A 138024-nucleotide genomic window follows, 5' to 3' on the forward strand; every position below is an offset into this window, starting at 1 on the left:
CACGGGAGACACCTTTTACTTCCCCAACTTCCGCGCGTCAGGGGCGCAACTCCCGGGGCTGCCTTCGCTGTCCTACCCACGCCGCGACAACGTGTGCTCGCTGCCCTGGCCGTCGGCCGAGCCGTGCAATGGCTACCCGCAGCCCTATCTCGGCAGCCCAGTGTCTCTCAACCCGCCTTTTGGCCGCACTTGCGAGCTGGCTCGCGTGGAAGATAGCAAGGGGTACTACCGCGAGCCGTGCGCTGAGGGCGGCGGTGGGGGCCTAAAGCGGGAGGAGCGCGGGCGTGAACCCGGAGCAGGGCCCGGAGCAGCGCTGCTGCAGCTGGAGCCGTCGGGGCCGCCTGCGCTCGGCTTCAAGTACGACTACACGACGGGCGGCGGCGGTGGTGACGGCGGCACGGGACCTCCCCACGACCCACCCTCGTGCCAGTCACTGGAATCCGACTCCAGTTCGTCCCTACTCAACGAGGGCAACAAGGGCGCCAGCGCGGGCGACCCTGGCCCTCTGGTGTCGCCGTTGAACCCAGGCGGCGGGCTCTCAGCCAGTGGTAAGGACCCCAGCCCACTTATGCGGCTTACTCTGACGGAACATAAAGTCAGTGTGGGCAGGGGAGACCTGAGCTGGGGCTGCCTGGGGTGACAGAATGTGTGGTGAGATATCGCTTCTTTTAAAAAGAAGTGTGGGGGGAGGACCCTATAAACATGTAAATATCCCCATAAAAGAACTGGAGAGATTTCCTTTTTCGCTCGTAGTGGCTGTAGGGGGCAGGGAGCTCCAGAGAACTGGGATCCTGACTGGGACTTCCCCAAGCCTGGGGTAAAGAGGTACAGGAGATTCCATTCCTATTTTCAGGGCGCCTTTCCTCCTGCTTTCCCATAGGCCTCCACTACTCACATTTATTTAAGAAACACAACCAACACGATTTACTCTTTACTGCTTGCCCACGTCTTTTCTAACTGGTGGGGATCTGGTAGTTCCTAGTGATGCAAGGAGACCAGGCAAGGAGATGTAAATACTAGTGATAACAATAATAACGGGAGAAGAGATTTTGGAAGAAGTATGGAGACAGAAATATAGAAAAGTTGTGTATACTACTGTGTGTGGTAGGGTTGAGGGGAACTGATGAGGCGATGGATTGCTGAGGATGGCCTGGGTAGAGGCTTTCAGGATGCCTAGAAATGAAAAGGGAAAGGAATTTTCTTTCTGGTCCGGGTGTGGGCCCAGAGTGAAAGGGTCTGGGAGAGGGCCCGGGGCACTGAGCTAGCGCCCCCCCCCCAATCCGGTCCTCTGGCCAACCCTGCGGTTCATCTCCACCCAGGAGCGCCCTGGTACCCGATCCACAGCCGCTCGAGAAAGAAGCGTAAGCCCTATTCGAAGTTGCAGCTGGCGGAGCTGGAGGGAGAATTTCTGGTCAACGAGTTCATCACACGCCAGCGTCGGAGGGAACTCTCGGACCGCTTGAATCTTAGTGACCAGCAGGTCAAGATTTGGTTCCAGAATCGGAGAATGAAAAAGAAAAGACTTCTGCTGAGGGAGCAAGCTCTCTCCTTCTTCTAGGAGGCCGGACAGGCTAGCCCCAGACTGAGCTTGCCTTGGTGGAGCAAGAGGGGGCGCAGCCTGGGATACAGTCCCGCTTACAACGCCGGGCCTCTGGCAGGCTCTCTCTGGACGGCTCTTGTCTGTTTTGTTCGTGGTTCCCTCCCACACACATACACCCCCAGCAGGCCCTGCGGGTCCCCGAGAGATGGGAATAAACCTAGTCAGAGAAGACAGAAACCCAGGAGAGGCAAGGGGAGACTGGGGCACTGTGAAAGAGTGGTTTATTTGAGGCAGGACTGGAGCTGCCGGGCTCCCGCTGAGGTAGTGGGGAAGCACACACACACACACACACAGAGAGAGAGAGAGAGAGAGAGAGAGAAGAGAGAGAGAGAGAGAGAGAGAGAGAGAGAGAGAGAGAGAGAGAGAGAGAACTTCCTCCACTTCCCTTACTGGTCTTCAGTCTCTTTACTTGGTGGAGTAGACAAGGTTGGTGATAGTAGAATCAAGGTGCTCAAACTCATAATTGATGGAGTTGTGGGTTGAGAGGTGGGAGCGAGAACAGAGAGGATCCGTGGACATAGAGAGCTGTGGCGGGTTAGAGGAAGCTGGGTACCAAGGAGGAAATATGGTTTGAGAGAATGAACTGGGGTCTGCCCAAGTCTGAGTCCTCCAGGCCTGAGCACTGGGTTGGCTGAAGTGCCTGCATTTGGCAGACTATCCTGCCGGAAAGTAAACTAAAATCAGCCTTAGATTCTTTCCAGGACGGATCTAGAAAAGTCTCAAGGTCCTAAACCCGCTTCTAAGTTCCCCCAGTTTGTCCCAGGCAAACAGCTCACAGGTGTGCTAGCCGCTCTTTACAGCTGCAGACTGGAAGCTGCAAACAGGAACTGGGAACCAAACTCACACAGACACAGGTTGAGTAGCCACCCCCAGAGACTCCACCTGGCCCTCCGGGAAGCCCAAAGAGGTAATGGAAGGGGTTGCGGAGAGCAGCATTGATTGGCAGGAAGTGTTTCCGGCAACTACAGCAGCGGGCCCGCCGATTCCCTCTTCCCGCTGGCGTTCACGGTCACGGCCGACCAGAGAGGCTGGACCGGCGTAATTTACGAGGCGGGAGGCGAATCTGCCCTTAAAGGGGCTACTGGCAGCAGAGTCCCAAGCTCAACCCGATTCCCAGGCTGACGACAATGAAGAAGGGGGCGCTGCAGTTCCCCACCCAACTCCTTCCTCTCTATCCCCTACCCGCCCCCCAACATCGCCCTTTGTCTCAGGATCCGCTGCCTCCGCCTCCCGGCCAGCTAGCCACAGAGTACAGGGGCCAAAGCTGAAGAAGGAGGGGCGCATCTCTATATCCAGTTGGAGGCCAGAGAGGAAGGCTTTTAATCCATAGATCCTTTCAGTCTCCAGCCTCAGCCCCAAAGTTCCAAGAGGCCGGCTGGCTGTGGAAAGAAAGGGTCCGGATAACCTCCTAGCCCTCCTGCACCCTGTTTTTACTCTTCTCCACACGATCCACCAGCTCCCCATCTGCTGTCTCACTCCTGTGGAAACACAGGGCTGAAAAGCAGGAGATTGACAGAGCTAAGTGCAGCTTGTGCAATGCGAAACCACCCACTGAAGTGAGGGGACTTCTTCCCACTCTCAGAGGGCAAGCCACAGAATATTGAGCTCCCCCAGTAGCACACTTCAAGTTTGTTTACAGGGTTGTTCAGAGACACAAGCAAATGTATATACACACAGATGAGCCCACCAAATCATTGGGTCCAAACCTGCTCCCTAATACAATTGCCAGCAGGCAGCTTCTTGGTCTCCATTTGGCTCAATAGAGAGGAGATACAATCACATGTCTTGATCCTCCATTGGGTACCTGACACATCTTGCCATCCACTATTCATGTCCACCTATGTACAAGTTCCCAGAAATCAGCTCCATTCCAGCTGTCCACACTATCTCCTGTGGGCTGGCCATGGGAATGAAGTACTATCCCCCGCCTTCCTCCGTATCCCCTTGTGCAGCTCTTCCAAGTGACTGGTGGGCTCTAGAGTGTTGGATTCAAGTTCCACCCACTCTGATTTGATTCCTAAAGCCTGGTAGGAAAGAGACTAGAACTTTCCAAAAGGAAGGGGGCAAAGTTATGCAATATTCTCTTTCCTTTGCTTTAAACTTGACTCCTTTGAGCTTCTTTGTCAGTATCTGTCCTGTTGATTGTGTCTGTCTCTAGTATCTACTGTAGTTCTTGTGGTAGTCAGCATCCTCTACCTCTGTTCCCAGATCTGTGTAGTGTACTCCCCGATTCAAGCATCTGTCTTTAGCACGTTTTCCCTTTATATAGTCCTTGTACAGAGCTGCTTCATCATGTTAATATTAATAATTAAAACAATGATGTATGACGATGTGATGTTTTGAGAACCATTTCTAAAACTGGGTTCCCCACATATAGTCTCTTCTTCCCAGATAGAACAGGAGCCCTGGGCCCTTAGCATTTAAGACAAAATAATGCATGTATAATAATAAAGAGCAGTTGCATGGGTAACAAAAATATATGACCAACCAAGATCTGTTGATGAGCTGCCATATCTAGTCCCAAGCAATTACTGACAGAAAGCAAACTGGGGGGGGGGTATGTTGGGGAAGGAGAGGAAGCTCTGAAGAGTCACTGGGCTGTAAAAAATTAATGTGGACAGCCTAGAGGAAGGGAAACTGGCTTCAGAAAGTAGGTCTGCATCTGAGGGACTGAAAGAAACAGAGCCAGGACAAGGGGCAGTGTAAGTGTCCTGGGGGCTGGCCTGTGCTGATTGGTGGACCTGGAGCTGCAACTCTGTGGTTCGAATCTGGCAACTTCACTCTGAGAAGATGGTTTGTGTACTGTGAAATAACTAGGCAAGGGGACAAAAGCCCCCTAGAGCTGGTAAAATAGCCTGCAGTTCTTGAAGCCAGCAGTCCTCTCAGGGCCTCTCCAGAGCCAGAGCCTGACTGAAAGCTGGGGTGGGATGCATTGTCCCCCGAAGCAGCAGCACCTCCACCCAATTCTCCCTCCTCTAGAAAATGCTATCCACCTGCTAGACACTTGGACCTGCCTCTTGCTCTCCCCTCAATTACCCTTTCTGAATTGTCTGACTCCAGTCTTGGGAGTCTCCTCCAAATTCTTCCACCTTCTTTCCAGGCCTGAAATAGCAGGGTCCCCCAGTGGAGTCAACTATGCCTCCAACCCTGAAATCTCTCTCCTCCTCCTAACTATAGAGAGTAGCACACTTAAACCAAATCCCATTCTCCCTTTACTCTTAATTCCCAACTCCCTTGTAGAGCCTGGACATAGGTAGAAAGGAGACCTAAAGTCTTGGGGTGCTCATATAAAAATCCCCTCAGAGTGAAGGAGAACCAAGAGCTGGGGGGAAGGGCTGGTGGCTGCTTCTGGATCTGAATAAAAGGGAAGGGCCAATGAATCCAGACAAGTGATTGCTCATTTCTTATGATACATACATAGGAAGGGGCAATAGTGCAAGGATTTCTGGCCTAAAATGGGAGGCAGGGGTGTTAAGGAGACCATGAGCAGTGACTGGTTTTTAATTTTATTCCTTGACATATTCCCAGACAGTTCCAATATGAAACAGAGGGCACCTTGTTGGATGGTGTCTATGCAGGCTCCCAGATTCAAAAACTGAGGAAGTTAATGAAGGAAAAGCACTACAACCATCTTCTCAAACTAAGAAGCAATACTTCCATCTCTGTCTAGGTGGGGATTGCATCAATGTTACAACTATTTGTATAGTTTAAGCTCCAAAGTCTAATTTACTCCAATTTTAAGACAAAGTATCTTGTTCTGTGACTGGGTCTTAGAAGAGCAAGAAAATAGAATTACTTGAATAACCTAGGTAGGAAAATAATGGCTAGGCTGAGTGTATGTAAACTTCTATCATCCCAAGCGAGGTCTGTATTGGATTTGATCATCCACTAAGTTCTACACGCCTATCTGTATTGCTGAAGCCACTGTCCAGCGGGCAGGAGATGATGGGGTCCGCAGTCGAGTTCCGTGGATACTAATGTAGCCGGAAGCCCAGCTCCTTGGATCCATGGCTCAAACCCAGAGTTAAGCAGGGACCGCCGGCCCAGATCCGCAAACAAAGCAAACCCCGAGCCCTCCACCCTTTACACACACACACACACACACACACACACACACACACACACCACACACACACACACACCACACCACCACCACCACCACCACCACCACCACCACCACCACCACCACCACCACCACCACCACTCCCTTCGTATGTAGGAAAGCAGGGAAGGGTTTGCAAGGCACAAGACGCTGGAGAAACGCACCCTGGAGCCGCCAAACCTTTGCACAGAGGGCGTGTGGAGGCGCGGAAGGTGGTGCAGAGCGTGAGGCGGGTCACTCGCCCGCAGGGCCGCAGCACACACACACACGCCGCCTCGGTCTAAAACAGACGCCTGTCTATGGCAGCGGACGTCCAGACAGTTGTTGATTTTCAGCGTAAAGATCTATGGATGGAGGCCTTTCCCGTTAGATGGGAGCCCCTTGAACGGCCTGGCGCTGCTAGTCTGCTCTCGCGGTTGCCTTTCCCCGAGGAGGCCCAGACAAAGGCGCATCGCCGCCGATGGATGACGCGGGGTTACTAGACTGCTCCCTACTCAAGCATCCTCAGTGCTTTGGCATGGGGGCAGGTGACTGGGAGAGGGCCCTGAGGTCTCCTTCTAATCTTGTCCCTGATTCACTCTTGGGAAGAAACCTAAGGAGCCCAAAGCCCTGGCTGATGCCTGCAGCTCAGCGACCGCAGCTCTCTGGCCGCTTCCCAGAGCTGCCAGGCCCCCAGGAAGGACGGGATGACCCCTGCTGGCCAGAGCGGTGGAGACTGTCTCTCGGGGACCTGGTGCGGCCCAATCTCCAGTCCCTGGAGTTTGCAGGGGACCTTGAAGAACAGCCTGTGTCTGAGGTACTACCTGGGCTGCTGGAACTAAGGTTCTTAAGGTTTCTTAGTCGAGCTTGTCACTGGTGGTACTCCTAAGGCCTATGTCCCAAGCTGAAGCTTGGCAAGAGAGTCAATAAATTGGGCCTCAAGGAGAACAACCGTTAGCCAGTGGGAACTAGTCCATTTCCAAAGTGTGGTTTCCCTATTCAACTCAACGCCTTCTGACTGAGAGGAATTGGGAGACCAGTCTTCGCATGTCTGTTTCTGTGATCCCAGTGGAGAACTTCCTTCAAGGACCTGTCTGTGTGGATGGAATCTTAGCTGAAAAACTGTCTGTGGGAGCATATTGTCCACTCGGGAGCATGGAAAGATGGTCCATAATGTGCACAACCTAGTTCTGTTGTGGTCGCAGCTGATACATGCAAAGAGCCTAAAATGCACAGATAAGATGTTTCCCTATAAAGTATACACATAGGCGCTTTCATCTGCTACATGAAGAAGTGGTATATTGAGAAAAGATGAAAGGTAGACCCATATATTCACAAGCAAAAATTTATTACATATGTAAGCAAGACATATGCATATATCCTACATAGGGAATGTACTATTCTCAGTTCATTTAGTTACATGCTTCTATATTCCATAACATGAAGAACCATTGCATGAAAATGTATCCAGATATTAATATAGCAGAAAAAACTCAGTGCAAATTGTATCATATTCTTGTATAAATACAAAGTGTATGTCTACCCAGAATATGAAAAACATTATAAATTTTTTTGTAAATTATATTGGCACATTCTTTAGACTCATTTTATTATAAACATTTAAAAATAAATATTAAAGCCAGAGCTGAAGGTCTGGAAAGACAGGAAGCCTCTCTGATGTAGCTGAGTGTAGAGACTAGAATCAAGTTTAAGAGCATCATGGAAGGCCAGAAAGATGTGCTGGCATTAGTAATGGCAATCTCCATAGCTGCTTTTTTCCCCTCTGTCTAGAATTTCTGTCTTTGAAACAGCCATGTATGTCAACAAATATTATTCTCTAAGTGGTCACTTTTAATTCACCCCCACCCCATCCTGTGTCTCTTGTCTGACGCTGGAGTCTGTTGGGAACAGCAGGATTCCATATAGAATCATGACTAGATAGAATTGTTATAGCTATCTAATTAGGTCACATCATGTGTCACAAATGCACTCTTCTAGGCCTAATGCGAACATGCCAACTCCATGCAGCCAGGTAGGAAAGGAGTAGACAGTGATCTGGAGAAGCATGTAAAGGTGTGCACGGGCTCCTTTAGGTCGGTTAAAAAATACTGTATACTCTCAAGCCTAGGCAGTATCATGAAGCAAGGAACCTGGGCCCATTCTGCTCCCACGCTGGGCAAAGGCTTCAGGCCTTCTCAGAAGGGGCTACGATGGATGTTGATCCTAACACTTAGCTAGTCAGAAGCCAATCACTGGGTCTACACAAGCAGCAGAGAAAACCAACCCCATAGCACAAATTTTAGCAGATCCATTTTCCAGCACTGAACTGTGTTGTGGTTTGGGGAGGGGGGGAGAATGTTACTTGAGTCTTTCAAATCCGGACGCTAATACATATGCCTACAGAAAGATTCTGTAAGAGACAGTGCACTCACACTCAGCAGACATATTGTTTATGAGTCCACAGGTTCCGTGTAGACGCGGCCATATTTTACAGTCCAAAGGAATCAATTAATTAGAGCCTCCCAGTCCTGCTCCCCCTTCCCCCCACCGCCGGCGGCTGCTTGGCTGAGCGCGTGCGGTATAGATAGATGTGCGTGGTCAGCTCGCCGGTCATGTTAACAAGTCTCATCATAAAGATGAGAATGATAAGGAGAGCAAAGAAGCCCAGGAGGCCTCGAGGAGGCCTTCAAGGGCCCAACCTCCAGAAGCGACTGCCTTGGCGTCCGTTCGGGTTTATCCCGGAGTTCCTTCCTTCTGGGTCGGTCACATTGTGAGCTAGGGCCTCTTCCCGCTGGCCTGAATTAAGACTTTTCTTCATTGACCTCCCAATAGAAATTTAAAGACAAAAAAAGCACATGAATCTTTCTCCGTGTTCACCCATTTTCCTTCTGTCACTGTTGGGGACTTCCACAGGCTCCGTTTCCCACATTTCTGGGTTGTTCCCTTTGGTCTATGCCTGGTGCTCTCGTCTCCTTCGCTCCTTCCGGCTTTTGCTCTCTCTGCCTTTGCAGTCGCTTTCTACCGGGTTGGTGCGAGCTCTGGCTCCAATGAGCTTGTAAAAAATAAAAATCTGCAAGTACGCCCCAGCTATCTTTCGTGAGAATGGAGAAAGAACATCCCCAGATAAGCCAGACCAGAGGGAGAGAGAGACAGAGAGAGAGAGAGAGAGAGAGAGAGAGAGAGAGAGAGAGAGAGAGAGAGAGAACACCTTGGGTGTAACTGCTGGTTTAGGTTGTAGCACTTAATTCTGTTTATTCTTGTCGATGTGCATACTTAACAGAGAGATATTGATATAAAAGGGCAAGGGGGAATTAATTTTACTTTTATAGTCATCTATTAAGAGCAGGAGATGATCTGAGTCTCCTTTAAAGGGACCAAAAAAGAGGGGGGAGGGAGAGAGGAAGGGAGGGGGGAGGGAGAAATATGACTGAAAGGGAACAAAGATCTTTGCCTGAAGAAACAATGTAACACTAGACAGAACTATAAAGTCTGGGAATGTAAGAACGAGGGACTCTCTCAGCTCCCCCCTCCCTGTGTGGAATCCTGTCCCCTCTACTTCCGGCTGAAGCCCCTACCCTGACTACACAGTGGTATTCAAGGAAGAATTCATGCAATTATCCGGATAATTGTAGGGAGAGAGAGAAAGTATTTCCTTTTTATTGTCTGACCCTCTCTGGTGTCTGTGTAGAGGAGAGGGAGGAGGGGGCAGGTGGTGTGTGGGAAAAGGGTGGGGGAGAAGGTAGAATCTCTCAATATACCCCAAGTCCTGCAAAATCATGAAGATCCCAGGCAAGGGCTTACAGATTTGAAACGCGGTGGAGAAATGCAGAGATCGATCTGGTTGAAGTTCTCTGATCCAGTTTCATTTTCATTTTGGATAGCTTGGATTCACTTTGTCTGCATAGATCTGCCTCCTCTAATATTGCAATCATCACAAGTAAGTGAATAATAGGTAATTACAGGGTGTTGATAATATTATTTTATAACCACACAAGATATGATTAGAGTTAATGTTGGAGGCTTTGTTGGAAGCTGGAGGCAATGTAGAGAGAGAGGCCCTAGGAATCTTTCTCTTTCCTGTTTTTAGATGTGTGAGAGTCTCCAGAAATCCCTAAAACACTAAATTCCCTTAAATGTTTTAAGGGAAATCACTAGGATTTTAGGTGATACAAAGTCCAAAGACAAGATGGAGAAACAATAATTTGATACTCACCCTTCTTAGCCTAAGGGGCAATGGGTGTTGCTTTCACTTAAACAAGAGGCTTAGTTCTCAGCGTAAGGCCACTTGGGTTGTGGAGACTTGGTGGATGAGGTCTGTTAGAGCAAGAAAGGAGCTTATCAAAATCAAGTTCATTGTCAACCCCAAATGGGAACTAGGCCCTGAGTGAAGCCCTCTTTTATCCCTAAATTGTCTTTCCTGAAGTCCACTCAACAACACCCAAGTTGAAGTAAATGCCCAGCTAGAGCTTGGGAGGTCAGTTAAAGGCAGGAATCAGGGAAAAAACATTGAGTTTTGTTGTTGTTGTTGTTTTGAAGAGTTGAGCAATCTGAAGGCTGTAGGAGAGGGGACAAGATTATCACAGAAGCAGGGACAGAGTGAGGCAATAGAGTGTTGAGAGAAACTGTGAGACCCTGAGCAAGGTAGAAATGAACAAAGAGAAGCAGCAAGAAGAACCAGGAAATAAAAAAGGAGATAGATAAAAAGAAAAGGCAGAAAATGGGAAGGGACAGACTGACAGAGAAGGAGGTGCAAGAAAATCGCAAGGGTTAGTAGTTGTCCTGGCTCTGCCTCAGTCTGGGTGGGCGGGAGCACCATGACAAAGTGAAGGTCAAGTTAGCAACGTACCTTATAAGGAAGGCGTCGGTCCTCCTGTTCAGCTTTTCTCTTTAGAAGGACTTAGCACTGGCATTTCTGGTCTTGTAAATACAGGACTTTTAAAAAACGAAGGCCCCCCTCCTTCCTTTATTGGGGGTGAATTCTGCAGCCCCAGGAAGCTGTGAGCAGGGAAGTCAACTAATGAATACTCCAGGAAACTTTTCTTTTCTGCCTCTGGCTCCGCTCTCTACCAGTTGGTGCTGCCCCCACCTCTTCCTGTCTTCTGTATGTTTCACCATTGTCTCTAACCCTGGGCACGATGTCTTTACTCCCCATCGCCCCTGCAGACTTGTAATTCCCTTCCGTTCTACAGCAGCGGAGTGGAGAAGGACCTTAGGAATTGGAGAGAAAATTAAACATCACAAAGAAAACTTCATTTGCAGCTTAAATGTCTGTATATTACGATTTTCTTCTGAAAACAAAGCAAAATGATTGGTAAGGAGGAATAAGGTCACAGGGATGGGGAGGGCTGGTATAGTGATGGGCTTGGATTTCTTTCTTTCTCAGATTCTGAGGTGGAAAGAAAGGGAGAGGAAGGAAGTGAGAAAGAAACATTTAAACCAGGCAGCTACCAGAGGAGAAGGGTGAAGCTGGTGAGGCTAGAAGCAAAGTTCTAGCTGCAAGGACCTGGTACTCACCCGATCCTGGCCTTCAGTGTGGAGAAGCTGGCTTAGGTCTTTCTTGGTTCAGAGAGCTAGTAAGCAGAAATGGAGGAAGGCCAGGCGCAGGAGAGTAAGGCGGAGCCTGAGACAGGCTTCAAGATACGGAGTAGACCGGCGTAGACCGGCAGTTGGCCTGATAGCTGTGGCGATCGGCAGGCAATTGGTGATGGGTACAGCTTGGGAGAAAGGAGACTAAACCTGGATGCTTGATTCTTTCCTTCCTTCCAGGGTAGAGAGAAGATTAGGAGTGGGGTGAAGTTAAGAGGGGGCTTATTGGTGTGGGGAGTATCTATTAAGGACTTACCTCCTTTTCTCTGAATCTTACTTGTGCTCATGGAGCCATCTTAAGGCCTAATTATTTCTTTCGAAATTGGAATTCTATAGCAAGGGGAGGGAAGGAGGTTGGATGCTTCAAGAGTGATGATGGCTAAACCCAATGTTCTAATTCTCCTGCACCCTAACTTTATTGTCACCTCTACTTTGCTAACTGGAAAATTGGCCTCTAGAACCAGCTCAATTCCACTCCTACCTATCTGTTTGGGAATGTCTCCAGTCTAAATGATACCTGAAGTGGGGCTGAGGCCTGGGTGGCAGCAGCCAGGAGCTGCAGAAAGGGCCAGCTGATAGAGAGACCAGGCCCCCTATCTTGATGTCTTCCTACTCAGTATCTTATATGGATAACAAAGGGGCTTGATCCTGATTTTTCCACACAATGTCTGTCACTGGGATCTGAAGAGATAAAGGTTTTGCCCACAGGCAATGTGTCTCAAAGTGCCTGGATTCTTTGGATAGGGGCTGAAGGTAGCCAAGGTGGGGACATCTGCTGTCAGGAATCCTCATAGAGGGGGTGACAGGCCTTCTTTGGCAGGGCCTAGAATTCTTTTCACAGTATTCCAAATGGTTGAAATGGACTGAGAAGCCCCTCCTGATGGCCCTTCAGCTTGTGAAGGAGAGCCCCAGCAAGTTAGGGGTTATTAGCTGAGATGCTTCCCCCTAGTGTGGGAAAGACTGTCATACCCAGGCCTTACCCTGCAACAGTGTTTTCTGTGACTGTGACAGAAAACTGCCAGGCTCTTTGGAGATTTGGGGGGACTTGAAAAGAGTGAGGCAGAGCCGGACACCCTGTGAAGGCCAAAGCTGTGAATATGGTGGAAAGGAGAACCTGAGGGGTCAAGGGGCTGAGAAGGTATCAACCCAAACCGTTTCCCCAAAGAAGCCAACACACACAACAGACTTTGATACTGAAAAACACCAGATGATCTGCTTGGAAGGGACATAAACCAGCCAAGCGGATGCAGGTTAATAAAACCCGAAAAAGCCCAGACAGGAACACTTAAAATGCCCAGAACAAAGCACACCATGACAAATTCTCACCCAACACACACATACACGCACCAGAACATTCTCAGGCAAAGAAAGAGACCTTCTCCATCCCAGGCTTCCTCCATTGGATACTTAGGTATACCTGCACAGCTCCAAGAACAGATTTGTTCATGCTTCTAAACTGACCCAAACAAACCCCCAGTGACCGTCGGCAGCCACCGGCTGCACTGCACACACCACGGAGACAGTCCATATCCCCAGAGCCTCACTAATGCAAGATCCAGATCCATACCCGGAGATAAAAGTCTAGACAATAGACGGCTGTTTATGACAACGAGGCTCTCCAAGTTTGGGGCCAAGCGATAAATCTCGGCGAATCTTCCTGTAACTCAACTTCTGGCTGTAGTGAAGAGAGGACCGCAGAGGAAGGCAGCAAGAGGGGGGAGACTTAAAGTGCGAGCAGAAGGTGTCTTCCTTGTGCAGTTCTAGGCCATAACCTCGCCCACGCAAGGCGGTTCCACTGTGGAAGCTTCGGATGGAGTTTCCTAGCACAGGCGAGTCAGGGCTCCTCTCTGTCTGCCCTGGCATTAGGGCTCAGAAGTCGGGCCAATGTGCTGGCAGAAGGCAGGCCTGGAAGCTGGGACAGACCCACAAACCATTGTTGCTGGGGGCAAGGGGGCTTTTTTCGTGGGTGACTGGGATCTTCTGTGTCACCTTATTTTTTTATATTCTCTCTATCCTCCTCCTCTCTCTCCCTCTCTCTTTCCTTCTCTTCCCCTCCCTCCCTCTCCCTCTCCCTCTCCCTCTCACCCTCTCTCTCTCTCTCTCTCTCCCTCCCTCCCTCCTTTTCCATTTTGGATTGACGAGCTGTTCCCTTTTGCATTTTCGACCCAGGCGTCTGATTACAAGTAAGGAGCCACTGAAGTTGATCTCATAAAAATGCCGCGAGCTCACTTTGATCAGCAGGGACTGGGTCCGAGCCTAAGTAGGCGCTAAAGCCGGGGAATGGCCCCTCCGGCCAACCCAACCGGGCTTGTTCTCCGCTGCAGCAGCGAGGCGGGAGATCCCGGTGGCCCAAGAGGGCAACCTCCCACAGAAAAAGTCTCAACTAGCTTTGGAAACTAAGGCCCAATGGCAGCGGCTCCATCTCCAAACTGCTCTGAAGACAGGTTCTTCACTTTAGAGCTGGGGTGGGGGTGAAGCTGGCTCATAAAACGGAGCTTTTATGGAAGAAATGGGGTCGCATTGCATTGCTAGCCTCCCGGGACAACCCCTCCGGGGAGGAAGCTGGGTAGGGCGGCGAAGCCTCCGGCTTTGCTCTTTGCTCCCCTACCTCGTCCACCGGCCCTGGAGGTTCCTCCAGCAGATCCACCAGCTTTGGTGGCCTAACCTGAAACCTTGGGCTTGCAGCGCTGACCTGGGCTGAGGAGAAAACAGGCAGGCAGTCCTTCGCGTTCTGGATCTCTGAGGACTGGATGAGGTGTGGGTGTCCCGGGTTCAAAATAAACCTCTAGCTTGAAAATCCCAACGCACGCACGCTAAAGGTTTATTCTATGCCTCCTTGTTGCTACTAAGCGAAAGAAAAATGAGCAAGAAGATGCAGACTGTTCTAAGAGTCCTTCTTCGCCAGTCGAACCTGGGAACAAATGAGGATGCCCATGTGTAGGACTTCCTTCTTTTCATTGATTCCACAAGAGGCTGAATTTAAGGCCTCCTTTTTCCTCCCAGGGTTGTCTGTGGGGGTGGTCTCTTTTCCTTATCAAGATCTGTACTCTAGAATTCAGGGAAGGTCGAGGAGGAAAAGGAGCCGCAAGGCTGCTGTTTGCCTGAGGCTGCTCTAAGAACCACCCAGGACAGAACTCAGTAGACAGTGCCCCCTTCTGAATCCGACCTTGTTGTTCCCTATGAGGGAGGGAAGACCGCTGGAGTCTGTCCTAGTTCTAGCCAGACCACCGAGGCAGCAGCAGCGCAGACCGCATCGGCCTGCTAGCGGCCAAGCTAGCAAGGATTGAGGCCACCAAGAATCCTCAAAGAGGTAGGATGGCTATCACAGGAAGATTTAGGTGAAAGCTGGGACTCTAGGCAGATGGAGGGATAGCCTGCATCAACCAGGTGAGGAATTAAAGCAAAACCAAACAACAGCAACAAGGAAAACAGCTGCCTTTAGTAATGCCCCCAAGTTTAGGGGTCATAGGTATGTCCCTCCAACCAATGTAAAGGGTACTGTGACCAGAAGCCCCAGACTGAGAGGGCACAAACCCAGTGGAGGCTTCCAGGTGGTCTGGACCCAAAGCCAGGCAGGCAGGCCACTACCCCCACAACCTTAAGCGTTTTTTGCTAATCAACATCTAACTGATCACAGAAACCAGAGCTTTCTCTCCTTGACCCCAGCAGCAACGACCAATTGCTGGGGTTTTAAAAAGTTGTTTAAAATTTTTGAAAGACCAACACCAGAAAAAAAAAAAAAAAACTTCATGCTTTGCTTTTATGGAGAGGAATATTCCTTTCCACAAGTCTGTGGAAGGACCCTAAAGTTTCCCAGACATCACCTCCTTGACACCCTTCTTGCCTTCTTTCTTTTGGTTTCAAGAAAATCAGACTGCTCTTTGCAGCCGCCTGCCTCACTTTTATGGTTGCCCAGGAATAAACTTTGGTGGTCAAATTCAAGTGCTCAGGCCCACAGCTGTCTTCTCACAGGAAGCAGACACCCCCTCCCACCTCTCTCCCAGGCTGTGCAAAACAAGACTTAGGGGATTGGGCCCCACACAGCCCAGGAGATCAAGGGGAAGAAGGAACCTAGTGGGAACATGGGAAAAGCTGGAGCCTAGACTGCCCTCTCGGCAAGAGGTGGGGTACCTCTGGCCTTCCTCTTGCTGGCTTCTATCACTGTTTGGGGAGCATCTTGCCTCTAGTAAACTCAAGTTTAATGAGGTCAGCGCAAACCCTATAAAAGCCACAGTCCATAGTTCCCCACCATCATAATTAAAAATGTGGCCCCCAGCTCCACTTATAAAAAAAAAAAAAAAAAGACTAAAGGAAAGGGAAAACGCAAGGAATTCTGTTTCTGGTCCTTTCTCTATGGAGATAACCCAATCTAGTTATTTGCCTTAAGTTAAGATCTGGTCAGGACTAAAAAGTACAAGAAGCAATGCTTAGCACTAAGTGCATAGACACTGGAGGTCTCTTCTGCAGTATTTCAGGACAACACACACACACACACACACACACACACACACACACACACACACACACCAGGATGAGACCCATTGTGGTGGATGCAGATTCTAAAGGCTGAGTAAATTTGGACAGGTAAAAGAGTTGAGAAGGAATGGCTTTCAGAGGCTATATTTGGAAATAAGCTAACTATTTTTGTGTCTTCCCTCTCTGGTTAAGGATTTCAGTGCCTCACCCTTCAACAAAGAAAATCAAATCAAATGCACTTTAAAGAGGAAAACCAATTTGAAGCCAGCCAGCCTTAAGGATGCAAAGATGGCTGGAACAACCTTTGGTTTTTCCCTAAGAGAACAGGGCTGAGTTGTTGTTGGGGGGGGGGGAGGTTCACCCTTCTTTAACACATTCTGTCCTGATAGCTCCTTCTTAGGACCAAGGTAACTGTTACTTTCTGCTTGTTCCAGTTGTTCTGGCCTCATGGACCCAGTCCAGAACCTTTCAATAAAGTTATTTTCAGCTGCCCAGATGTGTGTTGTAATGGCCAAAGGGATGGGCGGCTAGCAAATCACTGAGTATTCCTCCCTGGACACAGCAGTCCAGGAAGGAGGCTTACAGACTTGGAGGAGGGCAGGGTTGGACTGAGAAGAGGAGAAGGCAGAAAAGAAGTCATGAGAGAGGCTGGAGACTTCTGGCCCCACCCCTGCCCACTTTGGGACCACAGTTTTATTCCACTGTCTTGTTGATTGATACTAGAGATAGTCACCTGGTCTCTCTACTCACCTAAGCTCCCAAAACCATTTTTATAAAAATTAGGATCCCTCAATTTAGTTCCCTTAACAATGAACCCTACTGCCAAGTTTCTTTTCAGCCCATTAGCTGGAGCTGAGCTCCCAACACGAAGGGCCCCAGATAGAGATAAGATAGATGACTCTCATTCTAATCTTTTTCTTTGGGGTTTGGGATTTTAAAATCCACAGTGGATGTAGCTTTCTGCACATTGATTGACAATAAAGGCAGGCATGAAATATTCACCCAGGGCCACTCTCTCATACTAAATATTTAACACAACATTAGAGAAGGTTTTTCCCAGACTTTGCCAGGCACCGGCTGGGCGGCTGGCGCGCTGCTCACCACTGGTTTATGACTAATAGGAGTCCCTAGCCAGCGGCAGCATAGCAAGCTAGGCAAAGTTGGGACACAAGCTCAGAGCTGGGCTGCCTCACCTTTGGGAAACTTCAGATACTCTTCTTGGGAACCTGTCCTATGAGCGAGCTCACCCGGCTCTGTCCAGGAAAATAATCTAAAGGACTTCAAACTCTTGTAAATAGACACTGATTCTTCAGGTAGAGGGGTAAGAGCCCCTGAAACTTGAGGATTCAATATTCCTGGGGAAATCAGGTAGGAAAAAGTCCTGCCTCTTACCCCAGCATATCATAAGAAGGAGGCCAGACCCCTAAACGGAAAGCTCTCCTCCTTCCCCCAATCCTGGGGGTGGGGGGAGCAGCAGCTAGGAAAAAATACAATTACCCCCTCCCAGCCACCGCCCCCGCCCATCCCACCGCCCACCCCACCCCAACCCTCTCTTTCTCCTCCTTTGCTCGCTCTGTGGAATGGAGAGGAGGGGAGTGACGAGAGAAAAACGAATACAAATCTGCAATTGATTTTCATAATGTTTCTGCGGTGTTTGCAAACCAATCGCCTGAACGTCCCCGATCTTACCTAAGAGAGAACCCCTCCTACGTCTGCGAAGTGCTCCGAACTGATATATGACAATATCTACTTTGGATCACGTGCTCGGGGAGAGAGACTAAGACGGATAACGCGTCATCTCGCCTTCCCAAAATTTCCCCCCTCGCTAGACCGGGTCCAAAACCTCCATCCGGAGCAGGCAGGAGAAGAGAACGATGTTTAACTCGGTCAACCTGGGCAACTTCTGCTCGCCTTCGCGCAAGGAGAGGGGTGCTGACTTCGGCGAGCGAGGGAGCTGCGCTTCCAACCTCTATCTGCCCAGTTGCACTTACTACGTGCCCGAGTTCTCCACCGTCTCCTCCTTCCTGCCCCAGGCCCCCTCTCGTCAGATCTCCTATCCCTACTCAGCCCAGGTGCCCCCGGTCCGGGAGGTCTCCTACGGCCTGGAGCCGTCCGGCAAGTGGCACCATCGGAACAGCTACTCGTCTTGCTATGCGGCGGCCGACGAGCTTATGCACCGGGAATGCCTGCCTCCTTCCACAGTCACTGAGATTCTCATGAAAAATGAAGGCTCCTACGGCGGCCACCACCACCCCAGCGCCCCACACGCGGCCCCCGCAGGCTTCTACTCCTCAGTCAACAAGAACAGCGTCTTGCCCCAAGCCTTCGACCGTTTCTTCGACAACGCCTACTGCGGTGGCGGAGATGCGCCTGCCGAGCCCCCCTGCTCCGGCAAGGGCGAGGCCAAGGGGGAGCCTGAGGCGCCCCCGGCCTCGGGACTGGCGTCCCGGGCAGAGGCCGGTGCTGAGGCCGAGGCCGAGGAGGAGAATACGAATCCCAGCTCGTCTGGTTCTACCCACTCAGCGACCAAGGAGCCGGCCAAGGGAGCCGCCCCCAGTAGGTAGCAGCGGCCGGGAACCCGAGGGCAGCGAGGGAGGGAGCGGAGAGGGAGGGCTGGAGTAGGGGGGAGGCCAGGGAAGCGCGGACAGCCTCGTGTTTTGGGTCAGTCCTATTTTATGTGGAGTTTTATAAGCATTCAAAGGATTTTATTATAACCTACAAAGCCCTCTCTCCCAACGACTCGACTTTTTACGATGGAGAAGGGGTGGGGAGGGGAGGGAAAGGGGCTCTTTGGAAAAGCCGGGTGAGCCCCCCTCCTCCGTTATCTCCCTCGGTCTGTGAAATTTTTAAAAGTGCCACCATTGCGGGCGATATTAACTTTGATCGTGAACTTAGAGGAGCGTTTAAGAAAGGATGGGGAGACGGGCTGCCGGGGGGTTGGGAGGGAGGGGAGGGGTGGAGGGGGAAAGGGAGGGCGAGGGACAGACCGGGAGAAACCCAGAGAGGGGGAGAGGTAAGGGACAGAGCGACGAGGCAGAACTGGAGCCCAGACAGGCGCTCCAAGGCAGCTCCGCTTCTTTTTAAAACGACTTTTTTTTTTTTTTTAATGTTCAAATTACATGCTCGCGGGTCTTTGAGTAGAAATCCAGGCAAGCTGGGGTTTGGCGGTGATAGGGGAGTGGGGAAAAGATCGGAGCTCCCCTGAGCTGTTGGTGTCGGTGGTTCTCCAGGGTCTACGCCCTCTGGGAAGGCCCAGCCAGGCAATGTGCGTAGCCGGGCAGATAGGCGGCAGGGCGTCCCGGGGAGCCAGGGCCTGGCTGGAGGCTCCCGTGTATTCAGCTACCTCTACTCGCTGGTCGCCCCCCCCCCCATTTCCCACTGCTCTCGCCAGAACCCAATTCTTTGCGCCGATTCTCCGTGGCTCCCTCCGATTTCTGGAGGAGGGGGAGGATCAAGGACTTGCAGAAGCTTTAGAAGGAGCAGGCAGGGCACCCCCAAGGAAAGCACGTGGCTAGGGCAGGCTTTCCTCCACCCGTAGACACTGTCAGCTAGGACTCTGGCCTGAGAGGCAGGGGCACCAGGTCCACACTGAGTGTGTGGACCAAGCTAGACCTGACAGTGGGATTGAGGCTTGCCCCAGCGAAGAGACTACGGAACAAGAGTCGCCGGCCTAGGGGGAGGGCTGCCCAGCGGCAGGACTGACTGGGAGCTTTGCTGCTGAGCGTTCAGCGTCTGGGGTCCGCTGGGGTCGCCCGGGGTCTCACGTGTCTCTCTCCCCTCTCCTCGCACTTGCCCCCTCCCCTCCCTCCAGACGCCCCCCGCACCCGCAAGAAGCGCTGCCCTTATTCGAAATTCCAGATCCGGGAACTGGAGCGAGAGTTTTTCTTCAACGTGTACATCAACAAAGAGAAGCGGCTGCAGCTGTCCCGGATGCTGAACCTGACTGATCGACAAGTGAAAATTTGGTTTCAGAACAGAAGGATGAAAGAAAAAAAACTGAGCAGAGACCGGCTGCAGTATTTTTCAGGAAATCCGCTGCTGTAACTGCAGACCTAGCCCTTTGGGGTGGGGGGAGGGAAAGGGGGAAATTTATTTTATTTTATTTTATTTTCTAACTCGTCTTTTTTCCGCGGGTGGAAAACTGGACTGCGGCCAGGGCTGGCCCCCCACTGCCGTTACTGGCACTTCCTTCCAGAACCTCCTTCGCCTCGGGTCTAATTCACTGTAGGGACAGCGACTCGGCCTGGGAAAAGGCGTGAGGGAAGTGTCTGACCCGTGGCTAGTGGACCCGGTTGGCGCCAAGGCCCCAAGACTGTTTATTTAAAAGAAAATACACCTTGCAACAAAGTCTTGCTGCTTGGATTGGGTGAGGGGAGGGGCGAGCACAGTGGGCGCCAGAGCCGAACAATCCTTGAACTCCAAGCCTTCCCTAGCCCAAGTGAAAAGATCCGCTGAGCCACCTTGTCTGTGAGACCTCCTGGACTCCCCGCCCCCCACCCCGCCTCGCCCCTCGGTTAGGGGACTGCTAAATGTGATCCTGCCTTGCTGTGAAATTCCTGTACCTTTGACCTGGTGTTAGGTGTGCAAAGTCCAAATCCTACCTCCGTCTGCGCCTGGCCCCGTCTCGCCCTAAATGTGTAGAGCCCTCTTTTGAAAATTCCTAACTGGTGCATTGAGGTGTCCTAACCTTTCCCCAAGCAGTGTCCCCTTGGATTTATTGCTAGTCTATGCAGTTGTTACCTCCTTAAAAAGAAACAGGATTGGGGTGGAGGCATAGGAAAATGGGGTTGGGCATCTCCCCCTAGCTGGGGCCTGAATTTTTGTAAATAAATTTAATAAGCCTCTCTACCTAGAGAGGAAGGGGAGGCTGAACCGGAGTGAGATTCTAATCGTCTATCTCTGTCCATGTGAGTGAGTGTGTGTGTACCTGTGCGTGCAATCCCCACCCTACTCCTAGCTCAGAGGGATTGCTGTGAATTTTTTTTTTTTGGTGGCAAATAAAGATATTTCATTCTGTTCAATATTATGATTTTATTTGACCTTTTTATTAACCCCTCTCCTCTTAAAACCCCCTGCGCTCCCAAGACAGCAGAGGAGGTGATGAGGGTGGTGGTGGTGGTGGTGGTCGAGGAGGAGGAGGAGGAGGAGGAGGAGGAGGAGGCTGCCACAGTTGGGAGGGTTTGCTGGTGAGAACCAGGCCTTCTGAGATGAGGCAGGCCAGTGCTGGAACACTGGTGCTCAGTTCCACTGGCTGGGGCAAAGGTGGTCAAAGATTGCTTCAACTCTGGAGCAGAGAACATTCTATAGTTATTCCTAAGCTCCTTTTCCTCACGTGCAACTCGAGCTTCATCCAAATGCCCAGCAACCCTTTCTGTTTAAGTACAGGTTTGTTGTGGAGTTAATTGTAACCATCATCAAATTTAAATTTATAGGAATTTTCTTGGCTCCACTACCCTCCTGCCAGATGTCTCTGTCTGTTGCCGGTCAAATATGTAGAAATGAGAATAGGGCTCTCTCTCTCTCTCTCTCTCTCTCTCTCTCTCTCTCTCTCTCTCTCTTTCTCTGCTGTATTGGAATTTAAATATACAGTTTTAAAGGAAAAAGGGGAGAAGAGAGCAAACCAGCCCCCTCCCTTTCTTTTTCACAGCCTCTAGGGATGGGAAAGTGAGGCCCATACCCTTCCCCTTTGGCCCAAATGGTCAAGCTCCTCCAGACAGAACCAGATGCCTAGGCTGGGGCCACCCTGACTTTTATACATTGCATACCCCAGAGTAAAAAACCCCAGAGATGTGTTTTGTAGAGATTAGCAAGGAGAAGGGCACTGGGGAAGGAGGTAACCTATGGGGACAGTCGTCACACCAATCTCTATTTGCTGCATGTGTTTCTTCTGTGAAAAGTTAACTAATCATTTCAGTTCTTCAGAAAGGACATTCATCCATCTCTTCCAAATTTGTTATTTGAGGTAAGAGGTTCAAGACCAATTCTCTCATCTTCCTTCTGTCTTTATGTCCTTATGGAATTCCAAGAAAATGTTTTCATCCATGATACATTGTTGGATGAAAGGAGAAAGCACCCTGGGTCTCTGGTATAGATACTGCTCTCTGTTTTGATGACAGGGATTCCAAGGGCTTAGATAATCTGGATCTCTAATTTCTAAGTGTGGCTCTTTGAGATTTGCCAACTTGGGTGTATTGTGGCTCACAATCTTTCCTATGCTCACCCACAAAAAATTTTATCATTCAAGACAGTCAGTGTCTTTATGTGTGCACATGAGGAGAAGAATGGTTTGTGCACTTTTGTCTGCATGGAACAAATGTGACCTGATGCACACAGCTTATGTTCTCCCTGGTGTGTGAACACTGTCAGTATTTAATGAATGTAGACAGGAATACAACTGAGGGTCCTCTGTGTGTGCATGAGAGGGGAGAGTTTCTTGAGATGTGATGTTTATCCACTATATCCAGCTATACCGGGACTGTTAGCTTGCCGCCCATATTTTCTGTATAACAATAGACAACCATAGAACAAACCAGTTTTTAAAAGGAAACTATTAGCATCCAAGAACTCCTGATTTTGGAGAAAAAAAATTAACTTGCAATTATCACCTTCCCACAAATATATATACTAGAAAAGAATCTCTCTTCCAAAAGAGATTTCTGAAGAATGAGACTTGACATGAAAGAAAAACAAAGCCTTGTTTAATTTGAACCCAAAAAACCTGACATTTTGCAGCGACCTTCTTAAAAAAATAAAAATAAAAAGGAGGATCTCTGGCCCCCAAGTAAACCCACCTTCAAACTCCTAGAATGTCCAACCCCCCTTGCTAGCAGGGGCACTCTGGGCTCAACCCCTTGGGGTAATCCCCTCCAGCCGCAAGGCTGCCCTGGAACAAAAGATCGCAGTCTAGACGCCGCCATAAAGCGTCCCCGAGCCTCTAAACCCAGTTTCATTTCGCCCTTAACGACCCAGTCTGGCCTGTGTTAGAAAATGCTTCCGTCCTAAACAGTAAACAAACCCCCAGTGGATGGTCTTGGCTCTTCCTACACACCCCAGGCCCCACACCCCATCATCCCTTCGCCCCACATTTTCCCTCTTTTCCTCCAGCCTTTCTCAGCTCCCAGCTCCCCACCCCCCAAGTAAATAAACCAGAGGCCGAGTTCAAAGTTTCCTGGAGCTAAAGGAGGAATGTTGGTTGTAAAAATCCAAGTTTATAGCGCACGTGGGAGTTTACAAGGGTATTAAGTGGTGTGGGCTGAGAGCTCTCTGGGTCCCACCCCTTTTCCACTATGGGCTTTGGGGGTGCAAGGGGAGTCAGGGGTGCTTGAAATGAGAAATGGACTAGAGGTAGCTTTGGATTTGGAGTTTCTTTGACCTAGGTGGCTGGGAAATGCAAAACAGAGGAGCCTTGATGGTGGGCCTGCTTCCCCCACTCTGAGAGAGAGTCCCTAGGTTTTAGGTCTCCCAGATGGAAAGAGTGGAAATTTTGCTGGGGGTGGTAGAGGAATGAAAGCTAAAGACCAGGTGGTTAACAGTGAAGAAAGCTGTAGCTACCCATAACCAGTTAACCAGAAGGGAAAGAATTACCACAAGTTCATTTCTTGGGAAGGCTGTCAGAAGAGAGAGACAGAGAAGCCTTTCCTCAAGAAGGCAAAGGAGAACTTTGAACTTCAAGGGAGTCAAGGGCACTACCCCTTCCTCCCTCACCCCAATCCTCCCGCCCCTCCTAGGAATGAATCTGTAGGGCAATTCCTCTCCAGGCCAACATTCCCTGAAGTGGGTAGCCCCAAGGATTTCCTGGTGCCCTAGGGATGGATAATGCTGTTTACTAATCCTTTCCTGCCCAAAGCTGGCCAGTATCGTGTGCACGCGACTACACTCTTTATTATTCATATAAACCTTTAGAAAAGGCAACGCCCTGGAAGTTTTTATAACTTTGTTTGGCATAAAAGTTTTACAAGATTCTCCCTCCTTGAGGGGGGGTGCTTAGTTTAGGTCTTGACACAGGATGGAATCCTTGAGAAGGAGGAGAGAAAGATGGGCTCCTTGCTGAAGGCAAAAAAGGCTTGAAAATCAGGTCAGTCCCTTCTGAGACCTACCCTGGACCTGGTTTTGGGGACTGCCAGCAAACAGTAGCTGCAGGCATTCAGGACAGTCCTATCTACTCTATAGATCCCCCAAACTTGTAAAATGTCAGCAGTATAACAAACCTTCCCCAATTATAGCCTGTTTTGTTGTAGGCTATACTCTTTCTCTCTCTCTCTCTCTCTCTCTCTCTCTCTCTCTCTCTCTCTCTCTTTCTGTCTGGCCCATCTCTCTCTGTCTCTCACTCTCACACACACACCCTCACACCCTTCTACCCTCTTCTTGGAGTAGAGGAGTCATATAATCCTGGTTCAAACCCCTAATTTGGGGGCGGGGGCTTCTGCACACATAGCCCTATCCCTGTTGCCTTTGGGGTTTGAGGGAAAAAAAAATCCAAACTACCAGGAAATTCTTGCCTAGAGATTGCAGTTGTTATAGAATCAAAGGAGATAGCGGCCCAGAGTGCTCCAGTTCTCCTGAATCCTCTACGGAGAACAAAAGTACTTATGTAGGGACATGGCCTTGGAATGCCAACTTACATATGACCCCTTAGACCTGCCTTCTACCTGTAACTGACAGACCCTCACTCTCACTTCTTCTAACTCTAGCGCTGAGAGCACAAACAGGCTCAACTTTAGTCTATTTAATCTCAGTGCTGGAGTCAGAACAAAGATAAGGGAGCTTTTCTTTAATTATGGATCTGATGGACCAAGTTTCTTTAGCATGCTGGAAATGAAGATGACATGGAACCCCTGGAGCCTGGCATTTCAAGGAGCCTTTGGCATGGATGGGAGGTGCCTCTGAGTCGGCATTCCCTTCTCTCTAATGGCGACTCTGAGGCCTGGCCACCTCTGCTGGCTGACTGTTGTACACTTCGCCTTGTGAGGAGCTGAGCTGAGCTGAGCTGAGGCTGAAGGCGGAAGGTCAACTTCAAGCTGGAGCAACTGGAATGAGGAGTCATGGATCCGGCCTGTCTTTATCCTATTCACATAACCCAGCACAACAGAAAAAAATAAGTAAGCCTGGGTGGGGGGATTAAAAGTCGAGGGGCAGCAAGGAATCAAAGAAAGCAAAGGATAATGTTTATAATAAAGTAGAAAAAGGGAAAGGGGGAAACAAGACAACAAATTAAATTCTTGGGGGCCGGGGAATTACAGAGAAAAAAGAAAAAGAAGAGAAAGCAGGAAGAGGAAAAATGAGAGAAAGGAAGAAAAAGGAAACAGAAGAAAAGAAAAAACCGTTGAAAAGAAATTTAGCTGGTGAAGGAAGATCCTGTTTTTGGTTGTTTTTTGTTGTTGTTGTTTTGTTTTGTTTTTGTTTTTGTTTTTACGTTTTTTCCCTCAGGAGCAAGGCAGCCCAACCAGTCTACACTGACTAGAAATCTGACCTACAGAGGCAACTCAGAAACAAACCATTAAAGTGGGGACCAAGGTCTTCCCCCCACAAGACCTCCTCCCTTTGGGCTCCTCCTCCTAACATTTCTCTCTGAGGTCTGTGCGGTCTGGTTTCGATTCCATAGGCAAGGTTAAATAACTGGTTTCAGAAGGGCCAGGAAGCAGTCGGGCTGACGCGGGATAGCGAACTTCAGGATTCAAGAACTGCAGGAAGCGCTTTGGATAGAAGTAAATAATCGAGGCTGTGTCCGTGCAATTAAGTGCAAGCTGGACATGTGTGGATAGACGCTATAGAGCCTGTGGGTGCAAGTGTGTACACTGTCTAGATGTGAGAGCGAGTCTGCTGGCGGCGCTGCTTGCCCGGGTGGCTGCAAAATCCGAAATAGAACAGAAGCCCTTTATCCGTCCTCAGCTTCATACCTCTTTTACCTGTTTGAAACCCTTTCCCCTTGAACCTCTGAGCATTCCACTTTTTGCTTGGAGTTCCCCTGCTCTCAATTCAAGTGGTACTCTGGAAGAAAAGCGAATTGTTCCTGCAAGATTTGGGAAAAGAAAGATTAATCTCGGCCTCCAAAACATGAAGAAAATCCCAATAGTCAATGGTGTGATTTTGTTTTCCATTTTTGCTTGAAGAGATTTCAGTATGCGCATTTTTAAACTGTATTTAATTATTTTTATTCCAAAAGGAGATACACTCTTCCTTCTTTTTCATCATCTTCAGAATTTCCCAGATCATCCTTAACCTCTCAAGGAAACTCCGACAATTTTCAGAGGACGAAACAGGGTGCTGCTGGGACGATTTGAGGGCTTCTGCTGAAAAGAGCCTAGCTTCATTCTAATCCATTTACAGGGAACCTTAGGGTGTCTGGCCCCGAAGAACTGCTGGGCCCTTCTGGAGTCAGCCAGTAGCCCCTGAACCCTCTTCTGTTCCTTTGCTCACCGACCCAAAGGCCGCAGGAGGCCTAGGCGGCCCAGTCCAGTCAACAGGGCTGTACTTCAGTGTCTGGATACCGGGGCGGGAAGAGTAAAAGGGGCCTGGGCCTTCCTCTTAGGGTGGGTGGGATTAATTGAGACATAGGCACAGCCTTTGCCCCACTTTGGCCTGCAGTCCCCCGGAATTTTCACTTCCTTGTTGAGGTAAGAAAAGGGGAGACCCAGAGTAAGGCTTAGGAGTAGGGCTGTCTACATTGGGGGAAGTTGAAGAGATAACCTTAAAAAAAAAAAAAAAAAAAGGAAAGAAAGAAAGTATGGGGGTGGCTTTAGCAACACAGACTTCCCCTGGCGCCCACTCCAGTTGCCAAAGGTGCCCTTTGGGTAAGGCCAGTGGGCGCCTGGCAGTGGCAGCAGATCGGGTGGCTGAGGCGGCACGCATGCCTTTGAACGCCAGGCCAGGACAATAGGACGGAAACTGCCTTTGCTCGTGGACTCAGGAAAGGCAAGCCCAAGGGGGCAGGGCTTGGGACCCAGGCTAGACAGGACTTTCCTCGACCCACACAGATGCTCTCTACCCGGCCGCCCTCACTTTCACTTATTCTTTTTCTTTTACCTCCTTTAAGTTAGATCCCAAAGTCTTGGGAAAGCCAACAAGTTAGTCACGTCTGCGTCCGAGCAAGCCAGAAGGCTCTTGCTTAACAGCACTGGGTTTTCGTTTATCTTGAGTAATTAGAGGCAAACATTTGTCCCAACGGGGGTCCCACTTAGGCTGATGAATTTGATTTCTTGTTTCATTAATGGGCCGTGTTTATCATACTTCTAATTATTTCAACTTTAAACACTATTCGTTCTTGTGAGGAGGTGGGAGTTGAAGCAGGAAGCTTTTCTCCTAAGGGTATTATTTCCACTCATAATGGTAAGAATCCTGAAGCAACTCCCTTCCCTCCCATGGCTGAGGTTAGAGGTAGGCTTGGGTTGGGGGGGGGGTTCTGGCTGGTAGGGAAGAGAGGCCCAGAAGCTGAATGACTTTGCTTCTCTCTTGCTAGCCGGCCAGTTGCTGTGAGGGAGCATGTTGTTTGAGGATTATTCTAGAATTTGTTGACTTAATTTTCTGACTCTCAGTATCTGAGGCTGGGTTCCAATCCCACTGTCCCCTGCAAAGCTCTTCCCTCAAAACCTCCTCTCCAGCCAGCACACCGTGTTCTACATGGAGACACTGTCCCTTCCCTAGTTCCTCCGGTCCTTGAGATAAAAGCTGGGAAGAGCTATGGTAGCCCAGCTGCACCTGGCTGTTGGAGAAAGAGCCCTACCAGCCTCCAAAACAGGGGACAAGGGCAGGGTTTTGAGAGGACAGACTCCAGGGACAGGCACACCATGGAGGGAAATAAAGAGATGTGAAAGAGGGGGAGGGAACCCCCAAAGCCATATAATTCTCAATTGCTTTGGTCTTTAATTTCATCGTCCCATAAATGAGGAAATATCAGTTCCCATACTAAATTTTTATCCCCAGCTGATAAATATGACGGGAAATTTTCTTTGGGTCCTCGTAAAAGGGAACGGTTTCGATCAAACTCGTGGGGAAAGACTTATGCAGATAATACAAACAGAGTGGCCATAAAGTCTCGGCTGTTTCCCGCGGGATGGTCAGTGGAACAAATGGCTCCCTCGATTGACTGCTGCTGGGGACTGTCCCAAGTCTGGTCTGGGGCCTAAACAGCCTAACCTTGCCCTGGATAACCCCCAGGCTGAATCCAGGGTGACCCCTGCAAACGAAAACATAAAACTATTTCAGATCTTCCCTGCCAGTTGCAAATAAGTCACAAACTCCACGGATCTTTCGATTCCCCCCCCCCGCCCCTGGAATTAAGGGACCCCTGGGTCTTCTTCTCCTGGTTGGGGGAATTCGGGGCACAATTCTTTCCTTAGTCTTCTTCCATCACAGCCGGCTAGGGCCTCCAGAAATCGGTCCAGCTTCTTCTCTCATCCATGCCGGTGCGTCAGGCCCAGGAATCCTTTCCCAGCCAGGCTCTGGTCCTTCGGAAAAAGGAAAGTCCACAGCCTCTGCCTGGGGAAAAATGCGGGGCTACCGGAAAGACAAGTTATTCTCCGGATTCCGTTTCCTGAGGAAGGGGTGGAGAGTTTAGTTCGCTTTGGAAGAAAGGTGATGGAGAAATCGAACGAACTATTTTAAACACACATTTCTCCCTGCGTTTTCCCTTTAATAAACACACACACACACACACACACACACACACACACACACACACTAGACCGCCCCCTCTTCTCTAAAACATACTCCCAGACCTATCGCTTTAAAAGAACTCTTCTCGCGGATGAGATTTAACTGCGTCTTGTGCTCCTTTTCTGCATGCATACATACACCAATCCTCCAACCCAGCTAAGGCCTACAGGTTATATTCAGAAATATTCCTTGTTTTAGTAAGGGCAAGGTCAAGCGGAAAACGACAGCCGCTGGGGCATGAAGCAAAACACCCTACTAAGCCGGCCCCAAGGCCAAAGCCCAGTGGCCGGAGTTGTTCATCCAGTTAGGCCCAGACTGCAAGCAACTTCAGGGCTGGAGAAAGGGTACCTCTAATCTTCAGCTTCCTCCTCCAGGGATCCCTAAATCCACCGGGGTTCTCTTTTTGCCTGAGATGGCCGTGAGCCGAGCCGTTCCCGGGCCCACTCCAAACACTGGAGATTCTCAGTCCCCACAATGAACTTGCAACTCAGTTAATCTCCAAGACTTGTGGTCCGAAGCTCCCAGGCCCAGGGGCCAAGCTGAAGGAACCAGGAGGCAGGGCAGCAGAAACTTTAGTCCTGCTTTTGATTCTTTAACTTTCTCTTCCACCCTGAGCCCACTGGAGATCCTCCCCTCCTCCCCCAAAGCATCAACCGGCTCCCAACCCAAGAGAAGAAACGGGAGTATGGGGTGAGGGAAGTGGAAGGTGAAGAGATGGGAAGGAATACCTGAATCGTGTCTTGACCTTTTAATTTGAATTTGACTGTTTTGAGCCCCAGTTGCCTCACTCTCTCCCGTATTTTCCCCCTCTCCACCCCCTTTCCCCAGGAGTCACAGGCTGGTTCTCTAGTAAACAAGTCCCACTCTTCTCAGAACAGTCCCAAGTCCCTCCACCCACCCCACCACTACTCCACCACCCCCCCACCGCCTCTGCAGCCCGGGGGGCGCTTCCTTTGTTCGCCAGGAAGGGCTCCCGTGCCCCTACCCCTAGGCAGCTGCTAGGTGGCGCTGTTACTCCACGCTGCGCGCTCCGCCTGCCGACAACTTGACCCCGCTGACGTCACGGCCGTCTGAATCATCAAGGCCATTTTCAAATCCCATTGGTCTAGCCGTCACATGGTGAGGACCGAATGCGCGGATAATTATGGAGCTGATATTTCCCCCCTCCCCTTCTTTTTCCTCCCGCCCCTCCAACCGCCCCCCCTTCCCGGATGGGGGGAAAAAAAAGATGTCAGCTCCTCCGCTGTAGTATTGCTCCTTAAAAAGCCCTCTCTCTGAAAATGACATGCCCTCGCAATGTAACTCCGAACTCGTACGCGGAGCCCTTGGCTGCGCCGGGAGGAGGAGAGCGCTATAACCGGAGCGCAGGAATGTATATGCAATCTGGGAGTGACTTCAACTGCGGGGTGATGAGGGGCTGCGGGCTCGCGCCCTCGCTTTCCAAGAGGGATGAGGGCAGCAGCCCCAACCTGGCCCTCAACACCTACCCGTCCTACCTCTCGCAGCTGGACTCCTGGGGCGACCCCAAAGCCGCCTACCGCCTGGAACAACCTGTTGGCAGGCCTCTGTCCTCCTGCTCCTACCCACCTAGTGTCAAGGAGGAGAATGTCTGCTGCATGTACAGTGCAGAGAAGCGGGCGAAAAGTGCCCCCGAGGCAGCTCTCTATTCCCACCCCCTGCCGGAGTCCTGTCTTGGGGAGCACGAGGTACCTGTACCCAGCTACTATCGCGCCAGCCCGAGCTACTCGGCGCTGGACAAAACGCCCCACTGTGCCGGGGCCAACGACTTCGAAACCCCTTTTGAGCAAAGGGCCAGTCTCAACCCGCGCGCGGAACATCTGGAATCGCCTCAGCTTGGGGGCAAAGTGAGTTTTCCTGAGACCCCCAAGTCCGACAGCCAGACCCCCAGTCCCAATGAGATCAAGACCGAGCAAAGTCTGGCGGGCCCAAAAGGCAGCCCCTCGGAGAGCGAAAAGGAACGGGCAAAGACCGCAGACTCCAGCCCAGACACCTCGGATAACGAAGCTAAAGGTAAGGCCGCCTGGGCCGCGGGGCCGGCTGGGCTGGGACGCTGGGGGCACTGGTCTTCGTGGTCAGGTCTCAGAGCAGGAAGATGAAGAGAGGGTTGAGCCGAGGCCTAGGGAACACGAGGGTTCTGAATTGACCCGGGCTTGAGGGTCCTGTTTGCTGAGCGCCAGGCTGATGGTGTGTCATTTAGCAGGGAAAGGTAGAAGGCGATGTGGAGGTGCCAGGCCAGCTCGGCCTTTGGATGCATAGGCGGAAGAGGTGAGCATTACAGGCAGCCTGCGGGTGCCCTGTGCTGCACCAGATCCGTGGCCATTCCTCGGCGCCTGGTGGCTTTGGTTTGCTTTTTCAGTGAGGGTGTCCTGGGGGTTCATGTCCCCAGCGCAGGTCAAAGCGCACAAAAAGCTTAAAATGGCGATCCTTGGGCCAGGGACCAAAGAAGGCTTAGAGATGAGTAATTTCTCTTCATTGCATTTTCCTAGTTGGAAAAATGTTTCCTATGAAACACATTTGTTGTTTGTGGGTGCGATTTGTGCATACAGTTTGCGCCCCTGAGATTTCTGTCTCGTCAGGGGCCTTGGGCAGCGAGGCTGAGGCCGGAAGAGGTGGAGGTAGAGGGCTGCCCGCCACATCCCTCCCTCCTCCAGATGCTGGGCGTGAGAATGGCTTTGGATCAGGGCATTGGAAATGTTTCTTTCCTTTCCTTTCCTTTTCTTTCCTTTCCTTCTTTTTTTTTTTTTTTTTGATCTTTAAAAATTTTTCTCTTCTCTATTTTTTCTAGTTATGTTTTTCCCCCCATTGGTTTTCAAAAGCAGCTTATAAGTGAGTGGTTGGAAATTTTCTGTGTGCGTGGCAAGAGGTTTACTCCTGAGAAGGAGTGAGGCTTTGGTTGGATTTCTTTGTGATTTTTGGTTCAAGAAAGAATGTTCAGCCAGAGTTCAAGCTCAGGGTTCACGATCCATTTCTTCTGTAACTGGGGCCTTTCAGGACCCTGGGGCAGGGGACTGCAGAGTTTGAAACAGGAACAGGATTGGGATACTGAGGGCAATGACTTTCCCTGGAAAGTTTGGAGCAAAAAGCCCAACGGGGAGGAATAAACCCGCTCCCCAAGACACTGGCTCCTGGTGGTGGTGTATGAGGCGGACTCATTGGTGTAGAAGTAGAAGAAATATTGAGAGTGAGTCAGACTGGGGTTGTCTTGAACCTTGTATGTGGTGCTTTGTATGTGGGTGGAAGTGCACACTAATGTCTGCGCGTGACCTGTGTGTGTGTGTGTGTGTGTGTGTGTGTGTGTGTGACACTTGTGTTCCTCACACACTCACTCATATATACACATACACTCTTTAGGTGCGCAAGGGCAAAGCCTTACCCTCTTGGGTCTGCTCTGCAAAGAGAGCCTTGGTAAATCAGTCCTTAGAGACTTTGACCAGATGACTGTGGCTGTGTTTGTGAAGATGAGGAAATGAGGCACCCATGCCACACACATGTCCTTATGGCACATATAGAATGCAAAGGTTTGATTTTATCCCCTCGCCATAAACCCTGAACTGGACTGGGGTAGAGGACTAGGGTAGAAAAAACTTCATCCTAGCAAAGTCAAGGTTAGCAAGTCCACCTCCTAAACCCAAACTACACCCATTTTGATAGACACCCCTTTCTTTTCTTGTCCCCCAACAATCTAAGCCCTCCTATCCCAAACTAACACCCAGAGATTGCACTTTGCATTCTCCCTTTCCTTCACCCCTTTTTGCTGTTTCCACCAGGCCAGAGGCAAAGAGTTTTTGGCTAAGGTCCATTTGTAATTTCTTTCCTCCTCTTAAAACCCAACAACCCCAATAAAAAATAAACAGAACAGAGTTAGATGTGGGGAACCTGTAAACAGTTTGGCAAGAAGCTGCAGGTGCAGAGATTGGAGAATAATTAAAGACGTTGACATTTTCTAGACTATAGCTTCAAGTTTATAACCCCCACCCTTGTTTCCTGGATGCCCTAGGGAGCTTTCCTCACCACCAAACCATACAAAATCCAGGACCCAGAAGCCTCATTTGACATAAGGAAGAGAGGAAGCAGGGTGTACACAGAGCTGTCAGCAAAGTTATTTACTAGGTACCAATGGCTCCCTAGTCTTTGGACTCTATATTTCCTTTGCCCCCTTTTAAAGGGTGGCTGTGTTCTCTTCTGTTACCTGAAGAGCAAGGCTGATTCATTTCAGCAAGAATACTTACTAGAAAGAGAAGCTAACAATAAGATAATGGAAACACATATTATGGCATCTTTTCACATATGCAGTCATTTATCCATACCCCTCCTGTGTATACAGATGTGTGTGTATTTGAAAACATACACATCTACCTTCACATAGACTCTAGGGGAAGGCAATAAATACCTTAGAATGTCCCCCTTCCTTGACCTTAAATCCTCTGGTCCAGGGAAAGTTGTCTGAGGAGCCCCCAGCATGTCTCAGAACTGTTCCCCTGACCTCTGCTGCTCAGTCAGGCTTCTCTGGCTCAGTTATACCTGAAGCAGATGGCCAGGAGAGAAGGGGGGTAGCAAAAGAAAGCTCTAACAAGACAGCAATCCTGTGGCAATTCAGGTGGAAATAAGAGTTGGGGGCCTAGTGAAGGGACTCCTGAGATGTCTTTGGCTGCAGAGACAAGGACAGAATACCTCCATAGAGTTGAAAGGAGCCAAAGCTCTCTAGGAAATGACTGTGAGCTGTGGGGTAGACCTCATTGAAGATGCTTTTTCTGTCTGGCTGGATTTTTCAAGATCTGGAGCAGAACAGAGTTGAAGGAAAGCCTGGAGAGATTTAAGACAACCACCAGGATCAGGAGAGGCATTCAGAATTGGTTAGGTTAAGGTGGGCTTGGCTAATTTAAATTTAGTAAACACTTTGAGGGTAAGAGCCTCCTCTCTTTTGTCCCTGTAAGTCTAGTCTAGACCCCTAAGAAATCCCAAAAGCCCAAGAGAACCTGCCCCCAAGCATGTGAGGCTAGAGTAGTTCTCCAGTGCCTCTTTACCCACCCTCTCCCCAAACAGGCTTTTCCAAAAGCTGCATCCTGAGGGCTTGCTTCTTCCAGGGATACTTATGTAAATAATGTTATTTTTAACAGAGGAGATAAAGGCAGAAAACACCACAGGAAATTGGCTGACAGCAAAGAGCGGAAGGAAGAAGAGGTGCCCCTATACTAAACACCAGACGCTGGAATTGGAGAAAGAATTTCTGTTCAATATGTATTTGACGCGAGAGCGCCGCCTGGAGATTAGCAAGACCATTAACCTTACAGACAGACAAGTCAAAATCTGGTTTCAAAATCGCAGAATGAAACTCAAGAAAATGAACCGAGAGAATCGGATCCGGGAACTGACCTCCAATTTTAATTTCACCTGAGCCAGCGTCATCTCCTCCCCCTCCCCATCTCTCCTTTCCCCGCCCCTCCTCCCTTTGTGCCTGGTGATATTTTTTCCCCTCCCTGAGTATAAATGCAACACGCCTGCAAAAAAGAAAGGCAAAGACCTCAGACTCTCCTTCCAAGGGACCTATGGTTCGTGCTTCATGGAGGCTTCCAGCTAAAGCATGAGAAATGGGGTGCTGGGTTTCGGGGTGTTATGTGTGCCCTCAAAGATGGGGTGGGAGTGTGGCTGGTGTGTGTGTCAGTCCCTCACTCACCCACGCACTCACACGCAGCATTCTGTTCTCCATGCAAAGTTAAGATCGAATCCACCCGATTATAGGGGAAAGAAAGGGGGGGAAACAACCAGAGAGGGTCTCGGAGAGCACAGTCAGAATTGCTCCCTCCTTGCTGCATCCCCTCCCTTAGAATAATAGACAGTCTTGAAAGTTCGCCTAGTATTTGTGTGTTTGTCATAGCACCCAGTGTCTAGACCCAACCCTCCCTGTGTCTTTCCCTCCCAGTGGCTCTGAGAATCTGCTTGAAGTATTTGTACTGCTTTCTGCTTTTCTCCCAGCACCCTGTATCTCCCATCTACTAACATCTCAGAAATTCCATCCAGAAGAACAAAAATATTAAAAATAGAACATAGCAAAGTAAAACCAAATCCCCCCCCCCAAGTTATCCTATCCCTGTCTGGGAGTTGTGTTATTTAAAGATATTCTGTATGTTGTATCTTTTGCATGTAGCTTCCTTAATGGAGAAAAAAATCCTAATAAATTTCCGGAATCTTAATCCTCAAATGGGTGGTTTTTTGTTTTTAGTGGCTTTTTTAGCGACATCCCTCCCCCCAAAACACTGAGTGTGTGGATATGTGTGTGTTTTGTGTTTGACTCATCTCCTACAGCCTTTCCAGAATGTCTCTTGGCGGGTTTAATGTAAGTGAGAGACCATAACGTTGATTTAAATATTATCCAGGTGACCACAATAAGTCAAGGTCATAAAACAGTAATGTCAGGACGGTCTTGGTGCGCGCGAGAGGTGGATTTTATGATCTGCAAATATAATGTGGTACTGCAGTAAAAGATGCATTTAAAGGTGACTGGAGGAGGGAAAGAGGCAGAGAGCAAACTGCAATCCTGAGGAGCAGACGGATCTGATTGCCTTCGGTGCTGGGGGCTGGGTGCACCCCACCACTGCTGGGGGCACCTCAGGAACCCCCACCCATCTAAACAGAGGAATAAACTTAACCACCGGAGGGGCACGAGGAGCTCAGCCCCCCTCACCCTCCCTCGACAGCAGCTAACAGAAGCGCCAGCGGCAGCAAGAGGAGGAGGAGGCGGCGACAAGGTAAGAGAATCGGTTTCTTGTTCTTCTCTTGGCGTTGGACTGAGGACTAGCAAGGTCCCCAGGTGCCCTGCGAGCAGCGGGTAGAGCAAAGAGGAAGGTGTTTCGGGCATCTGTGTTTGCTGAGAGCTCCGGATTTGCCTTTGGCCGCCGGCAGTGGAGGGCAGCGGTTCTGAGCTCCCTCCCTTCCCCTCCCGGCCCACTGCCGCCGTGGGGTTCGGTGGTTAAAGGGGTAAATTGGTGGTTTTGGCTTCTTTATCTTTGCAGGCACTTAGGAATGTTTGGAGGTCCACCCATCAGTTTAGGTATCTCTTGGTCTGGTTGTATGTTGGGGAAGGTAGAAGGGTTGGAGCTGGAAGCTTGTTTTCTTGGTTTTGCTGGTGTAGGTGTGAGCCTTGTCCATGTTCTTGGTCCTTGTGTTTCCTACTGTGGGGCTTTTGCCAGGCAAGTGGCCTGACTGGAAGTGGCTCCAGAGCCTGTACAGGCGCAGGCGCTGTGGTTCAGGCACCCATGCTTGTTGAGAACCCTGAGACAGAAAGAGTCTGGGAGCAGAGCAGAGGAGAGCCAGATGGACAAGACAGGGAACCTAGCTCAAGAATGGAAGAATGATCCAGCTCCCCCCAGGGCCAGGACCAGATGCAGGGGCATAGCTCTACTGCAGTACTGGGGGTGGGGCAGGTATTTGGCGGCTAGAGATCCCATCTCACCAGATTTTCCAAATCAATTTGCTTATACCAGAAACTAATGGAGCAATCATCCTTTGCCCACCCAGCCACCCAAAGTCTGCTCTCTAGTCCTTAGGGAGATTGTAAGGGCGGAAAGGGGATCGGGCTGAATTTCTTCCTTCCCCGAGCCCCTTCCCTTCTCCTTTGGATAGATGCAAAGCTGAAACTCTGGCCCTGCTTGCTCAGCTGATCTGTGGCTTAGGTAGTTTCATGTTGTTGGGATTGAGTTTTGAACTCGGCAACAAGAAACTGCCTGAGTTACATCAGTCGGTTTTCGTCGAGGGCCCCAATTCACCTCTCCTAACCCTTTCCTTCCTTGTGGGGATGCCCCACCACCCCATTCTAGGTAGGGCACAGTGGGTGCAGACTGAGGAGGTCAGGCTGTGAGTGGAGGCCATGGAACAAATTCTGGACAACCCTGCTTTACAACCATCTCCTTCTCAGCCTGTCCCAATGTCTACAACTGAGAGAGAGGTCTTTCCTTTCCCCCTGTAGCTATTGTCTCCTGAGCACAGTTGATAGACAGACAAAGGAGGTCCAGCCAATTCCAAGGAAATGCTGGAGTTTGAGTTTGGCCTGGTGGGCCAGTTCAGTTGGGTAGCAGGGTGGGGCAGAGTCAATAAAGGAGAGAAAAGCTCCTAGAAAGAGGAAGGAGTCCCTGAAATGGTTAGTGTCTCTCCCTGCCACCTCTGGAGAGAGGGCAGTGCTCCTTAAGAAAGTGGGGTTGTTGTTCCAAGAGTTAGGAAACTCTGAGAACAGCGGCTTCTCCTTCCCTCCATAGCTCCATCTCCAGGGAAAACACACATATGGGAAGTGAGTGGGTTAGTGGAGAAACACCAAGTCCAAGTAGAAACCTTCCCAAATACACCCTGTTGAGGGCAAAAGCCCAGCTCTGCTCTGCTCTGTCTGTTACGGATAGGCCTTGATCTGTGTGTCCGATAGTATGTGGCTGCTAGGCATTTGTCTGTCCTTGTGTTCTGTGGAAGTGTCTGGTAAACAGATGCTACCAGTACCCACCGTTACCATGTTGTTGAGAAGGCTGTTGGCTGATTCTAGGGGGCGGAGGGGAGAAAAATGGGGAGAAGGAGATCTGAGCAATGAGAAACTTTACAGACCCCCTCCACTGTGTTCCCCTCAGCTTTCTCAATTCTGGCCTTGGTTTCTGCAGAGAAGAATTTAAAAAAAAAAGGGGGGGGGACAGAAGGTTCTGTTTTCAGAGACACTGGAAACGGGATACCCAAAGGAGGTCAGCTTCTAGGGACTCTTTCCATAATTATGGTTATGAAAACAGGGAATACAATATAAATCATGTCTCTAACAAACTATCACAGAGAATTTTGAATTTCCAACCTGGTATCCAGAAGACAGTGATGTGACCTTACATGTGCATAGCTCTCTTTTCTAGCTGTCCCATCTAGGCTTTCTGATATCTCAATATCTCTCTGAGATCAAATTGTGTGCATGCCAGTCAGCCTGTCTATCTCTATCTCTCTCTCAAATTTATTTTGACTTCCATGGACATTGGAGGAGAAAATGGGCATAGATTCTCCCTTTCCCAGCTGAATTGTTGGTCTATCTGTCCTCCATCCCTTTGTGGGAGGAAAAGTATTGGAATCTCTATGGCTCCCAGGGAAATGGAGAAGATTTCCAGAAAAAAAAAAAAAAAAGGCCAATTGGTAGTGGAAGATATATAAGGGGATTCCTTGGTTTGGGAATCTTGCAGACTTTGGGTAAAGAAAACCCCAGGCTGGAACAAGGTGTTGAAGAGCACTTGGTTTAGAGAAATCGCCCCGATGGGCCGAAATGTATCAATATAGGGCTTCTCTGCCTTGAGTCCCTTTGCCCCTATTTCCATTTCAAAGATGATGGGCTTAAAGGAGGTGGCCAAAGAGTCAGGGGTCAGAGCGGTCTCCTCCCTAGATCCAGAGAGAGGGAGCAAGGTCTCATAGGGCCAAGGTGAGGGCCAGTCTGATGGTCAGAGTCCAGCCCGGGGGGCCCTGGGGCTGTGGATCATGGCTAAGGCGATGGTAATTATTTATTCGCTTCGCAGAAAGGGAGTCTTCAGAAGGAACAGCGTGAAGAAGAGGGAAAAAATTATCTCTCTCGTCTGAGGATATTAAGATGGATTTTTATTTCTTAAAGGACCCTCCCCGCCGAGAGCACATAAGCGTAAACTTAATATATGCTCGGCAGCCCAACTCTAGAAATCGCAATAAAAGTTAAAACCTCCCCTACTGGTTTTTTTTAATTATGATATGGGAAAGGGGAGCAGGATTTATAGAGCTGAACTCTCGGCGTGTGTTTGAGACTTGCGGAAGCAGGAGGAAAAGGCAAGAGCTCGCCAAGGAGAGCCTTGGTCTCTGAGATGTCTCGCCGGCTGTGGGGGCTCAGGCTCAGCCCAGCTAATCCTCTATGGCCTCCCTGGGACCTCACCCCGGCAGTCAGTCGGCCTTGCCGCGGCTCACACGCTGGGAGATGCAACCCTTCTTGGGAACAGGTGACGTGAAGGCGGCAAGCTGGGGACAAGGGGAGTATAAATGGGATGACTAGCTCACAGAGCTTTGTGTGTGTCCCTTGCTGGGGACGAGGTTTGCCCAAGTGTAGCCCAGCGGATGGCTGGATTCGATTCGGAGGGGTGTCCGGGCACCAGAGCAGGGACAAGGTGGACTGTGTGTGGATATCGGCCGCAGACTGAACAGAGCAGACTCCTGGGCTGTGGTCAGCGGCGAGCTGGGCAACCGGATGTTGAGTCTGTAGGAAGGACCTTGAGGTCTGTTGGGTGTTTGGGCTGCCGGGGGGCGGCAGCCCGGAGTGCGGAGGGAGCATGCAGTGCGCTGGGCGCGGCGGTCAGCGTGGGCGAGGCTGTAGGCCCTGCGCACCTCTGCGGTTGCTGGGCTGTGTCCCGGACAACTAAACTAAGATCGGACCCATGATCAGAACATGGAAATAAATGCAGTTAGGGGTCCTTTTTTTTTCCCCTCCCTATATAAGAGGTCCTTTCTTTTTTCTTTCGGAGATACCTGGATTTGGTCCAGAGCAGGTTGCCCGCGGGAGGGCCCGCGAGCAGCAGCGTGCGAGGGAGGGAGGGAGGGAGGGCGAAGGAGGGAGGGAGGGAAGGAGGGCGGGTGGCGGCGGCTGCGGTGGCCAGGGCTTCCCTCCCTGGGCGGGAGGCGGCTGCCGTGCGTCTGTGGCCGTGGGGAGCCGAAGAACAGGTAACGGAGGCTTCCCAAGGCGGGATTGGACCAAGCCTAAGATACCGAGTCTTGGGGGGGGCCTCTGCCTGAGGTCCTGGCGGGAGAGAAGGTAGGGAGATCCGCGCCAGCCAGGCCTGGCTAGGAGGCCTCGGAATGTTCAACCTGTGTATGATTTCAGCCTCACACTCATGTTGTGAGTCTGTCTGCCTTGGGATATGCTGCTTCCCTGTCTGTCTGAGACTTCTCAAACCCGGGCACTCCTTCCAAAGGCTGAGAAAAATTCGTCGTCGGAATGTGTACTTTCATTCATTGGATTCTCTGCAACTCGGCGGGGCCGGTACCCCCAAGTTGGAAGGGAGCTTTCTTCCTGTTTTCTGGACGTGGAGTTCTCTGGCTTCCTCGGCCACAGGCTGAGTTTTCCGGTTCTAGGTTCGCGAGTCGCCCTGATGTTTGAAGCTAGACAGCTCCCAGTCGGGCAGGGAGGGCGGGGGAGAGACCCGCGGCTCTGTCTCCTTAATTGTACTTCGAGCCTGTATTGTCTCTCATTTCGCCACCTACGCTTCCTCAGTCTGGGCTCCAAAGTCACTGCAAATTTCCTTGCGATACATACATCACACAAAAGATCAGGTAACAACGTGCTCAGAGCCATTAAGTCAGAGCACAGGGCAGCCCTGGCTCTGGGGCGGCTCCCCCTGCAGCCACTCCCCAGGCTGGAAAACCAGACTGTGTTGGGGGAGCCGGAAATAACCCCGTTTGCTGCGGAGCGGCAGGGCGGGGGCGCCGGCGCGAAGGCAGGCCGGGCAGGCCATGGCGTTGAGAGGGCCATGTTCACAGGCTCTGGGGGTTTCACGCTTGCTGAGCTTGGGGCCTAGCTCCTGGTGTGGTGTGCAGGGATCCCAGATACCCACCTTGGGTGGGGGTAGTACGCGGGTCTCCTCGCGGCAGGCAGGAGAGCTCAGTTTCTGCTTCCAGTGCAGGCCTTAGCTAGGAGGAGTTGTGTGTGGGTGTGTTTTTTCCCAACAAAGAGGGATCAGGAGAGATGGGGGGGGGGAGTAGAAGGGGAACCAGGGAGGGGGCGGGGAAGGGGAGAGGGCAGCGGAGGGATGAAATGAGCCCATTTCAGGGGAGAAGGAAAATGAAAGCAAACGGTGCAGGGCCTCCTCGGTTCAGGGCCGGTGCTGTGGAGCAGTAAGCGGGCTCCCTGCCTGCGGCGGCCCGAATGGCCCGCTGGGGGCACAGGGGAAAGCCTGTTTTAAATTTAATCCGAACTTGACGGTGTGGATTGAACCGGAGGGAATTTAAATCATTAAAAGGGAGACACTCGGCAGGGGGGAGGGGGGATGATGACTCTAACCTATCTGTCTGTCTGTCCTTTCCATGGTGCTAGCTTGATTGTGGTCTTAGTTGTCCAGGTTTGAAGTGATAGAGGAAGTGTGCCCCTCCCCCCTCAGGAGGACTCCTCTCCTGTGCCCACTGAAATCTGTTGAGGGTGTAAGGTAAACGGTAAGAAGAGCCAGCTAGAACTGGGCTTTTCTCCCCCCAACAGTTGTTACTTCCAGCTTCCTGGGGTCTCTCAGGTTGCCCCAAGGGTGCTAAGGAAAATTGAAAGGCCTGGTGTAGACAAGAGGGACTCCTGGAATAGAATAGGAGATTCAGCAGGAGTAATTGAACCCCAAGATGAGACCCTCCTTTTTGGCATCCCCACATCTTTGCCCCCCCCCCCATCTTTACAAGCCTAGATTTAGAGGAAACCTGAGAGCTAACTTCCCATCGCTGACCTGATAGCTTTTAAATATGAAACATGGGAGTCACAATCCACATGCAGGAACTGGGCCTAGTGGGTTCTGGACTCCCAGTTTCTACTAGACCCCTTCCTTAAGGCTACTTCTTTCTGGGAGGCATAGACAGAACTAGGCATTGGCTAGGAGGGGCCTGTGGGCGAGGCCTGCTTCCTATTCCACAGCTGTGCCTTGCTTCTGAGTGGGGAGGGTCTGGAGTTCTTGATCCTAAAAGGAAGGAAAGGCAACAGTCTCTCTTTTGCTTCCTGGGGGATTTGACGGCAGCAGGGATCTCTGGATGGTGCTTCTGACTGCCTAGCTGCAGCAGCCTCTGCAGGGTCGGCAGGATGGTTGTTTGTGCTGGCTGCTCAGGAGTTGAAATGAAGGCGGTATGCAGAGGGGGTAGGAGAGAAGGGAACATCTCATTACCATCAACATGTCTATAAGAAGGACTCTCTCAAATAGAAGAGTCCCAAAGAAGAGGGTTCTTAAGGACTTCTGTTTTGGGACCTCTGAGGTACAGGCAGGCAGGCCCTGTCGCCTTGTGAAGATACAGGAGAAGAGCAGGCATGGTGTCTCTTCCCCTTTCTATTTCTGCCTCTTTGACTAGAATGTGGCTTAGCCCCCAGCAACTGGAGAGACTGCTGGGCTAATGTCAGATTCTGTGTCCTGGAGGCCTAGTATACCCACCGGAGCAGGTCTCCCAGAGGGGCAGGAAAGGAGGCCTCTTACTCCTTTGTGTCCAGACAGAAGTGGCCGCCGCGCCCGGAGCGGTCCCGCGGCAAAGCCCGGCAAGCAAGAGAACTGCACAATGCCATGGCTGCTCTGGCTGCTGGCTGCTCCGGCTGCTCTGCCAGCCCGCAGCACCCTGCCCCGTCCTGCCTGTACCTCATTGCCCTTCCCTCCCTTGCTTTTTGAGAGTCTTCCTTTCCTTGCTCTTAGGTCTCTTCATCTTGCCTTCCTTCTCTCCCTTAATATTCTCTCTCTCTCTCTCTCTCTCTCTCTCTCTCTCTCTCTCTCTCTCTCTCTCATTATCCTAACCCTCCGGTTCTATTTTTCCTTCCTCCAGCCTGGAGACCTGTTTAAATTGGTCTGTCAGGCTCTGACTCTCTTAGGCTCTGTCTCTTGATGTCCTCTTGGCCATAGTCTGGCCCCGGGCCCCACTGAAGACTAAATGTCTGTGCTCAAGGCTGCCAGCAACCACCGAAGAGCCAGGCGGGGTCCCTAGTCACCCATGCTGGGGGAGGTGCTGACTATGCTGGGGATTTGGAGAAAGCCTCTGCAGAAGAACTGGAACCGCCTGTCTGTCCCTTGAACTAGAGAGGGAGAGTTTTTGATTGACATCTAACATGACTACACCAAGGCCAAAGAGATACTCTGTTTCTTACTGTAATTTGGAATTTACAGCCAGTCCAGCCCAAAGAAAAAGACAGTGAGAGCTGAGGACAATTAGTCTGAGGCTCGAGAGCCTTTCCCTAACCAGACACTTCCCTGAACACCCACCCTATGCCTCAAAAAAATAAAAAAATAAAAAAATGCAGCCCTGATATATCGAAAAGGGAAGAACCAGAGGAGGGGGCCCACAGGTATTAGGGAGGGCTCCTGCGGTTCTTGAGTATCTCCTAAGAGCTGCAGTTATACCCTCTCCCCAACTTTCTTGCCCCCTAATACTCTTACCACCCTCTTTAGCACTTCCCCACCTTGGAAGAGATTAAGGGAGAGAAATGTAGGAGAAAACCAGCTCTCACTCTCATACTTAAGAGTTTGGACTGGTCCTGGGGACTGGAGAGAGGAAGAAGGATAGGCTTGGCTGGGTCTAGGAAGCCACATAGCCTGCTTCCTTCAGAGCTTGCATTCTAGCCTCAGCTCCTGTCTTATTTCCCTTCGCATAGACTCTGAACCTGAGACTGCTCCCTGATCTTCAGATGCCTTCTATTCTGCATGGGTGCACTATGTCTCTAGGGGTAGCACCTGTCCCTCCATCCCCACAACCAACCTCTTGGCCCCCTCTCCTATACCCATAATGAGGATATTTCAGCCTCCCCAAAGCCTTCCATTTGCTAAACCACCATGGGAGGTCTGCTGAAAGCCTAGTCTGTGCATGCAACAAACCCCAAATTCAAGGGGGAGGATAGCAGTCAACTTCTGAGGAGGGAGGGATCCAAGTTGCCTGATAATTCCTTTCAATCATACAGCCACCTCCTGAATTCTTCCATCCGACCCCAAAGAAATTGCCTTCTCCCATCCCTCCGTTGCCTTTTTCTGTTCCAAAAACAGCCTACAATTTTATTTAATGAAAGACACATTTATGAACAATCAAATGATCCTCATAAAAATTTTATTGAAGGACGTAAAAACAAGCTACTTGCCCACGACCCAGGTCGCTCTCTCGCTTTGCCTGTTCTCACCCTGGCTTTCTGCAGAACCTCCGAGTTACTTCTCTTTTTGGGGGGGAGTGGAAGTGTTACAGAGATGGACCTGGGGGTAAAGGAAGGCGAGCAGGCAGATGGGATGGGGATGCCCCACTTAAGTTGTGTAGTTCTCTCCTTCACTTCTTCAAGCTGGCAAAGAAACAGAGACAATAAATTTGAATAAAGGCTTATATATCTGTGCCAAAGCAAGAGGAGACTTGTGAAGCTGATGATAAAGGTGTGGAAGATCAGCAAGTTCTACTTCCCCCAGCCCACAGACCACCTTTCCCAAGCTTCCATACCCTAGATTTGGGGATCTAAGCTGGCCAGTGGCAGAAGAACTCTCCCCTTTCCCTCCTTCCCTCCCTCCATCCCAGTTTGTTCAGTCCCCTCCCACCCTCCCTCCCTCGCTGTTGCTGGTGCTGCTGTTCCTGAAAGAAATACATACATACACCGTATTTAAAAACGCATTTTTAAAAGCCACGTTCCGAACTGACAATCGCAGATCTCCGCTCACTCAGAGACTGCAGGAGCATCGGGGCAGACAGAGATAGATTACGTCAAGAAATAGTTCCTCCACCTACCTCGTCCGGCCTCCCCGCCCCTGTGGGGCTCCCCGAGCCCAGCTCAGCCCTGGGGGTCCAGGAACCCTGGCTTCTGGGACTGGCATTTTCACCTTTTTTTTTTTTTAATCCTCATGGTAGGGGGAGCCATCTGCTTTTGGCTGCACATGGTCAAGGGGGGGGGGTTCCCTGATGAGATATGAGTCATCCGGAGTGGGGTGTCCAGCGCCTTGGGTCCAGAGTTGCAGATCGTCAGGAAAACGCAGGTCGCGGGGATCAGCAGAGAGAAGGGGGTGGTAAAGGGGGGAAAAAAGCAAGGGGAAAAAAAGCCCCTGCGCATTGATCCGCGCCGTATTTTTGGGTAAATACGATCACGTGGGGGCTGGGGAACCAATGAGCTGCCGGGAAAAGGCTGGAAAAATAATTACCTGCCTTGATTGTTCTGTGAGCAGATAAAAAGTACATATACAGTTCATACAATAATCTTATGTATGTAAAACCCTGTTACGATGTCGGCGACGGGGCCCATCAGTAACTATTACGTGGACTCGCTCATCTCTCACGACAATGAAGACCTCCTAGCGTCCAGGTTTCCGGCCACCGGGGCTCACCCTGCCGCCGCCAGACCCAGCGGCTTGGTGCCGGACTGTAGCGATTTTCCGTCCTGTAGCTTCGCGCCCAAGCCGGCCGTGTTCAGCACGTCGTGGGCGCCCGTGCCCTCGCAGTCGTCCGTGGTCTATCACCCGTACGGCCCCCAGCCCCACCTCGGCGCCGACACGCGCTACATGCGGACTTGGCTCGAGCCGCTGTCCGGCGCCGTCTCCTTCCCCAGCTTTCCGGCCGGGGGCCGTCACTATGCCCTCAAGCCCGACGCCTACCCCGGGCGCCGCGCCGACTGCGGCCCAGGCGACGGCCGCAGCTACCCGGACTACATGTACGGCTCGCCCGGGGAGCTGCGCGACCGCGCCCCGCAGACGCTGCCCTCGCCCGAGGCGGACGCGCTGGCCGGCAGCAAGCACAAAGAGGAGAAGGCCGACCTGGACCCTAGTAAGTTGGGAGCAATTTTCATTTACAACCGGCACAGGAGGGGAGGGGAGGCCAGGCGGGGGCAGCCAGATTACAGCCCGTCCAAGCGGTGCAGGCAGCGCGGGAGAGGGGCGAGGGCGAGGGGGCGAGGACTCAATAAAAGCAAATTACCTTGGGGAGCTCTCAGGGGCAGGAAGGTCTGAGAAGGGGGCCCAAGCAGCCAGGTTGGGAGAGGGCCGGCCACAGGGACTTCTCTGCCAGAGGCTAGTTTTGAAGGAAGACCCCTGTGTCGCCCTCTTAGCTCAGGCTTTTTTGGCTCAGTGGTCACTTTCAAAAAATAAAATGCAAACAGGAACAGGGGCTGGGCTGAGGTTCACTTTGTGGTTTGAGAAGGGACAGGGCAGGATGCTTGGAGCAAAAGGAGAGAAATTATCCCTACCTCTCAGCCAGTGTGGGGGTCTTCATCCCACTAGGGTTTATAAAACAGAAGATCCACTGAGTTTTCCCTTGGGAGAAGGATCTGGGGGTACGCAGCCTAGGAACTTAGGCCAGGACTTCCAGACGTAAGTGGGAGAGAAGTAAGGTCCGAGACTCCTTAAACTTGAAAAGCCACTTTTAAGTGTCCACAGGATAGAGTTGTGAATGGGGATCAGGAATATGGAATGGGGAAGGCTCTTCAGATTAAAGAATTACACACACACACACACACACACACACACACACACACACACACACGAGAGAGAGAGAGAGAGAGAAGAGAGAGAGAGAGAGAGAGAGAGAGAGAGACAGTCCAAGTCAGGGAGTCGAGCACTCTGAGTGTTTCATAGAAGGGGGAGAGGCTGGCTAGGGTAGGTGAAGTGGTGGGGGGCAGGTGTAAGCTGCCAGGTCAAAGAGAGAGGGGAAAGAAGGGGAAACAGCAGGGGAGAGGTGCAGCCCCCCTGGGGGTGAGGAAGTGTCTAGGGATCCCCAGGAGGAGACTTCAGGAAATCTTTTCCTCTAGCTCCATAAGGGGCCAGGGCCTAATTATACCCCTCTGAAGGCTTCCCTCTCTGCCCTCAGCTACTCCCATAAACCTGAAATTGGAGGCTTGTCTCCTGCAGAGCCTGTCCTAGAGCTGACTGGAGTGGGGTTATGGGGGGGGCGGGGGGGGAGCACAACACAGTGGTGACCAACAGAGAGGCTAAGATATGGGGGAGTCTTTCTCCAAGGCCAGCAGCTCTCTGAGGAGAGGGGAAGGTTTAACCCTGATAATTCGCCTCAGCAGGGTTGAATTCTGAGCCGGAGAACACTGGAAAGAAGTGAGGGTTTAGGGACTCTCAGGGTCAGGAAAAAAAAAAAAAACTATGAAATCTCAGGACTTGGTCGTGGGCTGTGAGGCTGGGAGGGGGCAGAGGAGGAGGGAAATGGGGAGGAGAGGGACCTTGCTATAAAAATAAAAAACAAGAGAGAGAGAAGCGTTTATGGGCCTATGAAACAGTTGGGAATTTGGACTTTTTATGAGGATATTCTCGAATTACTACTCTTGAAGCTGAGGACCAGACTGTGGGGGCTTTGGTAGCTTCAAATTTACTACAGTTTTAGGTGTTGGAAACTGAACAAGGAGGGGACATGGGGAGGGGGAATATGAAAAAGAGAAAGGAGGAACATGCCTAAAGCAAAACGTGTCCAAATTCAGGTTCAGTCATTGAGTTTGGGGAGCTTGGCTAAGCATGGGGGTGGAATGACAGAGGTCCTGAGCTGGAAGGGAACTCCACTGACCCTTGCCTATGTTTGGCCCTCTAGGCAACCCCGTGGCCAACTGGATCCACGCCCGTTCCACAAGGAAGAAGCGCTGCCCCTACACCAAGTACCAGACGCTGGAACTGGAGAAGGAGTTTCTCTTCAATATGTATTTAACCAGGGACCGACGATACGAGGTGGCCCGTGTTCTCAATCTCACTGAGCGGCAGGTCAAAATCTGGTTTCAGAATCGGAGGATGAAGATGAAAAAGATGAATAAAGAGAAAACCGACAAGGAGCAATCCTAAGCCCTGCCCCAGCCTGCTGCCTCGGCACAGCCCAGGGAAACACAAAAACCCCACAAAAATGCCCCAACCCAGGCGGGAGAAAGCACGAAAAGAAAAGGAAAGAGCAAGATAGAGAAAAGCCCATCGTCTTAAAAAGAAAAACAAGGAAGGGGAAAATGCAAACTCTTGCGATGTGGGAGGGTTAAGTGTTGAGAAATTGGTGTTTAGAGTTAGTTCTATCCAGCAAGGAGGAGGCAGGAGAAACCGCGTTCTCTTCTCCCCAGCGCAACTGAAATAAATGACACACACAAATGTGATTTTTTTTTCCTTCTTTCTTCAGAGAAGCCAGTATTTAAATTTTTCTGTCTCTATCTTTCTCTGTCTATGTCTCTCTGTCTCTCTCTGTCTCTCCCTGTCTCTGTCTTTCTCTCCTATTTGGTCTGATCCTGGGCCTTGGGAGCTCTACGGGCAGATTTTGTACAAAAAGACACACACAATGATGATCCCCAGCCCAGAGCTGAGGGATGAGGGCCGTACCGTGCTGCCGGCTGGGTCAGGCTGCACAGGCAGGCTGGTGCCTGAGGCTTGTACAGAGCAGTGTTCTTGTCACCCCAGTGTCCCTCTCCAGCATCTGTCCTGTAATGTGCTTCTGTTTGTTACAGTAGAACAACTCTGTTAATATATCGAAGTCACTTAAAAAATCAGAAACCCAACTGCATCTAGTTCTTGTCATTATTTCTCTTCCCCGTGGTTCTGTGGAGGAGACAAGTGCTTAAATCCTCTAAGGGAAGCAGGAGCCAGAGAAGGGGCTCCCTCTACCTCAGAAGGGCAAATGCTTGCAGCTTCTCTCCAGGCAGGGCAGAATGGGGGTGGGGGTTCCAGGGGAGGGGTGGAGGCTGCTGAGGCAGAGGCCTAGCTTGTGCCTGCCCCGGCTGGCTGCCTATGAGTTTCCTAGTGGCTTGATGGAGCGTGTGGGGAAACACTGCTTGAATGGTTTTGCTGGCTGTAATTAATTGTAGTAATTTATGAGTACATGAGATCGGAGAGAAGAGATAGGTGAAGATGAAAGTTGGGTGCTGGGTGAAGGCCCAGGCTGGCTTCTTGCCTGGTTGCTTTGGTGCTGTGGTGCTTTCAGGGTTGGCTGAGAAAGAAGGCTAGCAAGATGCTCAGCTAGGAGGAAAGGCCATGCAGGCCTCAAGGGGGACAGGCACTGAGTACTGAATGAGAAGAGGGGAAAGAGGAGGATGTAGGAAGAAATGAAAATACAAGAAAAGGAAGACAAGAGGAAGGGGGAAGAAAAAAGGAAAGAAAGAAGGCAGGAGGGAATAATGAAGAAGAGGGGGAAATAGGATAACAAAGTCAATATAATAATCTCTTCTCAATGAATTCATTCTCAGCTCTTCTCTCTCTACTTCTCCCCACCCCCATGTTTAGTTTGAATGTTGATAAGGGTGACTAGGGTCATGCTAAGTAATACTCCTAGGGAGTGGTGAAGCCAGACTCCAAGGGAGCTGGTTAGGGATTAGCCAGGAATGGGATGCTCTCTGGTGGCTGTTGGACCCCAAGCACAGAGGTGTGGTAATATGTACATAACAGCCTAGTGGGGCTGGGTGGCTGCACTGCACCCTTCTCTAGAACCTTCTCTCTCTGGAGCTAGCCGTTATCATGGGGCTAATCAGAAGCAGACAGAGCTGCTGGTTCTGCCTCAGCCCAGCGCCCCTTTTCTCGGAAATCCCCCAATCTGGAAACTATTAAAATTAGACTGTTTGAAATATAGCCCTTTAATATCTCAGGCTGTCCACTCTGCTAGAGTCACTACCAGGAGGAACCATCTAAAATAATATAATTGGGGGTCCCATTTGTTGCCCCCTCCAAAGCATCCCCTGGTAGGATTGGTGGACACTTGGAGGGACAGCCTCCGCCCCTTTATTTGAGTCGCCTACCCTATTGTTCCAATTTGGAGGATTGGAGGGAGGTGAGAAGCATTGGGTTTTCTTTTTTAATATTGGGGGACAGGCAATTAAGTGGCAACAACAAACTTGGTGGCCTCTAATGCATACACTTTTTCCTGCTTAGTAGACTTCACTTCCACTCCTGAGCACCGATTCCCAGGTCTTTTGGAAAGATACTTCGCCTATATTTTGCTTACTATCTTACTCTTCCCTTTGGCCTTTCTGCTGTTCTCTAACCCTGGCCTAAGTTGGGCACTTGATGGAAGCCAAAACACCCTTCTCTCCCTTAGTTTGGACCATCAAGAGCCAGGATGTGGGCTTCTCTCCCTCCCTGAGCTCAGCGCTATTTCCGGGCTTCTACCCCGCCCCTGCTCCAAGGCCCTGAAGCCTCCTCAGCGTGGCCTGCTTCCTGAAGCCTGCCTACTGGAAAGAGTGCCTCAGAGCTTGTAGGACCCAGAAGAAGGTGGGTTTTAGAGGAGGCCCACTCTTTAATCCGAGTTTCCACCTCCAGGTCAGGATTAAATTCGATTTTATTCATTTCCACTTGTGAATTAAAACAACACAACACACATCTGGGGAGAGAAATGAAAGCAGACCAGGAGAGGGGCTGGCAAAAGCCCTCTTCCCCTCATTTTCCCTCCCATCTCTCCTCTGCTCCTTTGTCAGAATCACAAAACCCTAAAGGTTGTCCCACTTGGGAAGGCAGCGGATAGGTACATTTCCGTAGCCCAGAAATGCCACTTTTATGGCCCTGTTTGTCTCCCTGCTCTGGGTTCTGAATGGGGCCGAACAAAACAGCAGCGCGGAGCTGGCTAGACGTCTGGGCTTAATTGTTTTATGGTTTAAATAAGGTGGACACTCTTTCCTTTGAAATAGGATTATAGGAATGTTTTGTCTATAGCCCACAGAGATCAGGATCTCTCTAGCTGAGAGGGAGAGGTGAAGAGCGTGCGTTAGGGTTGGGCTACAAACCAGGGGTGGGGGCAGTCTGGAACAGTCAAGAGTCCCACCCTGAAGTCTCACAGGCAGCGGTGGAATAGGCTGTGCATCAGGGTAAGAGGGACAGAGAGTGCTGGGAGCAGAAAGTCCTGAGAGCTTCGGATGGGGTAGTATATTCGTGTGCAAAGGAGTTTCTAGATTAGAAAAAGCCTGGATGGAAGAGATTGCAGCTATTCCTTTGCAATGTCTCTTTATTACAAAAAGGAGGGTTACAAAAAGAGGACAATGTGGAACATTTCACAAGGTTAACTTAAAGAATTTAGAAAACCAAAGAACAGAGGCAACTACCTGCCAAGGAACCTCTCTCCTTTGCATCGTTTTAGAGGCTTCTTCCTCTCAACTTGCCACCTTTCAGCTCGGCCTGGGACCTCTGCTGGCTTTTCCTCAGTCTGATTGCATTGGAGCAAGTGGACACGAGGTGGCGCTGTTGCTCAATGTTAGAGGCAGAGGTGCCCCCAGACCGGCCTGGCCTAGTGACATTTGAGGCCAGATTGGAAGCTTCGGCCAGAAAGCCCCTGGCTTCTGCCGGCTTCGGCCCCACTGCCTCTGAACAAATCAACGCTCTCACCTGCGAGGTGTAAATAATTCGTGAGTGGCAGCAGGAGATGGGCCCTCGCTCTACCGGAGAGTTCAGGAGGCGAAAGAGGGCAGGCATCAAAAATAATCGCTGGTGGAGATAAGTAAGGAGCAGGTAATTAACCCAAAAAGGCGGAATGACCCGAACAAACGAACATAAATCCGTGGTACCTAAGAGGGTGATGCAGGCCTCGGGTAGAGAGACAGAACTGCCCGGCGAGGACGGCTGTTTGCGGCTCCTTTATTTCCAGGCTCAGAGAGCAAAATAAACCAGATACGTGTAAAAGAAAAATAAATAAACGAAAGATGAGAGAAGCTTCCAAAGGGGAAACCAAGTCTGACCAAGGCTTACAGGGCTGATGGGTTCCCCGGACAGGCGGTGGTAATGGCATGCTCTGGACAGCCGCATTCCAAGACACAAAGGCCCAGAAGAATAGCTCTGTAGCAGGGTTTTTTGCTGGATCATAAAATCTGGAAATAGATTCCCCCACCCCTTAAAAGATAAGGCACAGGCCCCAGAGAGGATCCGGACCCTCTGAGCCTCCTCTTTCCAGTCAGAGAAGAGAAAGTATTTATGACAGCCCCCATGGTCAGATGCTAGGAAACCAGAATCCACTCTGTTCAGCTCTACACTGAGCAGACTCTCTCAGATCGACAAGGCTGGAGCCAAAGATGCAGCAGGCTCTGGTGGGTGGAGATGCTCTGGGGTGCCCCCCATTGCTCTGGACCCTAGTGAGAGTTGCAGCCCTGACACAGCACTTCTGGACCTTTCCCTCCTGCTGCTTCAGAGCTAGAGTTCTGTGTCTAGGAGTTTGGGCAGTTCCTAAGTTCAATAGCGGTGAGTTTCCTAAATGCTAAAGATCCCAGTAGATAGGGTCTCTTGCCAGGGTATCGGTGAATCTCCTTTAAGATTCTGACTGAGAGTCATCATTTCCCCAATAATTACTTAAATAATAAAAGGACAGAGGAGAGCTGCTCTTTCTATCCTGTCTTGCCCTGCTATTCTTTCCTCTATGCCCAGAGCCCAGAGTTGGTTCCAGATGGGGATTGGAAAGAAAAAGATCTAGTTTTCTAACCATGTCTTTTCTTGCCCAACCCAGGATGAGGAAAACAAAAAGAGGAAGATTTTTTTCTTGATGCAAAACTTACAAATGTATATATTTATCAAGCATTCTGTGCATGTGCCTGGAGAACACATGTATGTACGGGGTCTGTGAGTCAGGAAGGCCATGTCTAGGAATGTGTATAGCTAGTGTAAAATGAACATACACTTGATATGTCTCTGGGTACCAGGATAGTATAGTATATACTGTGTGTGTGTGTGTGTGTGTGTGTGTGTGTGTGTGTGTGTGTTCTGATTGTGCTCCAGGGTGGCCTAGTAACAGCCTCACATACTGAGGAAGAAGACAGGAAAAAGCATTCTTATTCATCTTCATTCACAAGCACAATGGCACACACGCACACACATTGCTCTCATGCTTTCTTCTCTTTTCTCCCTGTATTAAGCCCACATACCCGTAGACACTATGGCCAGGGAAGGGTGTTGATGGACCAAGGTTATTTTTTCCATTAGAATTAACTTGAATTTGTCCAGTCTTAGGCATAGGGATATGTGCCCCCCTCCCCAAAAGCGTGGGTAAATATTTAAAGAGTGTCTGTTGACAGTTCCCATCCACATCCTGGCCCCGGGCAGCCTGCCTGGAGAAGAGGAGGGAGCAGGGAAGCCTGAGGGCCCCTCTAGGTTGAGCTGGCATTTCCTTTGGGGTGGTGGTTTATGAGAACCAGTAAAAGGCCTACTCCTGCTCCCTTCAACCCAGCTATAGTCTCCTAAACAGAAATGTCTTGGGTTAGGCTAGGCAGAAGCCTGGACACACAAGCTATTCCTCTCTATCCCCCATAAACAGCTTTGCTCCCAGATTCTCCCAGCCAAGCTTGCTTGGGTTTCCTATTCCTTGAAGGAGCTGCTTTCTGCAAGGGTAGTGTGGTCTTGCTAGGGTACCTGGAATGCCCCCCCCCACTCTACCCGTAGCAGTCAAGGGACAAGAAGAGTCTTCAAAAGACAGGGCAGTTTCAGACCCTAGGAAGAGGCCAGAGGCTGGAGGGTCTGCCGCCTGAAGGGTCTGGGTAAAGTCCCCAGACTTCAGAAACCTCCAGGTAGTTCATCTTCCCGGTTAAAGGCTCAGCCCTGACTTACATAGGCTCACCCACTGGGGTCTTCTACCTGTTGAGGTAACCTAAGTTGACCTGCTGGCCCAGGTATCTCTCAACAAGGAAAGAAAAGAGGGTGCACCTTCAAACTAGAGTGCGCACCTTAGAAAAGCTGGCCTCAGCCATTAGCTGGGGCTGGCTCGCCACCCCCTACACACACACCACACCCCCATCCCTCCCCTCTCCTCCCTCCCTCTCCTCCAGGTCCCCCCTAGCCCTGAACCCCTCAACCCTCTCCCCCCTCCCTCCTCTCTCTCTCTCTCTCTCTCTCTCTCTCTCTCTCTCTCTCTCTCTCTCTCCTCTCTCTTGCTCGCTTGCTCACTCGCTCGCTCTCTCGCTCGCTCGCTCGCTCGCTCGCCTGTCTTCATGTCGTGGATTGATGAACGCGAATCGCGTGTAAGCGCCGCCACCGCCGGGAGTCTGAGGAATTCGCCTGGGCTGTTAGAGGAAAGAGCTAAGTGAGAGCGCGCGCTCTACCTACCGACAGTGAGCAGAGCCGCCGCCGCCCGAGCCCTCAGCCGGCACCGCGCCCCCACCTGCCCAGCCCCCAGCCCAGCAGCCCAGCCCGGGGGAGCCGGCCAGCTTGGGGTTCGGTCCCGGGGGGAGGGGAGTTTCGGGGATACCGGGCGGGGGAGCTTGAGCCAAGGGGAGGGGGCCGCGGGTTTTCATGCGCCCAGCATGAGCTCCTACTTCGTCAACCCCCTGTTCTCCAAATACAAAGGCGGCGAGTCCCTGGAACCGGCCTATTACGACTGCCGGTTCCCTCAGAGCGTGGGCAGGAGCCATGCGCTGGTGTATGGGCCCGGAGGCTCGGCGCCCGGCTTCCAGCACGCCTCGCACCATGTCCAAGACTTCTTCCACCACGGCACCTCCGGCATCTCCAACTCGGGCTACCAGCAGAACCCGTGCTCGCTAAGCTGCCACGGAGACGCCTCCAAATTCTATGGCTACGAGGCGCTCCCTAGACAGTCCCTTTATGGGGCTCAGCAAGAGGCGAGCGTGGTGCAATATCCCGACTGTAAATCCTCCGCCAACACTAACAGTAGCGAAGGACAAGGCCACTTAAATCAGAACTCGTCTCCCAGCCTCATGTTTCCATGGATGAGACCCCACGGTGAGAAGCCTTTTCTCTTTCCCTCTTGGTCTCCCCGCGCTCGGGGTCTTCCCCCCTCCCTCGCCTCCTTTTTGTCTGCCCTTGCTTTCCTTCCTGGCTTTGGGGGTCTCTTCCACTCCACTCCCGTGCCTGGGTGGGTTCCTGAAGGTTGAAAAGGCTTGGCTGGGGGTGGAGCGGGGGGGGCACCTGAGACATTGTGAGTGTTGGGGTGAAGGTGGGGGAAAGGTGATATGTGGGTGCAAAGGGTTAAAAACCATTTACTCCATTCCTTCTCTCTCTCTCCCCCCCTCTCTCCCTCTCCCCAACTCTAAAGTCAAAGTTGGGGAGATGGCTGACAAGGGCACCCTAAGTAAACTGAGGTTATCAGTCTTTGGGGTCGATAGCCAGTTTTCCCAAAGACAGTGAGCCAGCCATTCCAAGACAGTGACCAGACTGTGGGTGGAAAAGACCCTTTGCTGTCTCCCCCTAGCCAGAGAGAGGGGCAAGACCCTAAGGACAGGCACTCTGACTCCCTGGGTTCTCCCCCTTCTTCCCCTCAGAGAAACAGTCTGAAGGCCGCTACCCCAACTTTTCCTTACTTCCTCCAGTTGCACAGGAGACTGAAAGACTGAGAAGAAAATCAGTGCTCAAAAAAAGAGAGAGGGACTATACAAAGTAGGGGCTTCTGAGGTCCAGGTGACTAGTCAGGCTATGGGGTCTCTTGGAAAGCTGCTCGGGTCATGAGCCCCTCCAAGGGTGGCCCCTCATGGCCCAATTTCGAAGTACAGGGGGAAGCGATAACGACAAGTTCCGGCAGGGATGGCCCTTGATTTATTTGTTGGTATCCAGTTAGTAATCAGGCAGAGCTGTGGTACATTCCAGAAGATCAATTATTTTTCTTATTGGAAAAGCATTAGGCAGAGATAGCCAAGGAGGGGGCAGTGGGCAAATACCCCTCTCCTTTAACTCCAGTCCTTTTCCTTTCTCTTGGAAACAGAGTGTGTTCCTAGGCCCGCTTACTAAATGTCACTCTGCACTTGTAAACAAAGCTGTAAGGAAGCTGTAAGGGCCAGGCTGTAGGCCTGAAGGACCCTGCAAGGCTCCCTTGACCCCCTCAAGCTCTTACTTTTCAGTCAGGCACATCCTTGCCCCCCCCCCACTCTCCCTCCTCCCAAGGTGAAGGAAATCAAACCAAAACATCTATGGAAACTTTTCCTGCCCTTGCTTGCCTTCTGCTGTCGGCCTCATAGGCAGGAGGAAGGATTGGAAAGAGCAAAGGGGGAACTTTGTGGGAGGCAGAGTAGCTATGTAGGGGGGCGGGCGGGAATTGAGCCCCCACCCAGACATAACCAGACTGGGGTTCTGTTCTGTCCAGCTCCTGGGCGGCGCAGTGGACGACAAACTTACAGCCGGTATCAGACCTTGGAACTAGAGAAGGAGTTTCTCTTTAATCCTTATTTGACACGAAAGCGCCGGATTGAAGTCTCTCACGCCCTGGGACTGACCGAAAGACAAGTGAAGATATGGTTCCAGAATCGGAGGATGAAGTGGAAAAAGGAGAACAACAAGGATAAACTGCCTGGGGCCCGAGATGAGGAGAAGGTGGAGGAAGAAGGGAATGAGGAAGAGGAGAAAGAAGAAGAGGAAAAGGAAGAAAATAAGGACTAGCAAAAAAGAGAGAGAGAGAGAGAGAGAGAGAGAGAGAGAGAGAGAGAGAGAATCCCCCCCCAGCAACTCCCTTGAAGTTTCGTTTTATGGTAGCAGATAAATTGAGAAGTTTACGACTGTCATTTGCTTTTATAGAGAATAGAATGACACTCACAACTCTAACTACCTGTCAGATACTTGCAGCTCTACTTTTATTACCTTTGGACCCCCCCTCTTTATTTGTTTGGGGGCGCTGGGGGGGAGACTGAGACACAGGGAAAAGTTCTGTCCCACTCCATGGCCAGCACACACTCACCCAGCACACACTCACTTGTCCTTGCTTCTCCCTTCTGAGCCCTTCCTGAATTTTAAGGTCTAAGCCTTCTCACACACCCCACTTCCCCCCACACACCCACTTCACTGCTCCTGGTATTTATTTCAAAGGGGATCCCCCTGAAGATGTAGAAGATGGTTCTTGGCTTTGCTTGTGTGCTAGCAATTAGAATACTGGATTAACCGTTTTTTAATGAAAGAAAAGGAAAGAATAAAAAAAACAGAATAAAGGGAGATGGAAGGGAAATTTTTTTTTTAAAGAAATAAAAGATAGAAAAGATTCCTTTCTCTCTTTGAGGCTCCTTCTTTAGAAAACCCCCTTGACTTTCTCCAGGAACCTGAGAATCTAGCCATGCCCTTACTGAGTGAGGGGTAAGCAGGGGCCTGCAATGGTCTCTAAAATCCTACCTATTCATGCCATAGTCACTTGGGCCCAAGCCTTCCTTGCCTTGTCCTTGCTGTTTGATTTCTGTTCTTTTGGGCCGGCTTCCTCTGAGCTGTGTTAGTGTTTGTGCTCAGAAATCACCATAATCATGATAGTATACTGATAAAAACTTTAATATACTACCTAAAGGGAACCTGCAATAATATTGGGGGGGGGAGAAAAATCCTATTACAGGAGGAAAAAAAGAAAAAAAAAGAAAAAAGAAAAAAAAAAGAAAGAAACCTTCAACGTATTTTATCACTACCTATAGAAAGAAATCCTGCTTTGAGAGTATTTGTAATGCAGTTTTGTTGTGTTTGTTGCTGCTTATTTCACTAAAGAAAAAAAAAAACCCCAACAACTGAGACTGCCTAGCCCGCTGGTCTTGTGCGCTCTTATTGTGCTTCTAACCCCAGTAGAGTAGAACTAAACTGCACTGAATGTATAGTTACTCTGTCTTGAATTCTCTGTTTATGCAACGTGCTCGAAAGGAAAAAAAACGTTAAAATATATCTATAATAATAATTTTGGGTCATTTGTCTTTATGTCCAGCTATGAATGTAGATTTTGTGTCCTGAAAGCCCTGTTCCTGGTCCAAGTACTTTGTATTGTATATGTGAGTCATAATAAAAAATGAAAGAAGAAAAGAAATGGAAGCTGGAATGACTTGCTGTTTCTCTACAACTCTCCCTCATTTTCTACTCCTCCCCTCCTTGCTCCCTTTTCCAGCCCTGCAAAGGGCCTGGCTTGGAACTCACGTGGAGAGGAGAGGTGCCTGGGAGTGGGGTGGAAAGGACAGGCAGAGCTGGGAGGACAGGTGACTGGCCAGCGGGGTTAAGAGGAGAAGGAAGGGGAGAAAGTCTACTGGAAGAAAGAAGGATTACTTACACTAAGGACTAATGCCAAACAAGAAGGTTTGTAGGTGCTAGGAATCCTGAGGGAAGCCGGAAGCTCATGCTTTAGCCCTTTCATTTCTGGGCTGGGTCCATACAAAGAGTCTGTCCTATGTTCTTCCAGTGACTTATGCCCTTTCTTCTGGGCGTTTGGGATAAGGGTGAGATGATGGGGTTCTTTTCTGATCATGTTACATGTCTCTTGCTTGTGGCCACCCTTTGCCACCATATTGAAATAGTGGAGGGGGTGGGATGGGGGTATTGTGAAGCTAAATGCAGCTGAGTAGTCAGTGTGGGGTGAGGGAGCCTCTGCCTGAGGCAGAGAAGAAGGGAAGGGCAAATGAGTAATCCTGTAGACCAGCCAGGGTCGGCACCCTGGAATTCAAATTCAACCAACACAAGGCTCTCACTGCCACTCAGCCCCCTTGTGTTCACTTAGCCTCTGTTCTGGCTGTTCCAAGCCAGCTACTGGCTGGCTTCACTTTGACCATTGGGCAGCTTGCCTGGCCACCACAGTGAGGACCACTGATTTGGGTGATGGGCCTGTTGAGTGGACAGTCTTCAACCCCAGCCATAGCATGGTAAAGGGAATCTTTACATTTCCTAAAATAAAGAGTTCAATGCCTCAATGCCAGGGCCCATCTAGTAAAGGAATCATTCTGGAGGGTCCTAGCAGACAAATCTGTTTATGCCAATAAAATTCTGCCCAAACCATGCCAAATTCCAGAGATACAAGATGTGTGGCTCAGCCAGGCCAGAGGGAGAGGGCATGAGAGGTCTTCTGGTCTTCAAAAACAGACGCCCAGACAGATATTTCTGAGACCAGATCTCTGGGTCAAGGATTTTTAACCTAGGCCCAGGCCAAGTGTTTCACCAGGGTCCCAATCTCTGGCTCCTATAAAATGATCCAATATTTGTCAGGCGATTTTCCTAGGGGCTGAGAGGCTGCCTGGTGCAAGGACAGGCTGAAGATAACTTTAAGTAGGCGCTATGGGGAGGGGGGTCGATATGTGGAATTTGGGGTCCCTGCTGACAACCAGCTGATTCAGTTAGACTTGGGAGGCATAGGCTGTTGGCCAGGGAGGCCTGAAAACATTTCATTTCCTATCAGACTCTGTGGGACCACCGAGGGAGAGCCGTTTCATTTTTAATCGTGAGATTATGGTTACTATTGGTAAAAAAACACCCTGCCCTGAAGCAGAGTGAGATGAACCCCTCATCAAGCGGCACTGAGGGGCCTCTTCAGCTTCCCCTCACCAGCCAACACACACACACACACACACACACACACACACACACACACACACACACACACACACACACATCCTCCATTCATCCCGGGCCTTGCACAGCAATGTCCGTGGCCCTAAGCCGTCGCGTCGAAGGGCGGGTGCGTCTGGCGCCCGGCTTCTCTGGAAATGTCGGGCAGCGGGAGGGTCAAACCTAAGAAGCCCCAGCGCCCCCTCGTGCGTGCATACCCTCTCCCGGCTTCCTCTGCTCACCACTTCTGTTTTCTCGTTTGGAAAGAAAAGGAGGTTAAAACCCCGTTTTATGGGGGAATGTAATTGCAAGAGCGGGATGCGCTCTTTAGAAATGCGTGCTCCTAAATGTTGCTGCCGTCCCATTACCGAAATGGGTACCATTCGGCTGCTGCAGATACGACTTTCTCGCATTCTTTACTTTTTTATTAGCCAATCAAAGTGGCTTCCGAAAGCTATTTGTGATTTGTGAAAAATAGTATCTTTCAAAATGCTGAGTTGAAGCATCTCACTCATTTCGCCTTGGATTTATTATTCTAATCTCAACGGTAGAGACAGGATGATGCAGCTATTAAGTTGGGGGGCAAATTCGTTTCTCGGGATTAAAAAACTATCGCATTTTCTTTCCCTGCTCTTTCACTGAATGCCCAAGGGAGATGGGGGTCTTGGAGAAATCTGGGGCGCCAAAGGAAGTAGTGTGCCCCTGAGGGGCTCCCAGGGGACCCCTTGAAGGAGAGGGTGGGTTGGCCTCTGCAGTCTCATATTCCTGATATGAGATGCCCCCAGAGAATGCCTGAAGGTTGAAAAGTTACCCCAGCCCCAATTAAAGAGGATTCAGGACAGGTTGTGTGTGCCATAATCTGGAAGTAAAATTTCCGGTGAGCTGCCCGGCAGGGCTGTCCCTTTCTCCCGGCTGCCCATTGTGAAAAGCTGGGCCAGCGCTTCCTCGTCGTAATTTTTAACTACCTGTTATAAAATTTATGGGTGGGTTTGTAAAAGAAACGAGGTCTCTGCATCCGGCTGAGGGAACTGCTTTACTTACTATGGAGGAAGTTTGGGGAGGGGGTGAAGGGTCTCCTGTTGGCTGCCTCAGCACTCAGCACTTGAGGTTCCCTTGCCAGCTCAATGCCGACCAAGGAGAGAGCTGCCGGCCTTTAGAACTCCGGTCAGTGGGGAGTGGCTGGGCTACTATGAAGTAATTTATTCTGGTCTCCTCACACTACGCGTACCACCAAAATTGGAGGTCTGGGAAAATGGGGTGCATAGACTTTTAGAGCAGAAGGCAGAATTCGAAGCAGTAAATGACTCTCTTATGGGGCCTGCGAACTCCGAAGCCAGATCCCAGCTGCCCACATAATGAAGGAGAATCTTTTTTTCCCATGAAAAAGACAGGTGTGTGGCAACCTGAGAAGGTGAAAGGGTTTCAAAAGTGCCTTGCTCCTCAATTTAAAAAAAAAGGGAGAACTGAACCAAGATCTTAAACCTTAACATTAGTTTTTAATTCTTTGATGATTGCAAGTTGCCATTGGAAGCTAGAAAACAAGAGGACCTGAAGCTAGGGACGGTCTTGGGGGGCTGGGAATGTCATTCTGTCTGAGAAAGGGACCACCTGGGGAATGAAAGTCATTTTAAGGGTCCTTGAAGCTGCTAGGAACTCTCACCCCTCTGCTTCCTCCAAAGAATGACCAAATCCCGGTCCAGCTCTCTGTCCTTTAGACTCATCTATGACAGGCTTGGTTGGGAGAACTGCCAGCGTCCTGAGACTCCGATTCTTGTCGGGTGGGTGGGGAGTGGGGGCTTGCCTGAGGCACTGCGGTAGGAAAGATGTGTTCTCTTTCTAGAAAACAAAGGTAGGAGTAGATATCGTATTCATTTTCAGTCCCTTCATATCGCCAGCCTTCATTGCCCCAAGGCTGCAGAGCTCTGCAAAGCTTTGATTTTCATCAGACCCAACATTATTACCTTCATTTATTAAGAAAAGTATTTAAAATTCGGGACAGCAAGAGGAGGCAGCCGACCTTCAGCATCTGAACCCTCTTTTCTTCCTTCCCTACAACCCCAGTCTGCTCTTGCTGTGTTAGTCTAGAGCAGCCGACCCGTGGGGAGTGGGCGGTGGGTGAGGGTGGGGTTGGGGGTCGGGGGATGCTCCCTTTCTGAGAGAATTGGGTAAACATGGCGACCGTGGCGCCCATTTGCACACGCTACACAAATGCATCGCATTCCCGGTTGTTTGCAGAAAATTTACAGCTGAGTAATAAAAGTTTACGATCGACTCACAAGTTGGATTGGCCACAAGAAGTCATGTGGATTCCATCCATGAACGTGAACTTTTTATTGTGGTTTGTCCGTTCCGAGCGCTCCGCAGAACAGTCCTCCCTGTAAGAGCCTAACCATTGCCAGGGAAACCTGCGCTGGGCGCTCCGTTCATTACCAGTAATTTTTTTTATTAATCTGATTAATAATTATTTTCCCTATTTAATTTTTTTCTTCCAGGTGGAGTTGCCGGAAGCTGGGGGCACCTGGGGAGGGCGGGGTGGTAGGGGAGAGGCAGGAGTTGAGAGCACCTCTCTCTCTCCCTATTCCCGACCCTCTGGCCCCCAAGGGGCAGGAGGTACGCGGGTGTGGGAGCAGAGATCCAGAGCTGCAGACGCCTCCACCCCTCCCCTCTCCCAGGCTCTCCCTCCTGCCCCTTCCCTGCAACTCTCCTTAATTTTATTTGGCTTTTTTTAATTAGGACTTTTCTTTTTTTCTTTTTAAATTTATGTAAAGTAAGTGTGTGTGTGTGTGGAGCTGAGACAGGCTCGGCAACGACACAGAATGAGGAAAGACGAGAAAGACAGAGAGTGGGAGAGAGAGAGACAGAAAGAGAGAGAGGGAGAGAGGGAGAGTGACAGCAGCGCCCGGTAAGTGTTTCCTTATTGGTTCAAATATGTAACTAATGGTCCGTAGCTGGGTGGCGGTTTCAAGATAAGGGTAGCAACGGCTTGTCTTGGTTAGAGAGGAGAAGGGGGGGCTGGTGAGATGGTGGGAGCGTGGGTAATTAAGGGGAGGTAAGTGGGGGACGGGATTAACGCTGAAATACTGATAACTGGTAGTGGGGAGAATATGTTGTCCTGATGTCACTGTGCGCCGAAGTTGGGGGTCCAGGGCCAGAGAATCTTGGCCCGTGGGGCTCAAGTCCTAGTCTGGGGCGCGGGGCCCTCTGCCTGATGCCCACAGTGTCTGTACCTGCTCGTTAGAGAGCTTGGCTGATGGACCTGGGATGTGGTGGCCTGGAAGCTCAAACTTCAAGGCAGTAGAAAGAATCTGTAGCCTGGGCCCATTGCTCCCTAAGCAACGCCAGCCCCTTAACCCCCAAACAAACTTTTCAGCGCCCCCTCCCTGTCCGGCAACCCCCTCCTTCCCGGAGAGCTAGAAGCCAGACCTCACACATGCGCAGTTTGAGCCCAGGGCCGGGCCGCGGAGTAGGAAGCCGGCGCAGCTAGCCGGGCGGCAGAGCCTGTTAATTGGCAATTAGGGGGGAGGCTGGTGGCTGGTGCGCGTCAGCCAAGGGGAGAGAGTCTGCCCACCCCTGCTCCCGCCCCCACCCTGGCGCATAGAAGGGTGGGAGGCGCCCTGCTCTGCGGGTGGAAGGGGTGGGGGTGGGGATGCAGCTCTCAAAAGCCATCTTGTGCTCGGAGAACAGCGGCCTATCCGCCCCCCCTGCAACCGGACCCCCCAATCCCCACTTGCGGCCACTCCACCCAGGATGCCATACTAACTTCCTCGCGCGCCTGGCAGACCTGCTCTAGATTAGGACCTGCCTTGTCCTGGTGGAGGTGGGAATAAGAGAGGCCTCAAGTTGGGCGGGGATAGACCAGGCCTTGCCCACAGGGCCTCGAAGGTGCTGCAAAGCGGAGAGCATTTTATGGGTGGGGTGGGTGGGGTTTCATCGGTAAGGGCGTCAGACTAAGGTCGACTTAAGAATGCTGGATCTTCCTAATAATTGGTGCTAATGGCGTGTTGTATAGTCTTAACTTGACACATATGGTTTCATAACACAGTGGCTTAATTTCTTCCAAATGTACGTGGCCCTGACTGTGTTGCAGTTTGATATATGACCCCGCCCTGCTCCCAGGCCGGGGTCCGAGGCGACCCGGTAAAGTGTGAGACTGTGTTTATAAAGAGCGGCGTACACACAAAATGCTTACACACCCAAACAGACACACCTTAGAGTTGGGAAGGCGGCATTTTCCTGGCGAGGGCCCAGACACTGGGAGCCAGACTCACCTTCAGTCTGAGTCAATCCCTCTCGTCTTCTCCCAGAAGCTCGACTGAGAGTCTTCGCCTAGCTGTGTGGGGGAGGGGATAGCTCGATTTCCTGTTTAAACCCAGACCCATCGCCTGCGCGCGGGGGTGGGGTGGGGGACAGTGGGTAGAGGACCCGTTTTTATCAAATTGTTAAAAATACAATTCGACTTCATTCAAATCAAACCCCTTGAGCCACAGCCGATGGTGAATCCTCTCTCCCATCCCCCCCACAACCACCTTCCTTTTCCCAGCCCCCCCCAAAATTCCCCTTTTGCAGTCGACATAAAGGCCTCTGAGGTATTCTCCCGGGGGAAGAAATGGCATTTTCTCTCCCCTTTCCCACCCCACCCCCCAATAGGACTGGTGTGTCGGCAGAGGCGTCTGCCGAGGGGCTAATTTCGCGTTCCTTGTTTACGACCAAGAAAAGCGCTTGGCTCTTCCCAAATGGGCCCAGCCTGCCGCCTGCTCCCGCTGCTGCGCGCTCTCCCGCTGCCCGAGCCTGGCCCCGAGGCGGATGCTGGGGGGAACCAGGCTAGGGCTGCCCAGGACGGGAGTCTGTGGGACCTGAAAAGGGCCAAGGGAGTGCGTTGAGACAGTGGAGGGGTCCTGGAGGCCAGAACGTGAGCCTTTCTCCTGGCGTACAGTGGGAACCGCGATCGGTGAGGCCGCTATTTCTCTCTTCCGCCTGTATTTTTGTCGGACCCTGCCCCTGCGAATGACCGAAATGACGTGGGAGGGGATGTTCGGGGGACATAAGTCTCCTTTGTTCCACCCAAAAGAAAACCGTTTGGGGAGAAGGCTGTTCGGGCCAGCGTGGATTCATTCACCTGGGATGTTAGAGGCCCCCTCCCATCCGAGGGGCGGGCCTGGGCTAGGCTGGGATATTTCCCTAGGCCTACAGGGAATCTACTGAATGTGCTAATAGCCATGTCGAGGTGTTTGGGTGCCAGAGCTCCCGTCAAAAACACCAGCTTGAGGTGTCTTTATATTTTTATTGATTTCCTGTTTCTTCTTGGCTACAGTCCTGCAGCCTCCCCCCTTATCTTATACCCTTCACCCCGAGACCCCTCCTTGGCAGGCCGAGAAGCAGACCACCAGTGACTGGCTCTGGTTTTCCAGTTTTCCGATCTAGCCAGGGGATAAATCAGACCTCAATACAACACTCTGCTCACTCTGCTCGCCAGTTACTTTCGCTTTTCTGCCCCTTGGTTCTTTCTCTTTCTGGCGCTCCAACAGAAGCACAAGAGGGGCCACCAGTGGCAATCCTTAAACTCCTTGCAGGCCAAATTCTGTGTGCATGTGGGTCCTCACTTTAGGAGAGCTCTTTTGATCGTCTAATAATAGTCAGGGGGACCAAGAATAGAATTTTGCTCAAGGACTCTGCCCACTCATTGCTGGGGCTAGGCAGTCACTGGATTCTGTGGATGGAAGCTTGGCAACTTCCTCAGAACCCAGGACCTAGCAGCATTCCCTCTGAGCTCACTTCTTGGGACCCCTCAGGTCTACTCCTTAAGAGGCTTTGTAAGCCCTGCCATCCATTGTATTTCATACCAGGTTCCTAGCAGAAATGGGCAGAACAAACCCTTTCTCTGACGGTTGTTTCTGACAATCATGATCCCTACAGAATTCGACCTTGGTTGGATAAGGCAACCTTGTTGAGCTGGCTGTTGTATTTTGAAACCAGGCTTGGTGGCATTATGTATTTATTGTATAGTCTCAAATACACAGATTCAGACTCAGGGAAGACTATATAGAGACTCATATTTCCTCGTGGTTAATCGTATATTACCATGGCTATATTTGATCAACATCATTTTATGTGCATGCAAAATTTTGTTTGCCTTCACTGGCTGAGAGTGGGCTAGGGGAGAGATGGGCACAAGGAGGAGGCCCTCTGTGTGTCTCTGCTGGAAATGTGTGTGCTGGAATTGGAGTATGTGAGCTTTGGCTTATTGCTTTTGCTATCTAAGCCTCTGGCCTGAGAAATACTGTGCCCTTCTGCTGTCTCTCTTCATCTCCCTAAAAAGTGTGCTAACTCACAGGCTGTCTTCCAAAGAGAAAGCCGGGTCATCTTGAAAGTGAAGTCTTTGGGCTCTTTCATAGTTGTTGTGAGATTGTGAGCAATTCTGAGCCAACAGGACTGGGCCCTGGGGACTGGAAGCCTCCATGGGGATGGCAAAAGGATTGTAGTGGCTAAGCTGATTTCTGGGCAGGGGTCTGTCTGGGTGGCTGCAGTCCAGAGTGTTTGAAGGGGTTTGTGGAGGGAGAAGGCAAACCTGGAGGGGCAAGAGTACTTGTGAATAGCTCTCCCTCCCTTTGCCTCCCTGGCTTCAGATTTGACTGTCTGAAGGGCTTATTTGTTCTGGAAGGTCCCAGATCTGGAGACTGATGGGGGTGCATTTTAGTCTTGTCAGTGACCTGAACCAGAGTGAGGCCCACTAGGAGAGAAGGCTGATGGAGGTCCCTCTAGAATGCAAGCTAGGCCCTTTGGCCTGTGGGCCTCCAGCCTTGAGTATGGACTACTGTTGGCAATTAATTGGCTTCCTTTTGCAGCTTTTCTGGGGCTGCAAAGAGAGAGCTGAGAGGAAATATAAATGTCAGTAGAAAGTGAGGACAGGAGCTGGGCTGGATGGGGTTTTGTGGCACTCCCAAGGCACTCGGTTCCTCCCAAGAATCTCGTGCCCAGACTTGTGGCACCGGGAGGTTCACAGCCTTTCTTCCTCAGTAACAGAGGGTGACCTCAGACCTTCCTGCCTTGGCCACACTGACTTTGGGGTCAGGATATTACTCCAGGATCATGTCTCAAGTAAGCCACAGCCTCACGGATGCTGTTAGACATCCCTGTTTATTGTGTCTGGGCCTTGTTTACTTGTTTTGTCTGCTGCCACCCTGCGTCAGAAACCCGCCAAACCAGCAAATTCGCTGGGGAGAACAAAGTGTAGGGCTCTTTCAAACTTCCTCCCCCCTTTCAACACCCTTCCCTCCCACCTTGTGCACTCCCTCATTTTCCCTTTCCAAGGGGAGGAAGCAGAAATTGTCCTAAAATAGGGCAATGCTGATGGGACAGGGGAATTGTGGAGACACCATAAACCTCCGGTTGTCCTGGTGTTGGAGAGATTTCCAAACCTCCCTCCTCTTTCCGACAGCGTTTCTTCCTTCACCTCGGTAACTGGCTGGGTAAAGTGACCACAGACCCTGAGCATCTCTGCCCTCCTCATCATCATCATCTTCCTCCTCCTCCTCCTCCTCCTCCTCCTCCTCCTCTTCCTTCTCCGGGTTCGTCGTTCCTTTCTGCTTGAGCTTCTCCCAGACATAGATGGTTGGGTTCCCAGCCAGGGTAATGTTGGTAGATTCATAAAACTAGATAAAGCACATCACCTTCCCCCTTTCTCTTCTCAGCCCCCCAAAATATTAGTGAATTTTGTCAAATCCTACAAAATTAAATTGCCCCTTCTGAAAGGGTCGTATAAATTCTGAATCCTGCAAGGTATAGAGTCAGAGAGGTCGACATTTGCCTTTAATTTTGCCCCTGGCTATCAAATCTAAAAGAGTATCATTACAGTAAGTAATATTCTTGTTTCTGAAATTAATTTCCCTCTCCCCATCTCTCCCCTCTTTCACCAGTATGAATTAAGTGGCTCTTTCAGATCTGCTGACAATAAAGGATAAACTTATTTATAGAGAAATGATGACGATGTTTCATTGTTGGCTTATTGTTCTACAACATAATAATATTTATTTCCAAATGGGAGAAGTTAGACCAGGAGAAGAGGGAGTGGGTAAGAGGAGACTTGGTGTTCATATATACAACTATTGGCATACTTTTATGACTTTCACAATTTCCATATGACAACTCACTCTGATATCATAAATGCCAAATTCTTCAATTTTAAATTCTCATTAACCTCCAAAATGGTCCCAACTAACAGTCTGCATTGAGAAGCAGAGGAGAAACCAGAGAGCTGGGGGCTCCTTTGGATTAACATAGAACAGCACACTCTTCCTCACCTGACAATCTCCCTAGGTTCTATTTGGGCAATGCAAAGTACCCTAAATATTCTGGGTCCTGATTTTTATTTCCAGTCCAAATAGGGCCACTTGCTTTGCCCTCCTGAAATGTCCCAAGGCAGCTGAACTCTCCATTCTCAGTAGGGATAAGATGCTTTCCACAAGCCCTCTCCTCAGCTGATATTTCTGCTGCTTTGGTATCAAGGTGGAAGGCTTGAGGGCCTGGCCTCCATAAACCATAAATTATTTCTTCCAGATGAAGCCTGAAGGGATCTCAGGGCGAAGTGTGATGGGATCTGTTTTATTTTTGAATTTTAAGCCAAATGTGCAAAAGTGGGGTTTTTGTGTCTGCTGGTGGTGTATAGTTAGGAAAGGCCAGGCAGAGATTCACAAAAACAGGAAGGAGAGAAAACATGCCATTATTTAGCAGAGCGTTCTGTGTGCCTTTCTTCAATGCTGAATTGCAGCTTCAGCAGGCTCAGAACCTCTTAGCTCAAAACAAGGAATCACAGCACAGGCCTGAGCTATTTGGGCCAGTTTTCAGCAGCTGAACATACTCCTTCTGCTCCTTTTCTCCTTCTCTCCTTTCTTACTGACAACCCAGCTCCCTTCAGCTGATCAGCCTAAGCCTTGTCACCAAATATCAAGTACCCACAAATTGGATCTATTTGACACACCGAGTTGGGTGTGTCAAATTTCACTTTTCTCCCAGTGTGTCTAAGCTTGACTTTTGAAAGGATCATTCTTTCTTTTAGGAATGCACAGTATGAATGGAGGGTGTATGTGTTAGGAAATCTTTCTCTACCACATCTAGGAAAAACTGGGAGCCCCTTGGGTGAGCCGTGCTTTGGCATTCCCAAGCAGACCAGACCTTGGTCAGGTTCTTTGGTGGCCTGCACCGCTCTCTTTGCAATTCTTTTCCTCCGAGGTCCATGGAGATCAAAGGGCCTTGTGCACAAAACACCAGGCATTTGGAATAGTTTTTTTTTAAGTTTTTTTTTTTAATTTAGCTATAAGCTGGTAAAGCTAGCTGAACTCTAGAACAGCAAAGCCTTAACCAAATAGTGCGATTGTGAGGTGAGCTGAACAATTATTGAACTCAGCTTTCTCTGCAAGAGGGATTTCAGCTCTCACCCAGTGGCACAAAAGGGGCCGACTGAGGTAACCATTCTGTGTTGCTGGAAATCAAGAACTGGATGTGGTGAAGGGGGCAGCGTCCTGCAGCTGCCGTATCTTTTAGGCTGCCAGGAGCCCAGGCAGGCGAGGGAGCTTGGAGTCCCGGCTCTGGCTCCAGCGTTGGAGTGAGCTGTAGTTGGCTTCGGCGGCCAGGAATGGAGTCAGTCACAAAGATCTTCATAGAGGTGGAGGATCTAAGGAGAAAGGAGACCAGCAGAACACAAAGGAGGACATTGCCTGACGAATATCCCGGAATAAAAATTTCAGATCTCACCAGGCTCATTTCAAATGTCTGTACACACGAAACTACTTTTGTTTTTTCCAGAGCAGAGAAGAAAGCAAAGGCAGGCAAGGTGAGGCCCGCCCATGACATCATCCTAGAAGCTGGAGTCCAGTCTCCCCTCATTTTTTCCCCAGTTCAGAGCCATAGGGACCCCCCCCCAGCCTTCCCCTGACTTAGACTAGGCAAGACTGAAATCCGGGGAAACCCCTAAGTGCCCAAGCTCCAGTGTAGCCCTTAAGCCTCCAGTGACTACACCCACTCAGGCCCAAGAAGCAGGCAGTAAATTCCTCTCCTATAATTAGTGCTCCTGGAAGGCATGTGTTTTGGATGCGGTGGGAGGGGGGGGGCGACTGGAGCGGCCAGTGGCAACTTTTCCCCCTTTATTCCTTTTCTGAGATTTTTAGATTGTTTTTGAATCCAATAATTACAACTCCCAAAGCGAAAATCTGCTCTTGACACCAAGTCTCCTCTCAATGTCTAATTCAGAAGACCGAAGGCCCAGGGCACTGCATAGATCGGCGGAGGGCCTGATGGGGGGGGGTCTCTGATTTCTCTAGGCTTGTTTGGATGGAAACAAAGAACAGAACGGAGCCTCCCTCCTTCCCAAGACTTGTGCATATTTACAGAACTGCATTGCAGTTTTAATAAAACATCTGTTCTTGCTTCTGCTGATGAGCTTCTATAATTGTTTTCAGACAAATTTAACAGGAAAATATAAATATATTTAGAAAAATCCAAGCCCCAGCCCCTCCCCCATAGACAGCCAGTCTTTTGCCAAGGGAGGAAAGAGTACAAGATGGTAAAAGGAAAAAATACTGTCCAATAGAGGGAAGATCCAACTCATCTGACCTGCTCTCCCCCTTGGAGCGAATCCTCCCAGTAAATTTCAGATGCATAATTAAAGGTCTAACTAAAAGAAATGAGATCTTCCCCCTTTAGGGGTAGAAAGGGATGCAGGAGAGTGTTCTGGAAGTTAATTTCCCCCAAAGTCTTTAGGTGGTGGGAAGATATTTGTGTTTCTGCTTCCCCTGGTCTCCCCCTTCCAGCATTTTTGACCCCCCCCAGCAGCTGGTTTCTGTTTATTATAAATCGGCGAGACCTTTTAGTCTCTGCCCTCTGTTTAGGGACATAATAAAACACTTAACTTTCGTTGGCCTGAGACTTACATTCTGTTCCTCAGGTTGCCCACCCCTGAGCCTACCACCTTTAGGCCCCAAAAAAGAATCTCTCCAACTTTGGGGTCCCTTTCATCTCTGGATATGATTGAGGGAGGGGCTCCAGGAAACTCAGGCATCCTTGTTAGGGGGCTGTAGCACATGGTTCCCTCAAAAGCCCATTCTTTCTTTTAAGGTCCCTCCCTCATCCACACATCCATAAGAGAGATTTTAAAATACACAAAAATCCACACTCATGGAAAGCAAAACTTCATTAAGACATCCTATCTTCCATCATTCAATTTGTTTTACATTGCAACAATTTAATATCTTGAAGGAAGTACCACTGACATGATTTATCCCTCTAGCAATCTCATTCTGAAATAGGGGGGAAATTTACTCTTTTCTTGCCACGGCTTCTACTTGTTACACCGATACCCTCAGGGCAGACAGGAGGCTGGAAACTTTGAAAGAGGCTACTGGTGTCCAGGGGTGCACTGACTTGTTCCCTCGATCAGCCCCCAGGATACCCTCCCCTCAGTTAGCTCTCCCCCTACCTCTTGCCCTCCAGGAGGACTGGAGCCCCAGCCAGCTGTTGGAAACCTCTGCCCAGGCATGCCATGAATTCAAGTACAGATGGATTGGAAAGCAAAACTCAACACACTAGTGTCTGTGTTTGGGGGAGTAACTGCTATGTTACCCCCAGATGAGATAACTTCTTAAAAATCTTTCTCTTATTGGAAGCCTCCTCCTCTACCCTCTTCATCTTGGAGAAGAAATAGTATAGTCCAAGGGGTAGAAACTTCCACAATTACAGAGATCTTTCTTCTACTCTCCTAAATTCCAGCCAGTTTCCCTCCTTTTTCAAAGGCAGGGGCTGGATTTTTAAAAGCCAACACAAATTGTCAGGAAGACTCCTCAACCCCCCTAAAGAGGTTCATGTGTTAACTAACATTTTGTCAGCACTAGCTCCTACACAGCCTGCTTTTGGGTTCTAAACTTTATCCCCCCCCCAACACACCCCCTAGTGACACTCCAGGGAAACCTTAACGTTACTGAAGATGAATAAACGAGTTTTTTTCCCAGCATAGTCCCGTTTATGGCTTTATTGCTACCCATTGATTGCTCCGCTTTGTTACACAGAAGGAAAAGATCATAAAACCCGGCGACATCCGGGTTCTTGTTATAGTCAGTCTCAAAAAAAAAAAAAAAAATTAGTGAGGGGAAAATATGAGCTTTCACTGCTTCCTGCTTGTACCTTGCCATCCTCTCTTTGTCAGCTCCAAGTATTTCCAGCCTATGTCGATATCAAATTCAGTTTGATTTAATCAGAGGGAAACCCCAGCTGCACACCTTCTGCTGTTTCGATTCACTCAGTAAAGCTCTCTGTAGCCCCTACAAAACTGCTCTTTTCTAATCTTCTCCTCCCTTTTCTCAGCCTCAAGGTGGGGAAGAAAATGGAGGTAAGGGCTGCTGAGAATCCAGAGGTGACAGTCTGGGTGAGAGCCCAAGGACTCCTCAGGAATCCTTTCCTAGGGACTTCCAGCATTACAGCTCAGGTCCAGGGGCACCATGCCTGGCAGGGCAGTAAATCCAGAGCAGATAGGGTCTTCTGACCTGGACAGGGGCTTGAGTCTGTTGGAAGGTAACTGTTCATTGTAGTCGCACCAATTTTGTCTTCCAGGCTGCAGCCTATGTGGTACCCCACTGGCCTGAGCTGGTTCCAAATCATAAATTCTCACCAACATAAACAGGAGTTGATGTCTTTAGAAAGAATCTCAGTCTCTCTCTCTCTCTCTCTCTCTCTCTCTCTCTCTCTCTCTCTCTCCTATAATGCATTATTATACATGCTTTCTCCTAAGCAAAAATATTGCAAGAATTTCCCCAAAAGCAAGGTTCTGGGGGAGCAGCAGTAGGGTAGGAGGCAAACGAGATCAGATGCTTACTCCAGGACCTCCACTGTAGCCCATGGTCTCACCCTTTAGATCCACTTGTCACGTTTGAGATCAACATATCCTCTAATCCAAGACTCTTAGCTACACTGCTCCACTGCACCGTGTTTCAGGAGATTTCCCTTCCCTTTTGATTTTTCTAATTATTGGAAAAATATGCTGTCTAGTGACGGGGACTCACTTCATAGTTGTTAAGCCAGAATGTCTTGTAGAATTTCTGGGAACTTCCTTCCACTGGGAAGGATCTTCTCAAATGAAGCAATCAGGATGTAATTTTAGAAAAGGAGAAAATTCGAAAGATGAAATCGGACTGAAAACACAAGGATTTCTCTCGCCCTGCATTTGGCCACAGCACAATAAAGTTAGCTGGGGCGGAGACATTTCCTGGGACTAGACCTTTCCTTATGCAGGGTACAAGGCCCTGCTTATGGACCTGCACCCCCCCACACCAGTTCCCTTACATATATATTCTTAAAAGAAATCCAAGTCTTACTTTCAAAGCACACACTTAGTCTCAACTAGGGAATCAACAGAAGCAGAAGCGATTTTTTTCCCCCTTCTTGACATCTGGCTTGCGATTGGCTGGAAGGGGGTCAGCTGACTTTGTCATTTTGTCTGTCCTGGATTGGAGCCGTCCCTATAACCATCTAGTTCCGAGTACAAACTGGAGACAGAAATAAATATTAAAGAAATCATAGCCCGACCAGGTAAAGGCAAAGGGATGAATTCCTACTTCACTAACCCTTCCTTATCCTGCCACCTCGCCGGGGGCCAGGACGTCCTCCCCAACGTCGCCCTCAATTCCACCGCCTATGATCCAGTGAGGCATTTCTCGACCTATGGAGCAGCCGTAGCTCAGAACCGGATCTACTCGACTCCCTTTTATTCGCCACAGGAGAATGTCGTGTTCAGTTCCAGCCGGGGGCCGTATGACTATGGATCTAATTCCTTTTACCAGGAGAAAGACATGCTCTCAAACTGCAGACAAAACACCTTAGGACATAACACACAGACCTCAATCGCTCAGGATTTTAGTTCTGAGCAGGGCAGGACTGCGCCCCAGGACCAGAAAGCCAGTATCCAGATTTACCCCTGGATGCAGCGAATGAATTCGCACAGTGGTGAGTTTTACAGCTCCGAGATATAAATTAAATAAACTGAACTGGCTTTATGACCGGCTTCCCTAGAAGAACGGGCGGAGAGAGTTTTTTATGGCCCCATAAAAACAATCACGCTCGTCTCCTCGCCGACACCGAGACAGGGCCCCTCTTCAGCCCCCTCTGCTCACCTCCCGCGCTTGCTCGTAGGGGTCTGGCCCCCTCGGTCCCTGACGGATTGGAGGGCTCCAAGAAGAGCTGAGGGGGCAGGAACAGGGCAGGGGAATGAGGGGAGGGGACATAGGGTGGGGGAGCCCCCCAAAGTCTTGTTAGGCTGGAGAGAAGGGAGGGAGTTAGGAGAGGTCAGAGAAGTGGGGAGAACTTTCCAGGGAACTGGGATGTTGGGAAAGGTGGGGGAACCCAGTCCTTGAGAGATGGGGCCCTTATCCCCAGTAGTTGGGATTTAAAAAAAAAAAAATCAGCTTTTAGATGCCCAGCTTTCTGTTTTTTGCCCCGCCCCCCAGCTTTCTTTGGGACACACATCTCCCACCTCGTGGGAAGTCTGAATGAAGTTGGGGTCCTGGCTGTACCCCCAGTGGGGGTGGGGCAGAGCAAAAGGGAGAAGGCTAGAGTCCGAAGGGGCGAAGGGGCCTCGAGCTGTGGGCCAAGTTGAGAGCCTCTGGACTTTGCTAGGTGAAAATGTCTTCAGAGGACGCCTTGCTGATTGTTTTTAGTGTGTTTTGTGCCCGGATCTCTAGGGGTCGGTTACGGAGCTGACCGGAGGCGCGGCCGCCAGATCTACTCTCGGTACCAGACCCTGGAACTGGAGAAGGAATTTCACTTCAACCGCTACCTAACCCGGCGCCGGCGCATCGAGATCGCCAATGCTCTGTGCTTGACCGAGCGACAGATCAAAATCTGGTTCCAGAACCGCCGGATGAAGTGGAAAAAAGAATCTAATCTCACGTCCACGCTTTCGGGGGGCGGCGGAGGGGCAGCCGCCGACAGCCTGGGCGGAAAAGAGGAAAAGCGAGAAGACACAGAAGAGGAGAAGCAGAAAGAGTGACCAGGACTGCCCTTGCACCCCTCTCTCCTCCCTTGCTCATCCCAGCTCCCCGAATCACATACTCTGTATTTATCACTGGCACAATTGATGTGTTGTGACTTCCTAAAACAAAACAGGGAGTCAGACTTGGACCTGAAAGTCAGCTCTGGACCCCCTCCCTCACTGCACAACTCTTCACCAGCCTCCTCCTCTAGTTCCCTCGCTAGCTCCTTGTCTGGCTTGTCTGGCTTGTCTGCAGGCCCCTTCCCTGGCCCAGGCCTTGGGGACGCGGTCCCTGAACCTCGCTTCAGACTCCGCTGTTGTCCCTCCAAGTGAGCTCTAGGCTCCCTCCCCACCCCCGACGCCCTTAACCCCCGCCCCCGCGCAGAGAGCCGGCTCCCGGGCCTGGGGCCTTCACTTCAGGGCCTCAGGGCCCGGTCTGGCAGCCGGAGGGCGGGAGGCCTCAGGAGGGCGCGCCTTGGCCCCACAACACCCCCCACCCCCACCCCGGGCTTCTCCCCAGTCCCTGCCCGGCCCCTTTGCCCCAGCAAATGCCCAGTCCAGGCAAATTGTATTTAAAGATTCCTGGGGGTCATTATGGCATATTACGAACTGTGACCGTTTCTGTGTGAATATTTCTAGCTGTATTTGTGGTCTCTGTATTTATATTTATGTTTAGCTCCATCAGTGTTCCGAGTTCATTTTAAAAAGGATTTAAAAAAAAGAGGGAAAATAACAAAAAGAGAAAAAAAGTGAATGACGGTTGTTTAGCCAGTAGGAGAAAATAAATAAAGAAAAAATACCCCCCCTCGTGTTATCCTCCTGTATAAATCCGACCTCTGGATCCGTTCTCGAATATTTAATAAAACTGATATTATTTTTAAAAGTTTATAATCCGCCTGTTTGTTCATTCCCCGCCCGCTGGCCTGCAGCAGAGCTCCAGCTCGTGGCCTGCCGCCTGCAAGCCCCCAGCCCTCCTCACTCGCCTGCCCTGCAGCCGGGCGCCGACCCTCCGTCTCTGGGTTCTCCTGACCTTGCTGGGGTTCTGAGAGGTCTCTGAGACCTCCCCTACACGGAGCAACACACACCCCGGAAAAGAAAAGGAGGAAAAAGGGCCGCTTGGACTTTCGCTGGGGGCGGGGAAGCCTGAGTGAGCCCGGTTGGGCTGCAAGCCCCACGCGGGCCTTTCTTCCTGCCTGTAGGAGCCTGGAATCCTCGGCTTCTGAGCCCAAAAAGCGAGAAAAGAAGCCTGATCCGAGCACCAGGGTCGTCTCCCCCCACCACCCCGCGCCCACTTCCAGCAGTGTCCGGAGGAAGACTAGCGAGCAAACCCCCGGCCCGCCAGGCCGGCTGTTGCGAAACGTGGCAGAAGCGCCCTGGCAACCCAAGGACGGCAGGATTTGAGTCTGTTCGCAGGGACTGAGCGATCCAAGGACATCTCGAAAGAGAAAGACTGGAAACTGAGCTCTGGCCTGAGCTGGGACTCCTAACAGACAAAATTCCTTCTTTCTTATAGTCCTAGCTTGTCCTGTTCTTGCATCTGTTCTCCTCAAATCTAATGTGTAAGGGAAGCAGTAGGAAACTAATTGTTTCTAGGCTCCAGCCTTCTTTCCTCAAGCCTCGCCGAGAAACCTGAGTGGGCCTAGGGGAGAAGTGGGGGTGGGTGGTCTCCCGGAGGGGGAAAAATTCCTCCCGAGTTTCCCAGACTCTCCAGGTCCCTGCCACCACCGCCCCCTTCCTCCAGAGCCTTCACCAGCGGGGAGGGGGACTTCTGGCAGAGGCCGAGAGACCCTGGGGAAAGGCAGACAGCAAAGAGTAGTTTGGGAACTAAGAAAGCAGGGCAAAGGACGCAAAGGTTGAAGAAACCCGGGCCAAATACTGTCTAGGTTGCCCAGTTGCCTGGCCTCCCCACCCCCTCCCTATGCCTCTGAAGAGTCCAGAAAATGTCCTGTGGGTCTTCTAGATTGAAGTTTCTGAGAAGCCTGGTCTAAGGGCCTACCCCCAAAAGAGTACAAGCAGGCCATTATCTCTGCCTTGCTCATAATATCTGTGGGAGTTTGAATATTGCCCCTTCATGCCCTGGAGTGCCCTCTACTTGCTATCTGAAATTTGGGCATCAGTACCCGAGGAGGATCACACACAGCTATAGGAGGGTCCCCCAGCCCATTGTGTCTGTTTACACACATGGGAATGTTGCCTCTTGTCCCACTAGAGTTCCTAACTTAGTGAAGTAACCCAAGTCCACCTGGCCCCTCCAGTCACATCCCAGAGAGTCCCCAGGATTAGGTCTCAGGACTTCTCTGCCTGCTTCTGCCCACTCAGGAACCCTCCCTCCCCTGGGTAACTTGCCTACTTCCCAGAGGTTGAGTTCGTTTTTCCAAGCGGACAAGACAAGCAGCTCTTCAGCAGAACTATCCAACCCTCCCAAGCTAGAGGCCTTGATCTTTGGTTTAGGTAACTTAAGTATACCCACCCTGTTGGTTCTCTAGCCTGGACTTTAGCTACCCCAACCCCCTTTCTCAGTCATCTTTGAAGTTTGGAAGACTCTGGAGGAAGGGAACTGGCACTTTCCATTATAAAAACCACCTGTGTAAAACCTTACCAATGCCTCATCTTTTCTCAAATTTAGACAGAATTTTAAGGCCAGGTCAAGGGTTAGTTTGTCCAACAAGCAACTTCTCAACAATCCAGCTACCAGAAGGCCAAGCGATACTTCAGGATGCAATTCCTCCAAGTTGGCACCAGGTGTCGCTGTGAGCTCGTTGTCCCGACTACCCCCCAATTCCAAGAACCATTTTTTTCCTCCCCCTTGCTTCTCTCTCTCAGTCCCCCCACCCACCCCCCGGGTTGGGCTTTGCCAACATATCAAGATGCGTTTCGCCTGCTTCCATCACTAACCTCCCGGAGGTCATCAAGCCAAATTTATGAGTGGCCGCTCCAGTCACGTGACTCTATTTAAGGCTCCCTTATTTGGGAAGAGCGCATAGGATAAAGAAAGAGATATCTCCACCTATAAATTGTGCACTTTGGAGAACAAAAAACCCCTCAACTTCAAAGAGTCACAAATCACCCTTAATCAAAAAGGGTGCAGAAATTTTTTTGGGCCCTCCCCGCCATGAGCTCCTACGTAGCCAATTCATTCTATAAGCAGAGCCCCAATATCCCTGCCTATAACATGCAAACTTGTGGGAACTATGGATCGGCCTCAGAGGTGCAGGCATCCAGGTACTGCTACGGCGGATTGGACTTAAGCATCACTTTCCCACCGCCTGCGCCTTCCAACTCTCTCCACGGGGTAGACATGGCTGCCAACCCCCGGGCTCACCCCGACCGCCCCGCCTGCAGCGCCGCGGCCGCTCCGGGACACGCTCTGGGCAGAGACGAAGCGGCTCCTCTGAACCCCGGGATGTACAGTCAGAAGGCGGCTCGCCCGGCGCTGGAGGAGCGAGCTAAGAGCAGTGGGGAGATCAAAGAGGAGCAGGCGCAGACAGGGCAACCCGCCGGACTGAGCCAGCCACCGGCCCCGCCACAGATTTACCCGTGGATGACCAAACTGCACATGAGCCACGGTAAACTTTAGGACTTCATTTTGCGCGCTCGGGTCCGCCTGGGTTTTATAGGCCATGCGGGGCAAATAAAGAAAAAAAACCTGCGGCCATAAATTTTACGATCCAGGCATCAATGGCTCGTAAAACTGTCCACTAAAAGGCTTAGAGGCTGTGTGCGCCCAAATTTACGACGACATAATTGGATCATAGGAACAAAACGTGTATAAAAGGCAATATTCAATTTTTGGGGGAGAGGGAGGGAGTTAAAAAAATAGAGGGATCTAAAGGGTGAGGAGCACGGGGCTCCAGAGTGGGGATCCCCCCGCGGGCTCCCTCCCTCCCCTGCGGAGCCCGCTCGGCTGGTGCTCGCGGCTCCGGAGGATTCCAGCGACTCGGGAGGGGCGGGAGGGGGGTCCCCGGTGCTCGGATCTCGAGGGTGCTTATTGTTCGGTCCGAGCCTGGGTCTCCCTCTTCCCCCCATCCCCCCTCAGCCCCTCCGGCCGCAGAGTGAAGGCAACGGTGGAAAGTTTCCTGCCCAGGCGGAGGCGCTTCTCTCGGGGTCGGGCCTGCCTGCCTGCAGCCCTTCTGGCCTGTCCCACCGCGCTCACCTCCACTTCCTCCGACCACGGGTGGGGGCCTGGGACTGGGGTGGGACGATGAGGTGCTGCATGGTATTCACCCCTTCCTGGCTTGGGGGGATTTATGTTCCAGAGACGGATGGCAAGCGGTCCCGAACCAGTTACACGCGCTACCAGACCCTGGAACTCGAGAAAGAATTCCACTTTAACCGCTACCTCACTCGCCGCAGGCGCATAGAAATTGCCAACAACTTGTGTCTCAACGAGAGACAGATCAAGATCTGGTTCCAGAACCGCAGGATGAAGTGGAAGAAAGATTCCAAAATGAAGAGCAAAGAGGCTCTTTAGAGGAAGCGGGGAGCCCGCAGAAAGCACCCCAGTCGGCTTTGGTCCCTGTGCCCTTCCTTTTCGGTTTTCCTCGTTCTAGATTTTGGGGCGGAGGCTGGAGCACTGGCTCCAGGCCTCCCAAACAAAAGCGCATTTCCTTGGCATTCCGAATCCCCTTCGACCCAGGGTTCCGCAGGACCGCCTGCACTGCCCATCTCGCCTCAACTCTGTTGAGTACCCCAGGCCCAGGATACACTCTTGTAGGGTTTGCCCGCAGAGCTGCGGTGTTCTACCGGCCGATGCTGGATGAGCCTCAACCTGGGCTGCCTCTCTCTCCTAGCCAGAGCTAGGCCAGCCTGAGTTAAGGTGAGACAGACCAGCTGCCACCCCTTAGCCCCGACCTCCACCTCACCCTCTTTGTTTCTGCCTAAGGTGGCCAGGCCGCTAAAGGCTGGTTGTACCAAGCAGAAGGTATGACCAGACTCGGGGTGCTTTCCTATAGCAACTAACCTTTATAGCTTCTAAACTCGTCTTTACTTATTAATGATTTGCATATGAAAGAGGGAGATGAGTGAAAGTGGGCCTGTAGACCTGGAGGTTGTCCCATGCACTCCAGACCTTCTAACCCCCTCCCCAAAACCCGGGAGCCTCCCCAGCCTGGCCTGCTGCATGCACTCTCAGGTTCACAGCCCCAGCCTGCTACCTAGCTCAACTATTGGGGTCTCTTGCCTTAGGACCCCAGCAAGTGGTTTTTAAGGCTTTTTTGCTATCCTATATATCTTGCCATGACTTTCTCACCCTCCTGCCCCATTGCAGTGCAACTATTTATTGACTCCAGGTCCTTCCTGAAACTATATTTTGTCATATCAAATAAAGACAAAGAAAGAACAAGACTAAAGATGCAATGACTTCTGTCTGTTTAGGGCATGCATTAAGTAGATGGGTCTAAATAGGCTCTGAAGTGTATGGGGAGGTCCAGTCTTTGAACCATCCCTTTAAAAATATTTTTAAACACTTCCAGGAGCTGCAAGCATAGGGAAATGTAACTGAGTTCTAACGAGGGCCTCTGGAGTGAAGGGGAGGGTACTTGAGGGTGCTTGTACTGGTGTTTCTTCATGCTGTGGGTATCTAAGGCACCCAGACCTTCTATGCCCTATTCTTACCCTGACTAAAAAGACTTGAGGCTTCTGGACTGTCTGTAGTCTGTACTTAATGCCACAACATAGGAACCAGTGGCTCCCACGACTGAGATGTGGGCCCTTCTGGGTCTCAAGATCTCTACTGGGTCTAGGTCATCTCTGAGTGGGTTTGCTGGACATAGAAGGAAGGCTGAGTTTTCAGTCTAGGGCCATGTCTGACCCCAGAAGGACTCCCAGCAATAGTTGGTGCTGCTTGGTACAGAGGTGTGGAGGAAGGGGAGTTGGCTAAGGTTTGAGATGTGCTTCAGCTTTCTAAGATATGGGATAGGGTGAGGGGGACTAGAAGGAGAAGGAATGCAACCTGCACTGTGTGCATTCTTGCCTAGGAGAAAACATACAAACAGCTCCCTTGGTTCTAGGGTCTAAGCCAATGAAGGACAGTTAACTGGAATAAGAGCTGCAGAGACCAGTGTGGGAGTCATGTCTGTTTGCTATCATTTATCACAGTCTCTGAGATTTTGTATGGAGGGGGAGGGGGCACAACTAATTCAGGTGGGGCTGGCCTAGGTTTATGCTCTGCTCAGCTCCACTCCAGGCTCCTGGGATGGGCTGGAGGAGGAAGTACTTTACAGGAGAAACAAATGTGGGATGGGTCCATAAAACTTTACTGCATTTCCTCTGCAGCCTCCCACAATGGGGTGATTTCCTGGAGCCAAGCCTAGGCCCCCCACACTGGAGGTGTGGGGATCTGAAACTGGGCTAGGGGCTGCTCTATACTAGGACAGAAAGTGAACAAAGTGGCTCTGGGGAGGGGCAGGGATATTTCTTTGTATAATTATTAATCCTGATGCTCCTTGGATTATTAAAGGGCTGACTTCACTGCATCCCACATTCTAAGCCATTGTGCCTGTGAGTTTTAGACCCAAGAGCCTGTCCTCATGCTTAGCATGTAGGAGGTCTCAGTGAGTGTTTATTGAACTGTACCCATCACCTCCCTTCCCTTCCCTCTGCTCTGGCAGGGTTAGAATACTGATAAAGTCTCCCCTCAACTTGTACCCTGCAGGCTGGGCAACCCAGCCCTAACCAACTATCTTCCTCTCCTCTTTCTCTTTCTCCCTTTCTCTCCCTCCCTCCCTCCCTCCCTCCCTCTTCTCTTGCCCCCTCTACACACACACACACACACACACACACACACACACACACACACACACTGAAATAAAACGTGTGATTTTCTTCAGGGAGTTAGTTTAATTTTTTTCTACATGCTGAGTTAAACTATTGGGTGAGCATTGAAGTGTGAAGAAGTGCTGGCGGCTCAGATGGGTAACAGTTAAGTAAGGAAAAGGCTATGGCGCCCACACTCACCGGTTCCAGCCTCCCAGGCTTCAGGAAGCCCTGTGCTTTCTCCCCAAGGGGACACATCAGGGCTTCATGAACCAAGGGTTTGATGGAGAGGGAATAGGAGAGATACTGATCCGACCTGCCTGGCAAAGTTCACCAGCCCTTCTGTGAATTGTTTGCCTCCTCCAGGCAGGCCTGAACTTCTTATTCCCTGGAGGAGCTAGCTGAAGGACTGTCTCAGCTTGCCCAGGCTTGGGGGGAAACCGTGCCTACCAGCTCTCCTCCTTTCTGTCACAGGCCTGAGCCCCTGTCCAGCCACAGCTCCAGCAGTGCTGCTGGCAGAGGCAACCAGGACATAAGTCACAAAGCCAGAAGCCTCAGACCTCTCCTGCACTGAGGGTGAGTGAGGCCTAGAAATGTACTTTCTCTTTGACCAGAAGCTTAACATCTATCCCACAAAGCTGCCCCTGGACCAACTTTCAAGTTCCAGGGCTTAATATTGCTCTGGGAGAGTAAATGGAGGGGCTCCTTGGCCCCCAAAAGTGATAATAGAGCCAGAGCCCACCTCTCTACTTTGCCCTAGAACCCACCCACTCTGGCAGCAGGAAAGAAGGGGAAGAATCATGACTTACCTTCCGGGGGAGTGGGAAGAGGGGACACGTCCCACTCTGAGCAATTAGAGAGGAGAACAAAATAGGAAGAAAAATATCAACACGACCTCGAAGGCATCAGGTCCTTCTAGAAATAAGTAAATAAATAAATAAGGATCCACCTTCTCCCCCCCCTCCCCGCCCTGCAAGGGATACAGGGGAGGGGCAAAGGAGCAGCTCCAGGGCTTTTTAGTGTAACTGAGCATTAGAGAAATAGGAAAGGCTTCTATGTGAATTTAGGAGTTTGAAACTTTTGGAGGTTATTTATGTGAATGGCCTGAAGGCAAGCCCGTGAGTGGCTCTTGGGGGACCACGTGATGTCATTAAACCAAGTTTTATGGTGTAGGGAGAGCTGACAAACCCACAATATATTTACATCATATATAATCTTAACTGTCCAGCCACGCAGCTGCTGGTGAGGTTTAATGCTAGGACAGAGGGCCTGGCAGTTAGAGGGGATTACGGCGCTGGGGATGATGGTGAGAGAGGTTACATCTTCGCAAATGATTCCCAGGCGAGATCGCTGTAAGTTAATTCTCTCCCCCTTTCTCTCTTTCAGGCCCTTTCTCTCATTAACCTAATTCCCTCCCTTATTTTAAAGGAGAGGATTCTCACTCATTAAGGGGAAAAACAAAAAAGGCCTCCTTAGACTTCCTCAGGCCTGGGTGGGAGAAGAAGGGGAGCTGCTGGGATATAGGAAGATGGAGAACCTTGTATCCCTAGATCAGGCCTCTCCTCTGCAGCCTTCATTCTGCTTGGCTGCTAGTCAGCTGGGATAGAAAGAGGCATTGCCTCTTCAGAGTTTTGCAAGGTCTTCCTGACCCTCTGTGGGTTAGGAAGAAAGCCAAGCCAGAGCCAGAAACATGGCTGTTTGGTTGTGGTGTTCTACAAGCCCTAACCATGAGGGCAAAGTGCCTCTGGGGTCTCCTGTTCCACGGAGAGGCCAGTTCATCTCTTGGTCACTAGCCAAGAGTACATGCAGGGGAGAAAGCTAGGGAGGAAGACAGGGAAGGACAGCTTTGTGACTTCTGCACGTACAGGCTGCTGCTTGGACTGATCTCAAAGCCTCACCCCTAGGCCTGGGTAGGCAGCTACCCCAGCCTCCAAAGTCCAGGGCCTGAGTGTGTCTGGGGCCCTTAGGATTCATATCTTCCCTCAATCTTAGCTACTGGGCCTCCTCCAGCATCCCCAGCCTTGCCTAGGTAAAGCTAGGCCCTGGAGACCTGGAGGTCTGTGCTTAGTGTGAAGCAAATGTCTATTGGATGTGGTTAAGCATGGAGGCAACTTATTTGCTAGGCTCTGGAAAGCCCCTTACCTAGGGGTGGGGAAAGAAGAGGATGTGGCTCCCTAAGGAAGGAACTAGCAGGACCCCGGTTGTGCAAGGCACCCCGGGGCTCCCTTCAGGTTTCCATGGAAGAGTAGCAAAGGAAGCAGAAGCAGGAGGCGTGTGCTCATAACACCTGTGAGGTGCACCTCCCTGGGTAGTATGGGAGCTAATCCAGAACGTGACTTGTGAACTCCCGGGTACTTGCGCACTGACTGGCAACAGGGAAGGTTTACACGGACTGGAGGCCAGCAGTTTCAGGAAAGGGGGAAGGGGGGAGCAAAGGGGCCAACCTTCCTGAAGAGAGGACTACAGTGGGAAAGGGGTCTGTGCACCTGCTTTGTGGAGAGATGCAGTTGTGGGAAGCATGCTGTTAACACAGTCCAGGGAGCCCTACTACAGAGCAGCACAGCACGAATCAAGTAGAGATCGATCACTGGGCAGATTTGGGGGAGGGCAGAGGCCCAAAGGCAGAGGGAGGCTAAGCCAAGAGCCAACTTTATTACATCCTACCTGTGCTTAAACTCTCAAGCGCTAAAAGCTCAGGCCCTAACCTGGAGGGTCCCTCTGTTGGCCTCTCTCAGGACCCCGATCTTGCTGCCTGCACCCCCTTGCCCCACCACCAAGGACCTTAGACTCTGCAGAAGAGCCTTCAGAAGTTTTCCTCCTTAGACTCTACCCACGCTCTGCCCTCTTCCACCTTCCACTGTCTGCTCTCCCTCCAACTGTCTATGGTTTCGAGCGTTTCTGGAAACTTTCTGAGCCAAGCATCAGGAAGATGGGAGTTTCTCTGGGTGCCTTATGGGACTCTTTCCCTCTCCACCGCCTTAGTGGAATCCGGGGGGTCTTTAACCAAGAATTTAGTCCGAGCCAAAGCAGCACTCCCTGGTAACACTCCAGCGTCCTCCCTGCCCCACTAATCTCAGTCCTTTCTCTGTCTGAGTAGAGAGCGAGATGAGGGTGTCTCTGTGTTTTATGGATTTACACAGCATCTCTTGGGGGCTTTCAATACTCCCCCTTAATCTTCAGGCTCAAAAGTTCCATTTCAGTATCTTTCCTTCTTTTTTTTAACAATAGTTTCTCTCTCCCTTTCCACGCTTTGCTTTGGTCAGGTAGATATATATGACTCTGTGTGTGTGTGTGTGTGTGTGTGTGTGTGTGTGTGTGTGTGTGTGTGTATTTAATGTTTTATTGGTCTCACCTGGAAATGGGGAAATACAACAGGGAGCTGAGATTCTTGGTTTTCCCACCGTCTTTTCTAGCGAATTTGATGTGGGGGATGGGTAAACAATCGGATGCCAAAGATACCCTAGCCTACCCAGAAAGCTTTTAATTTTGTTCCTAGGTCTTTAACCCCAGAAGAAGCAAAACAACCAATCAGAAAAGTGTTTAGCAGAGTCACATGCCCCCACCAACCAATCAGCAAAAAAGTGCTTGGATCAGTGTCTGGATCTGGCCCCCTCCAGGAGTCTTTTTCCTTCCTTGGTCTTCAATACTGCCTTAAGGACCTGAGTCGGCTCTAGTTCTGGCAATATCCGAAAAAAGGAGGGGAGGAGCTATATTAAGCAGATTACAGTCCCCGCCTTCAGTTTTAGAAGCTGTTTTGAGGAGTCTCTTGCCTCCCTAGTTTCTAACAAAGTTATTTGTGGAGTTAAGTCCCAGTTTTTCGGGGATCTGTCTCGGCATCAGGAACCACCCTTGTTTGTTGATGTTACCCTGTTAGATTCTCTGGATTTCAGGAGGTGACTCTGAATTAGGCTACAGAGCAAATACCAGTGGAACTACAGCCCCGAATTCAAATTCTGAGCTGCTTCCTACATATTTAGCTTTGTGAGTTTTCATTCTCCTCTGATACTCTTTAAGGACAGGTAGGACGGTTAGAAGATTAACTTTCTGGAAATGCTCCAGGAACAATTAGCTTTATCAGAATGCCTCAAGCATGAGTGGTTGGACACAGTAGCAAAAGTGGAGATGGTTTTTGAAAGCTATGCTTGGTACCTCTAGTTTGTTAAATGACTTTAACCCAGTTAAGGGGGTTTAAACAAATGAGTGAACTCCTGTGAACTCCCTCCAGTTGATGGACTTGACTAAGCCCCCCCCCTTTTTTCTTTTTTTTTTTCCTTTTTTTTTTTTTTTTTTGGTTTTTTAGAGACAGGGTTTCTCTGTGGCTTTGGAGGCTGTCCTGGAACTAACTCTTGTAGACCAGGCTGGGAACTCACAGAGATCCGCCTGACTCTGCCTCCTGAGTGCTGGGATTAAAGGTGTGCCCCACCAACACCCAGCCCCTTCTTTCTTTTTAACAAGGTATAATAAAATTGGCTTGAGAGAGTAGCTCAGTGGTAGATCATGTGTTTAGCTCTGAGTTTAAAAATATGCATATCTTAATACATGTAAAGGTAAATTAAATGACTATCCTGTGTTTATGCTGCCAGAACACACAATTGCTGAAAGTGTGTGTATTTTGACATTGTATTTATGTGGATCAAATCAAATAAGCAAATGAGAATAACTTCTGATCGACAGCTCTGGATGGCAGAGTGTGTGTATACAAAGGACATACTTGTGTTTGTGGGCACTTGTACACTGGTGTGTCCAGCCTGGGCATTCTCATCTCTGGGGTTTTGCTGGGGGTTAGTGGAATTCTTCTGCCTTCCCTTCACCTCTAATCTTCTGCATTCCATGAACTAAAGGTAAGAGGTCTCCATGGGCCTCTACCTAACCTCTACAGGTATTAGGGACAGGATGCAAGACTGGGAGGAACACCCAGCTTGATTGTCTTCTGGGTAGGGCTGATGTGGAAATAATGCCATAGGCTATAGGGTAGATTAGGGTGAGGAGCCAGAAACAGGGACCCTCTTCTAAAGCATAGGGCTCTATTTGCCTCTTTTATGAACTAGTTTTAAAGCACACGAGGAGAGACAGCAGATATATATGCTCTGTCTTCACAGGCCCCAGGAAGAGAGATTTCTCAGAGTAACCCTTCCCTCTTCATGTGTATGGTCTCTCTTAATCCTAAAACTTTTGAAAAATGCAGAAATATCTTTGCTTTAGTTCTTCTTCTTCTTCTTCTTCTTCTTCTTCTTCTTCTTCTTCTTCTTCTTCTTCTCCTTCTTCCTCTTCCTCTTCCTCTTCCTCCTCCTCCTCTTCTTCCTCTTTTGTTTTGTTCTGTGTTATTTTATTGGGAGGACAGAACTGTCACACTGAGCCCCTCCAAAGTGTAACTAGAGCAACTGAAGCCCTTAGAAAGTGAGAAAATATGGAATTAGAATAACAATCTAGGGTTTTGGGGTTAGGTATCTAATAGATGAGACTGTTAGAAGACTAAGAAAGTCAAATCCCCCCTTTGCCACTTTTGTGGGATCCTTGTAACTCCTAGTGGGGTATTTGTTCTGACAAAATCTTCCTGGGCTACTTTGATGGAGTTTTAGAGACCCCCCCGAAAAAAAACTGTAAGTTGTGTAGGCTAAGTACAAAAGTGATGAATATCTTTGTTCTTGAGTCTCACAAGATTTTGGAAGTCTTGTCCTACTCCTAAGACTAAAGGAATGAAAAGTTAGGGGAGACTTCTTTCTCTCTCCCTCCCCCCTTCCAATATGAAACTAAGGAAGGCTGAACTGGAATATTTGTCTAGGATCTTGCTCAATCTCCAATTGACCACTATTAGAAGCTATAATGAAATCACATAGAAGGTTGTGGGCACCATGTGAGGTAGTACAGGAAGGAGACGTATCTCCCTAGTTCTACCATGATATGAGAAAGATGGAATGTGGAATGTGAGGGTCATTTCCCTGGGATACTTTCCTATTGCACCATAGATCTCAGAGAGATAGACCAGACTGTTTCTGCCCTCCAGGGATCCTTAGTGCTCTCATCACCCGTCCCTGAACACTAGGGTACCTAAACACAGAAATATATGTATATACTCAAATTATACTTTGATAGAGGTGAGAAGCTTGATTGGACACATTAAACCAGCCTCCAACCAATTTCCCAGGCCTTCTTTTCTTTTCCATTCTTCCTACTAGCCCAGGATGGAAACCATTTGTCCACACTCCCACCCCTCAAGCTCTGACCTTTTGAGGTACTTTTATTCTCCCACCTCTGGAAAACTCAGACCTTGGAATAGCCCCTAATGAGTGGCAGCCATACTTTTGGTGACTCTTGGTATCCTGTTGTCCTAGATTGAGTTTTGAACTATGTGACACTGGAGGCCCTGGGGTGGGGGGTAAGAAACCCCACTCTTATGTAATGTAATACCTTCGTCTTATTCTCCAGGTTCAAAAGTTTCTTTACTCAGATTTAAAGAAAAATATTTTTTACTTCTTTAACTTAAAAAGTCAATGTTCTAGTTCTCTCTCTCTCTCTCTCTCTCTCTCTCTCTCTCTCTCTCTGTGTGTGTGTGTGTGTGTGTGTGTGAGAGAGAGAGAGAGAGAGAGAGAGAGAGAGAGAGAGAGAGAGAGAGAGAGAAGGGGTCAGGTCCTCCACATTAGATTGTGTATATATGTCCCCACTCCCCTGTGGAGGATGGGGGTGGCTAAGGTTTTATTGGGGTAGCTTTTCCTGTTGGGAGCAGAGACGGGTCATAAACACCTAAGGAGGCTGTTTTGATCTCGTGAATTCTCAGGAAGCAGCATCTAAAGTTTTCCTTTATAAATCACTCTTCTCCCAAGCTCCCTGCTAGATTGGATTGCACTTCCCCAAGCCCACCTAAGGCCTCTCCTAACCTCCCTTCTCCAGTAAACCAAAGAAGAAAAATAAAAGGACTTTCAGAGTTCCCCAAATTCTTTGCCACCAATAAGAAAAGGCCCAGTTGGTGACTTCCTCCTGCCCCTAAGACACACAGATTTTCAACTTATGTAAAACTCAAAATCTTCATTTCCTTTTCCCCCATGCAAGCCTAATCATCGAATACTTTAATCCACAAAGGAACTAATTTTGAAGACAAACAGCTTCAGAGCCTGCAAAGGAGCAATCCCATGACTCCTGCCATCTCTCTGTCACCTCTACTTTGGTGTGTAAGAGATGGGAGTGGGGCATGTAGAGATCTCACCTGGTACTATAACAATGGAAAGAACGCCAAGTCTGGGTGAAAAGTCCACAGCCTTCACACAGATCTTTCTACCAAACTGAATACATTTTACCTTAATGGTTCTATTTTGTAGTGATGATTAATGGCTCCTCAGGTACCAAATACACCCCAGCCCCCACAGTTCTTTTCCCATTTTGAGCTGTGGGTCTACTGAGCTAAAGAAAAGAACAGCCCTCTACCTCTCTCTAAGTCTGAGCAATACCTTTTTTTTTTGTTTTTGTTATTTCTTCCATAAAGACAGGGTTTCTCTATGTAGCTCTGACTGTACTGTAACTTGCTCTGCAGACCAGGCTGACCTTGAACTCAAAGATCCCCTGGTCTCTGCCTCCCAAATTCTGGGATTAAAGGTGTTCACCAACACACCAGGTTTAGGAGGAACATCTTATCTGGACACTTTCAGAGATCTAGGCATCCACTGCCAGTGAAATGCCCTTACACATGGGAAATAAATCCACTCACTATATAAATTCTTGGTATCTTTCAATATTGCAAAGATAGTTTGCCCTCATCTGTTTCTCAGAGAAGTCTGAGTGGGACACCTCAAACCTACAAATACCAGAAAAACCTTCTAGTTTCTAGAATAGAGACAATGCAACTCATGTGTCTTTATATGAAGAGTGTGCCTATAGCATACATAAAAATGTTCTTCTGGACTCCTCTGTGTCTACATCAGATTGTATGTTTCATACCCTTCTCTGCCCCCACATTTGTGTGCAGATTCATAGAGCTTTAGATTTATAAATCCACAGTGAACCTCACAGTCCTCTGTCAGGTTCTTGTGTGCACATGACCAATCTTTCTCAATAGTGGTTGGGCGTATGTGCTGGCATGTGTTAGTACAGCTCTCTCTAAACATCTAAATGAATATTTGGAGTTTTCCTCCTTAGTTAGACAGAGTTGTGCATGTATGACTCAGTTTCTGTTTTGAAATTTTTTATCTAGATTTATTCAAGGTTCTCAGACCATAAAATAGCTACATATTGAAGCTATGTATATGGAGATATTTGTAGAATATTACCATTTTTTCTGCAAACTTCAAATATTTGAACATATGTTTAGAGATAGTCCTCACAAGCATCTAGGAGTAAGGGCATAGATTTCCCCCCCCAAAAAAACTTTCTACAACTGTCTGTCCCACTGCAAGCATCTTCTGACCTACAAAACTATCTAGTGAGTGGGAATGGGGATCCAGTATCACTTGAATGTGATGTAAAGTAAATGTAAAACAAATGATTTTGTCGATTACCACCAAGATTAGCTCCAAATCTAGTCCAGCTTAGTTATGCGACTTGTGAAAACCCTCCATAGGGACCATAGCCTCCTTCTAGGCTGTAGCTGGGACCTAAGAGCCCAGCTCTAGCTTCCCAATTTCAGTACCACTCGAGAAGTGGCCCAGAAGAAATCCAGTGCAGTGCCTCTGCTCATAGGGGTGAGGGGCTTGTAGGCGCGCGCGCACGCGCGCGCGCGCACACACACACACACACACACACACACACACACACACACACACACACAATTTTTTAAACTTGGGAGGAAATGTGTTTAAGTCCTAAATATTTTTGTAGGTGCCCAAATGATGCCAGGTCACTGTACAACCCTAAGCTCCCCTCCCGCGTTGTTCTTGGTGCCCAGGGCCCAATTAAGCTGGCCGCCTGCTCGCGGCAGCCGCGCTCTTATCGGCGGGATTGATGCCTCCTCAGCTCCTGTATATCATTTCCAAGATTTTTTCTGTCCAACTCCTCGGCTGCTTTGGCTTCTGCGGCTTTGACTAATGATTGCTACAGATGCCAACGTCTCCAGAATCCTAATAGCCAAGCAGACGGACTCTTATTTACCAGGCGACGTTACTGTGCAGAAGGGATGGGAAGTGAGGAACTGCGGCTTCGTAGAGCAGGAGGGCAGGAAAAGGATTGTGACCAACCCGAGATTCGCTGAACTTCCACATGAGAGGCGTCCTGACCCCCTCCTCTCTGTGGAAAAATTACATAGCATCAAAAAAAAAAAAAAGACAAAAAACAAAACCTCCTGCTATTAGTGACTCATCAAAGAATGTACATGACTATGGGAGAGGAAGCAGAGAAGTGTTTATTAGTTGTAAATAAAGAGATTGAGCGGAAGCCCAGCAGTTTGGGGAGGTCGAAAATTTCTCCTTCCGGATGGGAAAAGGGAGCAAGAGGTCAGTCGGCCTCCTCCTCTGAAGAGGCAGGGTTCTTGACTCTAATCCTCCACTTCCATCCCGACCCTAACGCACTCCTCTCTAATTTAACACCCCTACCCCTTCCCCTTCCTTGCCTCACCTGCAGCGCCTGCAGTGGAAGAGGCTGGACCGCGGTCCTGGGGCTTGGGTGACTGAAACCACCCTGAAAGGACGCTTCCTGCTTCTGGGGCGGCCAAGTAGAGTGGCCTTCTGGCTGTGGGATAACAATAGGACCCCATCGCCTGATGCATGTTGGGGTCCGCAGCCGGGACCTCAGGGCCTACGGTCCCAAGGGCGCCTGGAGTCGTTTGTAGTCGGATTTGCTTCCCTGGGATGCTGTTCGCACGCCAGCGCTGAGCCCAGGTGTTCACTAGGCAAAGGGCTGCGAGTCCGAGCCGCATGCTGCTTCCTCCAGGATCAGCTCAGACTTTTTCACACTTTCTTGGGGGTAGATAGAAACACAAACCCAGAGCCGGGCTCTCAGGCCAGGCTCCAGGGAACAGCTCAAATGGGGAGGGTCGCGCAGCACAAAGTGACTCTCAGGCGGGAGGGCAGGATCACGTCTTCGCAGCCTCGGCGGGCGCGCCCAGGACGGTGTGGCCTGGCCATTTCCTTGGAGTGTAAAGCGAGGCGGGCCCAGGGACCCGGAAACGCGCCTGCCGCTGGCACATCTCGGGAGGACTCGGGAATACAAAAAGGGAGCCGAAAGATTTAAACACTCGGAGACAGAGTCGTCCCGAAGCAGCCCTAGAGAAAAATCAATCACGTAATTAAAACAGGGAGGGATGAGGCTTGGGCCGGGGAGCCAGGGTTCTGTGGTCTAGGTGCTGGGGGCCCGAAGTGGAGAGCAGGCGGGTATGACTGGCCTGCCGGCCCGGCGCGCCCCACCGCCGCGGGAAGTTCAGAGCTCCTTGCTGCTGGTCCCAGCTGGGTTAGGAAGAGCAGCCTCAGACCCCTCCCAGGCCGATCTGGCAACTGCCACAGCCCTTTCCCTGGCTTTCCTGTTTTTGTTTTTTTTTTTATGGGATTAAGTAGCAGTTGAGGCAGCTCCCTGATCCCAGTGGTACCACGGATATGCCTAGGCAAGTTTGACAGAGAACCGGGGGTGGCACGTAACTCCTTTGTGTTTAAGCTGAAGCAGGGAGGTAGTTTACGCATCCTCTCTGGCCTTGTTTCCCCCCAGCCCAGGATCCAAGGCATACCTTTAGGATGACTCCGGTGACAGACTGAGGCTTGGAAGGAGGCTTGAGGCCACAGGGTTTATTACAGGGGAGATTTTGGGCTGAGCAAACTGGGCCTCTTTGAGCAGGGTGAGAGAAGGAAAGGCACATAGAGGAGAGAATAAGGCGCCGAGGAGCTCCGTTCTGTATAAAGAAGATGCACGGTTATTAGGTTATTATTGAGGTTAATAATGGTAACGATCTGCTGTGGCTGGGTCAAGGACCCCAGAACTGTTCAGTGCAACCCCTTCTCATAGAGGATCTCTGGGGTGCCAGGCATTCCCCAACTTGGCAGTGGTTGAGAAGAATAAAACAAGCCTTCCCTATCTTTACTGTGACCTTCCTTCTTCCACTCCAGAGCCTCCAGGGAAAAAAAAAAAAAAAAAAAAAAGCAATCCTTATAGTCTTCACCCCTTCGTCCCTCCTGCCTTCTCCAGTCCTCTAGCCCTGGTGTCTTTAGTCTTTCCTGGAGGAGCAACTTTCTAGTTCTTTGAGCAATTACCCAACCAATTCCTCACAGTCCTGCTGTGACCTTAGAGGAGACACAGGATTCCCTTGCCCATCAAGAAATATTCCCTCTTAGTCTTTGCATGTCTTCTTGTCTTGGTCCTGGGTGCCTAATCTCGCATATGGCCGGAAGCTCTGAGGCCAGGAACACATCACAGCACCTTGAAATACCCTATCAATGCCTCAAAAGAGTTTCCAATTTCCTCAACTGTGGGAGTCACGGAGCCCTCTCTAAACTATGGCCAGCCTAGTCTCTAGATCTTTTCAAGACATATTTAGTCTCCTTTGAAAGTTCCCTTAACAAAAAAGTTCAGGTTTCAAACCTCCAACAAAGCAAGCTTCCAACATCCGTAAGTTTACAACAATATTCATAAGTAAGGTTTGCATCAGAGAGAAAGGGATACCTCAACACAAGTCTTAATGGGAGATATAATCCAGCAGCTTTGAATGGGAGAGGGGGTCACCAAAGCTGGAATGAACAGAGGGTGGGGGAAACCCAAGCTCTAACTAACAATTTCTCCAGCATAAAAATGAAGCATCAAATTCGTTAGCCCAGGGCCTTCATTTTTCCCCTTCCACATTATAACTAGTTATTGAACTCGCTGGAAGATCTAAAGGCCATTTGCGAAGAGACAAATTTCAATGGAGTTTCCCCATCAATAACCCCATGGCAGTGACCTATTGGAACAAGTCAAACACCCGAGGTGAAATGCAGGTCACTCTGTCTAACCAATATTAAAATGCAGCCACTTTTTAAAAAGCCACTTTAAACGAGATTTGAGGAAAATTGAATTCCAAGGAAGGCAAGGCGGGGGAGATTCACAAGAGGACCGAGCCTATGGTCTCCAAACAAACAAGAGAAATTCATCTTTAATATTTTAAAGGGGGGCAAATTAACATTCCATGATTGCCTTTTCCTTTTCTTTCCTCTCTCTCTTTTTATACTATAAGCGATTCCAGGAGGGGGAAAAAGGTTGAGTATTTTCTAGTGACATGTCCAGGTTATTAAGATCATTTTAGACCAATTCATTACTTTTACTGACAAGAGATTTAAGGGAAAAATCAATTAAGCATTTGCATATTCTTTTTCATGCATTAGTCCTGCCTGCTGGCTTTAGGAAAGGACAAAAATATACACGTACCTATGTACACACACACACACACACACACACACACACACACACACGGATGCATAAGGGGAGAAATAGTATAAGAATCTTGTTTTAGTTTGGGATTTTCCAGTTGCCCGGGGGAGAAAAAAATCAAAATGAAATGAATTGCCTGATTGCATACCATCTAAAACTCAATTTATTTGAGGAAAAGGAAAGAAGCATGTTGTAATTTTTAATCCCTAAAACAACAAAGCACATACATTAAAAAAAAAAAACCTGTACTTCAGAGAGTGGGAAAGAGTGAGCCTTATTTTCTTTCTTTTTACAGTTAAATCCTGAATTGTTTCACCCATTAATTTAATTAATTAATTAATTTTGCCCCTTGGAAAATCCAGAGAGTATGAGGTGGAATTTTTACTGCAGCCCAGAATCTGTGGAACCACTAGGGCACCTCACGCAGCATCTTGTTACTGGGGAGGGGAGGAATATGGGTTAGCCAACGGTCAGTATGGTAATCCAGGCACAATAAGGCCTCTCACAACAATGGACACATATTTTTCTTCAGTGGTGTCAGAAGGGAAGCGCTTTGTACTGAAACATGTTTCCGAAAGAGAAACCAGATCGAGAGTTAGAAAGGAGGTGGGGTGTGGGGCAGCATGCAGGGAGCATTTGGATGCTGGTAAAAGGTAGTCAGAAAACATAAAGAATAAAACTGGGACCAAGCAAAGTAGAAAGTAGAGAGCCTTCAGTAGGTGGGAGGCAAGACCAAATACAAAGACTCATCACTGGGGAGGACCTCTTTAGTACCCCCTCCTACACCAGTTAAGCCCCTGCTAAGTGCAAGAGCCCTCTACAGAAAAAGATTGCCTGTTTGTAACAATGTTCAGGTAGACATGTTGTATGAGTATGTGTGCTGAGGTATTTAACTCATGTGATAGTCAACTTCTTTTCCTAAGCTACTGTAGCACCCAGAGAGTTTCTGTTTGTTGTTTGGTTTTATTTATTATTTTTATAAGTGATGTGGGTGAGAGTGGATATATTTAGGGGGATTTCATAGATTTTAGTTTCTGGCTATTCATACTGAATTATCTGAGCAAACCTGGTATGGGAACTCCATTTATTATTGGCTGCATAAAAGGTATCTAATATTTTAACAAATATATATATATATGTAATATATATGTATTATATATATATTATATTTGTTAACCATAATGGCCAAAGACAAACTCGACATTCAGTTTGAGGCATCTGAATCTTGTGTCTATTCATTTAGAATGGCCCAAAGAGAGTCTCTTGGACTCAACTGCATGAGCTAAGACATCTAGAAAATGTAGGGGTATGTACCATGGTGGGTAATATCTTGGGAAGGGTACCTTAGTAAGTTCAAGAGGGTTAGAAGTGAGGAAAACAAGGTTGAGGTAGGAGGCAGGGCTGGTAGAAGATGATGTGAGTGGGGCTGGGAGAAGGGAGGCAAGCAGACAGTTCACCTCATCAGCAGAGGAAGAGCATTCCCAGCCAGGACCCAGTGAGGCAGCAAGGCAGGTGCAGGCCTAGAAAGGATGTCAGGCTGAAGGGCTGAAGGAGCACTCCACTTTTCCTCACCCTTCCTTCCCTACCATTGCTCCCTGGGGCTTTGAATCTCCAGGTGGGGCAGTTTGGGGCTGTTGCTCAGAGCTCTGTAGAGCAGGGATTCAAAACTAGCTTCCCCTTTAAAACTTCCAGCAGTGGACCCTCACCAGAAACAACACAGAGAGAGCAGACAGACAAACAGATAGACACAGGGAGGGAGGGAGGAAGGGAGGGAGGGAGGGAGGGAGGGAGGGAGGGAGGGAGGGAGGGAGGGAGAGAGAGACAGAGACAGCCGAGAGCTCCTCTTCCAAGCATATAGCCAGAGCTCATATTCAGGTTCAGGTCCAAGTGAGCAAGGATTCTCCAAAAGCTTTGGGAATTTGGGACTCTCCTGTAAGAGATGGTTGACCTCTAGGGAATTCCTGCTCCCTCACCCAGCTGATTGTGTGTGTGTGTGTGTGTGTGTGTGTGTGTGTGTGTGTGTGTGTGTTTGTGTGTGTGTGTGTCTTGGGGAGAAACTATCTAGTACTTTAAAGCACCAAGTCATGGGGGCCAAGCCCTAGTGAGCTGAACTGGAGCTGAGGCCCTAAGCGTTGAAACTTGGAGGGCAGCCAGGGGCCCAGGCCCAGTCTGCATTTGGGCTTTGCTTGTGGCTCCCTCCCATACCAGCCCTTAAAGGAACCCTACTTTGGAAGTGGGGACCCTCTTCCACATCCCAAAGGTGGTGGGAAAGAATGTTGGGAATCTCCTCTTTTCAGTATCTCTCTCACGGGGCTTTATTATTTTTTACTCTTCCCCCTCCTCATTCCCTTAATTGCAGATGTTCTAATTAAACCCTCAAATAGTTGTTATGCTGTTTTAAAAGGTACTTATTCAAGTGTCAACCAGGCTGGGCTGGGAGGAGGTAGCATAGGGCGGCGAATTAAAGGTAGATTGACTAATCACGGCGGCGATCATAATAATAAAATCAGAGGGAAAAAAATCACATTACGACTTTTCGTGGAAAGGAGGGAGCAGGCAGCCAGCGGCCGCCAGCCCTGTGCCGCCGACACAAAGAGTGCGGGCGATTCCGCGAGACTGATTTATGACGTTTTACAGCCCTATAAAAGCTGTAGCGACGAGGCAAGCGCTCCTACCACCGCTGGCAGATTTAGTCTAATAAATAAAACATAAACAGTTAACTTTATGTGTCACTTTTATTGTTATCAAGTAAAATATAGCCGAGCCCCGGCAAGCTATGATTTTAAACTATAATTGTTATCAAGCACAACACGGGGACCTGGCTCCCTCCCTGGGCTTTCCCCTCGGCTGCCCCCCACCAACTCTGAGTTATAGAAGATCAGTTAATTGGAGTCCGATGACTAGGCCACCCCTAGCTGAGGAACCAGGAGCTGGAAAATAGCCCTTCCTGGACCTCTCTCTCTTCTCTGGCTCTGCCACCTCCCCTGGGGGTATTTTGTGGGTGGGTGACAGAGGAAGGGAACAGGGTGAGAACAAGCTGGAGCCCCCGGCCCTGCCTCCAAAGCTCAGGGACTTCACGTCTTCTTGGAAGGCAGCCTGGAGCAGACCCTGGGGAATATGTGTTTACATGTAAACACACGTGTTACACTGATACAATCCCTGACTGGAAGCAAGCAGGCTCTACCCACACAGGCCTCCATCCAGGGTAAGGCATGGAGGAAAACTCCCAGGGCTTTAGTTGGGCCCCACTTCAGAGCGCTGATTCCTGGCAGAGATCTCTGTCTTTTTTTTTTTTTTTTCCCAGAGCTGTTCAGAGCCAGTCTGGGAGGTGCTGTGAGAAGTCAGCAGGCCAGGGAGCAAGAGTCACACATGGGCCGTCAGTAGGAGATATCCTCTGCTCTGGGCCGGGAAGGACAGTGGGTAGCAGGGAGGTCAAGGTTTCTGAAATCTGCCTTTGCCAACCACTTCCTGTCTCTCTTCAGCGGGGGGCTCAAGCCCTAGACCTCCAGAAATGACGTCAGGATCATTTGCATCCCGCTGCCTCAACCTGCCTAGTACTGCTGGGACCCTGTCTCGACGGTCCCTTGGCCAAGAGGGTTGGGTGAGTGTGTATGGGGGAGGGGAGCTGGACTTTCGGATCCTTGGATGGGCTGAGGTACCTCAGGCTCTCTAGCCTTCTAAGCACAGCCTGGGCCCCTCCCCATCCAACCTCCTCTGAAGCCCTTATTGAACTTCCTCTTCCTGCGAAAGAGGGGCGCTGCCCTGTGACCTACACAGACTGCAACACGATTGCCATAATGAAGACCACTGGAAAGGCACTGGAGCCGAGGCCCACAGGGCGCACTGGAGGCCGGAAAGGAGACCCTAGGCCGGGGTTGAATCACAGCCTCCCGACAGCCCTCAATGCCCAGGCATTGGAGCCGAGCTGGGAGCCTCCCATCTCCTTTTGCAGGGGAGGATTGTCAGTCTGGCGGGGTGTGCAATGGTGAGCACCCCAGCTTCTGCCAGACATCCCCCACCCCCACCCCCCCAGCAGCAGCAGCACCACACACACAAAAAATTGGATACATTTTGAATAAAGCGATTCGGTTCCTTATCCGGGGACTGGGTTGCTCGGTGTGATTGGCCGGCGGAGTCACATGGTGAAAGTAACTTTACAGGGTCGCTAGCTAGTAGGAGGGCTTTATGGAGCAGAAAAACGACAAAGCGAGAAAAATTATTTTCCACTCCAGAAATTAATGATCATGAGCTCGTATTTGATGGACTCTAACTACATCGATCCGAAATTTCCTCCATGCGAAGAATATTCGCAAAATAGCTACATCCCTGAACACAGTCCGGAATATTACGGCCGGACCAGGGAATCGGGATTCCAGCATCACCACCAGGAGCTGTACCCACCACCGCCTCCGCGCCCTAGCTACCCTGAGCGTCAGTATAGCTGCACCAGTCTCCAGGGGCCCGGCAATTCGCGAGCCCACGGGCCGGCCCAGGCGGGCCACCACCACCCTGAGAAATCACAGCCGCTCTGCGAGCCGCCTCTCTCAGGCGCCTCTGCCTCCCCGTCCCCAGCCCCGCCAGCCTGCAGCCAGCCAGCCCCCGACCATCCCTCCAGCGCCGCCAGCAAGCAGCCCATAGTCTACCCTTGGATGAAAAAAATTCACGTTAGCACGGGTAGGCAACTTTGCTTTTTGCCCCCCTCCCCTCTTCCCGGCGCTCCCCACCCTCCCTGGCCCCCTCTGGCCCCGTCCTCCTTTCTCTCCTTCCCCCCTCTCTCTCCAGGAGCGACTCTGGGTTAGCACAATTGAACTGGATTTACGAGCGAGAATGGGTAATTACATCCCCCATAAATTTTATGGCTTAGCTACTCTGGGCAGTCCGAGCCATGTGCTACGATCTGTTATGTATGTGTGAAAACTATGCTCGCTTTCTAAGGGCGCATAAATAATTCAGTGTCGTTACAATGAGGATTCCCCTCTTATTACACTACAAAGTCTCCAGCTTCCTTCAACTTCTTTATAACCCATTTAGCTTGATGACTTTATTTCCTCCACTCCCTCCTGTTCCTCAAAGCTGAGGATGGGGTGAGGGTGGGGGCGGGGAGCCTGCTGCCTCTGAACCCCACTATTTGCTTCCCCTCCCCTACCCCCAGTGAACCCCAATTATAACGGAGGGGAGCCCAAGCGCTCGAGGACAGCCTACACTCGGCAGCAGGTCCTGGAATTAGAGAAAGAGTTTCATTACAACCGCTACCTGACCCGAAGGAGAAGGATCGAGATCGCCCACTCGCTGTGCCTCTCTGAGAGGCAGATCAAAATCTGGTTCCAAAACCGTCGCATGAAATGGAAGAAGGACCACCGACTCCCCAACACCAAAGTGAGGTCAGCGCCCCCGGCCGGTGCTGCGCCCAGCACCCTCTCGGCAGCCACCCCTGGTACTTCTGAAGACCACTCCCAGAGCGCCACGCCGCCGGAGCAGCAACGGGCAGAGGACATTACCAGGTTATAAAACATAACTTACACCCCTGCCCCCCACCCTGTGCTCCGTGACCCCCTCACACACAAATTGACTCTTATTTATAGAATTTAATATATATATATATTTTGTTTTTTTCCCTCTTCCTCCTGCCTCCTCCCTTGTCAATTCCAAACAGACAAAACAGATAAACAAGCCCCTTGCCCTTCTTCCTTCACTGTTAAGAAGCCCTTTAAGCATGTGGTGTTATCTTAGCATGGTACCTGCTGGGTTTTGTTTTTGGTTTTTGTTTTTTAAGGCCATTGGGGGGGTATTTATTTTTTAAGAAAAAAGCTGCAAAAATTATATATTGCAAGGTGCGATGGTCTAGTTTGGGTGAATTTCAGGGGAAATGAGGAAAAGAAAAAGGAAAGGGAGATTTTTAAGTGGATTCTCCTGTCTCCTCCTCCTCCCCCCCTCTTTCCTTAGGCCCTTTGCATTGAAAATGCACCAGGGGAGGTTAGTGAGGGGGAAGTCATTTTAAGGAGAACAAAGCTATGAAGTTCTTTTGTATTCTTGTGGGGGGGTGGGAGGAGGGGGGAGGACAGCAGACAAAGCTAAATGCATCTGGAGAGCCTCTGGGAGCTGTTCAGTTTGAGGAGCCAAAAGAAAATGAAAATGAACTTTCAGTTCAGAGAGGCAGTCTATAGGTAGATGCTCCCCTACCCCCAACGTGGTTATTGTGTTTTTTGGACTGAATTTACTTGATTATTGTAAAACTTGCAATAAAGAATTTTAGTGTTGATGTGAAATGCCCCGTGATCAATAATAAACCAGTGGCTGTGGACTAGTTTTACGTCAGTGTCTGATGGTTTCTTTTTAATCCCCCTCCTTCTGGCCTGGGGACGTCTCACCTTCTCTGTAGTCGCCTAAGTTTACTCTGAACAAACACACAAGCCTTAACATTTGACCTCAGGTGTTCAGGGCCTATTGAAAAATCAGTGAAGTAAGGGATGTGGCAGAGAATGGAGGGCTCCACTGTCCCTTTTCTCAGACTTCCCAGAGAGACCAGGCCTGCGGTCCTTACAGGGGAGCTGAACATGGAGTGGGAATCCTCACCTTTCCTTAGTCAGGCTTGTCCCATCTTTTTGACTATTCCTTTTTCATACCTCACCCTCTCTGTCCTGTAAGCTGCCAAATCTGCAGACTAGGAGCAAGTTTAGAGAAAGGGAGGAAAAAGTTTTCTCTTTCAAGACTTCTTGGGACAAGACTTGGGTGATGCCCCTTCCTCAGTTATATCCTCAAAGGGATGAAGGGTTTGGAGCTGGTAATTCTGAAGCAGCAAAGTGGCCTGTCATGATGCCATATCTGTTTGTTTAGCCTTGAAGGAAAGGGTGAAGTGGAGGCCAGAGAGGCCTGTAAGGCCCATTGCATGGGTAGGCCTCAAAGGCTTGGAAGTAACTATCGAAGGAAGGAAGGGCTTTTATGTTTTTCTGGAACTTTTGATCATGATCTGCTAGGGGTTAAGGAAAAATCTTAGAGATTCAAGGACTACCCTCGTCCTACAATCTTCCATGTACTGGTAGAGTGTACATACTGAACAAGGCTCTGTGGTTGTAAGATAGATAATAGAGTTTTCTCGGGTATGGGAGGCACACCACCGAAAAAACTATCTTGGATTATCCAAAGGACTAATTCAACCCAAAGGACCCCAGGTGGATCTATCTGGACCTGGACACCAGGCCTTAAGTTTAACCTGCTCATTTTTTCTTTTTCTTTTTGCTAGGGGAAAGTGAGGGGTGCAGTTGGGAACTTTCCCTTAGGAGATTTATCTAAACTTTGGGATGAGGGCACTCAGGAATGGGAGCTGGAGAGGAGGCTAACTCTGAATCCTGCAGTGAGAAGTAAGAGCAGGCAGAGAAGACACCAAGTTGTGAAAATCTATTTTATGTGTTTTAAATTTCTTTTCTCTTGAGCCACTTGCTGACTGATCCTGGGAGCAGAGTCCGTGTCACGCTTTGGAGTTTGGCTACATGTTGAGGGGGGATCATTTAGTCCTTGAGGTCTACTTTCTCCTCCCTCAATAGTACTCTGGAGACAGCAAAACATGCTGTCTACAATGTGAGGAAGCAGAGCCAACAATTATCTGGAGTTATTTTATGTAATCAAGCAAATTAGGGGCCTGATCTGTTGGTAGCCCCAATCATCTAGAGGCTATTGCCTTGCTAAGGCTAAGAGGGGGTGATAACTGTGTTTGGAAAGAGAGAGGGAAGGTCTGAGGGAGAAGCCAGGGTGCCTTTTTGAACCTGGAAAGGTGAGATGGAAAGAAGTAAGGTTATCTTCAGAGTCACAGTTTCTTGCCTGGCTTTGCGCTTTGGAGAGTTATGGGGAGAAGGCTGCCACTGCACCTTATTTATGAAGCTTCTCCTGGTGCTTCCTGAAGGGACACTCCTGAACTCAGGGGAAGCAGCCTACAAAGGGCTAGGGTATCTATTTCTCTTTCTTTAAAGGCTTCTGTTTTCTTTCTTCTTGTGGCACACAAAGTCATTATCTCTGTCTTTCTTGGTTTGCAAAGGGGGGAACATCCCAAATCCACACATTCTTGACAAATGTAGCAAAATTAAAATCTTTGACACTTGGATATTTGAAGAGTTGGACCTCTGACCTCCTGCAATCTCCCTCATCTTCTTTCTCCAAAGTTTTCCTTTGCCTGGGCCCTGACCACCCAGAAAGCCTGCAGCCTAGCTGGGCAGGGGTGCAGCATAGGCTAACCTGGGCCTGGGCGCCAAGCTCTAGGAGTTGTGGTCTCAATGCTCCTGATGCTTCCTGGCCTCACTGGGAAGTAGTGGGCAAGGCTTTTATTGGAGGTTGAGTAGAGCAGTGGGGAAAGGCTAGGGGGAGGACAGGGCCCAGGTTCACAGGAAGGACACAGCATTTTCTCTCCCATTGCCTTTATGTTCAGCAGAGCCTCTGACCTCTCTCCCACCCCTTTCTCCAACCCTCCTAAGCCCAGTCTTTGCTCAGCTCCTAGCCTCCAGATAGGATGCCACAGCTTTTGTAGGACTGGGGATTCCTTGCCAGTCTCATGGGAGAGGAAGGTACATGAATGCCTGCTAGTCCAGAATTGTATCATCTCCAATGGCCAAGTAAAATGAAGACCTGTGAACTGGGGGACACCAATCTTCCAGGGTTCTTCTTTCCAAGCATCAGGAGATCCCCACAAGTTCCAAATCCCTTGGCTGTGTAAGTAGCTAGCACTCAATCTTCCCTGTGGTAAGCAGCACAAGTCTAAACTGTCTTCCACTAAATTTTTGTTTCAGCTCCAATTGTTTGAGAAGGAAGGCGGGAAATCAAATGTGGATGGAGAGGGTGTGCTTGGGGGAAAATGGGGGTCCACACATGGGCGGCAGGCTGTGAGATAACAGCTCAAACATGGAGAGACAGCCTGGAGAAAGTAAGGCTAAGGGGGAAGGCCTGAGCCACGTTGTTTCTCTGAGGATCTCTTGCAGTTTGTGTGAAGTTTCCTACAGTTCTGAATGTCTCAGTTTTTCTTCTGTGGAATTGCATATTGAAACCCAAAGTGTGTGTGTGTGTGTGTGTGTGTGTGTGTGTGTGTGTGTGTGTGTAAAGAGGTTTGCCAAAGTGTGGAATAGGGTGCCCTCTGCTAGGGAGGGTTTCTCTCTTTTCCTAAAATTGAATGCTAACCCCTAAAGGGCTTTTAAAGGGGCGTCATGACAAAGAGGAGCAGTACCCTGGGCACTTCAATCCTTTTCTCGGCTTTTTGCCAGGCCCTGGAGTAACATGGTGCTGTATTCACAAAACCACTTCTCCAGGCTTTCCTCAGCTTTTATCTGGCACCCCACCTTTGGACAGCTAATTCGAATTAAAATGCCTCCTTTCCTAGAGTCCTCTCCGAGGCTTAGGAAAAAAAAAAAAAGAGATGGAAGATGCCCTAACTCCAGCGGCCACCAAAGCAGATGGAATATTTATTGCCTCTCTGGATGTCATTACCTAAGAATACAATTTTATGAACCTCCTAATCTGTTAGCTTGATTTATCTGGATGGGCAGAAGCCCAAAATAAACATTTGGAGAATTTAGGTGGGAAAAAAATGTCTTTGCCTCTGACCAAGCTTCCTCATAGAACTAACTGCCCTTTCCAGACTGCTTTTACTGCACCTGGATCTCTAACCCCATTTCAATCTTTTTTCCCCCCGTGGTGTGGCAGTTTTGGGGTATGCCTCTTGAGAATTAAAAAGATGAGATGCTGTATGTAGAGACTTTTGAAGTCTTTCACACCTTACAACGGCCATTCCTGTTGGGCTTAGAAAATAGTCAGAAACTAAGGCCAAAGGGAAGGAGGTTTGGCTCTAGGCCTCCCAAGGCCGGGGTCAGACCCGCTCTCCCTGCATTTCTCAGGTTGGGTGGGCTCACCCTTTCCCCATCCTGGTGTCAGCTCTGCATCTTCTCACCACACAGGATCCAGGGAAACAAACACACATGCAAGCTGCAAGAAAAAGACCGCAGCGGCTCTCCTTCCCGCCAGGCCCAGAGAAAGATTCCGAAGGAAGGAAAGGATAAGAGAGGCAGAGAGCATTACTGAACCCAGTGAAAGGGAGGGTTCATTTTAAATGTCCAGTTCCCCTCAAGATTGTCAGACCCTCTAATCTGTAGCGTCCTCCGGGCTCTGCTCCTCCTGCCCCAGGGGTAAGGGTGAAGCAAAAGCAGCTTCATCTTGTCTGACTTCCTTGGTTCAGACTCCTTCATTTCTCAGCCCTACTTTAGAGTCTGGGAGAAGAAAGTATATTTGAATTTGGTGGTGGTGGTGATGGGGATGTAGATATCCTGAAACAGAGTGTGTGCACGCCGAACCACCAGTCAGACCATAGCTTCTCGGTCCCAACCTCTGGCTGCCTGGGAAGCACCCTGCGCAAAAGAATCTGGCAAAAAAGCGACTGTTTTGGTTGGGGATGGCGCGGGAGAGGGCAGTTCCTTTTCTCTGAACCACCCGAGGGCGGGGGCGGGGGGGGGCTCAGGATGGAGAAATGGGGAAATAGGGCCAAGCCGGGAAAAAGCTGCTCTGAGCTCCAGCCTGCGTCTGCCCTGGGCGCAGTGTCGCCTTTGCCTGGGTCACGACCCCCAAGCTCTGACTGCGGACAATAGGTCTCAGGGTGGGGAGCGCGGGCTGCGGGGGCCGGCTGGGCGGGTTCACTGCACGGTGAACTCCGAAGCCTGGAGGTCTGGCCCTGAGGATCCTAATCTCCTTTCTGTGCCCTATCACACCTTCTTTCCCAACCACCCCGCACCTCATGGAAAATTGAGCAGACTCTCAACTACCCCTCGACCAATATGCCACCACTTTACTACCAAATAAGGATATTTCATTTTTTTTTTCTTTAGAAATGATCATTTTCTCCGAGTTAACCAGCAGAAAATAGGATTCTTTGGAGATCTTTGCGGGCATGGAGAGGGCGGAAGGGCTCGTTTGAGCGGCACCCAGGGCTGTCAGAAAGATTATAGGCCATCAAACCAACCATCATCAGAACGGCAGATCAGAAAGCCCTTCCTGCAAGAGACAGCTGCTTAGAGGCTGTGGCCTTTGTCTCAGTGCCAGATTAGGATTTGGCCTTTTATTAAAAAGGGAAGCACCCGATGGGCTATTGATGAGGGACTGGAAGGTGAGTCACTTAGGACGAGTCCCCCAAACCGGTTTGTTCTTGTTGGGGTGGTGTCTACCCAGCACAGTAGAGCCAAGCTCTTAGCATGACTCTACTCTTTGAGCAACAGTGTGTCTGTAAGTTTATACACGTGGACACTTTCCACTCAGATGGAACAGATTTCAGGAAATAAGATTACAGGTTGGGGTTTGGGTTCTAGCTGGAGGAATGAAGTCAGTTCCTTTGGGGAAGGGGAATGGGGAAGGTATGGACCACACTGAATGTGCTTTCCCCAGCTTGGGCCTCACTACTGTCTGCTGCACCCCGCGGCTCAGGTGTGGTAGGGACCTCCTGGGGGGTCGGGGTGGGGCTCACTCTCAGAGAGTTTCAAACCCTTTTCGGAATGTGACTGCCTCCAGCTGCCTCCAGCCCTGTCTTTTCTTGACTGGCTTCTGCCTTCAGAGCTGGCATTCCACCTTTCCCTGTATTCTTATCCCCCTTTTCCTGCAGTAATCCTCTGGGATAATCGCCAGCCCTAGCTTCCCTCCTAGGAACCCTACCCCCAGCTGTAAAAGAAGAGCCAAAAGGTGACAGTTTTGGAGGAACAGCTGACATGTTCAAAGGTTCCTGGATAGGCCTCCAGGCCTGGCCACCTCAGACCGGATCTGAGCACTGTAGAGTGGTCCCTGGGCCAGCAGCAGAGAGAACAAGGTTTTATAGCAGGGCAGATGTTGGCTCAGCCATCTCACCAAATCTCCCTTTATCGCTTCTCCAAGACAGAGCCTCCAATCTCCACTATACCTTTGTTCTTCTTCCTGTTCTCCCTCCCCTCCTCTTCTTCTGTTTGATCTTTTCCACCACCCCTCCCCAAATTGTTTCTTTAGATCTGGAAGCATCTGTTCCTGCCCCTCCCCCACTCTCTTCCTTTTCTTCCTCCCTCCACCTCAAGCAGTTACAAAAAGGTCAGATATACTACCATCCAGAACTTGTGTCCCCTTTATTCTCCCAGCTGGAGAGGTCCTGGATGTGTACAGTTTGAGTCTTGGTTGTCAGGACCCAATCCTTTTCTTACTGGGACAATTACCCTTTAAGGTAAAAACTAGGAATCCCAGATGGCAGTGTCCAGCACTGGATTGTTAGGTCACTAGTCTGTTCTTTGCTGGGCTTTTGTGAGCTCAATCTTGGGCACTTCTTCACATTCTGGCCTTTCTAACCTCACTACCTAGCCATGCATTTCTTTCTGTCTTTCTTCAAATCACAATTCTTTCTTTCTTTTAATTACTTCCTCTTCCTCTCTTCTCTTTGTTACAAAGTAATTTTCTTAGCAATTAGAAAGTCCCCAGTCCCCTTCAGAGTTCTCCAATTGAAGTGAAGAGGCCAAAGCATTGCTCACAATCTGCACACTGGAGGGCCTCTCTTCTCTGTCTTCTAGAATGACTCCCTTTTATAGCCTCCTTCCTGACTTGCATCCTCAGAGAATATTTGATCTCAGAAGTCTGGAGGAGATCATGGCAAGCTCCAGTCAGGTAGACAATAAATAGCCAGTCTCACCTCTCTTGGTCAGTTTGGTTGTGTGTATAGATAGATAACTCAGGTGCAAGCTCTTGAGCACTGGTAGGCCTACCTCTAGCAAAATCAACTTAGAGTTCCAGGGCACCTAAATAAAATAATCCCAAGGTCCTTGTCCTAATGTCTAATGAAAAAGAGTAACTTCCCTCCCTCCCTCCAGCTCTGTCCTATGGTCCAGGCCTGATGGGATCTTGTCTCCTTTACCCTAGAAGAGCAGCAGTTGGTCAAGAGCCCCAGATTTGTGCTCCTAGTGGCTTATCCCTAAGTTTCCATGGTGAAAAAGTCAGCTGAGCTACCTACCTACCTACACACACACACACACACACACACACACACACACACACACACACTGATTAAGTAGACCTTAATGGCAAAAGTGCCTTTGCTGTTCTGAAGAGGCATGACAGTGGAGAGAGTCTTGTCTGATTAATTATCTCATCGTCCTTTCTCTCAGCACATATATATGTACAGACACACCTTCAAACATGTGATACATACATGCAAAACCCAACATACACTTATGTCTCTGTTCTTTTATGCATGGGTAGGTAACTTTGCTGAACAGCATATGTCTGTGTGTATGTGTATACAGAAGCCATGAGTGACACAGAATAACATCTTACCAGACACCTAGGAAGTGAATTCTTTCACTTACCACTGATGTCCTTTGTAACAGATATCAATGTTGCCTGTATGCTGTGGACCATGTAGACTAAGGACTCAGCTTTTTGTCCAACTTGATTCCTTATGTCCCTGGTGGCTAAGAGGAACGATGCAGGAGTCAAAGGACTGTCTAGAAAAATCAGAATCTTTACCTACTCCACTTGCTTCAATTTTAAAATTAAATAAAAAGCACAAATGGCTCATTTAGCTCTCCAATCCCCATAAGAGTCAGACCTTAAAAACTATCACCACTACAGCAACACAGCAAGGGCTGTATAACTATGTGCTAGGCCTGCTAGCTGTCTTCTTATGGTGTTGCAGGGATCAATGGATTAATGCTCGAGAAACATTTGGATTTATACTTGGCATATAGTAAGCATGTTCAGGAGTGTTATCTGTTATTAACAGGTTCTTACTTAAGTGCTTGCTATGGACCAGGCACTGGATTAGATTCACTCTCATTTAAGCCCTAACATAGTAAGAAGGTGATTACATTTACATTTGACAAAAGAGATGCTGAAGCTGGGCTTGGTGGCACATGCCTTTCATCTCAGCACTTGGATGGCAGAGGCAGGAGGATCTGTATGAGTTTGAGGCCAGTTTGGTCTACATATTGAATTCCAGAACAGATAGACTATGTAGAAAGACTCAGTCTCTCTCTCTCTCTCTCTCTCTCTCTCTCTCTCTCTCTGTGTGTGTGTGTGTGTGTGTGTGTGTGGTGTGTGTGTGTGTGTGTGTGAGAGAGAGAGAGAGAGAGAGAGAGAGAGAGAGAGAGAGAGAGAAACAGAGACAGAGAGTCAGAGACACAGAGACAGAGAGAGCTAGAGAGAGGCCAAGCAAGCCTCAGGAGGTCAAGGGTACAATTCCCTGGGAGGACCCAGAATCCACTTGGATTTGCTTGGCCTCTGCTTGGATGCTCAGAACTGTTCCATTTATTTGCTTATGAGGGACATAGAGTCTGGTTGTTAAAATGAGACAGTGTGGCAAGAAGCCATGGTGAGGCAATGGGAGCCTCAAGTGGAGGCAAGAAGGACCCAGAATAGCCTGGGCTTTGCCATCTGCTCTGGCTTTGTGTTAATGGGTTCTCATCCTTATCAGCCTGGTAGTTCTCAGTGTATGAGCCCAGTACTTGTATAATCTTATAAATTATTACAAGTTCAGGCTGGGGATGTAGCTCAGTTCTAGAGTGCTTGCCTAGTATGCATGAAGCCTTGGGTTCAATCCTTAATACCACATAAAACAGGCATGGTAGTGCATACCTGGAGACTCAGCACTTAAAAGGTGGAGACAGGAGGATCAGGAGTTCAAGATAAACTCCTTTAGTTACATAGTAAATTTGAGGTCAGCCTGGGCTACAAGAGACCATCTGTAAAAATTGCGTGTCTCTCTGTGAGTATTAGAATTCCAGGGATCCCTGGACAGTGGTGGGACACATCTTTAATCCCAGCACTTGGAAAGCAGAAGCAGGCAGATCTCTGAGTTTGAGGCCAGTTTGGTTTACAGAGTGAGTTCCGGGACAGCCAAGCCAGGGTTACACAGAGAAACCTTATCCAGAGGGGTGGGGGAAGGGAGGGAGAGAGAATTTCAAGGAAAATTTATTAATACACATTATATCTTTCATATATATATATATATTTCAAGACAGGGTTTCTCTGTAGCTTTGAAGCCTGTCCTGGAACTCACTCTGTAGACCAGGCTGGCCTCTAACTCACCAGATCTGCCTGTCTCAGTCTCCCGAGTGCTGGGGTTAAAGGTGTGCATCACCACCACCCAGCAACATTTAACAAACTTTTAATGGAAAATGACTGTTTTCTAAAATGATGCAAAGCAAATAATGCCATCCTTTCACATGTTTTGCGTATCCTTTTGGTTGGAGCGTCTGAGGTGCACAGCCTGGTACCAATAGAAAAGTGTGTGAATGTTGCAGAGCTCCCAGAACCCCCATGGACCCTTGTACAGTCAGCAGAACCCACACTATAATAATTATGTTGGTCATCTTTTTAGCTCTTTAAGGATGCTTCTAACCTCCAAACTCAACACCATTTCACTATGCCATATGATACGAAATTTGCGTTATCTTAGGCAAGTTTATAAATTTTTCTAGTTCATAAAATTACTTAGGTAATACATAGATATATACTTAGATGGTAGATGAATACACTATGCAAATCACAACGTACCTTTCATTATTTTAATATAACTATATATAGTAAAGTACAAATTAATGGGTAAAGTAGCTTTCATACATTTGGGCTTGTTAGGGGTAGGTGGCTCAATAATATCAATCTTGTTCCTCAGAAGGGGAAACTGAGCCAAAGGAGAATTATGTGACTTGTTGATTACTGAATGGTCATCAGATGGTTGGAATAGATTGGACCTCCAGTACTCTCCACAGCAAGTTCCAGGACAGCTAGGGCTGTTACACAGAGAAACCCTGTCTCAAAAACAAAAACAAAAAACCTCCAGTTCTCTGGCCCTAGGTCTGTGCTCACCTCATTTCAGCCCTTTCTCTAGAGATGTGGTTGTTTAGAATGTCTTGGGAAAGCAGATGGGCACAATGTGCAAACCATTTGTAGGAGTATGTGATGTTGGTATTATTTGAATATATTCATGAAAAGAGAAAAATATGTCTCCTATCCCTGCGTGTTAAGTTACAACTCTGCTGAGAGGTACAGGGCACCAGTCTGTTAATGTTTTTCTTTCCTCACCAAATTCTCCATGTGTTTATGGTCCCAGACTGATATGTGTGATCTCAGGGACACCTTTTTCTCCCAGGCTCTCCACTGGCATATTCTCAACAACATTACATAGAAAGCCCAGCTTTTCACATGAACACACAGAACAAGCTCACTTGGGGATAGCAATCTGATTTCCGTTGTTTTTCCTGTCCATCATGTTTGAGATACTTTTCCACCTAAATGGCCTACAAGTGTGCCACTCAGACAATCATATCTGTGTGAATGCAACTCTCAGGTGTCTGTATACCTGCTTAGGTAGCCCCCATATAAATGCATGAGCTACTGGAGTCTTCGTCCTTTTGTTTATCTGGGATGGGTTTATATTGTGTATTTTGCACTTGCATGAAGCTTAGAAGCTAATGTTTATGTAAGATACAATGAGAACGATACTCATAGAAGTCTTTTCCTGATTTCAGCCAAGCTTTCTGCTCCCAGTTGCCTTGAGCAAATCTCTTGCTGGGTAAGAGCTTCTATTTTCTCATCTACCTAAGAGGGCAGCGATAATTATAGTTTCCATAGTATCTCAAGGTAGTAGGAGACTCCTGAGCGAATATGATTCATTTCTCTTACAGAAGAGTCCAGACAAAATTGTAGGGAAAATATAATCAACTCTTCATTTCAACAATGGCCTACCCACAACCAACATAGCTCTGTCTCTTCCCCTACCTCACACTGCCACATATATTTTGAAGCAAATCCCAGACATCATATCATTTCTTTTGAAAGTACCTCTACTGAGTATCTTTAGTTTTTTTTTTTTTTTGCAACAGGACTACAATATGATTATGATATCTACCAAAAAATGTTAAGAAAATTCATTGGCTTTAAAGAGTACAAAATGTCTAAGAAATGCAGAGCAGCTAGCTTCCTGTGTGTCATGCTTGGAGTTGATAAATGTCAATAAGAGAAAATGAAAACAGTGGGGAAAGGATGACAGTTCCATGTTATCTCCATCTTTAGATCCCAGACAACTACCAGCTCCTCCCCTTTCCTCATTGGGTCTATTAAAAATGGGCTGAGAGGAACCCTAGGAGGTTCAGATATGCGGGATGCCAAAAGGAGCTCTTGGAAGATACTGCAGACCTTAACCTGGAAGAAAATAGGACTTGAGCCAACAGGAATCTGAGCAAAGGGTTTTCCCAGCCATTCTTCAGCATCAGATTTCTTCCTTGGCTTGCCAAAAACTTGAGAGATGTCTTAAGTCACCTTGGCGTTAATGGCCCCTACATGTAATAGCATCTTCACACCAATGCCCGAAAGGAGATTGCATGGAGGCACAGGGGAGCTCATCTGCTCAAACTGATGTCATTTACAAACACATGCAAAGTCTGAGAGATTGATGCAAATATATACGTGCCCACCAGCAAACTCAGTGAGACACAAGCCCAAACACCCAGGGGCACATGCATATGTGAGGAGACAAGCATACCAGTCCTGGAACCAAATGTAAAAGCCAAAGACATGCAAATGCACTGGAGCCAAGCTCTATTCTCTCTGATATCATGAAGTGAGCCTAGTTTTGATCCAAGCTACACTCTGAGGGGTGTATGAGTGTGCAATCGAGCATTTGTGTGTGTGTGTGTGTGTGTGTGTGTGTGTGTGTGTGTGCACATGCATGTGTTGGGGATGTGAGGGTGTGAACATCCTTTTAATATTCCTAACAACATAAAGTTTCTACTCTTTGTAATACCTAGTAATACAAATTACATTTCCCTGACCATAAGAAAATATCATTTCTTCATGTTTCTGAGTCTTTTGAATGGGTTCTGTTATTCATGTTTCCCATGGTCTTCCCATAGCTCTTGACAGTATACATTCTTTATCCCTCAGGCCTCTCTCTGGAGGCAGAAATGGGACTGGCATGTGTGGCATGATGTGTGCCACGAGTATGTGCACATGGTGTCCTTTTAGATAGAGTCAGCTAGGCGGGGAGGAAGGACATGACCCACACAAACCTCAAGTCATCCAAGGGATTGTTATTTTGCCTGCACGGCAGCTGTGGGTTAGACTGACTTTTCATTGAACTGACTGACCCAAGAAGGTGCTTTGGCATCTTCTATATGTGATTTCATTGGGCCCGAGTGAGGCTATGCCAGCTGTCTGGGGTCAATTTTGTGAAGTGTCTGTACCAACCAATTAAAAGATAAAGGTGGCTGGGTGATGGTGGTGCACGCATACCTTTAACTCCAGCACTCAGAAGGCAGAGGCAGGCGGATCTCTGAGTTTGAGGACAGCCTGATCTACAAAGTGAGTTCCAGGACAGCCAGAGCTATACAGAGAAACCCTGTCTTGAGAAACAAAACAAATAAAAAAAAAAAAAGAGAAAGAGAGAGAATAAAGGTGATGGAATGGCTGGATTGGGTCAGATTCTGACAGTGCTAAAATAAGATCCACAGACTGAAGAGAGATAAGCAATAAGACCAGCTGGCACTGTGTTTCGTGTTGGCCAACTAACTAAAAGATTCTCTTTTCAGCCAATCTTTATATTCTGTGCATGTATATGTGGAGGTCAGAGGACAAGTTGAGGAAGTTGGTTCCATCCTCCCACCATGTAGATTTCAGGGATCAGCCTTAGGTGTCAGGCTTGGCAGCAAGACCTCTTTACTCACTGAACCCTCTCACTAGCCCCTTTAAACCTATTTTTGACAGATGCTACAACAGCATCTGACAGTTGCAGGACCTAAATGTGTTTGGACCCTGGACCTCCACTAGCATTGGGAAAGAGGACAGTAGTACCAGTGACTTGTATTTGGAAGGATAAAACAATGACATAGGCTGTGTCTGTGATCACATGAATATGTGATCATGTGATCGGTAGTGTAACTGAATCTCACATCACAGAATTAGAAGGTGTGGAAGAACTTTGGAGATCTTGTAGAAGCTGAACTCAAGAGAGTATCTCAGAACAAGCACATGACCTAGACACATTTAGAGACTGTGCTAGGTTTCTTGGGTTACAGTAACAGACTACCACAGGCTGAGGGGCTTAAACAACAGAAATGTCGTTTCTCAAGTCCTGGAGGCTTGATCCCCAAGATCAAGATGTTTAGCACTATTGGTCTCTCCTAAGGGCCCTTTCCAAGGATCGGAGGTGACCGGCATACCCTTCAGTCATCACTCAGTGTACGTACGTGAACTAGCCTCTTCTCATAAGGACACAGTCCAACCTGGATGGAGGGAGGAATCCACCTTCAAGATCTCATTTGAAATCAAAGACCTCATCACAAGCCACAGTCACATTTGAAAGCACTAGAAGTTAGGAATTCAGGCTGAAGAGACGGCTCAGTGGTTAAGAGCACTGGCTGCTTTTCCAGAGGACCTGGGTTCAATTCTCAGCTCCCACATGGTAGCTCATAACTGTCTGTAACTCTAGTTCAAGGGAATTTGACACCCTCACACAGACACACATGTAAGCAAAACACCAATGCACATAAAAGAAAAATAAACAAATCTTTAAAAAATTAGGAATTCAGCACATATGAGTTTTGAAGGGATAGAGCTGAGCCCATAACTGACACCAATGACCTCGGACTCCCAGTCACAATGTCAGTGTTCCCACATTAGACTGAACAATCAGGGGAATTTGGCTTCTGAAATAGTTAATTCTTATTTGTTTCCTAGTGCTGGGGAATTTGTTGTTTGTTCCTTAATTTTTAAATTGAACCAAGTGTGGTGGTGTGTGCCGGTAGTCCCAACACTTGGAAGGCAGAGGCAGTGGATCTCTATTCAAGGCCAGCCTGATCTATATAGCCGGCTCGAGGGCAGCCAGAACTGCATAGCAGAGAGACCCTGTCTCAAAGAATCAAAAATGTTTTTTAAATGTATTTCTCTTTATGGTGCTAGGGATTGGACCTAGGGCCTTGTACATGCTAGGCACATGCTTCGCTACTAATCTGTAGCCCCCCACCCCCACCCATCTCCTTCTACTGTTTGAGACAGGGACGGGAGTGTGTGTGTCTCACTAAGTTGCCCAGGCTGGCTTTGAACTCACTCTGTAATTTAGGCAGAACTTGAACTTTCTGCTTCAGTTTCTCAAATAGCTGGGATTCCAAATCCATTCAGAGTCAACAAGAGACTGAAAGCATTTCTTGGCATCAAGGGCCAGTGGAAGGTAAAACAAACCCGAGGAAGGCTCTGTGGCTAGGTAGTCGCTTACTTACTTACTTACTTACTTACTTTATTTATTTATTTATTTATTTATTTATTTGGCTCTTTGAGACAGGGTTTCTCTGTGTAACAGTCCTGGCTGTCCTGGAACTCACTCTGTAGACCAGGATGGAGATAGCCATTCTTAAAGAACTATTTATTTCTTATGTGTGTGAATGTTTTGCCCACATTATATATGTGCACTATGTGCTTACCTAGTACACACAGAGTTCAGAAGAAGTTGTTGGTTCTCCTGGAACTGGACTTAAGGATGGATGGGAATCACCATGTCAGTGCTGAGAACTGAACCTGAGTCCTCTGTAATTCCAACAAATGCTCTTAACCACTGAGTCACCTCTCCACTAAAATACATAGATGGGTGTTTTAAACCAGATTCATTTGACTGAAGTAAACTCAGTGAGAGCCCACCCGAGATGCCCAGAGAACCCAGGTATCTGGCAACCCAGGTATCTGGCAACTGTCAAATATAACAAGTTCTTTCTAGAATGTAACCAGAATTCCCCATGCTAAGCCCAACCCTATCACCTGCCTCTAGGCCTGAGCTGGATAGGACTGTCATATCCGGAACCAGGTTCTTTTGTCTTGAAGCTTAAAGAGGCTCCACAACTTTTTATGTCTCCTTTCTTCTTCTCAGTCTGGGAGTGGGGGGAACTCAGAAGCAAAAGAGCTGCCCCACAGCTCTGCTCTGGAACCCTATGCCAGCTCTAGGAAAGGGATTGTAGAAGGTGGCACAGACACAGTGTGAAAGTGGCCTTCTAATGCCACAGAAATAAAAGATGGACTCGGGTGGGATTATGCAGTATCTTGTATGAGTGGCATGTGCCCTACAGTGGACACAACCAGGAATGAGGGCCCATGGCCTTAGGATGGTTCCAGTTCCTCAGCCAAATGAATTTCTGTTTGGAGCCTTGATGGGAACAATTCCAGAAGCTATCCAACTGAAAACAAAGAAAAGCATGTTCAGGGGCAAGCTTTGGAGAAGACTTATTGGAATTAGAGCATGTGGTCTCTGTCTGAGCCTCAGTTTCCCTTCCTTCACAGCAAGGTAGTTTTATTAGGCATTGCAAAGATCCTCCCAGCTCTGAGATTTAAGCAAAGACTGGAGAATGCTGGGGGGGCAGGGAGAAGGAATACTCTTTGTAGCAAATCAAATGATGGACTATGTGTCTCTGTGAACCAAACCAGGCACAGAAAACTCTCCATCTTCATTCCAGAGTTGGTGGGGGGTGGGGGAGCTGGGTGTTTGCTGTGGTGTCTCCTCATTTGACGACTCAACCTTTCCCACAGGGCTCCTGCAGACACACCATGGGGAGCTGCTTCCCTTAAGGACCCTACTCACTGGAGAGAGAGGCCGGGGTTAGATGGGGTGGGCAGCTGGGGGTCAGTGTGTCTGTGTGATGCCAGCAACCAGGTGAAAACAGAAAAATCGGCTCCCTATCTGCTTAGCTTCAAATAGGAGAATAAAGGGATCCAATTTTGTTGCTTTCATCTGAAGTTCGTGGATAATGAGATACAGGATCAGCCTTATGAGCGATGCATTTAAAACCTCTGGGAAAGCTCTGCTTCCCCCTCCCAATTATCCTGCCACTGAAATGCCTTAAGTTCCACCATTAGAGCACATGGTGTTAACTACAGCTCTCTGCAGATCACATCTTAAAAACCCAACTGCACCACCGGGATAGTTTATCAAACAAGGATAGAGTCAGAAAAGTAGTGTTGGGGGAGTCCTGGGGTAGGGGTGGGGGTGGGGATGCTGAAGATCAATCATTAGTTTCACCAGCTGACCCTTTGTGGGGAAGCTGAGCTCAGAGGAGGAAGTGAGAATTCAGGGACTCCCCTAGAAAACAGATGCCTGCAATTATGGGTGTATTCTATGTCTGAGGAAGGGGTGGGTTCAAAGTGGTTACAGTAGTGATCAGGCTGAAAAATGACAAGGGCTATGGTAAAGCTGAATTCAGAGAAGCCAAGAGTCGCACAGTATACATGTGCCTGGGGCAGCCACCAGAGAGGCCAGTGTAGAAATGCCTCCTGGAGCTAGGTGGTGGTGGCACACGCTTTTAATCTCAGCATTTAGGAGGCAGAGGCAGGGAAATCTCTGAGTTTGAGGCCATCCTGGTCTATAGAGGTAGTTCCAGGACGGCCAGGGCTACACAGAGAAACCATAACTCAAAAAAAAGGAGCCCTTTGGACACACCCACAGAATGTGAAAGAATTTTTGGACAAAAAGAATATATTGCATTCCCATGATTATTGACATTTTATGTAGCCCACAAAGCAATATTTGTAAGTGTTAAAACACAGCAGATAGAGAAATATATAACCAGGATTCAAGTCCCATCATGAGACTTTGAGCAGGTGACTTGACCTCCTGAGATTATATATCTTCATCAATACAGCATAAGGCATCTAGAATATAGCAGTCTTTGTAAGTGGAAACTATTACAGCCGTAAGTGTTCAGGGGGCTGCAGGAATACTACCTGCAATTTGGAACTAAATTATGGAATAAATGACCACCGTGGTCAGAATAAAGCAGAATTCCTGACCAAGTAATGGATACTTTACCTGGATGAGTCTAGGCAACTGAATTTTTTTAAAAAAAATATTTATTTATTTATTATGTGCATTGGGTTTTTGCCTGCATGTATGTCTGTGTGAGGATGCCATATTCCCTGGAATTGGAGTTACAGACAGTTGTGAGCTGCCATGTGGGTGCTGGGAATTGAACATGGGTCCTTTGGAAAAGCAATCAGTAATCTTAACCGCTGAGACATCTCTCCAGCCCTAGGCAACTGAATTTTACCTTTTGAGATCTGGTAATAAAAGAAAGAGGAATTTCTATACCTTTCCATATAACCTGGAAAGCTTTGAGGGGGGACAACATTGGCTTAACTCAGAGACAAGGTGGATGGCGATGCTTTAAGGAAAATCATAAATTACCCTCACTCAAATTTGTATCATGGAGAATATAATGTATGAAAAATTATTTTCAGTTAAAATGTTTTTGTCATGGCTTTTACCACACGGGTATGAAATTCCATTGTTGTAGCTATTTCCCTCCTCCTGGGCAATGGCTTCTGAGGACTTTCAGCCAAAAAAAAAAAATTGCCTAGGAGAATGTGTGTCAACACATTAGTGAAGGTTTCCTAATCTGGCAATCTGGCTGTTAACCAGTGCAGAAGAGGAGGCTGGGACTCAGGACAAATTAAGTTTGAGTAGGACTGGGGTTATTAAAGGGCCAGAGCACAGGCTTCTACTGTCCAGGAAGTATACTATGGAATGCATGGACAACAGAAAGGCTTAGGGATAAAAAGAAAAAAAAAGACACCAAATGGGAATGGGACCTATCAAGAATGCCAGGCATGCCATTCCCCTGTGATTTAGGGGGATGTAGATTTGATTCTAACTTGATATTGACTCTACCTGGCTCTTGTGCTTTCCAGCCTGGACTGGCTCCTTCCCAGGGTATGATTGTGTTCTTGGGATTGTTGGTAGGGGCTGATCCTGGGGACCAGGAAATCAGCAGCACCCAGGGGCTCAGTGACCTAGCTAGGCAGCACTGCTTCTGCTCAGACTCTTATGACAGTAGCTTCAGTCTCCACCTGGCTGGAGTCAAGGAAGTGAGTAACACAGGCTGTGCTTTACAGATCACTGAGACTCCAGGAATCCCTTAACTGGTCCAAAAGTCCAGCCAGAATCAATCACTCAAAAGCTTGTGTTTGCTCTGTGTCATCATTATAAGATCTGAGAAGATACAAATTTATATAATACAATGCAAATAAATTAATGTTTTATTATGGGGGAGTTGCTGAGACAGGGTCCCACTTTGTAGCCCATGCTGGCCTTAAAGTTTGACAATACTCCTGCTTTTCTGAGTGTTGGGATTACAAATATGAGCCACTATGACTTGAAGAAATTAATATTCTAAATGCATAACCTGGAGCTAAGGACAGAGTTTGGTGGTAGAGTGCTTGTTTGCATATATGAGAACCTGGGCTTGATCCTTAGCATTGTGGTGGGATAGCCACTTTTGTGATTATATCCTCAGGAAAAATATGTTATGTCCCTAGCAAGGAAACACACACACACACTCTCTCTCTCTCTTTCTCACACACACACTCACACACACACACTCACACACACACACACACACACACACACACACACACACACTCACACACACATACACACACACTCACACACACACACTCACACATACACACACACACACACACACACACACACACACACTCCTCTTCCTCTTTCCTCCCTCTTGCTTTCTTTTCCCCTCTACTCTTTCCTTCTTTCCCACGAAGGAACCAATAAGATATGTAGGATCTGGCAGGTCAAGGTCTGACCTGAAAACCTGAAAGGCACCAAGTGAATGTTTGTTTTGCAGGACTGGCTACAACCCCAACCTGTCCCTGCATCTTCACATCGTAACAGCCCAAGCCTTCTGTCTAAAAGAAGCAGCCCAGGGAGTAAGGAATTGTGTCTCCTCCCAAGCACTATTGCAATAACAGGAAAGCAATATTAATACAAAAACCACAGAAAAGAAGATGTCTCTGGGCCTCAACCTCTCTCCTTTCTAGCTCTTCCTCCTGAACTGTGGGAATGACCCTCACCCCAGATGGGAGAGAGGAAATGGGAATAGGGGAGAATGTTAGGCAGCTATAAAACACAAGAGGGAGTTCTACAGATGCTTTGAGAGGACAACTTTGTGGATGGAAAGAGAAGGAGCTGAAGGGTGGTAATTAGCTTATTATTGGTTCCCTTGGGTGTTGTGAGAATTCCTTAGGAGACACTTGTGAAAAAAGCAGAGGGAAAACAGTAAATACACATCTAATGATATGCTAAATAAATTATTATTGTTATTATTATGACTATTATTGTAGCAATTGCAACTTGCCCCTGGCATTGGAGTTTCCACTAGAGATGGGAATTGTTTTCCCTACAGCTAGGCCTCTACTGCTGCCAATATGCCCCTAGGCACTCCTCCACCTCAGGAATCAGTTGAATAATTGGACCATATAGGCCAGTCTTCAGTTAACAGCTACTCTCCTTGTTCCCACAGAAACTAGCAAGGCCTCTCTGCCAGGTGCCTGCTCTAGTAAAGAGAGAGGAAAAGGGCATTGTCAAGAATGACAGGCCGGGAACTAGAAGGAATTGTTGACAACCCCTTGCCCCAAGCAGAGACTGGAAGGAGAGAGGGGGAGTTATAAAAACATAGGAATTTTTACTAGCTATGGAGTTTTCAATCTAGAACTCACAGCTTCTAGGAGTCCATGTTATCCCAGTAACTGTCAAGGACACTATGTGCTAGTTAGTACATTTTGCTAGTGAGAGAGACAAATTATTTTTGTCAGTTCCCCAAACAGTTCTTAGACCCAAATAACAGCGCATGGCCACTCCAGCCCAGGTAAAGGGACCCAGGACTCTCTGGATTCAATCGAAGGACTACTGTTTCTTGGCATCTGGCTTTTAGGCTGAGGCAATCCTTACTGGAGCTTCAGGGTTCTAATGTTTACAATAAGTGTTCCACCCATCTCATTCTGGGAGCCCAAACACAGGAATGTGGTACTTCTCATTTCTCCCTCTCTCCATTCATTTATGGAAAGCTTGCTTTCTCATTGGGGGGGGCGGGTTCTGGCAACCTAGGTGTTAGGGTGGGGCTGGGAGAACCAGAGACTCAGGCTGGGAGCTTTGAGAATGGGATCCAGGACCCACCCAAGGTCCTTAGCCCCTCCTTTAAAAACAAGGTGAATGTCACCAGCTGCGTTGGTGGTGCAGGCCTTTAATCCCAGCACTCGGGAGGCAGAGGCAGGCGGATCTCTGTGAGTTCGAGGCCAGCCTGGTCTCCAGAGTGCCAGGATAGGCTCCAAAGCTACACAGAGAAACCCTGTCTCGAAAACCAAAAAAAAAAAAAAAAAAAAAAAAAACAAAAAACAAGGTGAATGTCTTCAAGGAGCTTTAAGAAAAAAAGGGAAATCCCAGAGAGCCCCCTCAACTCTGAGCTTTGTTGGGAGAGGGGAAGGCTGGCCCATCCCTGAAGATGGCCCTTCACTAGATGGGCTAGATGGGTGAATCTATCATCTATCCCCATTCATTGGTAGTGGCTCTCAGAAGGAACAATCTTACATAACCAAAAAGGAAAAAAAAAAATGACAACCCTAAAAAATTAAATATATGAAACAATACAATTAGAAGACATTTCTGCATCAAAAGTGAGCTTTTTAATGTAGAAAAAGTATTTCTCTTTTAACCATTAATTTTTTTAACATACATCTGATCTGCTCCACATCCTTATAGCAGGGCCAAGGCATAAAGCAAGGAGGGCCTTTCCTCTAACCAGCCTGTCTTGTACTGATTTATTTTGCTGTGTTTGTGTATTTCTTAATGGATCAGTGGTGGCTCCCCATTGAGCCCCTCAGGACAGGCAGTTCCATCCCAGCCTGTGTCTTGCTTTATATTTATATTTTATGCATCTGGGCATCTGAGGAGCCAGGAGACTGAGTTTAGGGGAAAAGGAGCACCGGGGAGACAGGACCTGCATTGGTAACCCAATTTCCTGGCTCTGGATGCTTCATCCCTGATCCTGAACTTGGGCCTCTCTCTCAGAAGCAACCCCCCCTCCACTGGAGCCAACCTAACTAGGCTGCCTCCAGCCTGGTGCTGGTTACCAGCTAAGCCAGCATGGCCACAGTGGGGTGCAGAGCAATGATGAGCTTTGGGTAGATTACATTTTGTGTACCTCAGTGAGCATGTATTGAACAAGAACTCTGCCAGTAACAGACAGTAGGCCTGCCTTGGACCAGTTCCCAGTCCTGTGGGCAGAGCTAGGCTGAGGTTTTTCATGGTGCTTAACCCCAGCCCAGGAATCTCCACTCTCTTCCCAGCACCCTAGAGATTTTAGAGGCAAGACTGGCTGCCCCATTCTAATTCAGGAAGACTCCTTCCACACTTTGGGGGAAGATATCTGTGACTCTATGGTTAAAAAAAATGAATTGGGGTGTGTGAATCCCCCCCCCCCATAGCTGGTGGCGGGAAAAAGAGTTGTAGAGTCTTGACTCAGTGGTACTTGGAAAGAGGCTGGCAGGAGAGCAGTGTGCCTGTGACCATGTGAATGAAAAAGGTGAGGTTTACAGGCTTGCCCCTTCCAAAAAGGATCAAATCAGGGCTCTTAGGGAGCTGGAGGCCCCTCTGTTCCCAGGGGAGAGGACCCCAATACAAAGAATGATGGAGACAGAGTGGCCAAGCAGAATTAGTCTGCCAAAGCCAGGGTGGGGAGCAGGGGGTGTTGGGGGCCTTCTCCAGACCCTTTAGAGCAGGCCCACCACTGGAAAGTTCACCTCTAGAACCATGGGCGATCCCAGTGCCAACCACACACACTGAGCCCAGGAGACCCAGGTGAGGGTAAATTATCCTTCACTAGGTTTTCCTAGACCTTTGGCTTTGTTTCCAGAAATCAGGGGTGGGGAATGGGGGCACCTTCCTTCTGACTCAGTGCCTCTTCACACTTTTCAAGGCCACTCTGAGAGCCAAAAATTAGAGTTCAAAAGAAAGGCTCTGAAGCAGAGGGGCAAGAAGGTGGTCAGCCTTTAGTGTACCAGTAACAGAACCAAAGGGGCTCCTTGCTCCACTGGTTAGGGGAGGCACTGGGTGGGGAGGTAGGATGTTCTCTGTCCCCCTTCTATAAGTCCTAGGCCACATCTGTCTATGCCAGTCCCTCATCAACCTGCTTCACCTTCTGGTAGATGTTAGATGTTTACCTCTTTCCTCCCAGACTCTTTGAACCAAATCCCAGTCACCCTCGGTTTCTTCTCCTGGGCGCTTCTAGACTGTTGATCCTTTTGTAACTCCAACCTCCCTCAGGAAAGAGCTCTGCTAGCTCAGTTCCTAGCTTTCTACTCAGCCCTCTGTAGTTATCTCTGCAAACAAGTGTCTCCAGCCGCTACACATAAATATGCCTGTTTGGAGATAGACTGGCCTAAGTCCCCATACACACACATCATGAGATAATTACGTCTTATATACATACACATATCTCTACAGAGTTATATTCAAAAATGTCTATAACTCTAGAGTCTAGACCGAGATAGCAGCATGTACATATAGGAGTATAATTACTTATGTCTATTTTTATAACTATGTGGTTATAAATAGATATGCCTATATATAGTGATAATAATATAGAAATATCCCCACAGCCATATACGGCTCTAAGTGGATGCTCTAACTACTCTGTATCACAATCAATAAGTATATATCTCTTGATACATAATTCTAACAATATACATTTATCTATATAGCTGCTCAGAGATATAAATCTGTCAGGATATCAAATGTCCATAAAGCTGGATGGCTATAAGAGAGTCATATATTTTCCCGTATATAAATCTGCTTCTGCAACTGTTGTATATGCACAAATACAATGGAAATAATTATATTTTCCTGAAGCATAAATCTGTAAACACAAGTACAGCACATTTAGGTATGGTTAGAAGTAGAGCAATATTTTGTAGACATCCGTCTGTCAATAGAGCCACCGGTGCTTCCAAACGGAGAGAGTTATAGAGGGAGTTATAAATAAACTCTCCAGATGTGAATGGATCCGTAGAACTAGATGTAAACATGGCTCCAAGCTGTTCTTTCTTCTTTGTAAGACATTACTGAAGAGAGCCACAGCACACAGGGCAGAGGGCTAACGTGCTGGGGTAATGGTACCCCCTCATGGAGGGTCAGAAGTCTCTGGACTTTAGGGAGCCAAGCAGGAGTAGGTAGGAGGCGGTGGTGGCTCCCAACGAAGCACAGAAGCCCCTGGATCAATTTCCCAGGCAGGTGGAGAGGCCTAAGGGGAGGGGGGGGGGATGAAAAAGCAAAAAGCTGGCTAGAGTCCTTTAGCTTATCTCTTGGGCCCTATCATCTTTCTTTAGGGAATCTCCAATCGGCCTGGGAGCTCACCAAATCTAAGGTAGCCCAGTTTGAGGTTTGAACAATCCGGGCTCCAGCCTTGCTTGGCCGCCTTCACTTCGGCAGCCACAGCGCTGCCTACGATTTGAAATCTGGGCCTTTCTCTGAGCCCGGCGCACAGCTTTGGCTTTGACCTGTTTTGTTTTATTTCGCTCCATTGCTATTTTGTTGAGCTGATAATCGCAGGGTCCTTCCTCCACCCGATGTTGTTCAAATTCGAGGGATCCAGGAAGGATTCTTCAATCTTTGCGTGTGACTCAGTGGATCGCACGTCCCTCCAACTCCTTTCAGACCAAACTGGTCACCGGCTGTTGAAAAAGAATCCAAAGCGCCGGGCAGGTTTGTGACACCACTCTCTGAGAAGTTCTCCTGCTCGCCCGCTGCAGTCTTAGCTTTTCCTTTTTGCTCTTTTAAAAAGTTGACTAGTGTGTGGTGTTGTATTTTTCCTTTTTGACCCCCTTTCCTCAGCGCAGTTGTTTTTCGTTAGAACCGAAACTGTGGGGCGGCTTCCTTCCCGTGAATTCCGTATCCCTACACCTCTGACTCCCACTTCCCCCTGATTAATTAATTACTAAAATGATCAGAAATCTGTACCTGGAGAGAATGAGGTAGACATAGCAGGAATCCAGACCCGGTCTTCGCTTCCTTCATGAAAATCACTTGGCTCCAAGTTCGGGAAAGAAAAATTCAACGCGCCTCAGCTCTCCGTACTTTTTGAAAAAGGCTATAAGAAGAGAACTTTCCGGGGGAGCTATGTGCAGGAGTTCCCTCCTTAGGCGGCAGCGGCTCTTTCCAGACCCCGGCGGCCATAAATATTTTTTCTGTTTCCCTCTCGGCTACTCTTCCCCGGCACTTCTGCGTCCCAACGGCCCCACCGACTTCGGCTAACGCCTCATCCATCTCTGCCCCTCGGATAGACTCTGCGCGTTTGGCCTCCTCTTTAAAGCAGGGACTCCTGGAGTCCCCAAAGCCACTAAGCCCACATATGTGTGAGGGCCCCCTTTCTGCTTGCACAAAGCAAGCTGGGGCGGGGGGGGGGAACGGGACAAAAATGAGTGGCCTCCAGATCTTCCTCCCGTTGTCTAGACCCAGTCTGGAGAGAAGGGGTCCCAGAGCCAGACCCTTCAGAGCATTTCAAGTAACTAACTTCCTGCCTTCTGTCTTTCCCTTTAGAGTCTGTGGTGGTGATTCCTTCCTTCCCCTGCTCCCTCTTCAAACTATCCCCTTTGGTATTTTATTGCTATCCTACTAAAGAGGGGCTGTTAATTACTGTTTTTATTATGTTATTTATTGTTATTATGATTTGTTTACTGGGTTTAGGGGGCTGCAGCCTGACCCAGAGAGAGACAGGCCTGCCTGCCTCACATACCAGGGTTGGGCACACACACACACACACACACACACACACACACACACACACACACCCCTAACACTGCACACACACAGTATGTACCCACCAATGCCTGCTACCTTAAAGCCCCTGAATAACAATTCAATGGAGTCAGGCCTCCTCCTACAGCAATTCGAACAACACGCTGCCCACACACACAACATTCTGGTGGAACACCACCCCCAGACCGGTGCCCAATCCCACTCGCATCGAGCTTGCAAAGCAAAGGAAAATACCTAAGAATCCCTTCTCTCCCACAATCTGAAGGGGCGAATCAGGCCTCGGTCTCTTTCCCCTAGTCTCTCTCGCTTTCTCTTTTTTTCTCCTTGTTTACAGCTTCTGAGAGCTCAAGGCCCATAAATCTTGAGGGGCCTACAGAGCGCAGAGCACATTTGTATGCATCGTTAGGACTCGCTAATACCTAAGCCCATTAACGAGCGTGTATGCGCGTGGTTTCCGGTGTGTATTAACTTATAGTTAAATTCTGGAGGAAAGGGCATTGTGAATTAACATATACCAAATCCATCACGGGTTTTTGTCATATCAGATCAGTCAGCCAGAGCTTTGGGGGAGCAAGGTGCCTGGGTCAGGGTGTGCCCACCCTCCAAACTTTTGTGCAGCCAACCTGGAGGTCCTGCCCAGGCCGGGCGGTGGTTCTGGTCCCCAGAACAACCCGCTGCACACCTGCGGCAGCGTGCTGAGCCGGGGTCCCCGAGGCCTTGGCATGCATAGAGAGGTGGGCGAGGGAGGCCGCTAGCTTGTGATCGCCCCGGCCATCGGTTTCCGATTTCTGGAGGAAATTCGAGAAGCCAGGGGAGTCGCTGCACTTTAATTAAACCAAAGCGAGGACAGTGGAAGGAGAAGGTGGGTGGTAATGGTAAAAAACCATCCGCGGAGGAGGAGGTCGGGAGGCCCAGGGAAGGAAGGGAGCCCCGGCCCTGGCCCTGCCGAGCCTGGAGGTTTCTCCAGGGGCTGAACACTGCGTCCTTGTGAGCGTTTCCTTCCCCTCCCCAGCTACTCCGCCCAGTCGGGCGGCTAATCGCTGCTCTCTTAAAAAAATAAATGGGTATCGAGTAAGAAGGAAAACGCAAAGCAACAAGAAAATCTAATTGCATGGTGTGATTCAGCAGCCAGGTGTTCCCAGTTCCAGTGACTCACACTGTCTTGGAACCCCAAGGATCTGGATAATTGGGCCTACGTAGACAGAGATGGAGGATGCCAGTTCTAGAGGGAGGACCGAGGTGTGGAAGGTCCATCTCTTGGGGTCCTGTAGAAAACGCCAAAGACAAAACAAGCTAAATTATTGTGTCCGAGTGGATCCGTTTGCCTATTTAAAAACTGCAGAGCGGGCAGGGAAAGGGGACGCAGCCCGGCCGGTCTCTCCTGCAGCGGACCAGTGCGAACCCAGGGACCAGGCTGGGCTGGGCCGGGCCGGGCCCGGCCGGACCGGGCCGGGCTGGGGGAGGGGAACGAGGCGGGCCCTCCCCAGGCGCTGTGAACTTTAGCTGGGCCGCCGCCTGTCAGCCCCAGAAAGCGTTAAAGGTGCAGCAGCCCGCGCCAGCCTCCGCAGCCGCCTTTGTACGCGTGATTTATGACTTCAATCTTGGTTCACCGAGAGTTCACACGGCTTTCGCTGCTGTTGAAGGTTAAAAGATGGTCTTCGCTTGACAAGTGGGACTATTGAAAATTCCTTCTTCTTCGTTTTTTTTTTTTTTAGAAGCAAAAAGCTGAGGCTCAGGGGAGAAAAAAGTTGGGGGTGGGGGGACAGGGGTTGCAGGTGGAGCAAAATGCAAAGTTATAGGTCAAGAAGATCTGTCCCCTTATGTTTCGATATTTTTTAAACCAAAATTTGAGTGTGTGTTTGTGAGGGGGGTGGAGGGAGTCGTGATTGCGGAGATCTGGGAATGAGTTTAAAGATCTCATATTTAGAGGCCAAAGGCACAGACACAGAAGGGGGGAATTTCGCGTTTCTTCAGTAAATTATTTAATAGCTTGGGTTACCATCCTCAAGCCATTCTCTTGAGACCAAAGCGGGTCAGCTAAGAGGAAGGCGGGTAAGGGTTGCCTGTTGCCCAGTGACGTTGGATGCCTGAGTGAAAAGCTGACCTGGGAAGCTAGGTGTCAAGTGTACTCTTTACTTACAGATGTGGGCAAAGGAGTTTCTGGACCCCTGGTTCCAACTGACTTCCTTCTACTGTAGGCTCAGTCTGAGACAGATTTAATACGAATGCAGAAGAATGAATGGTTCACTAGGGATGTGGAAGGAAGGCAAGAGCATGGAGAGTTCAAGACCAATTTAGGCTACAAAAGACCCTGATTCAAAAGATAAAGATAATTTTCAATCCTCTGGTGTGGGAGTTTGGGGTTATGTTGCACATGTAATATTTTCTGTGACTGACAGGATTGGCACTAGACCCTGCTCCCTGTGTTTCTTCTATATCTCAGGCTGGCCTAGAACTCCTTATGTAGCCAAGGATGATTTTGACTTTCAAATCCTCTTTCATCCACCTCTCGAGTGCTGCAATTATAAGGTGTGTGCCACCTGGTTTAGTGTGGTATTGGGGACTGAACCCAGGACTTCTTGTATGCCCAGCAAGCACTGTAAATCCTCTCTAACCCCAGATCGCCTTGGTCTAGGATCCAATCTCTGTGGAGCAGTTGCTTCTCCTACCACTTTAGAGAAGGTCGCAGCACCACAGCAGCTTCTGATGTCTAGAAGACCCTTTAGAAGACCCTTGGAAGAGCAAGGGATCCCCCCTTTCTGACTCTCCTTCTCTGAGGGAGAAGGGCCTCTGCTGTGAGGGCCTGGTGGCTCTTTGATATTCTTCAAAACTGGTTTAAATCTATCTTTCTATCTTCCTTGTGTGTATGTGAATGCATTTGTATATGTGTGCACGTGTGCTCATGTGTTTGCATACATATACATGCATGAGTGTATATGTGTATGTGGAGGCAAGAGATCAATGAGGATGTGCAGGTCTCTCCTACTATGTGGTTCTCGGGTCATCAGGGTGGGAGGCAAGTGCTCTTGCCTGTTGAGCCATCCCACTGCCCCCACTTTGAGATTCTTTAAGATACTTTTAAAGCTGAGCCTGATAGCACACTCCAATTCCAGCACTTGGGAAGCAGAGGCAGGAGGTCTAGGAGTTAAAGGTCAGCTACATGAGACCTGTGATTCACATTTTTATTTACATTAAGTCTGCTGGTAGGGAAATTTGGGAGGACAGCAGTAGAGAATAGGGTTTGTGTTGGTATGCCTCACTACTCCTGAATAGACCCAGCTCTATCAGTGCTGATACTTGGGGTAGACTCTAGGGCCTCATGAATGCTAGGCAATCAGTCTATCACCTAGCCATGCCTCTAACTCTGTTCACAGGTGGTTAGAAACAGCTCCTTAAATCCGGATTCTGGAGCCAAGGCCTCCACATCACAAAGGGCCTACCTTTTATTGGAGAGGCCTTCTACTACAAGAAGAAGGCTTCTCACAGACAGTCCTTGGCAGGAGAAAGAGGAAGATAAGCCAGAAGGATAGACACAGCTCTCCGGGACATCAGCCCCTCGTGTGAGGAACCCTATGTATAACAGCTGAGCAAAGAGCATAGAACAGAGAACCAAATGCCAGAAATTCAGAACTTAGGCTCTTAAGTCACTAGGAAAGATAGCCCTTTGGCCTCAGGAAGTACAGAAGAGTAGAGTGGTGTTGTGTTTAGCTCAGGGGTGGGTAGCCCTTAGGTGGAAGGGCCAAGAAAACTTATGCGTGTCTTCCAGGTTCTGGTTGGGAAGCATAGAAGTGAACTTAATGGTCTTTGGCAATAATGGCTGCTCTGAGGTCCCCTTTTTACCACCTCTGTTCAACCTGGGGAATAATTCCAGCAGCCCATGCCTCTCTGCAAATCTGAAATAATTATGAATTATTAATTCATAATTAAGAGTGTTGATTGTGACCATGGCTCTCCAGTGGATCTCTTTATTTTCTTCTCCTGTGTGGGGCAGAAGGCATCCTCTGTTAGCCCTTGCCCTCTGTAACAAGCAAACTGAGGCCTAGCTCCCCTTGAAGTCTTGAGCTTGGCCATTTGTGGAATGGCTGCCTCATTACTAAGCCAAGCCATGTCTCACCTTGCTTGGTGTTTGTGCTCAATACATTCCACTAACCTCAGATTTCACCATGCTCCTGAACAAAGTAGTGACTGGGCGAGAGACTCCAGCTGGAAAAGCAGCTTGATGAAGCTCTGTGAGGAACTAGGAGTAAAAGTCAGGTGGCAGGACACCAGGTGCCAAGATATCTGGGAATGAGTGTGGGTGTTCTGCCTCTCCTCTCCCTTGAGAAAGTCCTTTTCTCTCACACCCTCTAGGATCCCTGAATACACGCCTAGCCTTTTCCCTACCTCCCTTTCTCTGGGTTCACTCCTATCCATGCCTTCCAATGGCTAGGGTAAGGAGTGGCTAAAAAAGGGAAGAAATTTCGACGATAATTTTTATCTAAGTTCTTACCTTTAGCGTACCTTCACTAGCATGGAAGAGTTCTTTCAGACCTGTCTTCTCTCCTCCTCTGGAAATGTAGACAAGGAGACACAGGTCCCAACAGATACACCTAGAGAAAGAGACAAGTGTAAAGATTACACACCTTTAATCCTAGCATCCAGAAGGCAGAGGCAGGCAGATGGCTCTCTGTGAGTTCAAGGCCAGTATGATCTACATAGTGAGTTCCAGGACAGCTAGGGCTATGTTAAAAGACCTTGCCTATGAACAAAAATACAAAGCAACATCAAAAAACCAAAATAAATAAAAAATAGAGTGGCTCAAACCTGTTCCTACATTCTTGAGCTTGAGATCAGAACTGAGGGAAACCCTCCCATTGGGTTCCCCAACTCTTCTCTTCCACACGCAGTAGAGGAGATTTTCCTATGTGCCTGAAACCAGGCTGGCTCAAAAGCCTTTGCTCTAAGAACAAGATGCTTTCCAAAGGTCATTTATGGGCCCAACCTCATATGTGTCTCAGGGCCTGTCTGGTCAGAGAGAAGTCAGTGTCCCAGACAGCCACTTTGTTCCACCCGTGGGTGATTCCTGGAGTTACCCCAGCCTCCATCTCTAAACTCACCTGCTGTTCCCCAGAGGTATCCCAGCATCCCTTGGCCATGCCACTACCCCGAAGAGACAGGTAGGAAGACGGTCCAGGTGGTTTCTTGGAGCTTGCTAGTTTATTTTAATGTACTGTTTGATTCCCTATAAAGAGACTTGGGGGGAAAGGGAAAGGAGCAACTGTGCCTGGCCTCCTCCCACTGCCCCTCCTCTGGACATTGGCTTTCCTGATGAAACAGTGCACTGTTGTTCCTGGACAACCATTCCCCACCATCTCTGTCCAAAGGGGTTGAGTTTCACCCTCCGTTCACCCCCATTAATCACCTCAGCGGCTAAACATCACCCAGCCCCCTCCAGCTCTTTCTCTTCTGCTTGTCCTTAGTATTCATGGCGGGAAGGGCATTCCTCACTGCTGCCTGCCTCACAAAGACCCCTCCTCCGACCATGGCCCCTCCCCCTCTCTATCCACCAAGGCCATGATGGGCACTACTCACTGCTGAGAGAGCTCTGGCTACCAGCTCCACTCCTGGCCCCCACTGCCCAGCTTTGTCCACAGCCATTGCTCCTGTCCCCTGCATACTCCTGCTTATCACATCCTCCTTCAGGGACCTCATTCTGTCCCATGTCCCACACAACCTCTTCAGTCTTTCGACCCACCACCATTTCTTCCGGTTACTCTATCAGCTTGTACTTCCACCCCACTCCAACCCTTACATACTCCTGTTTGCTTTTCTTTCCCACTCCTAAGGCATCCGTTAGACCCTACACGTGGAGGTTTTGAAGCCCTTTTCTCACAGCTTTGAGAAACAGAAAGGTAGAGTGGCTAAAACACAGTAGCTAAAAACAGAATGGCTCAAAACATAGGTTTTGGATTCAGATCCCAGAGCTGTCACTTGCTAGTTATACAACTGAAGGCAAATTAGTTAACTTTTCTGAGCCATCCCTAAAATGGGCATACCCATTGGCCTAAAAGAGTTGTGGTACAGATTAAATTAAATTTTATTTGCATAGATCCAAGCATTCAGCCGGGGCTTGATAAATGGTGGTTATTAATATCAGAAGCTTCTCGGAAAAAGAGAAAGTGTTGCTCTTCAGATTCCAATAAGAGTTAAGGAATTGCCTCTTGTAGCACCTGAGAGCATGGGATAAAAATGACACAGTCTTGCAGATAAGTAGGGCTCCTTTGCTAAAGAACCATCTTATTATTTTAGCTGTACAGGGTCTCAACTTTGCCTGTATATTGGAACACTAGGGGAGTTAAAAAACAAAACAAAACCCTAGTGACCGGGCCTCCCTTCCTGAAATTCTGATTTGGTTGGCCTAGAGTAGGATCTGTGCATCTGGGGAAAACTTTAAAAAACACTCCCTAGGAAATGCTGGTGTTTGGCCAGAAGTTGTAGGGAGGGCTACAAGAAGATGAAGACATCTATTCTCGATTCTGACTACAGTACTTCAGTGATGAGGCCCAGTCATTTAGGATTAGTTTGTCTTCAGATTCCAAAATTTCAGACACTCTCAACCTTTCAATTCCCACAGTTCTTAGGGTTTAGACAGGGGCCACTCCAAGAATAGACAGAGGAATGGGCAAATTAACCTCTTGGTGTCCCTTGTTCATCAGAGAAGCATGTGGTCCCCAGACTACCAGTGTCAGAGGCAGAGGCTGAAGCGGCTACCTTCTGGGATAGGGAAATATGCGGTTGTGTAGTAAATGGAGTTTCTACCTGGTTGCTACAATAATAGGCCCTGCAATTAGGATACACATTTCTAGGATCTTTTCCTATATTTCCAAAAAGATAAATCACTCCTTGGAACAGAATCTGCATATTGTAATTAACTGATAAATATTTCATGCCTGGCTCAAACTTTCTCTTGTTCTATTTAATGGCCACAAACTTCAGCACTGAGAAAACAGGGAGTGTGTAGGGTGGGACTTACAGAGGAGCCCCTGCTTCGGCCTTGGGGGAGGCGACTGTCTTCTTTGCAGTTTTATTTATTTTCCCCTTGTCCTGCTAGGAAAACATTGCTCACCTGGAGAAAATCAGGTCACAGGTGGTAGATGATGTGATTTGGGCTTGTTGGCCTCAGTCCTGACCTCACCAGAAGAGGCCAGTCCCTGGTGACCCCAGGGGCACTGGGAGCAGCAGCTTTGGAATTCAAGAAGCCCCATGTTTGGAAACAAGTTCTGTTCTGCCATTCATTAACACAATGGCTTTAGGCCATTTACTTCATTCACCTGAAACTTAGTTTCTTCATCTGTTAAACAGGCATAGCAGTTTTTAGATGATAGGGCTGTGTGTGTGTGTGTGTGTGTGTGTGTGTGTGTGTGTGTGTGTGTGTGTGCCTGCCCCAGAGGCTCTCGATACAAGATACCGCATTATCAGTGATAACAGTTCATAATTAGTGATACTGCATTGCACCCTTTCTGCATCCATCCCCTATCCCAGGTGTATAAAGCAGTCTATTGAACCATACTGTGAGGATGGTGAAATGTCTTATCTCACCTTATCAACACAACAGCCCCATGCTGAGAGTGTCTTATGCTCTCTCGTTATTATCAGTGTTTGGCAAATGAGAGAACTGGGGGATGTAGAAGGTATGTGTCTTTTCCAGGGTCACATGATGAAGTGTTTAAGAACAGAGATTTGCAATCTAACTGTGTAGTTTCAAACATAGGGCCTGTCAGTTAATTAATAGCTCTGGGATGCAGTGTAATTTACTCAAACTAAGAAGATCCAATTTAAGCCTCAGTTTCTTCATCTCTAAGTTGGGGATGTGAGTGGTAGCTACTTGAAAGATACTAGTGAGAATTAAATGAGGAATGCACACCGAGTGCTTAGCTCAGTCCTGGCATACAGAAAGTGCCCGATAAATATGTGCTGAGGTCACCATCAGTGCCACCTCAGGGCCATGCTGAGGTCATATCACACACACACACACACACACACACACACACACACACACACACACACAGGCACGGCCAGGCCTTGGTGTCTCTTGCTCTTTGGCATTTGGGACATGAGTGTGTGAATTTTCCAGAAGCCACAGAGCTGCTCTTTTATTACCTCCACCACACACACTTCAGTACCCATGACTCGGGGAAAAAGGACACTAAGCAGATTAGGACTCCATTTGGGGAATTAAATCAAAACTCAAGACTAACTCAATTTGGTTCTGACGAGAGGGAAAGGTTAAAAGGGAGTGAGCAGGCGTCTGGTGCATTCTCTAAAGTGTAATTGGTCTGGATCCCCCAGTCCTTCCAGCTCCCCCACCACACAGGGTGGTACCCAGGGGGGCTCCCCTGGGTAGAGGAATGATGGAGCTTTAAACCTCAGCAATTTGACTGGAACTGGGGAATGGCTTCAGAATGCCTCCCCAAAGGGGATCCTCCCTCATAGCTCCTCTGTGGCTTAGCCCTGGATTCTGGGGATCTCAACATTGGGTTCATACTGAGGGCCTAGAAAGTGGGCCTCAATAAAGTAGGAAGTCCTAATGGGAAGAACACCTAAGCCCAAGGTTGCTCTTTGAAGATGTTGAAGCCTTAGTGATAATGCTCTCTTTTGTTTTCTAGTGTGCCTACTTAGCCTAAAAGTATGATTGGCACTCAGCCTCATACATTTAGTTCAGATTATTCTGAGCACAGTAAAATAAAAATAAAAATCAATTCTCCTTCAGGGAGAGTGGTGATTTACTCAGCATTTTCTCCTGTGTTCTTAATATTCTGCACTCAAGCTGTAAATGATCATTATGTCTCATTGTGTAAAAGGGGAAACCGAGGCTCGGGGAGATTAAGCACTTTGTTAAGAATTACAGATTAAGTGTGGATTTAAGAAAGATTTAAAAATAGAGACTAGTGTCTTGGGGAGAGAGGGCAACGAAAGGCTGAGCTGATCCAGCCTGGAAGCACTGTGCTCTCTTAAGTCCAGTATTGTGAGAGCAAGCACCTAGAAGCCAGGAGGAGGGGCGAGGGAGGGGCTCCTGGGCTGGCCAAACAGCAGGGCCTCGGGCGAGAGCGTCGCCAGCGAGTCCTCATTCTGCGATTACTGTCAAGGGACCATCCATCAGCGCCGCCCAGGACGCTTGGGCCAGACTGCCCGCCGCCCGCCAGGGTCTCTCCAGATCGCATTAGCCCTGCCCAGGGCGCAGTGCGGCACTGGTTATGAGCAGGTTGCACTGGGCAGGGGCGGGCACGGCAAGTACAGAACCATAGAAAGGACGCCTCTACAGCCTCCCAGTCCCCAGCCTCTTCATACTGGATCCCAGGGTGTTGAAGAAGCGCAGAAGAGACGGGGTGGGGGTGGGGGGGTGGGTGTGCAGAACACACAAGACTCCAGAGGAAAGAAACCCACAGGAACAGAAGGAAAGAAATAACCTGTAGCTTCTGGGATGCAGAGAGGCTGAGAGGCAGTACAGAGGCTGAAGGGCAGCAGCAGGAGGAAAAGAGAGAAGATAAGAGAGAATCTCAGAGGGCTGGAAAATAGCCTCACCAGCATGGAGAAGCCCTCCTGTAACCAGGAGGCTGAGGCAGGAGAATAAAGAGTTGAAAGTCAGTCTGAGCCAGATTGTCAGAGGCAGCGAACACCCTTACAGTCACTGACACCCCTCATTTTAGAGATGAAGAATCAGGCCCAGGGAAGGGAATTCCACACCCATAGATCCACTCCAGGTGCTGGCTGGTCTAGCACTTGGTCCTGACTCACAGGCTCCTTCAAGCCATGTGTTCTGAGCATCTGCTCAGGTCTGGGCCCAGGGGCTGCAGAGATAACATTAGGATCAGTTCCTCCCTCCAGAAGCTGTTCTGAGAGTTGAAATGCAGCCGGAGACTGAGATTGAAGAAGCTCGGCTAGGTCCCACAGTTTGCAACACTTTCTGTGCAGACGTCACATGATTCCATTGCTCAGAGTCAGGGCTTTTTTCCAGGTTCCCATCCATCCAACCTGTTAACTGAGGTTTTCCTCAGCCATGTACATGACATGTTATCTTCCATCTTCTACCTCAGTAAGTGTAATATTTGTTTGTAAATGTTTGTCCACATCCATCCATTTGTTCAAATATTTGTTTGATGGCTGATTAAGTATCCGGTGCCAAAGCCTAGAGTTTTCACCACCTCTCAGGGAAAGACTTGCTCCCTCTAGTAACACATTATGCCAGCCAGTCAGGGGGCTCCCTGTCTAGATACTTGGTCCCTGTCCATGTAGATGACCTGGCATCTCCCTGGCTTTCTCCCCAGTAGCTACTGGCTCTGCAATATAATGGAGCCCCCAAATCCTCTACAGTTCACAGATCATCTTATCATCCCTCCTTCCTCCTGGAAGAGGTATCTGAGTAGCTCCCTATAGCCTCTCAGTCAGAAGAGCCTGCTTCTGTCTACACTGGGTCCTCCCTCCACCATGGTCCATCATTACCACATTCTCTTAGGATCCTGTCATGAGACACAGTCACTGTTTCTACAATGCCTGTCCACCCAGGGTTGCTAACCTTGTTGTCAGTAGTAAGGCAGGTAGGGATCAGCCTGCCAGCAGGAAATCTGAAACCCTCTGTCTTTTCTGAAATGAGTGTTTCTGGAGTATAATGTGAGTTTCCAACCCCAGTATCTTAGTCTGTGTATCAGTGCCCAGGAAGGCCTGGGGTGGGGCTTAGGAAATCAGTAGAACTAGGACAAGAGCATCTTCATCCCCTGTGGCCTGTTCTAGGCCAGCTCCCAGGAAGAGGTACTGAGAGGACTTGGTATGTGGATACTCCCACAGTCCCAGACGGAAGACTCAGCTAATAATTCCAGTGTGATTTCTTCTTGTAGGCCATTTATGCGACTCTTGACACTCTATCCAGAGCAGGTGTCAGCAAGAGGCCTTGGCAATGACTCTCTGGATTAACGTCACATACATTGTTGTACTCCCCAGCGCCAGACTCAGTACAAGTGGAGGAATAAAGAACCCCAGAGGAAAGACCAGCATCCTCAATGAGAGTCGAGAAGCAGAGACACAGAAAGGTTAACCGATTTACTCAAGGTCACATGTCTTGTCTGGAACCAGGCCAAGTTTCTGTGGAGAGGCAGTTTGGTGGTAGAGGGTGTTGGAATGGAGGGAGGCAATGACAGAAAGAAGGAACTATCAGACATTACCTGAGTGGCACAGAAGAAAGCTGCTAAAGAGGTAACTTTAGGTGAAGTTTAAGATGACATACCTTCAAAAAACCATTCAAGGAAGGTTAATCCCAGTAGATACACAGTTCTGCAAATAACTTGGACAAGTCAACGGCTAGCCACTGAAGAATAGAGAGAGCTGACACTGAGGTTCAGATAGTCAGTCCCCAGATCTTTGCCAATCTTAAATGCTGTGTGACATCCACCAACCATGTCCTCTCTGGGAATCTGGAAAATGAAGGTACTGGGTAAGGTGCACATTGACAAAAAGTGCCATGTCCTTGTCCCCAAGTTCTCACTTTTGTTATTGTTCTTATTACTTTTATCTGATTTTTTAATAACTTTTTTGAATAGAAAATATACAAACATGTTTCAAAATTCAAAAGGCATCAAAAATTATACAATGGTCAGTAAGTATGCCTGCCAATCTCAGAATTCAAGGCACCCAGGTCCTCTCTCCATTATAACCATGATGGCCACTGTCTTGGATGACCCCAAAATATATTTTTCTGGCTTCTTACTGATTGAATCCTGAAGTCACTGCAAAGCTGCATTGAGCTCTGGTGTTTGGTAGGTGTGGCAGGAGCTGATGCAGCTGGGTAGCTGTGACATCATTGAACTAAAAATTCTCCAAATTGCCTCCTTACCTTTAGAAGGGCAGGAGAGAGAATAAGTTTCCTACCTGGTGGGTCCAGAATCCTTGCTAAGGTGTATGCTTGACAACCAGGCTTCCCATGTTCGCTGCCCCAACATTCTGCCTCAAAGCAGCCCAAACCCTGTGCTACCTGGCTGATATATACACTCAGCCAAGTCCTGCTGGACAGAGCCAGTCCCCAGACTGGCTGTCTGTCACTACCTGTCACATTGTTGGCACGTAGTGAAGATTTTTGTCTTCACGTGTAACCCATGGCCTTTTAGTATGTCCTTGGAGAGAGGAGCATGTTGAGATGATCATCTCGGGAGACCCACTGTCCTTCTCTCCCTCACAAGTGTGATCCTCTAGCAGGCCTCCCGTTTCCACCTGTACCTCCCCCCCCCTTTTTTTTACAGTTTCCTGACTTGGAAGGGCAGGGCTAGCCCTTTTTTCTCTCTGCTCCCCAAACCCCACCTGAAGACGGCTGATTCCCAGTTTCAAACCCTTATTCTCTCTCTACACAACCCTTCAGAATTTTGTTTTGTTTTGTTTTGAGATGACTTCATGGATCTGAGGTTGGCCTGGAACTCATATATCAGAGGATAACCTGGAACTCCTGATATTACAGGCTTACACCTGTAATGCCCAATTCATCCAGTCTGGGGGATTGAACCTAAGGACCTCATGAATGCTAAGCAAGTACTGTGCCAACTAAGCTACACCCTCAGGCCTCATTGGTATTACCATCCCACAGTTACTCTGGTTATGAAGATGAAACTTAAGCCTGAAGCCAGATCCCTGCCAGACTTGAGGAAAAGACAGCCTGTTCCTTGAGTCGTCTCTCCATTTTGGTGAAGCTCCAGGACAGCTGTTGGTAAACATTTCATTGATGGCCAAATCCTCACAAATGGCCTGAGAGGAAAGAGACAGGCACAAGTCAACCCTGGACCCAGGAAGGCTCTCTCTGCCTTCCATCCCAACCCCTTACCCTCCTAGTAACCTCATTCCTTATGTTTTATCATTAAACAGTTATCAAGCACTAGCCCAGGTTCTGAGAATGTTTTGGTGACAGAAAGACTCTTGTCTGTGTGATGTTCACATGCTGGCTGGGAGAGACAGTAATGGGAAGACACTTATTAGCTTACACAGGGCTGGCAAGATGGCTCAGTGAGTAAGGTGTTTGCTGCCAAGCCTGATGACCTGAGATTGACCCCCAGCACCCACTTAGTGGGAAGAGAGAATGTACTCCTTGAAGTTGTCCTCTGAGATCGGAAGAGCGTCGTGTAGTGCTGCCAAGCCTGCACACACACACACACACACACACACCCACTTAGTGGGAAGAGAGAATGTACTCCTTGAACACACACACACACACACACACACACTCCGTGGCATACATGCGCACACACACACACACACCACACACACACACACACACACACACCACACACACGAACATGCACAAATAAATGCATTGCCACACACACACACACACACACACACTCCAGCACGTGAGAGGCAGAAGCAGGTGGATTGCCACACACACACACACACACACACACATATAGAGAGATCCAGGACAGCCAGAGCTACATACACACACACACACACACACACACACAAAAAATAAAATTTTGATTCCATGTTAGAGAAAACACACACACACACACACACACACACAGGATAGGGAACTCTGGTGATTTTGAGCTTTACTCACACACACACACACACACACACACTATTCAAACAACGCCTCAAAGGGATGGCCAGTGAGCCTCACTAATAGTGGGACTAGAGTATTCTTAGTAGACACAAAAGTCAGTGCAAAGATGACTTGTCAGAGCACTGGCAAGTTTGTGGAACACACACAGTGCTGTGTCTGGAAGTGGGTGAGCTAGAGAGAGGGTGGGATAGCCTCCCTGAGGCAATGAAGGGAGGTTATTTGGGGCTGTGGGGACTAACTTGAAGGATACCATTCTTTACCCCAAGTAAAACTAGGAAGGAGAATTTAATTTTAAAATATTCCTTTTAAATATTTTAAAATATTCCCTTTGCTTTTGGGTTTTTTCTTTTATTGAAAATAGATTTTCATTCTGGGCAGTGGTGATGAACACCTTTAATCCCAGCACTCTGGAGGCAGAGGCAGGTGGATCTTTGAGTTCGAGGCCAGCCTGGTCTACAGAGTGAGTTCCATGACAGCCAGGACTACATGGAGAAACCCTGTCTCAAAAAACAAACAACAATAAAAAAACAACAAAAAGATTTTCATACAATATATTCTGATTATGATGTCCCCACCCCCAACTCCTCTGTCTTCTACCCAGATCCACATACTTTCTGTCTTTCATTAGAGAACAAACAGGCATCTAAGGAATATTACAGATTTGCAAGCAATGACGGAAGATACAGGGAGACAGTCAGTAAGGTGACCATGGGACCCCAGGTGGGAAATGGTGGCTTGGACCAGAGTGGCAGCATTGGCTGCTGGAAGGATGCTGGGGTTGATTGGCACTTCCCTCTTTGTTTCCAGCCTCTTGCCCTCTGCAGTGGATGTCTTGTTTTCTAGACCACACTCGTCTTTCCTGGAAGGCTAAGAGCTCTGGGAGTGTGTGCTCAATTCCCAGCGCTGGGGGCCACCCCAATACCCAGAGCAGAGTTCCAGCCAGGGCCACATGGACCCTGAGCTGCTTCCTAGGAGCAGGAACTGCCTTGAAACTAGCCTAGTCACAGACTCCCAAGCCAGGGGAGGCGGCTGCCTCTCTAAAGAGGGTGTGATGGACAGTTATTGAAGGCACTCAGCTGGGGGCTCCACTCCAGTCTTAATCTGAGCCACCCTGGAGGAAATCATAACCAGCTCTTAAAAACATGTTAAGAGCAAAGCTGTGTGTGTGTTTGAGCGGAGCTTCAGACAGCTACTTAACACTGGGGGCCTCCAGGGCTCTGTTTCCTCCTCTGTCTCCTTGCCCTCTCTCCCTATCTGGCGCGTGTTTATCAGCCAAGTCATTTAAGCCATGATTGTTCCCTATAAACATTTCACTTGAAATGGCACCCAGCACTCCAGAAGTGCTTCTATCACAGCTACGAGAATACTCGAGGAGCAGGGGGTGATGGCTCCCTAGCTATCTCCACAGCCCCCCACCATTCCTCCTCCCCTGGACCACATTTCTCAGGTTTCCCACTGAAAGACCAGCTTCTCCATGGTTTAACTGGGTACTTAGTGCCATGATTATTTACAATGCTGGGATGACTGCA

The 138024-nt window shown here is 49.1% G+C and overlaps 8 protein-coding genes, 5 long non-coding RNA genes and 2 other non-coding genes across 24 annotated transcripts in view; 10 read left to right on the forward strand and 5 right to left on the reverse strand.

Annotated features, from left to right (window-relative positions):
* The window catches only part of Hoxc12 (homeobox C12), a 1614-nt gene extending 56 nt beyond the window's left edge, over positions 1 to 1558 (forward strand). Inside the window, exons 1-2 of the mRNA XM_027396046.1 lie at positions 1 to 548; positions 1320 to 1558. The exon at positions 1 to 548 is cut by the window's left edge and continues 56 nt beyond it. Of these exons, the coding sequence (XP_027251847.1) occupies positions 1 to 548; positions 1320 to 1558 (787 nt within the window). The remainder of the gene's footprint in view (positions 549 to 1319) is intronic.
* Positions 1559 to 7089: 5531 nt separating this feature from the next.
* On the reverse strand, positions 7090 to 13260 carry LOC113833535. Its single transcript, XR_003481356.2, has 4 exons — positions 11196 to 13260; positions 10528 to 10889; positions 9895 to 9995; positions 7090 to 8503 (listed from the first exon to the last, which is right to left on the reverse strand). It is a non-coding gene; the product is annotated as an uncharacterized LOC113833535 (long non-coding RNA).
* Positions 13261 to 17617: 4357 nt separating this feature from the next.
* Hoxc11 (homeobox C11) lies at positions 17618 to 19787 on the forward strand. The gene is made up of 2 exons (XM_027396047.2): positions 17618 to 18299; positions 19555 to 19787. The coding sequence occupies exons 1-2, from the start codon at positions 17618 to 17620 to the stop codon at positions 19785 to 19787; spliced, it is 915 nt and encodes a 304-aa protein (XP_027251848.1).
* Positions 19788 to 20792: 1005 nt separating this feature from the next.
* Positions 20793 to 29273, reverse strand: LOC107978036. Of its 5 annotated transcripts, none has more exons than XR_004768648.1 (4): positions 29123 to 29273; positions 28743 to 28933; positions 25640 to 28272; positions 20793 to 21027 (listed from the first exon to the last, which is right to left on the reverse strand). It is a non-coding gene; the product is annotated as an uncharacterized LOC107978036 (long non-coding RNA). The 5 variants fall into 5 exon arrangements; XR_003481454.2 differs by lacking the exon at positions 20793 to 21027 and having other exon boundaries at positions 24494 to 25752; positions 26766 to 28272; XR_003481453.2 differs by lacking the exon at positions 20793 to 21027 and adding an exon at positions 24494 to 24806 and having other exon boundaries at positions 25649 to 28272.
* Positions 29274 to 29535: 262 nt separating this feature from the next.
* Positions 29536 to 34614, forward strand: Hoxc10 (homeobox C10). The gene is made up of 2 exons (XM_027396750.2): positions 29536 to 30425; positions 33533 to 34614. The coding sequence occupies exons 1-2, from the start codon at positions 29675 to 29677 to the stop codon at positions 33808 to 33810; spliced, it is 1029 nt and encodes a 342-aa protein (XP_027252551.1). The 5' UTR covers positions 29536 to 29674; the 3' UTR covers positions 33811 to 34614.
* A 1458-nt stretch (positions 34615 to 36072) lies between these two features.
* Positions 36073 to 36149, forward strand: Mir196a (microRNA mir-196a). The gene has a single exon (NR_105161.1). It is a non-coding gene; the product is annotated as a microRNA mir-196a (primary transcript).
* A 7027-nt stretch (positions 36150 to 43176) lies between these two features.
* On the reverse strand, positions 43177 to 43981 carry LOC103164148. The gene is made up of 2 exons (XR_003481455.2): positions 43851 to 43981; positions 43177 to 43416 (listed from the first exon to the last, which is right to left on the reverse strand). It is a non-coding gene; the product is annotated as an uncharacterized LOC103164148 (long non-coding RNA).
* A 320-nt stretch (positions 43982 to 44301) lies between these two features.
* On the forward strand, positions 44302 to 47579 carry Hoxc9 (homeobox C9). Its single transcript, XM_027396751.2, has 2 exons — positions 44302 to 44876; positions 46638 to 47579. The coding sequence occupies exons 1-2, from the start codon at positions 44339 to 44341 to the stop codon at positions 46880 to 46882; spliced, it is 783 nt and encodes a 260-aa protein (XP_027252552.1). The 5' UTR covers positions 44302 to 44338; the 3' UTR covers positions 46883 to 47579.
* A 5648-nt stretch (positions 47580 to 53227) lies between these two features.
* On the forward strand, positions 53228 to 56756 carry Hoxc8 (homeobox C8). The gene is made up of 2 exons (XM_027396754.2): positions 53228 to 53710; positions 55065 to 56756. The coding sequence occupies exons 1-2, from the start codon at positions 53275 to 53277 to the stop codon at positions 55355 to 55357; spliced, it is 729 nt and encodes a 242-aa protein (XP_027252555.1). The 5' UTR covers positions 53228 to 53274; the 3' UTR covers positions 55358 to 56756.
* A 3802-nt stretch (positions 56757 to 60558) lies between these two features.
* Hoxc5 (homeobox C5) lies at positions 60559 to 78596 on the forward strand. Of its 2 annotated transcripts, XR_004768647.1 has the most exons (3): positions 60559 to 60678; positions 61015 to 61148; positions 77510 to 77638. XR_004768647.1 is itself a non-coding variant. In XM_027396755.2 (2 exons), the coding sequence occupies exons 1-2, from the start codon at positions 76366 to 76368 to the stop codon at positions 77722 to 77724; spliced, it is 669 nt and encodes a 222-aa protein (XP_027252556.1). In that variant the 5' UTR covers positions 74223 to 76365; the 3' UTR covers positions 77725 to 78596. The 2 variants fall into 2 exon arrangements, 1 of the variants encoding a protein (XP_027252556.1); XM_027396755.2 differs by lacking the exons at positions 60559 to 60678; positions 61015 to 61148 and adding an exon at positions 74223 to 76819 and having other exon boundaries at positions 77510 to 78596.
* Hoxc6 (homeobox C6) lies at positions 71074 to 74139 on the forward strand. Of its 2 annotated transcripts, none has more exons than XM_027396752.2 (2): positions 71074 to 72229; positions 72940 to 74139. In XM_027396752.2, exons 1-2 carry the CDS (start codon positions 71830 to 71832, stop codon positions 73269 to 73271), a joined length of 732 nt encoding a protein of 243 aa, XP_027252553.1. In that variant the 5' UTR covers positions 71074 to 71829; the 3' UTR covers positions 73272 to 74139. The 2 variants fall into 2 exon arrangements, with proteins under 2 accessions (XP_027252553.1, XP_027252554.1); XM_027396753.2 differs by having other exon boundaries at positions 71704 to 72229; positions 72964 to 74139.
* Mir615 (microRNA mir-615) lies at positions 77197 to 77280 on the forward strand. The gene has a single exon (NR_105256.1). It is a non-coding gene; the product is annotated as a microRNA mir-615 (primary transcript).
* A 10166-nt stretch (positions 78597 to 88762) lies between the features above and the next one.
* LOC113833580 lies at positions 88763 to 97704 on the reverse strand. The gene is made up of 4 exons (XR_003481457.2): positions 97569 to 97704; positions 90646 to 90807; positions 89544 to 90190; positions 88763 to 89216 (listed from the first exon to the last, which is right to left on the reverse strand). It is a non-coding gene; the product is annotated as an uncharacterized LOC113833580 (long non-coding RNA).
* On the forward strand, positions 90090 to 98625 carry Hoxc4 (homeobox C4). 4 transcript variants are annotated; one of them, XM_035440926.1, is made up of 6 exons: positions 95269 to 95520; positions 95620 to 95691; positions 95798 to 95916; positions 96066 to 96300; positions 96548 to 96989; positions 97468 to 98625. In XM_035440926.1, the coding sequence occupies exons 4-6, from the start codon at positions 96298 to 96300 to the stop codon at positions 97821 to 97823; spliced, it is 801 nt and encodes a 266-aa protein (XP_035296817.1). In that variant the 5' UTR covers positions 95269 to 95520; positions 95620 to 95691; positions 95798 to 95916; positions 96066 to 96297; the 3' UTR covers positions 97824 to 98625. The 4 variants fall into 4 exon arrangements, with proteins under 4 accessions (XP_035296818.1, XP_035296817.1, XP_035296819.1 ...); XM_035440927.1 differs by lacking the exons at positions 95269 to 95520; positions 95620 to 95691 and adding an exon at positions 90090 to 90209; XM_035440928.1 differs by lacking the exon at positions 95620 to 95691.
* Positions 98626 to 120919: 22294 nt separating this feature from the next.
* LOC103159693 lies at positions 120920 to 122562 on the reverse strand. Its single transcript, XR_003481458.2, has 2 exons — positions 122125 to 122562; positions 120920 to 121838 (listed from the first exon to the last, which is right to left on the reverse strand). It is a non-coding gene; the product is annotated as an uncharacterized LOC103159693 (long non-coding RNA).
* Between the last annotated feature and the right edge of the window lie 15462 nt (positions 122563 to 138024).

This window comes from Cricetulus griseus, chromosome 2 (assembly GCF_003668045.3).
Source record: "Cricetulus griseus strain 17A/GY chromosome 2, alternate assembly CriGri-PICRH-1.0, whole genome shotgun sequence".
NCBI classification, from domain to species: Eukaryota; Metazoa; Chordata; class Mammalia; order Rodentia; family Cricetidae; genus Cricetulus; species Cricetulus griseus.

Coding starts and splice junctions, on each gene's coding strand:
- Hoxc10 (XM_027396750.2), top strand. CDS start 29,675: ATGACATGCCCTCGCAATGTAACTCCGAACTCGTACGCGGAGCCCTTG. Junction 30,426..33,532: donor CTCGGATAACGAAGCTAAAG/GTAAGGCCGCCT, acceptor TATTTTTAACAG/AGGAGATAAAGGCAGAAAAC.
- Hoxc4 (XM_035440927.1), top strand. Junction 96,990..97,467: donor AAAAATTCACGTTAGCACGG/GTAGGCAACTTT, acceptor CCCTACCCCCAG/TGAACCCCAATTATAACGGA.
- Hoxc8 (XM_027396754.2), top strand. CDS start 53,275: ATGAGCTCCTACTTCGTCAACCCCCTGTTCTCCAAATACAAAGGCGGC. Junction 53,711..55,064: donor TCCATGGATGAGACCCCACG/GTGAGAAGCCTT, acceptor TGTTCTGTCCAG/CTCCTGGGCGGCGCAGTGGA.
- Hoxc5 (XM_027396755.2), top strand. CDS start 76,366: ATGAGCTCCTACGTAGCCAATTCATTCTATAAGCAGAGCCCCAATATC. Junction 76,820..77,509: donor CAAACTGCACATGAGCCACG/GTAAACTTTAGG, acceptor TTTATGTTCCAG/AGACGGATGGCAAGCGGTCC.
- Hoxc6 (XM_027396752.2), top strand. CDS start 71,830: ATGAATTCCTACTTCACTAACCCTTCCTTATCCTGCCACCTCGCCGGG. Junction 72,230..72,939: donor GCGAATGAATTCGCACAGTG/GTGAGTTTTACA, acceptor GATTGTTTTTAG/TGTGTTTTGTGCCCGGATCT.
- Hoxc11 (XM_027396047.2), top strand. CDS start 17,618: ATGTTTAACTCGGTCAACCTGGGCAACTTCTGCTCGCCTTCGCGCAAG. Junction 18,300..19,554: donor GGCCAAGGGAGCCGCCCCCA/GTAGGTAGCAGC, acceptor CCCTCCCTCCAG/ACGCCCCCCGCACCCGCAAG.
- Hoxc9 (XM_027396751.2), top strand. CDS start 44,339: ATGTCGGCGACGGGGCCCATCAGTAACTATTACGTGGACTCGCTCATC. Junction 44,877..46,637: donor GAAGGCCGACCTGGACCCTA/GTAAGTTGGGAG, acceptor TTGGCCCTCTAG/GCAACCCCGTGGCCAACTGG.